Source organism: Polypterus senegalus, chromosome 9 (genome assembly GCF_016835505.1).
Source record: "Polypterus senegalus isolate Bchr_013 chromosome 9, ASM1683550v1, whole genome shotgun sequence".
Lineage (NCBI taxonomy): Eukaryota > Metazoa > Chordata > Cladistia > Polypteriformes > Polypteridae > Polypterus > Polypterus senegalus.
In genome coordinates, this window is record NC_053162.1 from 45,895,725 (window position 1) to 46,039,903 (window position 144,179).

At 38.2% G+C, this 144,179-nt stretch overlaps 1 protein-coding gene across 2 annotated transcripts; it reads right to left on the minus strand.

The window, feature by feature from the left end:
* Positions 1-3,938: 3,938 nt before the first annotated feature.
* calb2a (calbindin 2a) lies at positions 3,939-108,542 on the minus strand. Of its 2 annotated transcripts, none has more exons than XM_039763065.1 (11): positions 108,354-108,542; positions 46,968-47,044; positions 40,580-40,669; positions 36,553-36,633; positions 32,563-32,619; positions 26,670-26,747; positions 11,532-11,587; positions 11,390-11,429; positions 10,684-10,737; positions 8,385-8,456; positions 3,939-4,452 (listed from the first exon to the last, which is right to left on the minus strand). In XM_039763065.1, exons 1-11 carry the CDS (start codon positions 108,442-108,444, stop codon positions 4,333-4,335), a joined length of 816 nt encoding a protein of 271 aa, XP_039618999.1. In that variant the 5' UTR covers positions 108,445-108,542; the 3' UTR covers positions 3,939-4,332. The 2 variants fall into 2 exon arrangements, with proteins under 2 accessions (XP_039618999.1, XP_039618998.1); XM_039763064.1 differs by having other exon boundaries at positions 40,580-40,672; positions 108,354-108,540.
* Between the last annotated feature and the right edge of the window lie 35,637 nt (positions 108,543-144,179).

Genomic DNA, 144,179 nt, shown 5'->3' on the forward strand with positions numbered 1-144,179 from the left:
CATCAAACACATATAACCATTAGTCAAATATAACACAAGTAAACATAAAATGCAGTTTTTAAATGATGGTTTTTATTATTTAGGGAGAAAAAAATCCAAACCTACATGGCCCTGTGTGAAAAAGTAATTGCCCCCTTGTTAAAAAATAACCTAACTGTGGTGTATCACACCTGAGTTCAATTTCCCAGGCCTGATTACTGCCACACCTGTTTCAATCAAGAAATCACTTAAATAGGAGCTGCCTGACACAGAGAAGTAGACCAAAAGCACCTCAAAAGCTAGACATCATGCCAAGATCCAAAGAAATTCAGGAACAAATGAGAACAGAAGTAATTGAGATCTATCAGTCTGGTAAAGGTTATAAAGCCATTTCTAGAGCTTTGGGACTGCAGCGAACCACAGTGAGAGCCATTATCCACAAATGGCAAAAACATGGAACAGTGGTGAACATTCCCAGGAGTGGCCGGCCGACCAAAATTACCCCAAGAGCGCAGAGATGACTCATCCGAGAGGTCACAAAAGACCCCAGGACAACGTCTAAAGAACTGCAGGCCTCACTTGCCTCAATTAAGGTCAGTGTTCACGACTCCACCATAAGAAAGAGACTGGGCAAAAACGGCCTGCATGGCAGATTTCCAAGACGCAAACCACTGTTAAGCAAAAAGAACATTAGGGCTCGTCTCAATTTTGCTAAGAAACATCTCAATGATTGCCAAGACTTTTGGGAAAATACCTTGTGGACTGATGAGACAAAAGTTGAACTTTTTGGAAGGCAAATGTCCCGTTACATCTGGCGTAAAAGGAACACAGCATTTCAGAAAAGAACATCATACCAACAGTAAAATATGGTGGTGGTAGTGTGATGGTCTGGGGTTGTTTTGCTGCTTCAGGACCTGGAAGGCTTGCTGTGATAGATGGAACCATGAATTTTACTGTCTACCAAAAAATCCTGAAGGAGAATGTCCGCCATCTGTTCGTCAACTCAAGCTGAAGCGATCTTGGGTGCTGCAACAGGACAATGACCCAAAACACACCAGCAAATCCACCTCTGAATGGCTGCAGAAAAACAAAATTAAGACTTGGGACTGACCTAGTCAAAGTCCTGACCTGAATCCAATTGAGATGCTATGGCATGACCTTAAAAAGGCTAGAAAACCTTCATATAAAGCTGAATTACAACAATTCTGCAAAGATGAGTGGGCCAAAATTCCTCCAAAGCGCTGTAAAAGACTCATTGCAAGTTATCGTAAACGCTTGATTGCAGTTATTGCTGCTAAGGGTGGCCCAACCAGTTATTAGGTTCAGGGGCAATTACTTTTTCACACAGGGCCATCTAGGTTTGGATTTTTTCTCCCTAAATAATAAAAACCATCATTTAAAAACTGCATTTTGTGTTTACTTGTGTTATATTTGACTAATGGTTAAATGTGTTTGATGATCAGAAACATTTTGTGTGACAAACATGCAAAAGAATAAGAAATCAGGAAGGGGGCAAATAGTTTTTCACACCACTGTATATAAGAAGATATATGTATACTCTGTTCTATTACTATATAAATTTGAGTTTGCAGTTAATAAACTATCAGTAATTGTAATGATCATTTGCCTGCTATTTTTGTAATTTATGCAAGAAAGGTGTAGCCCCTTTTATTGTGGATACATCTTGTAACTTGACCTCTGAGGTCTGCTCTCTGAACATTCATATTTGGTGGACATTCTTTTAATAGTTAGGCTTTGAGTTAAATTTAACCCAAATTAAGTTAATCTGCATAGCCTCTTTGGTTTTATTCTGAAACACATGCTAAGAAATGATGCTTAGCCTCTGAGGTTACAAAAGAAATATTATTTATTATGATACATATGAAGAGAGCTACTTAAGCCCCTGAGGTTTTATCATAACACACATGCTAGCTAAACAGTGCGTAACACGTTGAGGGTACATTTGAAAAGTAACTGTTAGCCATACTCGTGTTACTTTCTAGGGATTCATAACTTAGAACAATAGTCAGTAAAGCTAACTCAAATATTATAGCAACTTATAAGTAAGTAAAATAAAGATAAAATTAGTCTTTTAGACTAAAAGCAATTAGCTGGAATCAAATTAATGGTTCACATTCTTATTCTATTGAGATGTGGGACTATAGTGAAATTGGGTGAGTTGAAACTTAACATCTGTCTAAACTTACGACCAGGTAAAAATGCCTACAGAGAACATTTGCGAGAATACATCTTTATGAACTGACAATCTTAAAAGGAGCTCCACTGTATGTCTCAGTGTCTTAGAAAAGCAAAATGTTTTTCTAAATGAAATAAGAAGCTGACAAAACACTCTATGCAGTTTAGAAAGGTGTTTAATTATATGCAGAACTAACCAAAATTGATTAAAAATAATAAAACCAGGACCAAGAGGGAGAGCCATTTGTGCGCAGAAAGAGCTCCCATGAATATTACCACTGCTGCATATTTGTTAACCCAACCGTTCTGTTTCCAACTTTCTTCCTCAATGTATCTTCCTTTTATTATCTAGAATATATATGATACTGGCCTTCACTGGTGAATGCATAATAAAATATGAAAACATTTGCAATTTGATTAACATTCTATTTCGACTGAATGCTTCTCCTTGAGCATCCTCTAATTACTAAAACATAGAAGGATACTTAATAATAATAATAATAATTATATGTATATAGTGCTTTTCTTACTACTCAAAGCACTTAGACAGAGATGAACCACTTCAACCACCACTAATGTGTAGCATCCATCTGGAAGATGCAATGGAAGCCATTATTGCACCAATACACTCACCGCACATTAGCTATTGGGTGGTGAAGGGGTGAGGGATAGTTAGACCATTAGGGACAGGGGATGATTAGGGGGCCATAATGGACAGGGCCGTGATGGGCAATTTAGCCAGTACATAGGGGATAAACCCTTTTCAAAAGATGCCAAAGGATCTTTAATGACCACAGAGAGTTTTCAATCTTACATCTCATCCAAAGGATGGAGCCATTTTTATAGCACTGTGGCACTGGGATCCACCAACACCTGTTTCAGCAGCAAACCAAGATTTTCCTACCTGGTCTCTCATCCAAGTACTGGCTAGGTTAGAACTTGCTTAGCTTCAGGCAAGTGATCTGGTATAGTATACTTTCAGGATGCTGCATGTTTTCTTCATGTTTGTATGGAGTTTTCTTTGGGTATCTTGGTTTTATCCCAACTGCTAAAGGCAAGCCCTCTGGTCCCTTACGTGTAACCATGATTATGTGCATGAGATTGTCCAACTATGTTCTGTGTCTCTTCCAGGGACACTTCTTCTCTTGCACTGGGTGTTCCCAGGATTAGTTATGGCCACACAGCATAATGAACTTGATTGAGCAGGTTGGGTAAAAGGTAAAATGGAAGTTTGATTATATTCATCGTCCTTATCTGTTTTGTATTGTCTTGTGTAAAATGAAAGTTTTACTTAATGCTCAGCCAACATACAACATGTTGCCCTGATAAGTTCACCAGAAATGAGTTTGTCCAACTCCTAACATATTTTGAGACTAGCTAAAAGGAGATTAAGAGTGGCATAAGAGAAAGAGAAAATACATGAACAAGTGACAAAAACCAAGAAGAGTTTCCAATCTCGCTTCAGCCTTAATTTGGATAGATAATAGAATAATAAACAGATACGGCCAACAGTAGAATCTGAATCGCTAGTCTGATAATTCTAAATGGTACTCCTTAAGTTTAAGACCACTACATGTGAAGAGCTCAGACAGCTGCAGGGCTGGGGGTCTAAACATGGCACCAAACGCTGCCTGCCTGGCCTACTTCAGTTCAGATTATTACAAAGGATTAACACACCAGATGCAACTGCATTTGTGATGTGACATATCATCTGGCTGGCAGTTGTTGCTGTAATGTTATAACCCAAAAGAAAAAAATATAGCCAGTGTTTGTTCGTAGATATCTTTATTGTATTATCTGATGATATCTTCGATCAACAGTATTTGCCAAAAACAAAAATAAATGAGTGTGGCATAGTGGAAAAAATGGAACTAGTCAAAGATAAAATGAAATTTGGAACAGATACAATACACAAAATTTAAAACAGGCAATGAAATTTTAACTGTTCTTTCTAATGTCATTTATTCAAATTTAAAAACACAAGCTGTGTGACAGGTGACAAAGAGATGCACTCACTTGCTCCTTAATGATGGAAGGTACAGTAAAGCCCAGTTCATGCACCTGGTGTTTTATTTTTTTTATTTTATTTAGTTTATTTTTTTTTAAATATATCAGATGTCACTGAGACGGTTTGTGGGAATGGAAGGATCTGGAATTTTACATAATTGGCTCGCCACAGAGCACTAGCTCCAACTCTTTACGGTACAGCTTTCCTCCATCTGACAGAGCCATGATGGAATCCCGGTAGCTTGCAAGATTTTGGTGGTCCAGATCTTTCTGCAACACAAGAAGTAGAAATATATTTATGTATACAGTATATCTTTGAATCAGTATATATATATATATATATATATATATATATATATATATATATATATATATATATATATATATATATAAAGTAAGACCTTTCATCTGTCATTGCCTCTTATTTGTTAATTGACTTACTCTCTAAAGTGACAGTCAAGCTTAAATATTTTACTTTCAAAAGTTAGTATTAAATATTATGGATCACAAAAACATCTGCAGTTACGGAGGGTGCACAGTGCCAGGGGACTTTAGGGTGACAATACACAGAGGTTGCTGTAGTACTGTATGTTCCACTATAGTAGAGAGCACCAAATACATTATTCACTAATGTTATAAAAATGATTATAAACCAATCAATGGAAGCTTACTTAAAAGTGCTATGTGCTTTCAGATCTCAATGGTTTCATTTTTTTTGCAAATTTATTTTCTGGCACTTTTACTATATGCCTTTCCTATTAAGGTATTTTAACATCCCAGAATTAATTTCTTTAAGTAGCTTTTTTTGCTACAGAGTAATTTAATAGTTATAAATTAATCTGGACCATTTTTGCTGACATGTTTATTTATTATGGGCACCGCCATTTTGCGTATCCGTTGTTAGGATGCATCCTATGATTGTTAGGGGCAGGTCCTCAGAGGTCATGACAATGAATGTTACAAAGTGAGGGGTTAAAAGGCTAGCATTTGATATGTTTCTCTTGTCTCATGTTTAAAGGCAATTTTTCAAAAAGCTTTTCCCTGGTTGTGAATCCTTGCATATTTTTTGGCTTCAGTTTTGTCTTTCATTTTAGTTTAGATGACCGTACCTTTGATTTTTTATGGTATTGACCTTGCCAGTTTCTTGACTACATCTATTTTCCGGGTCTCACTTTGTAAACATAACATTTTATATCAGGATCAGTTGCTAAAATAAATTATCTGATCAAATTAAAGACTGGATTAAATGCCTACCAAGAAGAATCAGTAAAGTTACTAATTCATTTTGCTCACTCAAACATGCTGTCCCCCATCATTTTTCTGTCTCTACTTTTCTCAACAGCAGCAACTCACCATGCCCTATAGACTTGTTTATAGCATTTCATTTAGTTTCCTGTGTCTTCTTATTCTGAAGCTTTTTCCAATTTTATATGGGAATGCCATTTTTTTTTTACTAGACATCTCCAGTAGATGCTCTGGCATGACTTTTATACCTTTCCTGATGTCCAACCCTCCCCATTTATCTGGGCTTGGGACCGTGGTATAATTTGTGTTTTTAAAATTATGTGTGCACATATCACACCACAGAAAGTGACTGTTGTTTGGTAAGCACAGGAGGTTAATGGCACTGCCTCTTTCAAAAACCCAAGGTTGTGATTTGACAAAACATGTAAAGAAGTGTAATTAGTTCAGGTCAGATATTTTATCATATGCACTGAATATAATAAAGTTCTTATTTGCTTTCTTAACCAACAGAAAACAGCAATCTCTTCCCAGCGCTATTACTGTTGTTTGATAGGTTATGTAAAATATAACAACAAAGATTACAACAAGCTAAAAAGTAGTCAGGGTCTAGGTGACCCCTATAGTCCTGCAGTTCATGTTCAATGTCAGAAATGTATTTGAATACATTAATGTATTTGTGTACATAACAGCACACAAATACACGCTAAACACTACATACGCACAATTTGATTTGACTTGGGAATGCCACAGAAAAAGCAAACACATGCCCTATGAGGCCCACCTAACAAAAACAATGAAAACTCAAAGAGTACCAAGATCATATAAGTCAGGTTCATTACTTGTTGGAGATTTTTCTTAATGTTTCTTTACTTTAAAACCCATTTTATGATTGGTGATATTTATTCCGTAGGGTTGTATCGTTGTAGCTTGTGGTCATTTTCTAAATGCCCTCTGCTCCCAAATAGCACACAAATGTCAGTACGTTAAGTTTCTGGATTTGTTTGAATAAAGTTGGCTACCAAGAGTTTTGCAGTTGTATAACAAAGAACTCGATTGCTTCTTGTTTCATGTTAACAGTGTGTTTTGTCTCCATGCTTTTGTGGCTTTAAGATTCTGGCTTGTCACTTTTTTCTGGAAATTGATTTGTCAAGTGCTACTTGTGTTGCTCTTATTTTTCTTTGATTCAATAAGTTAGGCATTGGAGGTTCTAATTCATGACAAAATTTAGGCAGCCCTGGCCAAATTATAGGTTCTCTTGACATCTGAAGGAAAAAAATAGTAAATACAACTGCAACCACAAAGGACTAAAACAATGACATTTGAATGAAAACATTAATGTATAATTCTGATTTATTTTGTGAACAAAAAAAAAGTGCACAAAATAAATGTGACATTTTCAAACGTTTGGGCACCTCACTGAGTAACAATAATAATACATTTTATTAATAAAGAGCCAGTACCTAATAGTACTTAGCAACACCTTCTTTGGCAAAAATTACAGCTTATAAATACTCTTTGCAGCCAGCTATGAGTCTCTGATTTCTTGTTGTGGACATTTTTACTATTCTTATTTGCAACTTGCTTCCAGCAGTGAGATATTCTTAGGCTGCCGAGACTTCATAACACATTTAAGTTCTACCCACAGATTATAAATGACGTTCAAGTCAGGGGACTGCAAGAGCCATTCCAAAACCTTCACTTGTTCTCCTTGAGGTACTTCACAATAGATTTTGAAGTGCATTTTGTGTCGTTGTCTTGTTGTAAAAGTCATTCTTCTTTTAGCTTCAATTTCCTGTCTGATTGTCTGACATTCTCCAGAATTTTTTATATTTAGTGGGATCCGCTTTTCCCTGTACTCACACAATGTTTCCTTGGGCCTCCAGCTGCCACACAATCCCAATGAATAATTGATCTGAAACTGTACATCAGCGTTTCTCAACCTTTAAGTATTTGTGACCCGAGTTTTCATAACAGTTTTAATCGCGCCCCCCTAACATTTTTTTGAAATGTAGATGCATATTTTATTATACCTACTTAATTTTTAGCGACATTTATCTAACTCTATATTTATTGTTCTAGTATCAGAATGTAGTTTAAGTTAATTTGTTTTGGTTTCAACAGATTGTTTTTCATATTTTTGATTCTTGTTTTCTTTTTTTTACATCTTCGCGCCCCCTTTTTTGTAACTTCGTTGCCCTAGGGGCCTACTAGGTTGAAAACCACTGCTGTACATACCATTTGGTAAGGTGTTCTTCCCTTCAAATGCTGTTCCTGTTTGCTGTGGTATTATCTTTCCCTCATGTGGTGGGAAATGTTACATTTTTGGAAATGGTTTAGTTTTTATTTCTCTTTTTTTTTCAATCTTCTCACTATTGTTTAAGATTGTGGTTATTTTTGTGTTTCCTCATTTGAGACAACCATTGGTCTTTTTGATCCTCATGTTTAATAATCTTTAAAATTTGTAAGTGTTTTGTAAACCCTACAATCATAAAATAGTGTACTTCAGCATTTCTCAGTCTTTAAGTATTTGTGACCCGAGTTTTCATAAGTTTTAATCGCGCCCCCCCCTAACGTTTTTTTGAAAGGAGCCCTAATACCAATTTGTTCTTTTTTAATTAATGATATATCATAGATGCATATTTTATTATACCTACTTAACTTTTATCAACATATATGTAACTCTATATTTATTTTTCTTGTATCAGAATGTAGTTTAAGTTAATTTGAGATGAAATTTTAATTTTTCGATTCTTGTTTTCTTTTTTTCACATCTTCGTGGCCCCCTTTTTGTTACTTTGCAACCCCCTAGGGTGGCCCGCCCCACAGTTTGAGAATCACTGGTGTACTTAATCTTTCTGTCCATTCTTGCCTGTAGAATACTTGAGTTTAGACAATCACACAAGAAAAATGACAAAACATTCTCAGGCCCACTTAATCTAATTCAGACGTTGGCCTACCTTATTGTTCTTCTCATACATATCTTTAAGTAGTGCATCCAGTTCTTGCTCGTCAATGTAGCCATTGCCATCCTAACCAAAAGGAAAAAAGTATTTAATGTAAAAGACCCTTCATGTTATATATTTAAAATAACAACTTCACAAACTTCTGTAAATCCTTGTGCTTTTATTGCACCCTTTCTTTTGTCCTATTTTGTATATTTTTAAGATCGGTGTAACAGTGACATCAAAAAATGTCACTAAAATGTGCTGATACATTCCTGCCAGGTGATAATTATATTCAAATGTGATGATTAGGGTCAGATTGTTCAAAAGCACTGGTATAATCAATATTATGAATCTTGTTCTAGTGAATGCTGGCTTGGAGAAATGCAGAGATGCAATATTTAAACTGTAAAAGTAAAATGAAATTACAATAAAATACACTAAAACACAAAAATACAAGAAAACTTAAAGGAGTGAATTCACAGCACTACTATCCAAACAATAAGAAAAAGGAAAAAGAAGCTGAAACTATTTTGTGGTTTCCTGTAGTTTCCACATCCCATAAGTGTGCATGCTAAGTGAATCGGTGTGTTGTACATAACAGCCTTTTACTACGATTGTTTCCATGTTTGTGGTGACAGCTGATGATGTGCTTTCTGCTTCCTCCCAGAGTTCAGCTGACCATCTGCCAGCAGGAGATGACTAAATGAAGCAATGGTCTCTCTTCTGGTCTGACCAGAGTCACAGGAGGTCATTGTCATTTGACCCTCTAATGTTGTGGCAGTCAAGTCCTTGCAGTGACACTTACTGTTTCCATCCCTCTGGCAAATAAGTGGAGTATCCAGGCTGGATCCCCAACACTTTATTTTCTCACTTTATATTGTTTTTTTACAGGTGGATTTAAATGAGACTGTATTGGTTCCTCACTCAATGATGTTAGGTGAGTCTTGTCTCCCATTATCCCATTGAGACAAATAACCACGCAAAAAAAGATAAAACAAAAACACAAAAGGAAATGGAGAATACCATAAATCAAGTCAATATGTGAGGAAAAATAGTGTGAATAAATATAATTGCAGTGCATAATCACACTCAAATTTAAAACTTCAACAAAAAATAAGAACACAAGAAAAATCCATCCATCCATCCATCCATTTTCTAACCCGCTGAATCCGAATACAGGGTCACGGGGGTCTGCCGGAGCCAATCCCAGCCAACACAGGGCACAAGGCAGGAACCAATCCCGGGCAGGGTGCCAACCCACCGCAGGACACACACAAACACACCCACACACCAAGCACACACTAGGGCCAATTTAGAATCGCCAATCACAAGAAAAATGCCCTTTAAAAATCTCATCCACAAACAACAGAAGTTTAAAGGGTGTGATGTGGTGTCAAATAAGGTTCAGAACGAAGAGAACAGGGACGGCTCAGTGTGATAGAACCACCTGGTAATCATCTACTTCTGACACCAGCTATGAAAAATTTCTTAAATCCCTACAGAAAAGAAAGGCACAAACATGGAAAACACAAATCAGCCTATGTGTTTTGGGCCCTAACCCCCTTCATCATGACAATCATTGACTTGAGATACATTCAAGGAAATAAAATAAAGCAAGCTGTAACCTGTCACAATTATTCTTCCATGCTGTTGCCTCCTATTCCCTGTGTCTGTCTTTACTGGGATCTTTTATTGTTTGCTGATGTACTTTCTACCAATATTTGTATTGTTTCTCAATTTGTTAGAATATTATATGTGAATGTGCATGAGCACTGTCATGCATATACACTCTGGAAACACCGTCAAGGCTCTGGTAAGGAAAGTAGTTCCACCCCAAGTCGACAGAGGCACTGTAGTTAACTACCTGTCCCTGTTCATCCACAGTACTGAGTGGCATCAGATGAAGATGTCTGGCTGCATTTCCTTTTGAGGCCTTGAGGTTTCACCCTTCCAGAAAGGTCCTCCTGATATCTCAACCAGGGCTGAAGTAATACTATGTACCCCCATAGCTTCACTTATCCTCTGTCTATATTTACAACTCTTTATGTATTAGGTTTATCTATTTTTCCTGATATATAGACTTCCCCTAGTTCCTTTTGTGTTTTTGCTTCCCCCGTTATCCGTAATTGATTTGAATAACAAGAACATAGAGTTAAAATGTGTGTGCATTAACTGAACTGATTGTACGCATTAATTATATGATATGTTCTGTAAATTCTGCTATATCATATAACTACTACATTCAATCACTTAGGTTAAAGAAAAGTCAGAAAGTGAAAGAGTACTAAGTAATTGGTCAAAGAAGACTTACCTTATCATAGAAAGTAAAAATTGCATTAAATTGTTCTGCAGTTAACTTGACCTCCTGTAACAAAAAAAAAATGCATATGGACTTTTAGTTCACAGAAATAGATTCTGTTTTTGTATATTAACAAAATTTTTTACAGTTAACCAGTTACCTTTACAAAATAATGAAAATGATTGTATTTTGTAATTTACAGTCTCAGATATTATTGTTTGAATCCACTGGGGACACATTTAAACACCAATATATTTACAACCTGACTCCCAGTGCTTGCCGCCTATCAGCTCTCCACAATATGATGGTATTTTATAAAATAAATGTTCCATAATTCAAAAAAATTTGCCCACTGGGGAGAACTCCCATGCAAAGCATAATGTCCCTTAAGCCCCCTGGATAACTGATTAGTTTGAAAGCAGTTCCCAGTTATTACTGGTGTTTCCCTGAGTACTGTGAGATTTCTATATGTCAACTTTAAATGGCAAATCAAAAACAAGCGACTGGTGAATGCACTATAAATAGAAATTAATTTCCTGTCTGGCATTATCTTGCATTTATTTATTTTTCATTTTGTACTCATATCAGTATGTCTTATTCCTTCAACATACTTTTAAAAGTACATCAACAAAGACAATGATACACAAATTAAATATGAGCATCAGAGAACAGCATGTAATTCACTTTCAGATGGCCAGGTCTCATTTCATTTGCTTACCTTGAATTTAAGTAAAAAGTTTTCCTGAACAGGTAATAATCTGCAAAGATATTAGGGCAGGATGAGACACGTATAATTCTTTTTTGATAAATGAATTGTCATTTTCCACATTTTCAAGCCAATGACTGATCGTTGTACTCACCTGGCCATTTCTGACAGACAAAGCTTTCCATCTCCATTTGTATCAAACATTTTAAGCTGTGAGATTGTTAAACAAGAACATTAATAAAAGTGTAAAAAACACATCTCTAAAACTAACAGATTCTTTCTCCCATTACCTCAAGTGTTTAACTTCAACATCTTATAATTGTACACAACTTTAAAATAACAGTTGCACTGGAAAGATTCGGCATAACATCTGTAGGACCTCCTAATGTAGCATTGCTTGAGGTCCATTTAAGGGTACAGCATGCCTTAAGTAATCTCCTGACGTATTTGTTGCAATGACTCCCATTGTCTTCTTGCTGTTTGAATTTATCTTTTACATTTATTTTGTCGTTTTAACCCTTTGCTTTTTTATCTAGGATTATGTATAAGGACATTCAAAAAGTTTCTATTTATTATGCATCAGTAATGGTGGACTGCATGATAACGTGCAGTGAATACACTTGACTTATAGTTCTCATACTCTTTCTTCGTACGGTTAGCATTTGTTTGCTCAGAGGTTGATGCACTTGCTGCTTTGTGAGCGGCTCTTGTTTTTTCCACTCTAGCAGCCCGCTTCATCTTTTGTCTGCATCTTTTCTCATTAAAACTGATTAAGTCATTGTTTGCATTTTCTTAAATTTTCACTTAAGCTGGCACTTAAGTGTTCAATCTGCCTTAAGAATGATTTAAGATATGAAGAGGTAGAGGATTAGTAGTATAATGTCAGGCGGCTTCTGTCAAAATTTAATCCGAGTTTGATTGATGAGATTAAACCACGCCCCCTTTTAATCGAAGACCGGAAGTCCCGCCCCACCCACCATCTGTTGTTAGTTGACCTTGGATGACCTTTCAGGAAGTCCCCTCCCCCACCACCGGTTGTTTTGTTGACCTTGGATGACCTTGATCAGGGCCCCTGTTGATTAATGACAGGAAGTCCCCACCCCAACCACCGGTTGTTTGTTGACCTTTAGCCCAGCCATCTGTTTTCCCCAGGAAACTGTCAAGGGCAATTTGATGGATGCCCCCACCCTCCTTGAACCCCCACCACCCCGCCCCCCTGCTTGGCCACCTGCATTGCCCCATCGCACTAGGGCAAGTTCAGACATGCCCAAGGGCTGCCTAGGCCCCCTTGAACCCATCACCACCCCACCACTTCCCAGCCCCCACCCCTCTTCCAAAGACAGGTTCAGGCATGCTGCAGCCGGTCCCTGGACAAGTTCAGGCATGTTCCTATCCATACCCAGACTGAATGGCCTGCCTAAGCCTCACTGCAGCACATGATGTCTGGTCCCCTTCTTCCTGGGACATACACACACAGGCTCCGTTCGGACCGATCTAACTTGACGCCGTTCCTGCCAATATTGCTTTAGGTAAGAATCCCTGTATCTATGTAACAATTATTTTAAAAATATCTATCTATCTAATCGTTGCTATATCATTTGTAAACTCCCTTGTATTTTATCTAAGACAAAACAGCCTTTTCCTTCCCATCTCCGTGAAAATCCTTTCACAGACAGGCTCTGAGTTTAAAAGCATTCAGCAGCGCACAGAAAGACAAGCAGTCTAGCTTTTAACAGCCCGCAGACAAGTGTGCTTGTAGTTCAAAGCACGTTGAAATACAAGCTGCCCGGCACCCTCTGCGCAGCCTGGCTTTTAGCAGTCCCTGCGCGCATCCGCGAGCTGGTCATTCCCAAAGCACACAGAAAGGATCTTTCTCTCTGTTCACACTGAGTCCCGGAGCGCAGTTAGAGCCGTCAGTGCATGCCATATGGGTGGAGCTGTGTGTAAGTTCACCTCCTCCCCTGACAGCTCCGCGCTGATTCAGTCCAGGCGCGCGCAGGCTTGTCAACAGCTGAGCGTAAGCCCCCGTTCTTCCATTCCCAAGACGCATGGGTCTTTAAAAGTTAAAGGCTTTCATGATAACGTGTAAAACACGTGATAACTAGTTCGCTAAGTCCTTTAAAAATCACACAGTTAAATAAGATGCAGCAGTTCCCTTTTAAAGCACATTGGAGACGTCTAAATGCTAAATGAATTAATATATTTATAATTTGTATTAAAATCGATCTAAAACCAACCCTTTTTCTACCCCTGTTAATCCTCCCTCATGAAGAAAGGCGTTTAGTTTTTCTAAAAGTTTGAATGCCTTAATCAGAGCGGATATCTCGGGCTGTGGTCTTTGGGGAATCGGTGGCACTTCCGCATCATAAACGGCCTGAGCCGCTGATGACCTTTAACCTCGGAGCAAAACAGAATGCGTCTGTTTAATCAAATCTACCAGTTACAACGGAATCTATTAATCAAATTCGGATAACCCTTAACTTTGTGACCGGATCAAAATTTTTGCAAAGGTGAAAAGGTCTTGCGGAGATACGTACAGATGTTTAAACAAATCTATTAACCAAATTCCTGACTTTTTTAGCGTCCGCCGAAAGTGGTGCCTAGACACCGGACAAAGGCCATTATACGGATGTCCGATTAAAATGATTGGGGCACATTCCAAAACACCCAGCTTTTTGGGTCTATAAAAGTGTTCAGACTGGTCCATTACTCAGCAGGCCGTTAATACTGAAAGAGGACACCGAATCTCGTCGGAAACATCAAGGATCACGGTATGGCATATTTTTGATTATTATATGCGCCAAACAAGTATGTTTTAGAAAACGGATGGATGAACCCTTATATTTTATTCTTACTATGAATAATTTCCAAGTTTATTCTCAAGTGCGTGCGTGCGCGCACGCGTGTGCGACGCATGAGCGCGTATAATATAAGATGTAGCATTTATATCCATCTATCTGCGTGTACGACGATTAATGTACAAATTCATAGGACTGAAGCAAACAATATTAGCTTTTTCATACCGAAAAGGGCTTTACAATCAAGTAGTTTTGTCTCGGCGTCTGAAAATTCAAACAGAGCCTCTTCTCTGAGAATACTCAGGCATGGTTTAAAAGCGCAGGCCGGTTGTGTATCAGCGCTGGCGTAGTAAGAGGTCAGTATTCTGAACTACGTACAGAAGGGTCCCGTTTGTGAAATGCGTACTCTTTCGAATCGGGCTTACTGTAGCAGGGGAATGTCTGCACCAGGGTCCGCATGTTTTAAAAGTCTGGGATATCGAAACATTTTAACTTTATAAACTCTCATTTGTTACAACCGGTTGGAGACAGCCTCCAATGATGAACGGGATCCAGGAGCATATATCGAAGCGAATGCTTAATAGACATAAGGCAACTGTGTTTTCATTCATTTCGCTAAATGAAAAGTAATTATTTTAATACGGAATAGTAGCCCCACAAAGGCCGGGTGATTTTAGACGTGCGAGTAATATAATTAAGTTATTTTTAAAAGTAATCCCACACTGCACAAGAGACAGATTCCACGTGTGTTTTAGGATTTGCTGCGGTCAGTGATGATTTTAATTTTTCCTTAGCTCATTTCTATAACATAGGAGCCTTTTGACAAAGGAAAACTCTGTAAATACACTTGTGCATTAAAACGGAGATTTAAGAAAGCAGGTTTCTACCTTAAGACAGATTACTCACCTTAACCCAGTTTTGTACGTGCATGTAAAAGCACTCACTGTTGTTACACTAGCACAAAATTGATATTTTCTGTCTACTCAAAAACTAAAATTATTTCTATTAACACAGGTGATAACTGGAAAGCATTTTCACTATTTTTAATTAAAAGTTAAACAGAAAAGCTCAATTATGATTTTTGTTTTGTCATGCTAGGGTCCTAGGGTGACACTTGTGCCCTTTATACTCTCTTATGTAGACCTTAACACATATTCTTACCAAAATAGTTCATCACTTCCCAATTCCTGTAACTTCAGGTAATTAGACAGAGTGAGCTCCATAACAGGCAAGAGAAAAGTATTATAGGTCAGATACACAGAGCCATAAAACAAAAGCACTGAACGCCACACAACCTGGTATTGCTAGATGTATTTTGTTACCTGGAGAAAGAAGAAAAAAAAAAAAAAAAAACATTTTTAGTAGTCACGTAAAATGACCAGTTGCTTTAACATGAAAATAAAACATCTTTAGAAAATAAAGCATCTAAAAGCATCTTTGTAAAGGACCGATTTTAAAACATAAGAAAAATCCTTGTTTCCAAAAGAGTTCTGCCCATTTTTCCAGCAGTTTTCTTGACTGATCTCATTTTAAATGATAATAGCCAGTATAAAGTCCGTAAAGGAACTGGGTAGGAACTGGAGACATCTGATATCTTCTAGCATATCTTTTTTGCGAACAGAGTTTTCATAACAGTTTTAATCGAGCCCTTAACGTTTTTTTTGAAAGTAGACCACTATTACCAATATGTCCTTTTTTAAAATTAATGATATACCATAGATGCATATTTTATTATAATTACTTAACTTTTATCAACTTTTATCTAACTCAATATTTATTTTTCTAGTATCAGAATGTAGTTCAAGTTATTTTGTTTTCGGTTCAATAGATGTATTTTTCATATTTGATTCTTTGTTTTTCACATCTTTGCCCCTTTTTGTTACTTGCCCCTAGGGGCCATCCCACAGTTTGAGAACTACGGTTGTAGGGGATTATTTGTAAAACGCTCTGTGGCACTTCAAGCTAAATTAGATTTCCTTGGTTATTCAGCCGTTCATCGGTGTTCCATTTTGTTATAAATTGTATTTAGTCTCTCTTTATTTACTAAACATTTTATATTTTGAATAGAAAACAGTTATTTTGTTCAGGCTTTAATTTAAAACCGCATTTTCATCAACAGGCTATAATCACTTTGGTACTTAGGATGCTTTGTATAATACAAAGTTTTAGAAATTCTGTTAATGCTTGGTAATAGCCTTCCATTTTACATCAGTTATGAACCCCTGAAAATAAGAATGGTTATAGTAGGTTATAGGAGCCTGTACACTACAGGGCCGATGATTAGGCTTATACTGGACACGTTAGGCAAATCAGGATGGACATTTTTTTAGTAAATAGTTACATAATATTATATGTGTTTTACAAGGATTAAAATTTTACTAAAACTTTGTGGTTTATTCTTTCTTTTAGTTAGTCCAGGTTACATAGGACAGCTATCATTGAAAACTGCTTTTCCCTCTGTTTGTGAAAAAGCACCCTTGGTTTTGGTAGCATTCAGGGTGAAGGGAATGTAAGTTTAAACTGTGATTCCAAGAGTCAACAAGTGTCTGCAAACGTCTTGAATACGAGTCAAAGGACCAGGGTTTGTGCAGGGATCATAGTCAGGGGCAGAGTTACGCTAGACATTATTATTCCAAAATGTAACATTGACTCGCCCATATCACAAATATAAGATAGTAAAACTAAAATTTACAAATACTAAGTCACAGAGGAGATTAAAAACATAATTAAGACCGGATCAACAAGGGATCACCCCAAAATCACAGCACACTACAACAGAACCTACGTTTTCTGAGGTATATTATCAGCTAAACTGTCATCTGTTTACCAGTTCCACGGGTTGCAAAGAGTTAGGGAAAAACGTTATTTAACATCTGCTAGTATGAGGCTGATTAACATGAGCGGTTATTGTTAGAATCTTATCTGGAACTAAAAGTCAGGTTTGTGTTCCTCCTGATTCAGGAAGAATATTAAATATTGGAGTTTAGAATATGAACTAGACTGGTAAGGACATTTATGCCTAAATAAATAAATAAAGTTAATTATGAAATAAATAATTACATGAAAAAGTGGATTTATAAAGGAGTTATTACAATTTGAAAACTGCTGTGATGTATAAAAACATTGATAGGTGACAAAACCAGCACGAAAAGAAACCTTTTGAAATAAATAAGCTTTTTGACATGTAGTCTGGAATAGTCTGAATATGTCTTAAAGAGTTCATTTTTAATAAAACAAAAGGCAAATTAAAAATAATAAATAGTAAACCGAATAAAACACAGAAGTATCATTTAATGATATCAATTAGTGTTAAGTATTATCAAGCACCGGGATCTATTTATAAGGATTATTTAATTTAGTTATAAACAAAATGATTGGTTGCATTTTGCTTTGAAATTAACAATAGTTTGATACCGCTTTAAGAATTAGAATGCAAGACAAACCTATACACTTAATAACAAATATTGCGGATGCAATAGGAGTATCTCGGATCTCTGTTTTATTTTAACCTTTTGACAGGGAAGTATACCACCTATATTGAAAATGAACAGCCGACATGCTAACTAAATAGATATAATCGAAGATGTTTTAGAATATGGACCTGGGCACTAACCCATGATTCTGACCAACTAAAGGGTCTTTACTTAATTGTCGAACTTCCTGTGGGTGCTATGGATCTCGTAATGGAGAGTGCAAAAGATTCTAGAATCTTTACTCTGTAATGGTCCATATGACGGAGATCTAGCGCCTGTGTCCACAGTGTTAACCAGTCATAGGACATGATGTTCAAAATTCACCTAGGGTTTTTCAGAAGAGATAGGACAAGTGCGTGTGTGTTCTGTATTCTCTTTTCTGTATTAACTATTCACAATGACCATACTCCCGAGACCTTAGGTTTTTATGCAGAAGTACATTTCACAGACCCGAATAAGAGACATCCATCAAAATGTTCTTGACACAAAGGAGGCCCAATCAGGCCGGTGGGGTGGGAGTCTCTTTTCAAAGAGTCTTTGCCCCCAAGCGGCCTGGATTTGTTGGGCTATAAAAAACTTTTTCAACAACATGTTTTGAACGGTTAACAATCAACATCTCTCCGGCTATGCTCCTGATCAGGCATGATGGTCTAAGGACCAGACGGCCACCTACGATGGCCTGTTTTGACCTGAGGCTATCGTGCCCGACTCCGAGTACTCTACGACTAACAGCTAACCTCCAGACCAATCTTCTTGGCCAGACCTTCTTATGCCTTGAACTGACCAGATCTAGGATCCTGAGCCTCAGGTACCTACCCATGGTGATATGTATTGGTCGGATCGTTTCCTGGAGAACCGCGCAGTACCTGACATTTTTGTATCTGCTAATGATGTTCCAGGGCTCCTAGCAGGGGGTGAGGAGATAGCCATTCAGGCCATGGATGACCTGGTACAGGCGCCAGCCGTTTGGAACATATCACCCAAGGATGGGATTATGCAGACCTGGCCCTGAACAAACTGACGGACCCTGATTGAGACATTTCGAAAGGCTCAATAGCTGTTCAAGAGTTTGATTACAGTTCTGCCGGATATAATAACGCATAGGCACCTAAAAAGTACCGGGCAGGGATGTTTAATAGACCAACCCAGCCAGACACGGCCTACGTGTCTGTTTGACACTGACCGGCTCAGCAACAGCTGCTGTCTGTTTTCCACAAACCGTGGCTCAGGAGTCTAGTCATAAAGACTCTGTGCTGCTTCAACATCTTTCTACTTTTCACCAGATTCACGCCTTTGTACAAAGTGCTGTCGATGATTGGAAAAATTAACATTCTATTCAGGAGTCGATTGTACAAGCCTTTCATAACATGGATGCTGACTCTTACTCAAAAATACCTGAAATAGCTGAGACTTTCTCTAAACGCCATTTTATGGACCTAATAGGTCTGATGGACCTTTAAGGTTTTATGGGTATACGTCCTGGAAAATCAGATGAAGTGTCTGAACTGAATGTACCGGTGAGATCACCAGTTTTTGTCTGCTTTTAATCACGCTGTTAAGTTGTAATATGTTTTGAAGTGGTTGGTAAAACCTCTTTCAATTTTAATATTGTTTTTGAAAATGACCAATAAAGTACCATTTGATTTTTAAATTCTAACCCTAATTTCTTTCACCGTCAAGGATGGAGGGTCGTTGAAAAAGTTTTTTATAGCCCGACAAATCCAGGCCGCTTGGGGGCAAAGACTCTTTGAAAAGAGACTCCCACCCCACCGGCCTGATTGGGCCTCCTTTGTGTCAAGAACATTTTGATGGATGTCTCTTATTCGGGTCTGTGAAATGTACTTCTGCATAAAAACCTAAGGTCTCGGGAGTATGGTCATTGTGAATAGTTAATACAGAAAAGAGAATACAGAACACACACCGCACTTGTCCTATCTCTTCTGAAAAACCCTAGGTGAATTTTGAACATCATGTCCTATGACTGGTTAACACTGTGGACACAGGCGCTAGATCTCCGTCATATGGACCATTACAGAGTAAAGATTCTAGAATCTTTTGCACTCTCCATTACGAGATCCATAGCACCCACAGGAAGTTCGACAATTAAGTAAAGACCCTTTAGTTGGTCAGAATCATGGGTTAGTGCCCAGGTCCATATTCTAAAACATCTTCGATTATATCTATTTAGTTAGCATGTCGGCGCTGTTCATTTTCAATATAGGTGGTATACTTCCCTGTCAAAAGGTTAAAATAAAACAGAGATCCGAGATACTCCTATTGCATCCGCAATATTTGTTATTAAGTGTATAGGTTTGTCTTGCATTCTAATTCTTAAAGCGGTATCAAACTATTGTTAATTTCAAAGCAAAATGCAACCAATCATTTTGTTTATAACTAAATTAAATAATCCTTATAAATAGATCCCGGTGCTTGATAATACTTAACACTAATTGATATCATTAAATGATACTTCTGTGTTTTATTCGGTTTACTATTTATTATTTTTAATTTGCCTTTTGTTTTATTAAAAAATGAACTCTTTAAGACATATTCAGACTATTCCAGACTACGCATGTCAAAAAAGCTTATTTATTTCAAAAGGTTTCTTTTCGTGCTGGTTTTGTCACCTATCAATGTTTTTTATACATCACAGCAGTTTTTCAAATTGTAATAACTCCTTTATAAATCCACTTTTTCATGTAATTATTTATTTCATAATTAACTTTATTTATTTATTTAGGCATAAATGTCCTTACCAGTCTAGTTCATATTCTAAACTCCAATATTTAATATTCTTCCTGAATCAGGAGGAACACAAACCTGACTTTTAGTTCCAGATAAGATTCTAACAATAACCGCTCATGTTAATCAGCCTCATACTAGCAGATGTTAAATAACGTTTTTCCCTAACTCTTTGCAACCCGTGGAACTGGTAAACAGATGACAGTTTAGCTGATAATATACCTCAGAAAACGTAGGTTCTGTTGTAGTGTGCTGTGATTTTGGGGTGATCCCTTGTTGATCCGGTCTTAATTATGTTTTTAATCTCCTCTGTGACTTAGTATTTGTAAATTTTAGTTTTACTATCTTATATTTGTGATATGGGCGAGTCAATGTTACATTTTGGAATAATAATGTCTAGCGTAACTCTGCCCCTGACTATGATCCCTGCACAAACCCTGGTCCTTTGACTCGTATTCAAGACGTTTGCAGACACTTGTTGACTCTTGGAATCACAGTTTAAACTTACATTCCCTTCACCCTGAATGCTACCAAAACCAAGGGTGCTTTTTCACAAACAGAGGGAAAAGCAGTTTTCAATGATAGCTGTCCTATGTAACCTGGACTAACTAAAAGAAAGAATAAACCACAAAGTTTTAGTAAAATTTTAATCCTTGTAAAACACATATAATATTATGTAACTATTTACTAAAAAATGTCCATCCTGATTTGCCTAACGTGTCCAGTATAAGCCTAATCATCGGCCCTGTAGTGTACAGGCTCCTATAACCTACTATAACCATTCTTATTTTCAGGGGTTCATAACTGATGTAAAATGGAAGGCTATTACCAAGCATTAACAGAATTTCTAAAACTTTGTATTATACAAAGCATCCTAAGTACCAAAGTGATTATAGCCTGTTGATGAAAATGCGGTTTTAAATTAAAGCCTGAACAAAATAACTGTTTTCTATTCAAAATATAAAATGTTTAGTAAATAAAGAGAGACTAAATACAATTTATAACAAAAATGGAACACCGATGAACGGCTGAATAACCAAGGAAATCTAATTTAGCTTGAAGTGCCACAGAGCGTTTTACAAATAATCCCCTACAACCGTAGTTCTCAAACTGTGGGGATGGCCCCTAGGGGCAAGTAACAAAAAGGGGCAAAGATGTGAAAAACAAAGAATCAAATATGAAAAATACATCTATTGAACCGAAAACAAAATAACTTGAACTACATTCTGATACTAGAAAAATAAATATTGAGTTAGATAAAAGTTGATAAAAGTTAAGTAATTATAATAAAATATGCATCTATGGTATATCATTAATTTTAAAAAAGGACATATTGGTAATAGTGGTCTACTTTCAAAAAAAAAACGTTAAGGGCTCGATTAAAACTGTTATGAAAACTCTGTTCGCAAAAAAGATATGCTAGAAGATATCAGATGTCTCCAGTTCCTACCCAGTTCCTTTACGGACTTTATACTGGCTATTATCATTTAAAATGAGATCAGTCAAGAAAACTGCTGGAAAAATGGGCAGAACTCTTTTGGAAACAAGGATTTTTCTTATGTTTTAAAATCGGTCCTTTACAAAGATGCTTTTAGATGCTTTATTTTCTAAAGATGTTTTATTTTCATGTTAAAGCAACTGGTCATTTTACGTGACTACTAAAAATGTTTTTTTTTCTTTTTTTTCTTCTTTCTCCAGGTAACAAAATACATCTAGCAATACCAGGTTGTGTGGCGTTCAGTGCTTTTGTTTTATGGCTCTGTGTATCTGACCTATAATACTTTTCTCTTGCCTGTTATGGAGCTCACTCTGTCTAATTACCTGAAGTTACAGGAATTGGGAAGTGATGAACTATTTTGGTAAGAATATGTGTTAAGGTCTACATAAGAGAGTATAAAGGGCACAAGTGTCACCCTAGGACCCTAGCATGACAAAACAAAAATCATAATTGAGCTTTTCTGTTTAACTTTTAATTAAAAATAGTGAAAATGCTTTCCAGTTATCACCTGTGTTAATAGAAATAATTTTAGTTTTTGAGTAGACAGAAAATATCAATTTTGTGCTAGTGTAACAACAGTGAGTGCTTTTACATGCACGTACAAAACTGGGTTAAGGTGAGTAATCTGTCTTAAGGTAGAAACCTGCTTTCTTAAATCTCCGTTTTAATGCACAAGTGTATTTACAGAGTTTTCCTTTGTCAAAAGGCTCCTATGTTATAGAAATGAGCTAAGGAAAAATTAAAATCATCACTGACCGCAGCAAATCCTAAAACACACGTGGAATCTGTCTCTTGTGCAGTGTGGGATTACTTTTAAAAATAACTTAATTATATTACTCGCACGTCTAAAATCACCCGGCCTTTGTGGGGCTACTATTCCGTATTAAAATAATTACTTTTCATTTAGCGAAATGAATGAAAACACAGTTGCCTTATGTCTATTAAGCATTCGCTTCGATATATGCTCCTGGATCCCGTTCATCATTGGAGGCTGTCTCCAACCGGTTGTAACAAATGAGAGTTTATAAAGTTAAAATGTTTCGATATCCCAGACTTTTAAAACATGCGGACCCTGGTGCAGACATTCCCCTGCTACAGTAAGCCCGATTCGAAAGAGTACGCATTTCACAAACGGGACCCTTCTGTACGTAGTTCAGAATACTGACCTCTTACTACGCCAGCGCTGATACACAACCGGCCTGCGCTTTTAAACCATGCCTGAGTATTCTCAGAGAAGAGGCTCTGTTTGAATTTTCAGACGCCGAGACAAAACTACTTGATTGTAAAGCCCTTTTCGGTATGAAAAAGCTAATATTGTTTGCTTCAGTCCTATGAATTTGTACATTAATCGTCGTACACGCAGATAGATGGATATAAATGCTACATCTTATTATAATACGCTCATGCGTCTACACACGAGCGCGCACGCACGCACTTGAGAATAAACTTGGAAATTATTCATAGTAAGAATAAAATATAAGGGTTCATCCATCCGTTTTCTAAAAACATACTTGTTTGGCGCATATAATAATCAAAAATATGCCATACCGTGATCCTTGATGTTTCCGACGAGATTCGGTGTCCTCTTTCAGTATTAACGGCCTGCTGAGTAATGGACCAGTCTGAACACTTTTATAGACCCAAAAAGCTGGGTGTTTTGGAATGTGCCCCAATCATTTTAATCGGACATCCGTATAATGGCCTTTGTCCGGTGTCTAGGCACCACTTTCGGCGGACGCTAAAAAAGTCAGGAATTTGGTTAATAGATTTGTTTAAACATCTGTACGTATCTCCGCAAGACCTTTTCACCTTTGCAAAAATTTTGATCCGGTCACAAAGTTAAGGGTTATCCGGAATTTGATTAATAGATTCCGTTGTAACTGGTAGATTTGATTAAACAGACGCATTCTGTTTTGCTCCGAGGTTAAAGGTCATCAGCGGCTCAGGCCGTTTATGATGCGGAAGTGCCACCGATTCCCCAAAGACCACAGCCCGAGATATCCGCTCTGATTAAGGCATTCAAACTTTTAGAAAAAACTAAACGCCTTTCTTCATGAGGGAGGATTAACAGGGGTAGAAAAAGGGTGGTTTTAGATCGATTTTAATACAAATTATAAATATATTAATTCATATAGCATTTAGACGTCTCCAACGTGATTTAAAAGGAACTGCTGCATCTTATTTAACTGTGTGATTTTTAAAGGTCTTATAGCGAACTAGTTATCACGGTTTTACACGTTATCATGAAAGCCTTTAACTTTTAAAGACCCATGCGTCTTGGGAATGGAAGAACGGGGGCTTACGCTCAGCTGTTGACAAGCCTGCGCGCGCCTGGACTGAATCAGCGCGGAGCTGTCAGGGGAGGAGGTGAACTTACACACAGCTCCACCCATATGGCATGCACTGACGGCTCTAACTGCGCTCCGGACTCAGTGTGAACAGAGAAAGATCCTTTCTGTGTGCTTTGGGAATGACCAGCTCGCGGATGCGCGCAGGGACTGCTAAAAGCCAGGCTGCGCAGAGGGTGCCGGGCAGCTTGTATTTCAACGTGCTTTGAACTACAAGCACACGCCTGCGGGGCTACTAAAAGCTAGACTGCTTGTCTTTCTGTGCGCTGCTGAATGCTTTTAAACTCAGAGCCTGTCTGTGAAAGGATTTTCACGGAGATGGGAAGGAAAAGGCTGTTTTGTCTTAGATAAAATACAAGGGAGTTTACAAATGATATAGCAACGATTAGATAGATAGATATTTTTAAAATAATTGTTACATAGATACAGGGATTCTTACCTAAAGCAATATTGGCAGGAACGGCGTCAAGTTAGATCGGTCCGAACGGAGCCTGTATGTGTATGTCCCAGGAAGAAGGGGACCAGACATCATGTGCTGCAGTGAGGCTTAGGCAGGCCATTCAGTCTGGGTATGGATAGGAACATGCCTGAACTTGTCCAGGGACCGGCTGCAGCATGCCTGAACCTGTCTTTGGAAGAGGGGTGGGGGGCTGGGAAGTGGTGGGGGTGGTGATGGGTTCAAGGGGGGCCTAGGCAGCCCTTGGGCATGTCTGAACTTGCCCTAGTGCGATGGGGCAATGCAGGTGGCCAAGCAGGGGCGGGGTGGTGGGGGTTCAAGGAGGGTGGGGCATCCATCAAATTGCCCTTGACAGTTTCCTGGGGAAAACAGATGGCTGGGCTAAAGGTCAACAAACAACCGGTGGTTGGGTGGGGACTTCCTGTCATTAATCAACAGGGGCCCTGATCAAGGTCATCCAAGGTCAACAAAACAACCGGTGGTGGGGGAGGGGACTTCCTGAAAGGTCATCCAAGGTCAACTAACAACAGATGGTGGGTGGGGGCGGGACTTCCGGTCTTCGATTAAAAGGGGGCGTGGTTTAATCTCATCAATCAAACTCGGATTAAATTTTGACAGAAGCCGCCTGACATTATACTACTGTTTTTGGTACCTTTTTGAACTTTTGTAACTTTTTGAAATAGTTGAATTCATTTAAATAAATTTTGTTTATAGGCTTTGTTATTTTGGGACATGGATCTTTTTACATTCCCTTACTCTTTTTTGTTGATTTTGCAGGCCTCAAGCCTTTTTGGAGAGTGTAGGCCTCATTCCTGCTTTTGTAGTACAGTATTCGGGTCTTTTTTCTGCTATGCTTAGGCCCAAATCACAAAAGATAAACAGAATTATCCTGCTGCTGTCTACACCAAGTGCAATCGTAACAAGCTCCTGCTTCTCTAAAGGGGATAGAGATGAACATCAAAAATCCCGCTAAGATCTTTTGCGGTTTGCTTTTAGGTGTTTGTATTTGGGAGTGTAAGCAAACTAAGTGCGCCTTTACTTTAGTGTCACAGATCCTAATTTCAATATGTCTGTCCAGGGCACTTCAGTTTTGACATGGCTGTAGCTCTTACAAAATACATTCCAAGTGACACTGTGCTCCCTGCTGAACACAAGGACAAAACAAACATAATGAAGCATTCAGTGCAAATGAAGCAGAAAGAATGGCTGCTAGGCTCAGGAGTTGAGAATATGTCTTAAACAGAAGCCTTTCTGAGAAGCAAAATGGCATCAGGTTAAAATAAAAGCATGTATGAGTATGTTCATGTAGTCTGATCACATTAACCATGCAACTCACTAAGAAATTGGTTCAAGAATGAAGTGTGGGCAGTGGTCAGCATTTATGATTGTAGTTGCCTGTTACACAAGTAATGTGGCCTGCCGGCTAGGCCATTGCACCTTATACCACATCCTTACCATTTCTATCCATGACTCCAATTCATTGTGTGATCCTGAGAAAAATCAGTTGAATTGCCTGTGCTGCTATTGTGAAAACGAATGTGAACAATTGTAATCCTTGTAAGTTCCCTTTTCTTTTGTTAAATAAAAATGGGAGGTCCTAGTTTAATGGCGATGATAATGGTGATCACTTACCTCTTCACTTGTCTTTTTAACATATTGTTAATTTGTATCTATATTTTACAACATAGAAAACAGACGGAATTTCTTTAAATGTTACTATCTCATTTAGTCTAGATTTATGTTTTCTATAGTTCATGTATTTCATCACGATAAATCAAGACAAAGTCAACTTTTGAAAGTATAAAAGATCTTTGTGTTCTTCTTCATGTGGTTTCTTTAAATGATTATTATACAAAGACAGTGTATGCAATACTTTTTACAGTCCAATCTTTTTTTTTTTTTTAATTTATGCATTCAAACAGCAAAAGAAACATAAATAAAGTAAGCATACTAAATATTTCTGGGAAGCTACTCACAATTGTCTGTGTATATTCATGGAGCTTCTGATCATCGTAATGCCTGTTGGCTCTTTTTAACAAGTCCGACAAGAATCCCTGCAAAGGAAAATCTTTTGTTAGTATTAGTCACAGAGCAGTTTTGCCCTGTCAAACATCCCCAGAGGCGGTAACATTTATATTTTGCTGTAGAGTGCATTAGAGATGAATATGGGTCCTGAGGATAGGGCATGATGGCTTTAATCTGTGTCTTTGTGTAAGACACCCCAGGACTTACAGGGCAATGTCTGTGTAAGGAGGAATCTGTTTTGCTAATTTGCTAGAATGTGCTGATTGCCTGTTCACACTTTCCGTTTCTGTCAGGACAATATGTTTTAGAGACAGGCAGTATTATCTAATGCTCAAGGAACTGAATTTAATTTAACTATTTCACCAGTTAAAATTCAAATGTCGTCCTGATCATGCAAGTCACGCAATCTTCTTCCAATGCAATTGTAAGAAAATCTAAAGATTAATTTTCCTTTTCAAGTGGAATGCAAATGTGAATGTAAAATTGGAGATCTAGAAGTGATGCGGCACATTCAGAAATACACTGTTTTAACTGCTTCAACTACTCAGCTTGTTACATTTCAAAGAGTCGTTACTGGCTAATGACAAGAAGAGGCCGTTCGGCCTAGAATAGCATGTCAATTCATATTAACCTAGTTTGTCCAAAGTAAAGCTGTTTCAAGATCTTTGTGACATAAATGTGAAGAGTTACCTCAGCTTCTTGTACTCGATTAATAAAGACATCACTTTTTACACATCTTAAACATAACTTCTCTACTTTAAACGTTTTCTTTCATTCTTTCTGTGTAATGTTCAGTTCTAAAAAGTGGCAACAGCTCCCTCATTTTTTTCATACAATATCACGTTTAGCTCCACACCGCTCATTGTGTAATGATACATAACATTTTCTTTCCTGCATGTAAACATATATGCAATATCCTGTTTATTTACAGGATGTTAAAATCTTTTACTGCCTATCAGAAACAGAATTTGTGAATCACCTCAAGCAGGTGTCACATACATGCACATAGGAGACTGGCTTTGGTGATGGTAATTCCTCACCAGTCCAAGGATTGTTGCTGTGTGATAACATTCTCTCTTTTCCTCCCTCTTTAGGTCAGAACATTGACAGCTCTCCTTCACCAATGGTGAATTCTGGTGTCCGTCCATCTGGACATGCTGCTTCCTGCCTGACTTCCATGTGAACGGAAAACTGCCATCTTGGGAAGACTGCCAATTAAGACTCGGGTCTAAGAAGACTTTTTTGCCCTTACACATGTTTTCTTTTTCTGAAAGGAATATCCAATTATACGTTGATGGTTTCTGTCTTGTTTATTACACAGGTAACTTTTTTGAGGTGCTCCAGAAGCCTGGATTACTCATAAATATATTTTTGGTGGGCCCAAAGCACAAATCCAAATTTTTAATAATCCTGATACCACAAAGGCTGCACATGTTTAAATCTAAGGGTGGGTGTAGAGGTGGGGGCTTCTCTTTTTATTCAGTAAGAAATTGAAATGAAGCAGTGTAATTAATTTAGCATGACCTGAGCTAAACTATTCTCTCACTACATTCCTCTAAGGCCCTCACCTCACTCTATGATTTAAGCTGCTATTTAATTCCAGGCCTTCAGCTTGCCCTGATAACTTCTGGAATTTTTGTGCATCTCCTGGGCTTCAAAATATTAAGTGACTCTACAGCCTTTAACATCAATCAATTTAACCTTTCCTGTAGCTTTGTCTACCACTAATGAAACCTGTGACTATCACTTACTGGACCTTGGAACAAATGTCTAGAAGTAGCAAGTGCTAGAAACCAGGAACTGACAACTAGGAATTCATTGATTCAGCCTTGCCACTCACAGAAATCTACATCTCCTCTGAACCAGGTCAAGGATCCATTGTCTAATATGAGCTAGAAATAGAAAGCAATATTTAACACTCGACAAGTTTAGAAAAGCAGCATGTAATACATCCATTTTTGGGCCCACTTAATGCACTGGGTTGTCTCTTAGTTTGTATACAATTCCCAATGCCACTTTAATGTGCAATATTTATTTTGTTAATTTACTGTCACTGTGTCTTGCAATTATAGTATTGTAATTTTTCTTGCATTTGTCTTGCACTGTCACTTTCCTTGTACCCGTCTTCTTCTTCTTTTGGCTGCTCCTGTTAGGGGTTGCCACAGTGGATCATTTTCTTCCATTTTTTTCTGTCCTCTGCATCTTGTTCTGTTACACCCATCACCTGTATGTCTTCTCTCACCACATCCATAAACCTTCTCTTAGGTCTTCCTCCTTATCTCTTCCCTGGCAGCTCTATCCTTAGCATCCTTCTCCCAATATACTCAGCATCTCTCCTCTGCACATGTCCAAACCAACGCATCTCGTCTCTCTGACTTTGTCTCCCAAACGTCCAACTTGAGCTGACCCTCAAATGTACTCATTTCTAATCCTATCCATCCTCATCACACCCAATGCAAATCTTTAACTCTGCTACCTCCAGCTCTGTCTCTTGCTTTCTGGTCAGTGCCACCGTCTCCAACCCATATAACATAGCTGGTCTCACTAACGTCCTGTAGACCTTCCCTTTCACTCTTGCTGATACCCATCTGTCACAAATTACTCCTGATACTCTTCTCCACCCATTCTATCCTGACTGCACTATCTTTTTCAATCCATTATTATTATTGTTTGTATATTGAATATATTGGATGATATCCACTGCTGTTATCAGCTTTTTTATGTCTACTGTGCTACTGTAATGTTAATAACTGATTTTAGTGGCTTTTGATAGACAGGTAAAAAAGTATTTGATTGTGCTTCGTATGATGTGCGTAATGTAATAAGCGTTTTTGAACATTTTTATTATTCTTTGAGACTCCTAATAAGATGACAGTAATGCTAATATAAACAGATACTTTATTTGTTCTGGGTGGAAATTTAGTTTTTTATACAAGCTCAATACATTTTATAAAAAACAACAACTACCCTCAAATACGCACCAAAATTACTAGAAAGAAAGAAAATAGGAAAGAAAGAAAGAAAGCTTCTGACTTGGCTGTCACAGTCACAGTAAGGCATTATGCAGAGGTATTGTGGTATAAAGGAGCCCCTGTAGCGTTTCATGACACACTTCTGCTGAATTATTTGTTGGATGAAAGTTCTCAATGATAGCGTGTCATACAGAGAGGATATTCGTAAAAAAAATTACACCACACATATAATATAAGCCAGGATTATAAGCAAGCATTCAGAAGCAGGCAGTTCAACTTCAGCAACAAAGAAAACTTGAAAATGAGTGTCTAATTCTAGCCTAGTGAATATGATTACCAAATAATCTTGAATAACAATCCAGATCCGTCTGTCTCTCAGTTCCCAATTCAAAAATTCTCCCGCACATTGCTTGCCAATTGGCAGATGGCTAATGGAGAAGAGACATCTGTTGATCTGTTGTAGAATGTGTGGAAGATGAGTGAACTATGGCTATCATTTTCACAGGTTCACATACTGCTTGTCTGATTAGAAATCTGCTTAAACAAACAAAATGTTAAGGAATCTTTAAAAGGTGGCATTTCCATGTTTTGTGATGTTCCTGTTCAGATCAGTGGATCACTTTTACTGTGCTGAAAACCCTGCAGACTTCCCAAGGTTTAGTTATTCCTGCCTTTTTTTGTAACAAATCTTTATTAAACTTTCCTGAGATGACAGGTAATATTAGAATGAAATAGACCTTGTACCATTTAATTGTAGTTTCATTTTTCTGCTGAAAATGCATAAATGCTCATTCACTGCCAGTTTTACAACCATCAAAATAAGTCAAACTGACAGATGATTGAGCGTGTTAGAGCTCTCACCATCTAGTGTTTTTACATGATCATCTATTCAATACAATTTTCTATGTAGGCATGTTAAGTTATAAAAAACACACTGCTTAGTTGCTAAGATTTTGAATTGTGACAGGAAAAAACAAATAAAAGTCACAAAGTGTTTAGCACAAATCTCACAAGGGGTTAGAATTTTATCTTTTTGAATCCTAGAAGTCTTTTTGTGCTATTGTTAGAATTCTTGCACTTTTATTTCTTTTTGTTTATTTTGTTTTCTGTTTTAGGTGGTTGCCACATGTTATTTATGGCTGTTATGCCATTGCCGTTTGTGGAAACGTGATGGATTGTGTCATCATGTTCCGCATATAAAACATGGCTGCACAAAGTTTTTGACATTCAAGTATTGTATCCTTTCTAAACACAAGCTTTATTCCTAAGGTAGTTACAGGTAAAGAAGCCCAAGATTTTTTGTGACTTTGTTCCTGTTTTTTTGTGTTTTGATTTTTGTGTATCGATTTTCTTTTAGTTTTGAAATTCTTGCCTGTCCCCTCTCTATGGATTTGCCTGTTACCTAAGGGTATCTTCCATCTCAGTGCTCAGAAGCTGTTTCTGAATGTCTAAGCCTTTACAGGCATGCACAACACAGAGGTTCCCTCTAATCTAATGAAAGAAGCAAAATCAATAGTCCTTCAAGAAGCCCTCATGGACTTGCTTCATTCAACTGACTCAGAGAGCTCCTGACTAAAATAATTCCCGTAAAAAGTAAAAATTTAAATAGTATTTTAGCAGAACACTTGAAAAAATGAAATCTAAACAAGTGAAAGTATTTATATCATGACATCATATCTTGCTTTCCTTATTATAACAGTTATTGATTTAGGGTTAGGGGTAGGGTTAGGGTAGGGGATACCAACCAAAGCTGGCAATACATATGATTTTTTAGCTTACTTTTAGAACTCTTGTCAAGTAAATTTTGTTTTTACCCTATTGACAGATATATTTGCTAAATAAAAGTAAAACACCCACACTTAAAAGTTTTTTGTCTAGTTTATATATATGCATTTCTTGCAGTGTGCAAATTTGCTACTTGTTTTAATTCACCATGATATATAATCTCTTCATGATATACATTTTATGATGCAATTTCTGATTACATTATTTGAGTGTATATCAGTGACATCAAATAAAAGATGCAAAACTATCAGGACCAGACTCATTGCAGGGAATATATAGTGAAAAAACACAAAAACAAATGTGCAAAAAGCATTACCAAGAAAGCATAATGCTACAAAAGCTCATAATTATCATAAGATTTCAGAAGTATCAGAATTGGGTATCAAAATCACAGTCTGGCTTCTTTTAAAAGATCAGGAAAACCTGATGATTTTATCATATTGGGGACAAATAAAGTATAATTTAATCTAATCTGTAACCAGGTGAGTTTTATGCAGTGACAGCAAATGGATAGTGTAACCACAATTATCATGGCATGTGGCCACACCTTTATTACAGTACAGGAAGGCAGCCATCTTGAATTCCTGGAACAAAGTAACATTGCTGTTAAGCAAAACAAATGAATAAATAAATAAATTCAATGAGAAGTCATACCAGTTAAATAAGATGAGCAGAATACATGAAAGCTTACCAGTTGAGCTACATCACTAAAATCACAGAAGAAAGTTTTTTAGTTGTTTTGCTTTGTTTCATTGCGGTCCTATGGCCGGACACATTCTCATTGATGCAATTCTTAGAAAACAGCAAAACATGGACAGGATAATGAAATCCTACAGTTTTAAAAGATCAAGGAAATTTGCATATCTATCTATCTATCTATCTATCTATCTATCTATCTATCTATCTATCTATCTAAAGCAATGGTTTTGTTCCAAGTTAAATTTTACAGTGTCAAACTGCTTTAGTATCTATTTGTAGAAAAATGATACCATTAAATATTCTTTTAGACACTAATCTTGAGCGAACAGAGAGAAAGCACCCCTGCCTTGGTGATATGGAGCCACAGTTCTTTCCAGTCATATCTCACCTTCAGTTCATTTGCCTCAATGTAGCCACTGCGGTCTGTGTCATACCTCCTCCATGCCTGCACAGAAAGACACACATCAATGAATTTGCTAACATTAAATACAGCAGCTAATAATAAGAGCACATCAGAACTGTCTTCCTGTAGAAGTCTGCCGTGTCTGGTGACAGTTCTCAGTGAAGCATGATATTTAAGTATCAGATACCATTCCAGCAGCCTTCAGCAATTGCCAGGCTGTTATAATTGAGAACGTCATGTAAATGGAAGATCGTTAATCTCCCCGCAGGCTGAAATGTATTAATTAGGTGCAGCTGGGAACATTGCCAGGATGCTCATTAAACAGCATAAATGTTACAGAAATACAGAAACACTAATGTGGTGCAGACAAGAGGAAATCAAAAAAAAAAAGCCCAAGCTACAGTATTTGTCTAATGAGCATGTTCATTGCTTTGTCATATTTATAGCACCAACACAAATTAACCAAAACAAAAAGTGAGCACTTCCTTTACAAACAAATTACAAAACTGGAAAGAAACAAGCGCTAGACAAAGAGAAGTTAGCTCTGCAATCTGAAGGTGTACGATACTGACTCCTTCAGTGATTGCGATGATTTAGACAATGAATGCAAAAAGAACGGTGCAAACCATAGCTGCTGATACAATTCATTCAGTCGAAAGTGAGCAATAAAGTGGGACTGTTAGTTAGATACAGCTGCATTCATGGCAGTTTAATTTAAACAGCCAGGAGTTTGAATGATCATCTATATCATTAGAGAGTCTCAAAAATATACAGACTTCAAAATGTATTATTATACGGTTCACTTTACTGGATAATTTACCTTTAATTTATTATTGCACTACTAGTGAGTAGAGCATATAAAATGGTTGTCATAGTTGTCATGCTATTCTGGCCCTTTAAGGCCAATATCAAGTCTATATTGCAGAGGTAAAAAGAGCTGCTAGGTGTAGCTCTAGCCCACTGTCACTGGTCCAAATGAAGAACAGCCCTTTACCCAGAGGGAATATAATAAAGGGCAGAGGGTTAAAAGCCCCTTGCAGTCAGAGAGTGTCTGAACTTGGAGTTGGTTAGGAGAGGGTAGGCATGAGCTTTGCTGGAGGGAAGAAGAAAGAAAGGTCAGGGGTGGTAAAAAAAAGGTATGGGAAATGTTACAAGTGCTTTTCCTGAGAACATTGTCGGTAAGTGCGGAAAGCAAATCACAGGTTAGTCAGGGGTCATTAACACTTTGAGGAAGACCCAGGGGGACATACTACAGGTTTTGTTTTGTCCCTGTTACTTCATTTATTCTTTGTTTTTAGCCTCCCTCATATGTTTTTTTTTGTACGATAAATGTGTATCTTCTGTTATCTTTGGTAAATTCACCTGAAAAGGTCCCCTACAGGCTACAACCAGGGATATCTTATACATATTAGAGTCTACAAGAAATCTCCTTTCTACTTGGTGTACAGTGTATTTGGTCACATCACACCCTAAGATCAATTTGCTGAAACAAGTGAAGAAAACAATTCACATCTGCATTATATGGAAGTGGCGAGTCTGACAATTCTTGATAGATAGTAGAAGATGCCATTTGGACTGGAGAGACATAAAACCTACAAGGTTCCTGCCAGGAGGAAACCTCTCAGGTCAGGAATGGACAAACTCATTTCTTAATGTTAGGCTGTAGGTAGACCGATCCTTCAATAGATGCATTAGTATCCCTTCTGGAAGAATAATGCACACTTCTGGTTAGTGGTGGATTATCCTCTGGTCTTATTTTTGGACTGGTTTCGAAAACATTTAGAAGCAGTTTGGGACCTTTTTGGATTGAAGTAAGTGGGCAGATTTTACTGATTGTACTTGTAATATATTTTCTTAACTATTGTCCTTTCATTAAAGGACTCCTTGAGTGTGTAATAAGCAGAGTGGTGTTTGGTCTCTGGGTGTATTCTAAGCTGAGATGCCTTTACACTGAAGTCTGCATGCTCATGTTTAGTTTCACTTAAACTCAATTTATTCTTTTGGAGGGCTTTTCACAGACTCTAGGGCACTTACACAAATTTACAACACTGGACAATAAAGATTTTGCTTCGTGAACACTTTTAGGTGTATCTCATATAACCTAACATGTACTCTTTGATTGCAATTGCCTATTTTTGTGATTTTGTCTCATAGGTATGTACATATACAGTGCAACAACTACAAGTGGAACGTCTGTGATGATCTAAAAGTAGTGGTACTGCTCCTAGGAATGCAGCTCGGATATACCAAGTGCTAATATTTCATTTGCGAATGGGACAGCCATGCTGAAAAGTCTCATTACATTAAAAAGAACTGGTATTTGGTTCCAGGGCAGAAAAGTGTGGCACTTAAAATCCTTGTCGACCCATCCTTGTCGATATTTTTGCTTCCTCTTCCTCTAGGACTGATGAAGAAATTTCATAAAAGTTATGAACAAAGAAGGAGAAGGATTTTCATGTTTCAGACAGATGCCAAGATTATGAAAGACAATTTTGTTGGTCCTCAAATTAGACATGTCGTCAATGATAAGATCTGCTTGGGGGCTGGAGAAAATCACATGGAAGGCATTCAAGGACATTGTTGAGAATTTTTTTTTTTGGCAGTGACTAAGCAGTAAGCCACATTCAGCTGGTGGACAACATGGTTCAAGCAAATAAAACCCTACAGTGCAACATGTTGCTAACGATTAATTTTTTGCATTCACACTTGAACTTCCTCCCTGCTAATCTTCATGCTGTCAGTGATGAACATAGTGAAAGGTTTTACCAGGACATTTGAACAATGGACCAGCATTATCACGGCAAGTGAAATCTATCAGTACTGCATAAATATTGTCAGACACTGGAACGAGAAGCTGCTGAGTACAAACGAAAACCAGCAGCAAAACATTTTTGGCTCAATTGAACCAATGCAGTGTGTCAGGATCATTAAGTGATTAAACACACTAAATCCAATGAATTCAATAAAAATTAATTTTGCATGTCTCCAGTTTCATATGTGATACAGTCAATCTGAATTTGGGTTCAGCTTGAAGCTGCCTATCATAAACACCACAAGTTTTTAGGAAGCAAATTGTTTGAAAAAATTGTTATCCAGTGTAATATGATGCCAGTGAAATACACACACTAGCATGAAAATTAGGAATAACGTACAACGGGTTTCCTCCCTCAGCAAAAAGACATGTTGTTAATTTGATTAATGATAGTCAATTTCTCTAATGTGCATGTGATCTTCTGGCATCTGCCCAACGTTCAATCCTGCTTTAGATTTGTTGTTATCAAAATAAGCACTGATACAGACTATTTGAGAATATGGAAGGATACATTGTGTTATTTAATTTGGTGTGCATGTGCCTTTTATTGTAACCTAATATTTACCACTAACTGGAATTTGCTAATGTAACTTTTCCAACAATGTAATGTGAGCTGCTAAACTGGATGTCCTGTATGTCTAGAGAGAGAGATCAAACAATGAAGGATTTCTCAAGGACATCTCATCTTAAAGGAGAAGTGCGGTTGAGGCTTGTTCACTTTTAGGGAAAATGTGGAGATATGGAGAAGCCAATAATACCAAGGACAGATTTCTGGGTAATTGTTTAAACATTTAACATATGCAATTCAAGATTTCTAACAAAATACAAGAACTCCACTAAGACTTATTTGCACAGCAGACAGAATGCCACAATTTTATTTATTTATTTATTTATTTTAATTTGCTTCTTTCATCCAAACCCTTCTATCCTGCTTGACCATATCAGGCTCATGAAGTGATTTGTTGTTATCCTAGCAACACTGGGCTCAAGATGGCAGCCTGAAGTTTTCAAATGTAAAACTCAGAATTAGTAACTATGTGGAGTGGTGAGACTGAGAACCTGGTGCAGAGTCAGATAAGTCAAGACAAAGAGCACAATATTTTACAGAATGGAAAAAGTATGGGACAAAATTAAGAATATTTAAATGTCCATTATTCACTTACCGCCATAAATTCTGAGCTGGAACTGACAAATTGTCTAAAGCATAGCAGGAAATTTTCTTCTGTGGGCAGAATCTGAGCCAACTTGAAGAGCAGGGATAGAAAATAATAGAAATAAGGTCAATTTCAGATAAAACCGGACTCATGAAAAATTCTTCCAACATTACTGCATGAGACATTGAGGAAAAGTTAAAAGAAATTTTCACCGCTAACAATGAAAACTTCACACAACAGTATAATCTCTCAGAAGTTAAGTTTTGTAAGTAAATAGAACTGGCATAAAAAGGGCACCTAGTTACCTTAATTAAAAGATAATGAGCTCATGCAATTTTGAAAGAGGGAACTGTTGTTCCACTCAGTAATTAAAAATGACAAAACTAATTGTCAAATGTGACATTGTTAAAGCTGCAAATGCATTCCCCTTCAATGGCTCATGAAGATAAATATTTTCTTGTAAATACATTCTTTTAACACTAGACCTCCCAAACAAGCTTTCCTTATAGAGTGCAGTAAGTATTCCATTAAAAAAATTATCCAGTAGCAGTTTTTTGATTACCACTAAATTAAAATAGGACAGACCTTATAAAGCATCCATCCATCCATTATCCAAGCTGCTATATCCTATCTACAGGATCACAAGGGTCTGCTGGAGACAATCCCAGTGCGCAAGGCAGGAAACAAACCCCATACAAGGTGCCAGCCCACCGCAGGGCACACATACACCCCCATATACCAAGCACACACTAGGATTGCCAGTACACCTAACCTGCATGTCTTTGGACTGTGGGAGGAAACCCACGCAGACACAGGAGGAACCTGCAAACTCCACACAGGGAGGACCTGGGAAGCGAACCCGGGTCTCCTAACTGTGAGGCAGCAGTGCTACCCATTGCACCACTGTGCCACCCGGTTATAAAGCATTCACCATAAAATGCTGTTTTCTGACACCTGTGATATATCAGTTTGCCCGGCCTTCTGCCAAAAAGATACTGTAGGTTATTTGAGCTGATCAAGGTCCGGATGCCACTTACAACCACTTCAGGATTTACAGTTCAAAATGGTAAAAACAGATTGAAAAGAAAAGGGAAGAAGTTATAGATGAGGAGGAGTTTAGTGATTTTAATATTCAAAGGCCTGAGGTACAAAATAGATTACTCAGAGTATGAATACCCTTATTGGTTCAGGGCTATTAAACAATGAAATTACCCCCAATACACAAGACAGGATAGCAGTAAACAGAGGTAAGAGTATGCCATGTTGGGCAAGAGATCAACATGCCTCACCACCTTATGGAATATTTCTAACACATTTGCAATTAGAGGACCTGTTTATGTCAAGAGTCAAGCCCTGAGCTTGACTGCAGAAAAGAGTAAAGTGAGAGGAGAACGTGGGAAACTTGCTAATCATGTAGGAGAATTTGGGGCTGAGATGGAAACTTCACTGTCAACCCCGCTGTGAATCAATATGGAGTGTTTAACAGTAGGTCTCTCTGTCCCAGAAGAAGTTAGATAGAAGTGACCTAACATTTGACAAGTACTTAACAGTAAGAGAAAGAAGAGGCAGCATAGCACTAATGAAACTGAGCTCAAGAACAATATTTGTGTGATAGCCAGACTGGACCTGAACAAATTCTCACACTGTTGAAAACTTGGTGAAAATTATATAATAATGGTCATCTTGGAGTAAGATGGAGGTATCTATACCTAAATGCCTAATTAAAGTAGGCTAAAGAGATGAACGAAGGGAAAGAATTACATTTACTAAAACACTACGTGTAGTCTGAGGCTTTTTAGGGCATTTTATGGTCAGGTCACTGAGTCACACCCTTCTGTCCTCAAGTCACATTGGAATGACTATGTAACAATTATTTATAAAGTCAGAATTATTTTATAATAAACAGTGAAACAAACAGAGATTTGCTATGTTCCAGCAAGGCACTTATATATACAGTGTTTAAATATGTATCCTTTTTCTCTCAAATCACTTGTTTTACTTATGAGTGGCAAATGGTTAATTACATAGCCACTAAAAAAAGGGTCAAAGCTAAAAACAATGCTTCAAAAACACACACGCACACCCAAACCCAGAAACAAAAACTAGAATTCAAAGGGAAATTAAGGTTCAGATCCAAAAAAGAAATGTCATCAAAAATAGCTGTTTTGAAAGTTGGATTACTAGATTGAAACAACTTTGCTGTCACTTTTGGAAGTCAACTAGCAGGCTTGAATGTCAGAATTATTTTACAGCAGCCATATCACAAGAGCTAAAGAGCAGATCATCCACCAGAAACTAAGCATGTTTGGGTCTAACCAATACTTGGATGAGAGACCATCTAGGAAAAGCTTGTGTTGCTGCTAAAAGAGGTGTTGGTGAGAACACCGCGGGGCGTTTACCCTGTGGTCTGTGTTTGGATCCCAGTGTCCCAGTGCAGTGATGGGAACACTGTGCTGTAAATATGGCACTGTCCTTCAAATAAGACGTAAAACAATGGGTCTGACTCTCTGTGGTCATTAAAGATCCCTGGGTATCTTTCGAAAAGAGTAGGGTGTATCCTGATGTCCTGGATATTTTGGCCCCCTAATCACCACCTGTCTCTAACTGGCTATCTCTCTCATCTCTTCAGCACCTAATAGCTAATGTGTGGTGAGCGTACTAGCGTAACAATGGCTGCCGTTGTATCATCCAGATGGATGCCACACATTGGTGGTGGTTGAAATAGTTCCTCTCTTTCTAGCAGTTTGAGTAGCGAGACAAGTGCTATATAAATGTAATTTATTATTATTATTATTATTATTATTGAAAAAGCATAACCACTATCTGGCCTGTGGTCCAACTTTTTAGATGGAAACAACAGCAGCTGCTGAATTGTTGGATGAATGTAAAGAAACAAAAATTAAAAGAAAAGCTCTACACTATCCATCCATCCATTTTCCAACCCGCTGAATCCGAACACAGGGTCACGGGGTCTGCTGGAGACAATCCCAGCCAACACAGGGCACAAGGCAGGAACCAATCCTGGGCAGGGTGCCAACCCACCGCAGGACACACCAAGCACACACTAGGTCCAATTTAGAATCGCCAATCCACCTAACCTGCATGTCTTTGGACTGTGGGAGGAAACCGGAGTGCTCGGAGGAAATCCACGCAGACTCTACACTAACAAAGTACAAATACCAAATGCAGTGCCCTTTACCAGCTACCAAACTGATGAGGCATCATTGGCCCTTCAAAGTTTTTTGCTAATTAAAAATAAATCTTTTTTATATTTTAAAGTGAGGACTCCTGCTCAGTCCAGGGCTTCATCTATATAGCAAGAAACACAACTATTTCTCTTTCCCTTTTTCTTTATCCCTTATTTGTTCATAATAAATAAAAATAATGCATTTTCTTTGTTTTTCACTTATATGGTGCAGCATCTCCAATCCCCACTATTCAAAGATCCAGAAAATAAATGTGAATTTGCAACATGTGCTCATAGTACTGGTATCTACGTATGTCCTTGCCTCTTGATGTTGTACTTTGGCCTGCACCTTAGCAATATGTCAACTGCAACATACCCCATGCCTTTATTAAATTACAGAGCCACAAGTTCTAATACACAAAAAAAGAAATGCTAAATGAAAGAAAGACAGCAACAAGAAGGGTAAACATCATGAAAATGCACCATGACTCATGATAGGCACTCAATACGTAATTTGTTCTTCTCTTGTAAAATTTATAATATGGAATATTGTGCTAAAACAATTATTAAATTCTGCATATTTTCTTTTTCTAAAAGGGCAATCATTTAACTAGTGATTTCTTTTTATTTTGTTGCAGTCTCTCATATTTTGTTAAAATCTCAAATTAACCACCCATGAATGTTGCCCACAAATGCTATCAACTTAAATTTTGCAATTGCCAGTACATAAAGCAAATTAAAGTTCTAATTTCTCTGGATTTCTTATATATATACTGTATAATATATATACTGTATAATATATATATATATATGTGTGTGTGTGTGTGTATTTACATTAAGAAAACTTACCTCTGATAGCTCAATTTTCCCATCTGCATTCTTATCAAATTTTTGCATAAATTCTTTCATTTTTTCTGAAAAACTGGCATTTGTGATTTCCTTCTGGAAAGAAAGAGAAACATTTTGCTTACCAGATTATTCATTTGGTGTAATGGTCATGGAATTGGGGACAACTTAGTAGGTATGGAGCACTTACAGTCAGGTGTGGGCCATATGATTAGAGCTGCTTAGCTACTGCATAGCTATGAGGGTCATTCACAAGCACCATATGAGGGGAGGGTGCACTGGGTGTCTGAAGTTTTTAAAGAAAATTGAATCAGGCAAAACAGAAAAATATAAACTAACCAAGGTCAACTACAAGTTCAGTGTGTGAAACCAAAATCATAGTCAGGAGGTGTAGCAAGATAGTTGAAAATGAGGATATGCATGAAAACTGAGCCAAAAGATGTCAGCAAAATGACAAACAAGATTTAGTAACCAGGGATTAAAATGAATCCATAAAAAACTTGGACAAACCAAGATGTGCCCAACGCTGACCTTTTATACTTGCCCAGTAACAACACCAAGCGTTGTACACTTCTAGACTTTCTGCCTAACAATGACAACCAACCGTCAAAGCGACTGTCTCAAAATTGAGTCACAGAAAACATGATTTCAATATAACGATTTTAAAGATGCATCAAATTGACAAACACATGTAACCACAGAATTCATTGACTTCTTATACCCCCAAAGTAAAGTTTCAATTATTTTAAAGTCAAGGAAAACATATAAAAAAGAAAGAACAAAAAGTCAAATCATGACAGGAGAAAGCTCAAGATGATACCCAGTGGTGGATTCAGACGTAAGGTAAATAAGATACATCTTGGGGCCTCATAGAATTTCAGAATTTGTTTATTCAGCATTTAAAATTTTATATGGCTTTTTATACAAACTGTAGTTTTAAATATATAATCAGTAAATGCATTCATTTGAAAATAAATTTTATTTCTCACTTTAAATACTTTGCTATTCAATAATTAAAAGGCATATATCTGATTTAAAATTTTTTTGTGGTCCTGTTTTGGTGCTCACTTTTGTGAGATCTTCTGGTGTAACTTTTTAATGAGGGGCCTCCAAGCTTTACATAGCTGATATGAAGTGTGAGTCTCAAAACACAAGAGAGTCCCAAAAATGCTCGAAAATGCCCACTAGAGGGAGATTTACCATGAACCCCTGTTAAGATAAAGGGGAAAACATCATTTATTAAAAAAAATGTATTCTTTAAAAATGCTGTGTGGAGCACCAAAGGCAATCGGAGTTGCCCAAAACAATAAGTCAGTCCAAGGTAAATAAAGTCCAAATGCAGTAATTCAGAGAATGGTCAAGAAACAGGGCAGAAGGTGAAAAAGTCCAGCGATATTACAAAAGCACAAGAACAGCAAAAAAAAAAAAAAGTGAAAACAAGTAAATTCACTGACTCCTTATTTCATTTGAGTGAACTGCCAGGAATTGTGAGAAACACTTGCCTTTCTTCTTCTTCTTCTTCTTTCAGCTGCTGCCATTAGGGGTTGCCACAGCAGATCATCCATAACTTCCTGTCCTCTACATCTTATTCTGTTACACCCATAACCTGCATGTCCTCTCTCACTACATCCATAAACCTTCTGTTAGGCCTTCCTCCTGCCTGGCAGCTCTATCCTTAACATCCTTTTCCCAATATACTCAGCATCTCTCCTCTGCACATGTCCAAACCAACGCAAGCTCGCCTCTTTGACTTTGTCTCCCAACTGTCCAACTTAAGATGACCCTCTAATGTACTCATTTCTAATCCTATCCATCCTTGTCACACCCAGTGCAAATCTTAGCATCTTTAACTCTGCTACCTCCAGGTTTGTTTCCTGCTTTCTGGTCAGTGCCACCGTCTCCAACCCATATAACATAGCTGGTCTCACTACTGTCCTGTCAACCTTCCTAAAATAAGACCCAAGCGGTGATGGACAGGTGGTCCTGCCTCTTGGGGAGCCACCCATAAAACACAATGCATATAACAAAGGCTTAAAGACAAAAACAAGGAATAATGCAAATAATTACAAAAGTTACATTAACATAAATAAATTACTCAAAAGTTAACAAAAAGGACATAAGACAAGAATTCAAACCCAAGCCAGGGGAGAAACCCTAACTAAAATATAAGTCTAAACCTGGCACTTACAATACTTGAAATGTATCACTTTAAGTCTGATGATATTTACCTTAATAAGGTACACTTAAACTCAAACTAAAGCACATTAAATAATGGATACAAAATATAAAGGATTCAGAAGATGTATTTCAGAGACAAACTTTTGCAGTCCCCTTCAACTCAATACTTCTACAGACTGTGAGTGTGTGCTTTTATTATATGGTGAGCTTGCAGATGATACCCAAGGACTGGGAAATGAGAACTGAAAAAGGATTAATTGGGATCCTAAACAAATGGATGTGTGCTTTATATCAGCTAATCCCCATTCCCTCATGTATGCAGCAAGGACACCCAAGGATGACAATCTGAATTCTTTCTTGGTATACTTGGGCATTTAATGAGTTTTCTGAGAGAGGAAAATGTTGTGGTGCATCCCGAGTTGATGTCCTGGCTCAGGTTTATTTGTAATTTAATTAATCTAGTCTCCCAACTTCTAATAAATTGACAGAACCCTTTCAGTGTGGTTTCAGAGCATGGCACATCTGTGAAAATACTTTGCTTCTGGTAGCCAATGATCTGCTTATGGCAGCAGACTCTGGACAAACCAGCATACTAATTCTTTTAGATTTTAGGGCAGCATTGGACACTGTTAGACCTGACATTCTACTGTACAGAATGGAGAAGTTTCTGGGCATCTCTGGCACTGCCTTCCCAGTGGTTTAAGTCCTATCTCACTGATAGGCAAGAGTTTGATAGTCTTGGTAACAGCAGATCCAGCTCAGCACCAGTCACACAAGGGGATCCTCAGGGCTCTGTCCTTGGCCCTCTGCTCTTCTGTGCTTTTGTATGCCTCCACTTGGCCATATTATTCTTAACTTTGGACTGGGTTATTGTTTTTATGCAGATGACGCTCAACTCTTCAGGGAAATTAAAACCTGGATGGAGCAGAACTCTTTAAAATTACATTATAACAAAACTGAACTCCTGCAAATTGGCACTAAACTGCAACTTAAGAAAATAAGCTTCTTCTTAGTCATTCTTGATGGTGATCTCATAAGACCTTCTTCTGATGCATGGAATCTTATTGTCATTTTTGATTCCTCCTTTTCTTATTCCACCAGCATAAACCTTATTAAGAAGCATTCTTACTTTCACCTCTGTAACATATACGGTGTTCTCTCATTCTTCTCCTTTTCAAATGCTGAGAAACTTGTCCATGCTTTCATCACATCTCATATCGATTTATGTAACTCTGTATTGGGAGGTGCTGCTTCTAATCTTATATCATAGCTTCAGTTGATTCAAAACTCTGCTGCAAGAGTCCTCCTACACGAACCAACAACAGTGAGCACATAACACTCATCCTGCTTTGCTTCCACTGGCTCCCAGTGTCTTACAGGATTGAATTTAAAATTCTACTAATAACCTACAAAGCTTTAAATGGCGTTGCACCGGACTACAACAGTGACCTTCTCCATCACTACGCTCCTGTTCACCTACTAAGGTGTTCTGATTCTGTCAATCTTGTTGTGCCCCACACTAACCTGCACTGTGAGGGGGACAGGGCCTTCAGCTGTATAGTGTACAGACTTTGGAATGATTTCCCAAAAATTAATTAGATCAGCTGACTTAGTTCATTCTTTAAAAATACATCTTAAAACTCTTCTGTTCAGGAAGGCTTTTTACTTAACCTGACTTTCTGCACCCTCTTTCAATTTAACTTTCTGTACAGATGCTCAGGATAATTTGTATATGTGTGTTAAATCACTAATGATGTTATTTGTTCGGGCTTTTCTTTTAGTATTGAATTTAGTATTTCACTCTGGTTTATTGTATTTTATTCTGTTTAATGCTTTATATTATTCTGTATTTATCTGTTTCATTGTTCTATGCAGAAAATATTTGCAACCAATGTTACATATACCCTATTGTTCTTTGCATGGGAGCATGGGAAAGGAACTATATAAAATATATTATTAGTTTTATCTTTTTTTTTCATTATTTAAATATCATTTTTCGGGCAGCACGGTGGAACAGTGGTAGTGCTGTTGCCTCGCAGTTCAGAGACCTGGGTTTGCTTCCAGGGTCCAGAGTTTGCATGTTCTCCCCGTGTCTGCGTGGGTTTCCTCCCACAGTTCAAAGACATGCAGGTTAGGTGCACTGGCGATTCTAAATTGTCCCTAGGGTGTGTGCACCCTGTGGTGGGCTGGCGCCCCGTCCAGGGTTTGTTTCCTGCCTTGCGCCCTGGGATTGGCTCCAGCAGACCCCCGTGACCCTGTACCTAGGATATACTGGGTTGGATAATGGATGGATATAATTTTTCATTTTATGTTATTAATTCAGTTCATGGTTATGTTTTGTCTTTGTATTCACATAGTATTATAATTTTTATTGAAATGAAGTTTATTAATTTTATTATGTTTTATGTCAACTATGTACTTAGTGCCCTTGCTCTCTGCACGGCTGCTTGGACATGGAGCCTAAAGAGGCAGCGGGTGTTTTCTCCCAGCAACATTTAAGCAGAAGCTGAGGATGTTTTATCAGCTTCGTCATTCTGATTGTGATTTTGATTCTTGTATTTAAATTTTGTGCATCTACTTTTGGATTATTTTGCTTTTGACCCATGCATTCACTTAAAGTTGATGTTTCTGGATGGTGTTTATTGGATTTGTTGCCTTTTAAATTAAACCTTTGTTATTACCTTCATTTTTCTTGTTATATTTGTTTGATCCTTTTGAAAACATCTCAACAATGTCATGAACCTGCTTTGTTTTGTTTGAATCATTGGTTTTCACTCTTTTGCCTTTTGTCCATTTCTTTGGACTTTTTGAAACTTCTGTTATTTAAAAGCTTAACCTCCATTTTTGGGCCCGTATAGGCTGGAAAGCCTGCCTTTGGAGTTTGGGTTAGACTGCCTGGGGTGAGGTCTATTCCCAGGGTTTGGACCTGAATTAAGGTTGGTTGGGCCTTTTGGTATTTTCTTGAGGTTATCTTCCACTTTTTCTGCTTTATTTGTGGCAGGAATCAATACAGAAATATACTTACATCTTGAGCTGTAATGAATATACAAGGTCCATTAAAAAGTACAACTACAGCCAACCTTGCATAACCATGCACACACCTACACACACTCACTCACAATGGCCAGTTTAGAGTGTCCAATTGACTGTATAAAGGTGCCATGTCTTTGAAAAGTTGGAAGACGACTCAGTCTCTAGTGGAGAGAAAACTCCACCGAAATGGCACAATCAGGTATAAAACCACAGTTCAATAATGTTACATATTATTCCATCCAGCCATCTAGGTGGTGCCAAGTCTTTGTTGATCGCTCTTCTCTTTTATCACTTCAGCTCACCTATATTGCTGCTCATAGAAATGTTGTTTGGTTTTCATTTCTGCTTTCTTTATGTGCTAACTAATCCCTGTGCATGACATGTCAATGATAAGTGCACATGCTAACATGGAAAAACAACTTTCCTTTTAATCAGCTGCTTGGCCTCAGTTTGTGAGTGTATGTCAAGGCTGCTGCCGGCACACTGTCATAGCTGATTAAACAGGCCACTCAATGCTCTGAGTTAACTTTCCTTGGCAGGTTGTTCCAACAAATCAAGATAAAGAACACAGACAGTATTTTAACACCTGTTGATTGTCCCCATGCCATCCTAAAGAATATGGCAATTTCCAATGCAAATCAGGCACCCAATAAACAAATAGTTTACTTAACAATGCAAAATATGCTAACCACTGGAGAAGAAATTTCCAAACAAGATACTGGTCTTATTTTTATCTTTAACCCATACTAGTCATTTGACAGCTTCAGTGTCCTGTGTTTAAAAATGAGTTTATAAAAATGAATGTGTTTGAGTTGTGGGGCCATCAGCATCATGCAGATATTAGGAAACCTACCCAGCATGGGATACTAATGCACTGCAGAACACACTTATTTATATAATCCATAATTAATTTAAGACATATGTTTTTTGGATGTAGAAGGAAAGTGGAGCTTTTATGAAGAAGGCACCTGGACAAGGGAAAGACTTTTAAACTGTGCAATACAAGTGAATGTACCATGAATTGAAGGCAAATTCCTCTAGTGATGAGGCAGACCCATTAACCAGTGTCTCCCCTCACAGCCTGTGTGTATCCAAATACAAATTAGATCTATTTTGAAGCAAAGTGTGTAAGTCACTCAGCAGTATTAAGAATTAGGATGCATCATTAAATGCGACTCACCACTCCTGCCCCTCTCCGTGCCTTTTCCAGCTCTCTGAAGAAGTTCTCCAATTCCTTTCCTTCAATATAACCATTACCTAAAAGAAATAAATAAATTATGAGGATGAACGCCTTCTAAACACTTTCTGAATGTTTATAGAAAGGTGTTAATGATGCTTAAAAATTCCGAGAAGTTACACAACTGGTTAAGTATCAGTCAACTATTCAGATCAATTAATTTATACATAGTGCACTTCACTGAGTAGAGACTCAAAGTGCAAAATAAGCTGTTGACTACATTATGTAATATGGGGGGGATCCTGGAGGATCTGGCATCCACTAATTTACCATTTGAACCCAGAGAAATCTATAAAAATCAAAATTGTGATGCATGCCCCTGTAACTAAATTTTTAAATATGTGCTGAATATTGGGTTTGTGAGAATATATTGAAGTAGCCAACAGACAGCAATCCACAGGCAAGACAAAAAGACAGTTGTTTTTGCAGGCTCGGTGAGGCCAAATGTTTAACAGAGGTACATCCTTTGAAGGATTCGACAAAGAAGGAAGACTATCATAGAAAACACATACTACACGTTAGACTCCCATGCAGGTTGGTCTCAATGATAGCAGATACTATGCAGGGGAGCAATGTGAAGTTAGCATTTCTTGTTTAAGAAGTGTTTTCAATGGCATTTTACAACTGGCAAGTAAAACAAACAATGTTATGCTCTTACAGTATGAGTATTACTGTTTATGATTATTTAAGAAATAGATCTGTTATTGGGATGATCTTTTACCCAGTGTGTGCCTCAGTCCTTCTGTCTTGGTGCTTAGTACAATATGCTTAAATACAAATTCAGAGCAGGTAATTGTTAGGGTGTTTCCTTTTATCTTAGGATACAGTACTGAATGGCATGATCCTGCCTTCCATGTTCTCAGCCTAAGAGAGCTGTGGCTCTGATCTGTGACAGTCTGGTGCTGTAACACATTCGTTCACATTATAGTGTTACCTTAACCTGCATGATAAAATAGATATTGTTGTGTTGCCCATAAAGATGTCATGGCTTAACCAGCGATCCAGTCTTTGCTCTCTGTTTTTTATCTTGCTGTTTTTGTGGTTTATGTTGCTACATTTTTTTATTCTAAATATTTTGATGACTGATTTTTGTTAAGTGTTATTCCATTTTTTTTTCATTCATTTGATAATTTTCTTTTTCTCTTTTCATCAAGTCAACCTTATTTATTGTTTTCCTTGGTCTTTATAAGTTGAACCCAAGGGGGTGGGGACTCCCAATGCTGCAGCTGTGGCTGTCTGTAGCCCATATAAAGACCTGAGATGCCTCAATCTATTGTGGAAGCACTAGCTCCTTCTCATATTGTTCAGCTCTCCTTTGTGATTCTCTGAAGAGTTTTTGTATGTACAATTTTGTTGTTGCTGTTTTTTTTTAATTAAAGTTTCTCATATCTTTGGTTTCTTTTAGTTCTGGGGTTCCTCCCACAAGGTGTCATGAACAACTTCTCATTTACAATGTCCCAAAAATTGCAGTGCAGTGGGGGACACTTTTATACACCACAAAAGGGCAAAAGAAGAATCTTTATTAAATAAAAAAAATATTTATCAAAATATTCTGTAGCACAAAAAGTCTTGGAGGAGCACAAGAGGCCAAAACAAATCCAAAAAATCAAGAATAAACACAGTAATAGTCACAATGAACTGTGTGTTTCCTCAGGCTTTATATGGTTGAGGGTAGTCCCTTGAGAAATAAGGACAGGTGTCCCCTGCCTCTTGGAGAACCACCCACAAAAGACATGGAAAATCACAGAAAAGCACAGACACATATTAACACACAGAAATTAAATAATACACCAAACTAATTTTAAAAACACAGAATAATGTAAATAATTATCATAAGTAACAAACTTATAAATAAAAGAATCAAAGAACAAAAAAGAAATAAACAGAATATTTAAACCCATATTAGGAGAGAGACCTTGGCTAAAACATAGTAGGAGCTTATATTTTTGTATAATGTCTCTAGATACTTTTTAAATATAATTAATTGTATTCTGTCTTTTTGGATGTTTTCTGTAAATAAACTTTAACATTCTAAGGAATGCCAGTTTCATTCTGTAGGTCAGGAGTCTGATTTATAGGCCTTAGTGTTTTTGGCAGGCCCCAAAGCTGCTTTTAAGTTTCCGGGCAGGGCCTATTTTGAGTCTTCAGGTTTATTTTTTGGTTCAGGCCACAGCTAGAAGATTTGGGTTTTTTTTACGGTCATGTATGTATGTTTGTGTCATGAAAGCAATTTGGTTATTTTTGATGCTATTCAAAAGTACCAGTTGATGTGGCTTTTATAGCATATTTTGCAGCTTATTTTTTCTATATTCCATATTACCAGGCTAAGGTTTTGGTGTTTAGCCAGCCCTGGAGCACTAATGGAACCCATTTATTATCACTGAGTGTTTCATGCATTGGTGTAGCTCATCAATCTCAGTGGGGAAGACACCAGGGGCCTCATGCATAACATCGTGCGTAGAATTCGCACTATAACATGACGTAAGCACAAAAGCCGAAATGTGCTTACGCACAGAAAATTTCAGATGCAGGAATCTGTGCGTACTCCAACTTCCACGCTCTTCCGCTACATAAATCCCGGTCAGCGTGAAAAGTCTTCTGTCTCGCCCCATCTCCTCCCAGAATTACGCCTCTTTGAATATGTATAAATAGCCCTTAAGCTCAGCCTTCTGTGAAAAGGCAACAGCAAAAGCACAGGGTAAAATATATGAATTTCAGCGAATACCAAGTGGAGGCAAAGGAAAAATGTACTATTTGTTGATTTAAACAGTGGTATAATTAACAAATGGAAGTTGATCGAGTGACATGGCGTGTTGGAGAAACTTGAAAGCTTAAGTACACAAAGTCACACAGTGCCAAAATAAAAAAGAAGTCACATATCAAAGTCGCTGTGAAAAGGCGAGTTGTAGCCCACCATCTGAGCTTATTAGGGTACAGACAAAAAAAAAATAGGCACACATTGGGAAAAAAGCACGAAATGTCAACTTTAATCTCGAAATTTCCACTTTAATCGCATAGTTTATTTTGTCATTAAAGTAGAACATCATAAACTTCATCTTAAAATCCATTAATTTAGTTTCCCAAATCCCATTATAACTAAAGTAGCACGTTAAATGCTTTGTTTTGTATTTGATCTTCTATGTGCTCTATGTGTGTGAATCACTACGTGCTTCTTAAACTGGCTTTCTCTTCCTCCAACAGGACACATAATCCATTACATTCATGATATTCCAGCTCTCTGAATAATTAAAATGCTCAGATGTATACTTGATATGATTTTCATGATGATAGGAGTTAAACCATGTTATGAAGCACGGGAACACGGTGGCGCAGTGATTGTTCATGCCTCATGCAACATGCTTGCTGCTTCGTGCGTGACCTTCGATGTGTGAAAGAAAAATGAACTGCTTGCAAGCTACTTGGGGTTAATAGCTGACAAAGCCGTTTTGCTATAATGGCAGGGTATTCATACAGGTGTCTGTCATAAGATAGGGTCCAGTAAGCTGGCCAAAGACAATTTCCAGTTTCTTAGGAATGCGTCTATTTGACACAAGAGAGCTGACCTTTCCTTCTTTAGGGTCTATCTGATCAGTGAAAAAATAAGAACAGATGGCCCATTGGCATACTTAAATAAAATGCTTAAGTAAACAATATTATGTTTATCTTTAAAGAAATAAGGGGAAGGGGGAGGAAGAAAAAATTATAAAACCAATGGAAAAAAATGTAATTTTGCTCTTCTGCCTTGCAATGTAGAATCCACGTACTCATCTGTGACTGAATAAAAATCTAATTGATTAAACGTGTCCTGTCTTCCTCAGGGAAGTCTTTTTTTACTTCCACAGATGAAATAATTTATTGTAGCAGTACTGTCTCTTTCGAACGTACTAACCCCCAATTCCTGTCCTTACTTTTCTTTCTCCAAATAGCAAATCGCTACACAATCGGCTCTGTAATAGATGTTAAGCCATCTGTAAGCTTAGAACGCCGATTCTTCAAAACTTTTAAGGAACATTGAAATATCTTCATAGTATAGTACATGTTTAATTATTCTATCCATCTATCTTTCCAGTGTCGCGCTAGCCACAGCAAGAATACAGCGCAAGGCAGGAACAATATGTGAACGGAGTGCAAGCTCCTAGCTAGCGCTGCAGCATTGTGTCCTCACATGTTTAAATTATTAACAATATATATTATTTAAATGAAGTTAAAATTTTATTTGTATAATATAATAAACATATTTTGCTGCATTTCATCTTAAGAATGATATTTTCATTTATAAAATGGCTCAGGTTGCGCAATATTATAACTGTATCGCAAGTTTATAGTGAGGTGATTGTACTAATAAGTACAAACCGTTCTACAAGGAGTACTTGATGGACTGATTGAGTGTGTTTATAGTTCCTGGGATGAAACTGTTTCTGAACCGCAAGGAAAGGCTATAAAGCGTTTGCCGTATGAAAGCAGTTCAATAGACAGCATGACTGAGGCAGCATGTGCTTTATGCTGTATATCGATAATTCTCCTTCCAATTAGGTGCTGTAGAGCTGTGATTCCCCACTCAAATACAGTGATGTAAATACTCCGAGTGGTGCAGTGAGAGTAATATGGAAAAAGATGAAGAAGGTGCAGTAAGAGTAACAACGCTAAAGCAGCTATGGTATTTAGAATAGTTTGACCATTCTGTGGACCATTATATTGTTACAGGTTAATTACAATCAGATGCATTAAACTAATAAACAATATACGGTCAGTTACAGTGTATTTATAAAGCCGCCTCAATGATGTGGATCTAAAAAAAGAAAGGAAAAACCACAGTAGCACTGCTTTGATGCTGGGTGCCACGAGTTTGCAAAACTGAGTGGAGAACTTGCATACGCCAGGGTTCAAGCTAGCGTGAAAATGTGCATGGCTTTAGGTTTTATACATTGCGATTTGAGCGTGGAAACGGGAGTACGCACCATTTTTGTGCGTACGCACCATTTATACATGAGGCCCTAGGTCTGAGGATCTCTGAGGCAACTGAAGAAACCACTGTACAACCCTCCATGGAAAATAGCATTTACTTATTATTACAAAGAATATAATTCATTATTCATGGACTAACGGATTATGATCATATAATTGAAAGCTGATGTTAATGCAAAAGAGACATGTTGATCATAAATAGGAAGCTATCCATGTTATACAACTTTAGACAGTGAGATCCATGAAATCAGTGGTTGGCTGCCACAGATGGATGTCTTAGGAGGATAAATGTCACTGCATTAGTATTAATAAGTAGAAGTGGTCCAACCCCACTATGTCAATCTAATATATAAAGTTGAATATATGTTTGTTTGTGTGCTCGTCTACACCGTTAAACTGATCTCTGCCAAAAAAAATGTAGTCAAGATTCCTCATTTGTACAGGGTAGGACTGTAGGATTAGTCAGTATCCCTAGCCCAGACAGTGCTGAGTACAACTGCTTCTGTTTCCCTGGTAGTGAAAGTCACATTATTGAACCTATTGCCATCAATTTTTTCACATATTCCCCATTTGTACAAAGGAACACAACAGGCTTTGCTTCTTTCAGAAATGTAGTTTGAACCCCTAGCACCTGGGTGCTTCTGGGTACACCGTTAGAACTCGGGTACAAGTCATCCTTAAGATCAGTCATTTTGGGGAGACCATCTTGGCAACAACAGAGCAAATCTGAAGAAGATAATTTACTTAAGCCTTGTTTTAATGTCACAGTATGAAGGTCAGGGAAGAAGTCCAAATGGGGCACTAGTCCATCACTGGGCACACTTACACACAAACCCACTTGCTATACATTTATGTGGAAGGGAATGTTACTAGTTAGCCTATCCAGGACTAGTTTCTGCTGGGACAGACTCCAGCTGTTACAATCTCAGTGAGCTTGTGAAAGGCAGTCTGATGGGGAGATAGTGAAAAATAAGAAGACAAATCAGAAGCTCAAAGGTACGAGAAAAAAAACATGCAAAAGATCCAAGCACTAAAGTCTTATTAGAAGTGACGTTTGGCTTCCTCTAATGCTTACATAAATCCAAATTTCAGGATAGACCAGAGACAGTGTCAAGGATAGGAAAATAGTCAGGAAAATGAAGAAACGTGAGTGCCAAAACCAAAAAGAGAAACCAAATCAAGAAGTCAGCCAAAGTTCTCATCAATAACTGTACATTCTTCATCAAAACTAACACTGAATGCCAAATCATTTTTAAAATGCATTTGCTTATTTAGTTGATGCCTTAATCCAATGCAGTTTTTTTTTATATTTGACACACAATTGGTTACATTTCTTTTATTTTTTCCAAATGGAGCACAGGCAGGTGAAGTGACTTGTTCAAGGTCACACAGTGTCAGTAGTGGGATCTGAATCCCTAACCCCAGGGCTTGCAGTCCAAAGCCTTAACCACTTTGCCTCACTTGCCTGCATTTTGTTTTTAGAATGACACCAACATACGGAGGGTATACTTGTTCTGCTGGCACCTTAGAAAGAGAAAACACAAACTTGAAACTTCTCATGTTTACAACATCTGATCACATGACAGGCAATGGATGTTAATTTTATAAACAACATGGTCCAAACTGGGAGAAACAATCACAAGACAAGAGTGCCCACAAGAAAAACAGATGACCAAATGATTCTGAGTGGTGTCACCAATACGACGATAAAAATTGCTTGAGAAGTACAAAAATAAACCGAGAACTTACAGAAATATAAAAAATGGGAAATAAGGATAGCAAAACTTAGAGGTTAACACCAGCTTTCTTGAACTTGAACTAGGAGAAACTGGTTTACTAATGAACAACCGCTCAGTGGGTCATGTCTAACAGCATTGATCCATGAAGCAGATGAATTTTAGTTGCACGTCTTTGAATAAAAAAAAGGCAAGACAACGATGTAGTCTTTTGAAATATTACCTCAAATGAACAGTAAAAAAGGTTATTTGCCTAGCATCTTTAAGTCAAGCTGACAAATACAAAGCAGCTCATTATGGGCTATGGTTTCACTGCGTCCTTTTACAGATCCTCACTTGTGACTGATGCTCAAATTAGCATATCCACTTGCCTCCAAATGAGAACTTCGTTTGATGAGACTTTGGCACCATTTCTTTCTAGTGATGAGCAGCTGCACACGGGGAGAGCCAATGTCTATGGGTGAAGCCAGTCCATCTGGGCTGTGCTCGATTTTTACCTCAAGCTTTTGTCAAGCAGCAGCAACTTCCAATTTTGCCCTCTTCAGGGCCCATCACTGGGTGGTGTGTGTAAGCAGACCCATTTTCCTCACTAATTGGACACTACTGGCTGTGCCTGATGCCTTTCACATTGAATTTTGTGTGAAGACATAAAAGGAAACTGTCAGCTGGGAAGACTGGTGCAGCTGTTTTAAAATGATGTGTTCCCCGTCTCTCAGAGGTCTGCCGTGTTCTTAATATCAATGCAATAAGGGGCTGTAAAAAGCATATGTGTATTTCATAAACTGATTTTAATGCTGCTGGTTGCTTCCCAGCGGGGAGCCTTCATTGTGAGGCAGCACAAGATTCCATCGAGGAAGAGACAAGTGTCCACTATCATCAACTTCAAGTTGTGTTTCACTGTGCAAATGATTAAAACTTTAGAAGCTTTTAAAAATACCCTGCTTATTAGTTTATTTGCTCCTGACTGGACTCGTTAAAGAAGACCTAACAAGACATACATTAGAAGTTTTGGAAATAGGGAGGAAAAAGAAGCAATTAAAAATATGAAGCTGTTTTTTTTTTTATCTAGGGCGACTTCATAGGAGTAAAAAAAAAAAGTAATGCTAAGGTTACGTAACACCTTAATGAGAAATGCAATTACAGGACTGTCTGGTTGGAAGGAAGAATCTCATACAAACAAAAATATTAAATTGCCCAGGAACAAATGGTAAGTTTATGGAAAGACTGTTAAGAGCTAACAATGTGACCAAATGAGCTGCAGGCTGAGTAGTCAGGCGATCCTAGGAGGAAGTCTGCAAGGTCACATCTGCATAAGCACAACTGACTTTTAGCTTTCTGGGTAAAGTGTTTCAACAAGAAGGCAAGCCTGAAAGGAACTACAGCATATAAATAAAAGAATACAGTAAGTAGATTTCATGGGGGCAAACATTTAATATTAGTACTCACAACATTAGAATAATACTAACAAAATGCTTGAAAGAAAAAATGAATTCATGAATGAAGGAGATTTTATTGTCAGGCAACTTAACTACTACAAAGTTGTCTTTGTATTACAGTCTTATATATGACACTGATAGAAAATTATAATCTACTAGCCATGTGCGCCCAACTACGTTGAGCGTGTTAAAGTTGTCTGTGAAGGGCTCCCTGTTTAAACGCGGCTGCTAGTTGTGAACTGGGCCCTTCATCGCACAGCATTATGATTTTTTATAAGGGAAACAAAATTATAAAAGAAAACCCTTGGACATTGATTCGATAGAAACAGCCTACTCGGAATCACTGTCCAATAGTAATTATGTCGTGGAGAAGCAGTATTTCTGCTTCTGTCCGTTCACAGTCTGTCTTGTTTTCACGACGCTATTGTTTCCTCTCACAATGTCTTCTCAACCTTTCTCCAATCTCGCAGGTTGCTTTGTGGCAATCCAAAGAGTAAGGCAATATACACGGAACAATTGTTATAAAAGGGGGACACATAGGTATCCAGGCTCTTTAAAGCATAAATAGGGATCACTTCACTGACATGTGAGCAAGCCACGGTACAACTGTGAGACGCGCAGCACTCGCCGGCTACAACGTAACAATAATAATTTCCGGAACGTGCTGTTACGTTGTCATTCATTTTACCCACTGTATTTCTTTCATTCATATGTTACGTTGGCACGTACCTTTTATCTTCGACAATCTCATTCTCTAACCAGGTCTCAGGAGCTAACCAGCGTAACACTGTCCACCACCCCTTACGTTATTCCGGCACATTGTTGACATCCGTGAGTAACAACAACGTAATAAACTGGAAGGTGGTCTACACATGCGTGGAATTCGCGGACAAACAAAGATCAAGATCTAAATGAAGATGTCTTTAGTTAATTTAAAGCACAACAATTTGTATAGTTTGAATGTCTGTGTTTTGAGGTGTGACTGGAGTACTACAGTCTTCAGTAGTATAAGCCTGGAGGAGATTCTTAATGCAATGCCTATGTTTTAGCTGTCTCTCTACTGCCATCTAGTGCTTCTTCTTCTAATTCATTCGTGGACAAACAAAGATCAAGATCAAAATGAAGATTATATATAGAGATATACTGTATATAAAAGCCAAATACCACTGACTCACTCATCACGAAATCTCCCGAACCATGAGGACTTGCGACTTGAAGGTTGGAATGTAAAAAATGTTGAGGTCCAAGCACGAAATTTCTTATAGTTTTTTAGACCTGTTTGTATGTCTGTCCGCTTTTCACGAGAGAACTACTTAACAGATCTAGATCAGGTTTTTCTCTAATTTACTTATAGAACATTCCGTTGATTTTGCAACTTTCTCATTGCGCTAAGTATCATAGTTCGTTTGCGGTACCGATTAATTAGCGGTATTAATCTGAGACTCACCGAGCTGCAGGGATGGGGGTGGGGCCCTCCTCACTCACACGACTGCCTTGGGGCGTAACCTTAACTCTGATTAGTTAGCAAACGGGAGAACTCCTTAACGGATTTAGATTTTTTTTCTATAATTTGCTTGAACATTCCAGTTCATTTTGCGACTTCTCTCATTGCGCTAAGAATCATAGTTCACTTGCAGGAGCGATATATTCGAGCTAATCCAAGACAGAGGCTATGGTCCAAGGGGAGGGGGAAGAGTGACGTCAGGTGTAGAGAGCTAGGCGGGGCCCTCCTCACTGTCCTGTTTCACTAATACATGGGCAAAACCGCAGGGGATGGCTAGTATAGTATAATGCAAAAAACACAATAAATGTTTAATTGTAAGCTTATTACTAAAGTGGGGAAAATATATTAAAGTGGCAAAGTAGTTAGCGCTGCTGCCTTCAGTCCTGGCCTGTTCACTAAAGGTTTGGAATTTGCCATGTTCCCCTGTGTTACAGCAAATGGGTTCCTTTCTGGGTCTGCTGGTTAATTTGCTTACAACAAAGCCCTTCAGGTTAGATTAATGGGTGACTTTAAAGAAGCTCAGAATTGGTACAGTGAGTGTGAGAGTGAGAGTAGGCCCTGCAATTAAACGTTGTTTAACCCTGAAACCCTTAAAGTAAATCAGGGTATTTTAAGTTAATGGATGGGTTGAAATATTTGAAAAGGAAATTACAAACCATGAACCAAATTAATTAATAGCATCCTTGTCCTGACTGTACATAAATGAACACATTTTCACACATACTTAATCAGATTGAGGGTTATGAAGGACAGAACATATCCTAACAGCGCTGGATGAAGAGCAGAAAACTGTGGAGAGGGTGCCACTCTGACAAAAGGTCACAATGTGCACACTAATAAACTGGGCTGGCTTGGAATTATCAAAGAACATAGCAAGCATGTGGTAGGAAAACTGAACTGCCCAAACAGATACATAAAGAGCAGGCAAAGTCCCCACAGGAAGAAATTGGAGGAGAAATATGGTCACAGGATGCTTGTTCCATGAGTTAGAAGTACTATGCCAGTACACCACCATGCTGCACCAGACTTAAATATGTTTAAAGTAAATACATATTGAGTTTAAAAGGTACGGAGGAAATTGTTCATGAACTATTGAATCTTTAAGTCAGATTCTTTCCAAGCTCCTCTTCGTCTCTGCTGATTTTTCATTGTTTTTTTCTACTTGTACTAACATTTTACCCTGTTGATTTCTGGGCATGTTTTGTGGGCCATGTAAATGTCCAGCCTTCCTGTTGGTTCAGTTGTAGTGTTACATTTTTAGAATCTTTGTCATTTACTTATAATAATGTAAAGACACTGCTTATAAACCTTTATTATGCATATTCAAACAGTCAGTTAAAAAGGGAGAAATACCAGAAGACTGGAAAGTTACACATGAAACTCACAAAAAGGAAGATAAAATGGATGCTAGTAATTACAGACCAAAAACTACTTTATCATGTACAATATGACAAAATAAATTAAAAAAACAGAAATACTAAATAACAGCAAGCATGGGTTTATGCAAGGAAGATCCTGCCAAGCAATCTATTAGACTGTTTTTGCTCAGGCAACTGCAGTACCTGACAAAAGCAAACCATGCAACAGAATTTATTTAGATTTTTAAAAAGCCTTTGATACCAAAGACCAATTCTAAAATTGTAGGTATCAGATATAACCTACATGCCTGGATCTCAAGATGACAAAGAGCATAGATAAGAGAAGAATGCTCCACATGGAGTGAGGTTATCCACGGATTCCCTTAGGGGTCTTTAGTGAATTAAGTGAATCTTTGCAATCTCTGCAATAACGGAGGAGTTTAAAATTCTGAAGTAAACAAGACACAAGCTTAAAGATAGACGCTGGGTAATGGGTACATTTTTCACAGAATTTCATTCACATTATGCAGAAAATTAAATTTAAATGTAGTTGTCATGCTTTGCAGGATTGGTTTCTGTTTTGTACTTTATACTGATAGGTTATGCTCCACTGTGGTTTTACACTGTAATAGGATAAACAGGATCAAGAAAAGGATGGATTGGTGGATGGAAGTTATCTTGTTGAGAAGTTTTAAGTATTACCATGGGGACCTTTACATCTAGATTAGATCTAATCTTGGACATAGAACGTTGATGGAAAATGACAATGACAAGTTATGTATTGCTGATTAGTGTGTTCTCATCAAACATTTTAAGTATCACCAATGGGAACTTAACACACAGACAAGATTTCATTTTGGACACAGGAAGTAGAAAGTGACATTGACAAGCTACAGTATGTAGTGCTGATTGGCATGTCCATCCATCATTCAACCTGCTATATCCTAACTACAGGTTCACGGGGGTCTGCTGGAGCCAATCCCAGCGAACACAGGGTGCAAGGCAGGAACAAACCCCAGGCAGGGCGCGCACACACACAGCCACACACCAAGCACACACTAGGGACAATTTAGAATCGCCAATCCACCTAACCTGCATGTCTTTGGACTGTGGGAGGAAACCGGAGTACCTGAAGGAAACCCATGCAGACACGGGGAGAACATGCAAACTCCACACAGGGAGGACCGGGAAGCGAACCTGAGTCTCCTAACTGCAAGTTGTAAATGTATTTCTTTGATTCAAAGCCCAAGTGTAATATGGAGGAGTATGTAGGTGTACCGATTTAATCATGACTATATATTGGATTGCCACATGAAGAATATGTTGCTGCTACTTCTTGATTATAGCACCAGAAAGAGGTGACATGAAATACATTGGTCAAACATTCAAGCACAAATATCACTCTACCCAGTACTGATGTTTCCCAACTACAGCTGCATTCATCAGCAATAAAGGTTGGCCTAGCCATGACAATGTCCCTAATATGATTTTGAGGTTTCCAAAAGAATAAAGGCCTGAATTTAAAAACTAGACCTTAAAACTCCAAATTGTCCTCAATACCCAAAGTACACCTGGTCTTGAAACTCTTAATGCCAGTCTGGGTAGTACACTCATAAAATGACCCAGGCCTATAAATTTAAGTTGGAGTGGGGTACCTTTAGAAAAACTTGGCAACAAAAAATAAAACAAATATTTCTTTAAATAAAATAAAACATCCAAAAAAACACAAGAATTGTATTTTAAAACCATACATTAGGCAAAGTATACAGTAAAACAATACCAAAAAAAAAATAATAATCAGAGTCCAAATATTGAAGAAGAATGTCCAAAATCAAATAAACTGAAACATTCAAAATCCTCAGCAATCAAGAAAAGGGGAGCCAAACATTATAAGCAGGTGCTAATGGCTCATCGCTGGGCTGATGCATCCGAGGCCTTTCAAGCAGTCACAGCTACAGCATCAGAGCTCATTTGATTTGATCCCATGTTTAGGTTCTCAGGTAACAGAAGTGAAATCTATTCCCTTTATACCCCTGTGCCCTAATAAATCAACAGAGGACATGGCTAAAATTGCACATTTCCAATCCCACCCATATTCTCTTTCTTTTTCTCTCTCTTTAGCATGGCCCCTGATGGCTTCAAAGCCCATAGTGCTCCCTGGAGTCATTCTGTGTATTACACTGACATGACAAGTAGTGTTTGGTGTTGCCTGAGCACACCTTACCAGGACATTTTCCCATGCCTCCATATTTGGTTGCATCCAGCACTCCTACTACAACTTCGTAATGCCCCCCCATAATGTATTTGCAGTATTGTTCCACTGGCATGTTTGTAAACTATAACGTATGGGTTCAAAATGTCAAAAATCAAAATATCCAGCTTCCTCTATAACTCTATCACAAAAGCGTGCCTCAGAGAGATTATAAGAGTTGGAATCTCTAATGTTTTCCTCTGTACAAAGCCTAAAAACTTCTCAACAAGCAATCAATAAGTATTCATTAGTACAATTTAGTTCTCATGAAAGTGATTATTTTTATTGTAACTAGGGTGCTCTGCCCCCTGCTCGCTTTGCTCTCCAACCCCAGGATGGGAACTATGCAATAGCCACTTTGTGGCTCTGCTGCTCGCATATGGGGAAGCAGATGTACAATTTAAACAGATTTTTATTTCATGGGAATTATTACATATGCATAATATGACTAACTATTTTACAGTACAACGAGTAATTAAACATAGTAAACAATACTAAAATGTAATAAATAGAAAGAAAATTATATGTTGCGTTAGAGGTATTCGTTGGGTTATACGTTTTTGTTCTGCTTGGCTTTGAAATTAACACGCAAATACTTTTTAAACTTACACTTTTTCTGCAAACCTTCAGTAAAAACAATATTTAGAATTAACTTTTTGACAATATCTCATTAAATTTTGATTCTGTGTTTGGACTTACATCATGTCAATGCAACGTATATCTGCCTGTGAGTGAATATCGTTTCTTTCTCTTTAATAAATAAGCCTATTTTTTTGAATGTTTGTCCCTGTGATTTATTAATTGTCATAGCAAAGGCTATTCTAACAGGAAACTGTAAACGTTTTAATACGAATGCCATATCAAGATCTCCTTTGGTGTCTAATGTTATCGGCGGAAGATGTACTACATCACCTTTCTTGTCGCCTGTTAAAATTTTACATGTCAGAAATGTGCGTCCAATTTTGAATACAACTAATCTTGTCCTATTGCATAGACCATCACTCATACATAAATTATGCAATAACATTACCATACATCCTTCTTTCAACAGTAATTCAGTCGGTGGAAGACTGGACGGTGTTAAAGGTTGTAGATATTCTATGGGATATTGTAAGTTGATGTTTTTATCTTCCACACCATCACCACCAACTGTTTCAGCATAGTCTATTGATATGCATTTAACCAATCGAAACCGATCGAAAATTTTCAAGTTAATTCGTTTGACTTCATCATTTCTCTGTGTTAGGATTGTCCTAGTGCTTATTTCTTCTGTTGATAACCCTTTGGGATGAAATTCTTCAATAAGATTATGACCTTATTTCGAACCTAAAGTGAGGAAAACATAAAAATTCATAAGAGCTGAGGGCGCAGGAATTGTGTCTGACAAAAGCATTCACACGAATGAGAGGTGAGAGGACCGTGGGCGTTGGCCGTTAACCGGAAATTGTTGAGAGGAGGTCGGGACTTGAAAAAATCTCTTGGCAATAGTCTTGTCTCAAGATTTTCTTTTAAAATAGAAAGATATAGTTTTGTGTAATAGTAAATTAAAAGAATGAATAAATCAGTGCAGTTTGCAAAGGCACAAACAGGTAAATGGGCATCAACATATTCACGGCTGGCTAATTCTACAGCTCTCAGGCACTAGTGCTACATTTTGAGATGTGACAGCACATAAACGTGTCACCCTTCTCCCGTCACTCATATTTACCATAAAGTATTTTTAACATGGCTTAGTTTGTTGTTGTGCTCTCAATGAAATGTGTTATACATTAAAGTGATTTGAAGCAAATTGAACTGAACGTACTTTAAAGTTGATTGTCTGCATCAGCTTATTTGTAGCTCACACACACACAAGGAGTGATTAAAAGCCTCATAGGCTACCAACTAGGTAACCATGAATGTGTTAAAGCTTCAGACTGTGCTTTCTCCTCATTAAAACAATTTGCCCATGGACCCGAATGACATTTTGAAGCTGTACTGAGCAATGAATCTTGGAGCTTTTCTGAAGGGGATTTAGAAAACAGTCTTTTTAAGAATGATATATGGGTAGCAATAATGTTTTTCCAGACAGGTCTGACAAGCCAGAGTATTTCAAAAGTATTATTAATAAGAGACAAAAAAAATCTGCAAATCATTTATCTCATTGGGTTGCTTAGTACACTCAGCAGGATGGAATATCAATTTAGAACATTTTTATTAAGGATTCATATTACATTCATAAAAACAGCTTTTAATTTGGAATTTATAAGGTGCCAACTGGGCTGAGAGTAGCAATTGCTGAACTCCAGTTTGATTCCGGTCTGCTGTGTGATGTTTGCTTTTTAAGTTTGCTTTGGTTTCCTCCCACATTTTAATGGCATGCTGTATGGTGAATAGGTTTGTATTGTGCTATGAACGCATTCATTTATGGAGCAAGGGGCTATTCTGTATGAGACAAAAATGAAAAGATGGATGGCTGACAATAGCAGCAGATTCATACCTGCACTTTCAGTGAGCCACCATAATCCTAAAATAGGGTAACATCCAGACAGAAGAGAAAACTGGTTCTGATCACTCCCACCTCCAAAGACGTGCATCTCCTGAGTTAGTGTAGGTCTGTGCACGAGGAGCCACCCCGTCCATGATAAGGGTTGAGGTCAAGTTTATTGTAATGTGAAGTAGTACAAGTAAACACTCTTACTTGCCTGTCTCATCTGAACAGTTGACAAAATATAATTACAGACATGAGAGAAGTTGACAAATAAAATGAAAGTATACATAGCAGGCAACATTTTTATTGTATGCATATACCAATTATATAAAATATGTACAATACATATTTTTTATGACCGTTCTGATCATGATAAGGTGGCTTCAATAACAAATGGATGTATGGCTGCAATCAGCTTTACTGATATATCAGACATCCCACCCTTTCAAACCTGAATAAAAATTACGGCATGTTTGCAATAACGTGCCCAGGGGGCAGTGCGCATGGTTTTTTCTAGGAATTGCTCTTATCAGGGTCATTGTCCCAGGCCATTTGTGGGGGTTTCCCTGTGCAGTTTCCAGCCTAAAGGGTCAGGGTCGACCTTGGCATTTCCAGGAGGGAGTTTTGGGAATTTGTGGATCACTTTCAGGAGTCTGGGAAAAGACAATGATTTCTGAGAGACTCTTGGAACTTTCAGTGGATTTGGAATGTCAGAGGTACTGACAGACAGAATGAGCTTAAAAAATGGAAGAAAATCTGTTGGTACAAAAATGTTTAAGAAAATCTGCTGGTACATAAAACAATTGGTGCTTAATTTATCAGTGCCATACATCAAAAAGATGATGTGACACTCTAAGAAGCACGAAACACATTTGGCAAATAAGACACTCAAACCAAGACAGCAGCAACATTTACTGTACACATCCTACCTACAAATTAAACTGCTTCCAAATATTTTGTCCAGAAAAATAATTTAAGTTGCAGGATCAAAATGATACAAACACATGGGTCTGCACTAAAATGCTTGTGCGCAAAAAGACTGTGCGCTTTATAGCGTTAGGAATGCTAAATCCATTCCTACAATTAGAATTCTATCAGAAACCTTTTTCACATGATATTAGATTGATTTAAAAATACCTTTTAAAAAAAATGTGGATTTTTTTCACAAATAATTTACATTTGTTTTATGGCATAAGTATTTTTTATGTTCAGAATATTATTTGAAGTATGGTGTTTGCTGAAAAATGTCAGTCTTCCCCATTTTTAAAATCAAGTATTTGCTACACATTTTTTGCTCTCAGTCAGTATTTTCTTTCTCTCTTTTCATTCCTTCAAAGTAGCCAGGAGTTTACATTTAGAATTTTAGAAAGATGCTTTGTTATTGCCCAGAATACAGAAAGCTATTAAATTAAATTGATTAAATTGATTCTACAAAAATCTGCATTAGTTGAGTTGATCCAACAACAACAACAACATTTATTTATATAGCACATTTTCATACAAACAGTAGCTCAAAGTGCTTTACATAATAAAGAATAGAAAAATAAAAGACACAATAAGAAAACAAAATAAATCAACATTAATTAACATCGAATAAGAGTAAGGTTCAATGGCCAGGGGGGACAGAAAAAACAAAAAAAAACTCCAGACGGCTGGAGTCCATCCACGGTCTTGACCTAGTAACAGGAAAGCAAACAATAAAATAATACACACCCTCACTTTATGAAAAAAAAGTATGTGCCGCAATTTTCTTAGCAACACAAAAGCAGAAAACTACGAGGAACTACTTGAGGAGCTTCTCTCTTCTCTTCTGACCTAACATGTGGGGTCTTTTAAAGTCCATTTCCTGCCCTCTTATTTGGATGCTTTTTTTGCCCAAGAACAGAGAAGAAGTCTCTGGAGACCGTGGGGGAGATTCCTCCAGCACATCGCTCAGATGGAGAGAAGTTATGGTGAAAAGTGGACTGAGTCTAAGTTAGCAGACATTAATTTGGTCATTCTATGATGTATCACCTTCAGAGGATTAAAAGAGGAGTATTTTTTTGTAAATAATAATTATCTTTAAAATAATTATATTTGTAATTTATAATTTTTTCTATTCTAAATAATTTCAAAAACATAGTAAGTTTTTTTTTCTAAAATAGTGTTTTTTCATTTCAGACCTTCATCTCTCAAAAACTGGATGTGATTCTGTAGCCTCATTTGAAGTCAGCACCCTCAGATATATAAAGAACACCTGAAAGTTTTGACTTTTTTTTCTTTGTAGACTAGTGATATTAAAGCTATTGCACAAAATGTTATAATCTTTACAAGAAAGTACCTGTGCTCTAAATAATCTCCATAGTTTTGAAACAAATCCGTTGAGGATTCTGGGGGCCACACAATCTTAGGCAGGGAATGGCTGTGAATGGTTTATCATAGCAGAGTAAGTACTTACAGTAAATGTCTTTGGAGGAAAAGTGGAGTACACAGACAGTGGATAATGTGTTAGCACCGACAACAAATAGGCACCATATATGAATGCAGGATGAGGGCTTCGCTGCAGTGTGGAACCATTAAAATAATACATGGAAACTGTAATATATGGTAACTCAGCACAACTAAAATAAGTTTAAAAAACAAGATGCTCACTAGAATTATTTCTTTGCAGTAAATTATTTAAAAATCTCAAGTAATAGCACAGTGGACAATGTTATTGGCCATCTCTCAAAAACATGTGAGTTAATTGCTAATTCTAAAGTGGCTGAATGGGACACTGGATGTGAGTGCAAGAGAATCTCCTGGTGGACCAGTGGCTGACAAGGGTGGGTTACCGTCTTCAACCTGATGATAATCTGAACTGGAGTAAAGAAATTTTCATTATTTAAATGTTATTATTTTTGCTGGTTTTTGGGTGCTTGTCTCTAAAAAATTGTTTTCTTTGATTTGTCATTGGGTTTGTCTACTTTGCTGTGAACACTGATTTCTTTAATAGTTCTACTATATTGGCAAAGTTGCATACCACGCCACACCACTCTAGAAACATACTGTGTCTGTGGCCACAAATCACAGAGAATGGAAAAAATCAAAACAACAAGAACATAACAAATAGGAGTCATAAATAATGAATGCACATTGAAATAGAAACAGAAAATGTTTAATCCAGTGTTCGTGACATTCAGTCAAACAGTGATAGAGAAACAAGAAAAGAGAAAAGCAATTGTCATAAACCCAATGTGCTACCACAGTGTAGAAATTAATGCCAGGCAGGTGAAGAAGAGAGTGGAGCAGGAGATGAAAAGATTAACAAAAAAAAGCAAGGGGGTCATAACCAGAAAGGGGATTGTGTGACAAAACCGATGCATGAATTTCTCACCAAAACCTATTGCTACTAGTAATCTATTCTCTATAAATAAAATCCTAAGCCTAAAAGTGCAACGATTTTATGTGACCTTTTTTGTCACACTTTAAATCAGGCTTATTTTAAAACCCACATATATATGCTTGCTATTATTCTTTTCAGAATTTATCAAACTTTAATGTGATGGTGTTAGATTTCCATCCATCCATCCATTATCCAACCCACTATATCCTAACTACAGGGTCACAGGGGTCTGCTGGAGCCAATCCCAGCCAACACAGTGCACAAGGCAGGAAACAAACGTCGGGCAGGGGGCCAGCCCACCACAGGGTGTTAGATTTTCAGATTCTTATTCCATTTTAATATTATAAACTAAAACATCAAGAAGGGGTGGCAAGGTGGCGCAGTGGTAGCACTGCTGCCTTGCAGTTAGGAGACCTGGGTTCGCTTCCCAGGTCCTCCCTGTATGGAGTTTGCATGTTCTCCCCATGTCTGCGTGGGTTTCCTCTGGGCGATCCGGTTTCTTCCCAAAGACATGCAGGCTAGGTGGATTGGCGATTCTAAATTGGCCTTGGTGTGTTTCCTGTGGTGGGTTGGCACCCTGCCCAGGATTGGTTCCTGCCCTGTGTTGGCTGGGATTGGCTCCCGTGACCCTGTGTTTGGATTTAGTGGGTTGGAAAATGGATGGATGAAAATATCAAGACGATTGAGTTACGATGACCAGTTGCATACCACTTTAGTTTTCACGTGATTTTTCCTGTTATTTAAATGAGTCATTTAAAAAAAAATGTTTTTTTTTTATCTATAAGAATGTCAGTTAAAATGCCAGATCGTTTGGAAAGGAGTGTATCGTTTATTTAGTTTCTTATAAATACTCATCAAGCATAGTGGTCTTCAGTTTAACGAGAATACTCCAATTTGTAAGAGAGTAAATATTTTATTCTCATTTCATGATTTTTACAGTTAAATAATAATTAATTTTTCTTTTACATATTTATAGAATTTCGTGATGTTGACTCCAATAAATAATAATTTTTCTTTTGTACATTTACAGGTTATATTAATATCATGGCCGCAACTGGGGTTGGGCGCCAAAGGCACCAGGGGGACTTGGCCCCCTTAGTAATAATAATAATAGTACATTTTATTTCTATAGTGTCTTTCCCATGTTTCAAACACCTAACAGGGCATTTACATCATTGGATATAAATAATATGCGCATGCAACACTAAGTAAAGATAAATATGGGATATACAAAGACGTGATAATAAACCAAAAAAAAACTACAAAAATATGATTACATTAAGAAAACCCTGAACAAATAACATAATTTGTGGGATAAATGCCAATCTTCCTGGGCATCTGGACAAAGGAAGCAAAGTGAAAGAAGGGTCAGAATGTCAAGGTAAGTTAAACATCTTCCTGGCATTTTGTTATTTATTTATTTATTTGTTTATCTATTGTAGAGTGGTCATTCCAAAGTCTGGGCACAGTCAGGTTGATTTGGGGCACAATGCGATTGCCAGAATCAGTGGACCTTAGTGGGTGGGCAGGAGCACAGTGATGGAGGAAGTTACTGAATTAGTCTGGTGCCAGGCCATTTCAAACTTTATTAATTATTAAAAGAATTTTACATTCGATCCTATAAGCTGCAGGGAGACAGTGAAAGTGGAGCAGGATGGCTGTTATGCGCTGGCTGTTGTGGATCTGCAGCATTTTGAACCAACTGGAGCTGTGATAACAGATTAGAAGGGGCACCTACCAGTAAGGTGTAATAAAATTATGGACAAGTTTTACAGCATTAGAAAAGGAGAGGAATGAGCAAACACGGGATATGTTACAGGAGTGGAATTAAGAAAGTCTTTTAATGTGATTAATGTAGGTAGAATAAGAAAGAGAGGAATAAAAAAATGACAAGATTATTAGCTAATTAACAAATTAAGTAGACTGTGAAGAAGAAATGGTTTTAGAACTGAATTCACAAACTTGGACAAAGACACACACACCACGCCAGGTTATATATGGTCAAGTTGAGGACATTGCATACTGTGACTTCTGCAACTGTACCTTTGGCATTAAAAACAAACAAATAAGAGTGGAAATGAAAGTGATTATATTTTTGTGCTGTCTACCTGCTTATAAACAATGTTTTTGCCTTTTTATCTTTTGAGCTAATCCTTCTCATTACACTGACTTTGTCATCATGTAGTACACAGACACAGCTCTATGTTGCAAATGACAAACTAATGCAAAATGCATCGTAATAAAACAAAGCAAGCCAAGCTGAGATCACAATTAAAACAAAGCAAAATTGAGAAGTAAAAAATACAAAACATCATTTAGGTTTCATCTGACTCTCTGATATGATCAGGAACTCTCTCTCCATATCCTTGTGCCTCTGTGAGCTTGAATACTGTGATGTCTGAGTCAGGAGCACTTGCCACATGAAGATCATGCACATGCATATCTGTTGTTCTGCCATTATAATGAGAAGGAAAGACAGAGAAGACTGAGACAGAAATGCGCTTAAAAAACCATGGCTAAAAATAATGCGCTAAGGTCTATGCCAGGAGTCAATCAAAACTGAAAGCACCAAATTAAATTCATAGTCAAAATGTCCGAAAGCCACAAAAATGTGTAACATATCCTGAGTTAACACACCACAAAGTCTTTTAAACTTTTAGACTCCTTGCACTTAGGTGTAGACATTTTTGCCTCACTGGCCAACACATTTCTGACATCTTGTAACATGACATCTGGTCATCATAAGGTAGCAATGGACAACAACAAAAATGATGAAAATGGCAGAGCTGCAAAGAAAGAGGTGACTCTAAAATATGATAATTTGTAGTCAAATTATTCAAATAAAAATACAATTCATTAAAAATAAAAAAATAAGTTCTAAATGTTAATAAAAAAATAAAAAATCATAAGATCAACATAAAGATTGCTTTGGCCTGACCATCGTGACAGCAATTGAGCAAAAAATAAGAAAGAAAAAAGAAGGAAAGAAACTGCTTAAATTGGCAGAAATGCCCATCATCTTGTTATCTTGCATCCAGAACAGGATAGTCAATGCCATTAATCATTCAAATGATTTCTTGTTTTGAAAAAATATGCATATGAGATACATGTTAAATAAAAGTGAATGTTAATAGGCTTAATAAATGGTGTAAGTTCAGTTCTCCCTCTTGGGTCAGTAGGAAATGTAACCTGATAGAAGTGTCTCTGATTCTTGTCTGCAAAGACTTTTTCCATGACAGTACTGGAATTTCAAATCAAACGGAGGAACCACAAGAGTAATTTTTTTTTATAGGTGTAGCGATTTCTTGTTTTATCTCTGGGTTAGCGTTAGGGTTAGGCCATGTCTAATTCCTGCGCATTTTGGGTGGGTTAGCCTCTTGCTGCTCTTTCATTGAAGATGTACAATTTCTCACATTATCTTCTTGAATGTTGCTAATGAACACTCTGTAGGTTTCAGTCTTGATAGCTGGCGAGTTTTCACTGGCTGGAGATGTCAGACTGTGCAGATACCAATGTGGCCTGTCTAGAAGGCCTCTTATTATTAGGTTACATCATTTTGTCAAAAAGACAAGGTGGTAACCCTACTAAGGGGGAGACAAGCACAGCTCTGAAAGACGCAGTCCTGTGCCAAAGTATTACATCACAAAAGGGTTTTGATCAGTAGTCAAGTTGCGACCACTTCATACTTCAAATTTGTTTCTGTTGTTCCAGGAAATACAGCAAGCTTGTCGCTAAAGAACAACTATTTAACTATAAAGAATCATCTTTAATGTTAGCCGCTAAAATCATAAAGCAGGTATTACATTATAAGGCACTCAAAATGTGGTGTTGGAAAAAAAAATCGCTAATCACATAAATTATAAAAAATCTGTCATTACTTAAATTTCTATGGTCAACAGATTTTTTGTTCAGAATGTTCTTAGAGAACATGAAATTGTGTGCATTAGTGCATCCAAATCTTGTTTTACGATGTCCAAAGCAAAAGTGATTTTGGCTGAATGTAAGCAGCTGTCCTGTAATGGCCACTTTCTTGCAGTACCAAGAACATCAGAACTTGAGGTAAGCCGATTGACGTCACAATCACACCCTTAGAATACTGAGGTAACATTCACCGATTGCATACAAAGTTGAGATACAACGACATGCTTTGAATGATGCCGCCAGCTATTTTAAAATGCTAATTTGCCTTTTTTTTCCCACCTCGAAAAAATATTAGAATTTCATTTCCTGTTTTGACAGCCTTATTGTAGTGTTTCCATGATCTTGTTTTTTAATAATTTCAATGCATTTTCTAAGCTGGCTTCTTCAGCATCACTGATACATTTACACTGGTTTTATCTTTCATCAAAATATATTAAAAGCTCCTTAGTCAGGTTTAGAGCTGGAACTATTACTAGAATACTTCCTTCATTTGTAGTCATTACCTCCACTCATATATCACGGGAAACGGCAGATCGAGCTCATATGCTAGAATGATGTACACCGGGAGGTACTGCCTGCCAAGTTTCAGAGTTCAAGTTCTAATATTATTGTTAGGAATCTCCCTAGTCTTCTTATTTGTGAACTTAACCATGAAACTGGTTGGTCAAGCATGGACAATTTCTCAATGACCTCAATACAGTGCACTAAAGTTAGTACACATACACAATTTACATGTTTTCATAAAACATTTGGCAATTGGGTGAACTATGAAAAGGCTGGCAATGTGCCATCAAATGCAAGCTGGGCCTGGTTATGAGAAGATGTGTCCATGTGTAATGTAATGGGTCCATGGCTTAGAAGAAAAGGCCAGTTTTAAAATAAATAATCGCCGCAATTGTGGCTTAAAAAGGGGGTATGGTAGTGTGGCAAGAGAGGATCTCGGACGCGATGTGGTGCGGGTGTTTCCCCGCTTAAGTGCACAGGTGAGAAATCGTCCATATCCATAATTGATGCCAGGAGCTGCTAATCGCCACACCTGTGCCACATCCCCATTATAAATAGGAGAAGCGTGAGTGCAGAGGAGCAAAAAAAAGATCAGAAAGAGAATGGAGGTTAGAGGAGAAAGAAAGAGAGGCAGGAAGTGAAGTGTGAGTGAGCGAGTGAGCAAGAGCAGGCTGGCTATAAGAACAGGCAGCTGAGAGAAGTAAGCCCTAGCGGGGTGGTTGGCCGGCACCCAGGGGCAGTTTCATTGGGTTGCTCCTGCTGAGCACTTAAGAGGAGTAGAAGTGACCAGAAGGCAGTTGGCTCGCCGAGGAAGGCAGTAGGAGTCAAATTAGGGATCGGAACCCCAGCGTGAACACCCTGGCCGTTGTTGGTGGAACCCAAGTCTCAGTCCGTGGTGCTGAGCCAGAGGACAGAAGGCAAACGGATGTGGTGAAGGCCAACTGCAGGTAGGGCAACTCCCCTGGTGCATAGCCCGGATGGGAGAAGCAGCGGAGCCACCAGTTGAAGGCACTGGCTTTTGTTTTTAAATGGACTGCTTCCAGCCAGTATTTTAACCTCGTTTTTAATGGAACTTTTTATTGGAATTATTTTAACCTGCATTGTTTCACCCTGGTTTTAATGAATTATTTATTTATTGACGTTTTTGAGTCACTGCACTATTTATTTGAACACTTCTTGCTTTTGACTGTTTTTTAATAAAAGTGCTGTTTTGCACTTTTGCACAATTCCCCTTGCTTTCATTTAGTGTCCTCATTGTCCAGCTCATCTGGTTACATTACTGACAGTGTGTCGGGTTCAAAAAGGAAAGTGTGAGCGTGAAGAAGAACCTGCATTGTCACACTGTGTGCCGTCCACTTTCACTACACTGCACTGGAGATACAGTATGTCACTGCAGGGCCCTCAGATCGCATTCAAATGTACAATCGTACGCTCTGTATGTCCATTGTACAAATTTCAGGGACAGTAAACCAAATCTTTCCTGCTTAATATAAAGCTGTAACACTTTTCAGTTTTAACTTCATAATATTGTTTACATTTTAAAAAAATGTGTGTTTGTGATTCAAGTAGAAAGAAAGAAACAAAAAAAAAAACACGAAATTGTAATAGTAATAAAGCAGACATGGAACTTGATTACTTCTGCTCATAATGTTATTTTGTTCTGTCCAAAAATGCTGCCAGTTACATGACTTTTTGGGATTCCCGTCCCTTTCCCAGAACTGTTGTGTGTGAACATAGGAATTTCTTAGGAGTGTGAAAACAGCATAGTGATGTTGAATGTGCTCTTAAAAATAAGCCATACTGTGTCATAATTCTTAGACTAGTTTAGCTCTGTTTGTTATAGCCTTATTGCTTATAAATAATGTCAGGCTTGATCAGTTTGTCTACAACTCGTTATTGTGTTATTCTTCTGCCATAACTTATTATTCACTTTTTGCCCTAATTAAAACAAACAATAGAGTCGTAGGGAGCCAGGACCTATTCTAGCGCATCAGACGTAACACTACATATGGCACCAGATCACCCCTGATAACACAACACAACGTGAGATAACATTCTAGTCACGAAAACTAATTAAATCACACCGCCATCACAACTTGAGATCACACTCTAGTATTTCATGGCCTTCGTTCCCACACTGGCCACTCTTACTGACACTGAGGAGGGTCAAGGCTGAAAGATACAAGTATACGTCACAAATCCTCTACATTTGTGTGTCCAATTTCTGTGTGTTGTGGATCAGACATAATTAAAGATTTGGTTTTGAGTGATTACATATTCTTGAAGGCTTTTTTGGAATTCTCTGAGTTTTTGAATATTAGAGATTTTTTTTTGCATACTTACCTTTGTAATTTATGATCTGTGGATTGATGTCAAAATTTTAATTGTTATTCTTTTGTGTTGCTGTGCCACAGTTTGCTGTTATTGTTATTATCCACGATGTACTCTGCAGTTGCTATTGAATGGGAACACCATATAGTATGAGACAATACCATACGTATGTCTCTAGACCTTTTGAAATGGCAGATATTTTGAAATGTCTTTGCTAGTGATTTTAGTGTGGTTTAGGTTACTATTATTTGACAAATGCTTTCAACTATACATTTTTGGAATTAGGATTATGGTTTTGAGAAAATTATTATTTTTTCCTAATGGTTTTGATGTTGGCAACCTGGCTAGGATGGAGGTTGGTTTCCAGCCAGAAAGGGAAGACACAACAAAAGAACAAGAGGGGTCTGCTGCCTAGTTTTATTCACACGGTGGCAGCATCCCATTGTTAGGACACTCATAGGAATACCTGCAGGTCAGGGATTTGGGAATTGTAATCCCATGGGAAATCCTTGTTGGGGTTGTTGGGCGCAACTAGGGGGAAATGTAAGGGATCATTAGGACCTCTTAAATAAATGTCTGCCTGAGCCAAGAGTGCTTCCAGGGGCAATGCTGTGGCACAAGAAATACTCCTGGGTCTGACATAAAAGAAGCCACATTTCCTGCAAGGGCAGTCAGAGTTGGGAGGAATGTGGATGAGGCTTCAAGGCAAGGATTTATTTCGGTAGTTGTGTTATTGTGGAAGAGAATTTGGAGAACAGTGGAAATAAAAAATAAAGATCTCCTATTTGAACCCAGGGCTGTGTTGTGTAGTTGTGTTTGGGGGGGTTTGGGGTGCTGCTATTTCCCCTGGTAGTCACACAATACACAGATATCTCAATGTGTACTTTTGGACTCCTTAGAATTGTTTTCCATGCAGAGAGATGACAAAATTTATTAACAATAATCAAGAGTTTCAACTAGATAGTAGAGAAAGGTCACCTTGCTGCTGTAGCCACCTTAGGGAGTTCTCTTTAACTTTCCTATTTTTGTAGGCACTCACCATTTACATTAATATTGCACAAAGAGGAGGCAGAATGGCAGCATAAGTTGGAAATGAATGACCCTTTTTAAAATGATTTGCCCTCAACCCAGGTCTGTCTCCAGCCTGAGCAGTCTGTTTCTGGGGTCCTTAGGACCCTGCTCATTATAGTACAAGTATTTAAACTGAATAGGTGGCTGCACATCTAAGTTAAGCCTGTCACATAATTTTTGGTATCATGGTGGACTAAAATCAACATCTAACATTACTGGTTAGCAGGTTAATTGTTGAAACATTTCAATGCCATGGAGTTAGTTTGCTTAATGCATTAGATTCACAATACACTTTTTTCAATTTGGCCAGTATGTTACCCTTCAGGTCTAAAATAATGGAGGGAGGGGAAAAACAGATCTTGGGGTTGCACATTATGGGTGAAATGTGCTCATTATCCTCTTGGGTGGACTGAGAGAGCTCTAATTCCCTCTCAGGAAGAGCAATAAGGAAAGCCTATTGTGTGGCTAAGTCTGTGTGTGTGTGTGAGTGTGTGTGTTTGTCTCCAACTTTGGGTCTGTGCATGAAGGACAGGCTCCAACCCAACAAGAAACTAAATGGGAAATGTTACATAACGCTGTTATTTTATCCAGGCTTTTATTAAAAAGCAGAGTATCAACAGCACTGGCAGCCTGTTCCAGACTTACTGCTCTGTGTGCTTCTTTATGTCAAAATTTCAAATGTCTGCCTTTCCTGAAAAGTAATTTCCTATCTGATTCTATTTGTATAACAGTAATTTTATAAATAGCCATACTGAAGGCACCTCAGCTACTCTCCACAGGAATACACAGGTAGAGAAACCGAGGGAATCAGTGAATGAATAATTAACTCTCAAGCATTGAAATGGAGAGACACAAAGTGAAATGTGCGGCTGCATCCTCTGGTCAATGCCTCCATTTCCAAATGACACTTATTCTCAGAGGAGAGAAAAGCAAAGTGCACAAATGCATACAGTCTGATAGATTAAAAAAAAGCTAAATGTGACTCGCAACAGTGACAGCTATTTTTTCTCTGTATGGGATGAATAGGAATACATTTGGTTTTATTTCTACATTTACAAGTCCAGGGTTGGGATTGAAACCAGTGTGTCTGTCATTATAAACCCTTGTGATGGTGACCTTATCCCTTTAAACTCAAAGAACATTACTTTTGTACCAGTGCTCGAGAATGCTTAAGACCCTGTTTTGGGTGGACTGAGGGAGCTCTAATTCCCTCTCAGGAACTGTAATAAGGAAAACCTATCCCTCCGCTGCTACCAGTGGGAACAAGTCTGTAACTCGCTCAGTGGAATTTAAACCCACCTGTGTCATCCTGGTGACTTAAAGCATGTCACTTATTCATTTAAGCAAGCAGGCTTTTGGTAGTAGTACTAGGTGGGAATGTGCTACATAGTGTGTTTAGTAAGGACCAGTGGGGCTGCAGGATTTGTTTTCTGCCTTTGGAGTTGGTACTTTGCTATAGTCCTCATGTGATTCTTTTCTTTATGCTTGCATTTTCTGTAATAAAACATTATGTATTGTTTTTATTTTACTTTTTCTCTTCACTGACATTATGATGTGAAGGGGTATGGCTCCTGAGTGCCCTCTACAGGCCATAAATGATCATTTTTAATTATTAGCTGCCTAAAATTTTTATTTATGTAAACATTAAAATGGTAAAACACTGAACACTGAGACTGGTCATGAAATAAATTTGCATGGGGAGCAATGGGGCAATCAATACCCTCTGCTGATGCCACCTGTACACCTACCACTGCAGACTGAACTGGGGTCATGTAAAAGATTTGTTTTTGCTTTTTCTGATGAAGCAAACAGTGACCAAATACCAAACTTGTTCTGAAGTCCCTGAGAAAACAAACAGGCCTCATCATTGTGAAGACACACAGTTACTGAGTCCTGACAACTTCTGTCCCATGTAATGAAACTCAGCATAGGAACCTCATAATAATATTCTCCATGGCTTGATGGCTTTTTAAATGGGTTCAAGACAAGGCAGAAGACACCTTACACTGACAAATGGAAAGTCAACCTTGGTGGAGCATCAGCTGAAAAATGCTTAAATACTTCAAGTAGCGTGTGAACTTCACACAGTGTGACTGGCAAGAAAGTAAAACCGAGCTCTTGTTGAGAGTGTTGTGTGACCTCCAGGGGGCATCACCAAGCCCCCAAAACCCGAAATGTAACCACACCAACATAATCCTGGGTTCAAATAAATGTTTATTATTCAAAAAATAAGTCCACACCACCACAATCCTTAATTCACGATACTCCTCCTTCTCCTCCAGGTGAGCTTCACCCTCTGCATTCTGACTCTGACTCAGTTGGAGGAGGCTGGACGGCTTCCTTTTATGTTGGACTTGGGAGTACTTCCTGTGCCAGGGGATAGCCTGATGGATGCACTTCCAGGTCAAGCAGAAGCCCTCTAACACAAGGAGTCTTGCTATTTGCAGCACCCTCTAGTGTCACACAATGACCATTAGTTTTGTCTCAGGACTACGAATCCCATGAGTCCCTGTGGGTTTCCATACTGGGTTTACACTAGCAGAACACTGCCATCTATTGTAGTAGGGGAGGAACTACTCTTGACTAAAAACTTCCTGCAGTTTATCCATTAACTTATCACCCAACTGGGATAATAATCCAACCCCATCCTGGCTTGGTTATGGCTCCTCTCATGTTGTTCTTCTGCCAGATCATCCACCGTGGCGCTTACAGCAGTCAAATTAGGAGTCTTGTTAATAATTTGTTATTTTTTTTCTAGCACTGTATTATACAGGGTGAATCAAAATTATACTAATGGATTATTTTTCTTCTGCAAAAAGATGTATACCATGGGTGACAGATTAACACTAGAACAAAGAAGAGTGGTTGCCAGCTTGATGGAAGTGTATCATTCGCCGACTGTAGTTCGTCAAACGTTTGTGGAACGATTTGCAGGATGAGACCCACCAAGCCGTTTAACGATTTATCGTGTCTACGCAAAGTTTGTGAAGACTAGATTAGTAGAAGACAACTAGCGAAGATATGCAGGACGGCCCAGAACAGGCAGAAGTGAATTGAACATTGCTGTTGTGCAACAAGCCATCAAAATCGACCAGACGGTGTAGTTTGGAAACAAGGATTCCACAAAAACACAAGACCTCGGGATGCACCTTTACCACATCCAAATCATTCAAGCTTTGACAGCAGTGCAAAGCGTGCTCATGTGGAATGCTGCCGGATTTTAGACGAAATAACGAATATCCAAACCATTCCAATTGTTTCCACCATTCAAATGTTAACATCATTTTGACTCACTCTGTATCTTAGATATGACTTTGTTTTGCTGTACATTTTATTTCTGCCTGATTTGTTCATGAGCTTGCGATTTTCATCTCTTTGATACTGTATAAAATTCTTACCTTGAATAAAACAGTGATTGGCATGGCTGCTTCACAACTCGAGTGCTTAGGCTCATATCCTGGCTTGGTCCCTGCCTTTGTGTGAATATTTCACTGGGTACTCCTGTTTTATACTCTCATGTCAAAGGCTGGCCCACTGACACTGAGTGAGCCATGTGATCCACTGGCGCCCACCAAGGATAGATTTCTGCTTTTGCTGGGATGGGCTCCAGCCCCTGTGACCCTGAACTAGATTAAGTGGGTTCAGTGATGAATAGCTGAATATTAGTAATGCCTTTCTGGAGTTTAGCAATGGATACCAGCCAATGGAAAAGTCAGTGTTTATTACAACTGTTTTTCTTTTTTTGTGTATGTGTCTTTCTGCTTTTCTTCTTCTATTTCAATGTCTAAATTTAAATTTTAGCAACTGAGCCTAAAAAATTTGCAGGCAATCTTTTGTGTGGATTTTCTTTTCTGTATAACAATGAAATTAGTGTTAAGACCAATTCATACATTCCACATGCTTGGATTTGCACTTCTGCTTGCAGGCAAAATTACATCAGTTTGTGGCCAGATGGACTGACTGCACATGTGTGGAATGTGCTCCAAGCGCCACACACGCCATATACCTCCAACAATAATTCACTGTCATGCATGAGTGCATAACCTGGCATACGGAAGGTATAAAGTGGCCTTCATAGGCAAGATAAGCCCTGGGTGGTATGTTAGTATGTCTCACAACCATACTGTCATTCAGAGCCAGCTAAGAACTGCCAGTTAACGTAAGGGCTGTTAAAGACTTGACCAGACATAATGTGTGCATTATGTTTTAAATTCCGTGGTTTCCTCACAGTTTGTACATGTGTGTGGTGATGTTGCGATGTATGCCATTTGCAGAACATGCACAAACAGTTTGGACAAGTCTGCATGTTACAGAAAAATTAGGAGTTCTCTGGAGAAGGGTGACCATCCAGAATGAAGTCAAAATGATATCACATTGTCAGCATGTATGAGTGCAGAGCCATATATAAATCCGCCTTAGTACTCTTAGGATTGGCTCTGATGTCCATGATTCTGAACTAGATAATGGGTGGCAAGCCTGAAGCCATCGTCCCATGACCTTCCTTCACTGCCCCATGTGCCCTTTCTTGCTTGTGGAAGAAAAGTCCAGCCATTCGGCTAATTTAATTTTTTTAACACTTCATGATTCTCCTTCAGTATTCAGTATGGGTGACCTTATCGATCTCTTCAAAGCACAAGTGTATGACAACTGTTTGTTTGTAAAAGGAATAAACCAACAATAGGTTACTAGAACTGTTATACTGGGAAGGTTCACTGATTTTTCGGAAGAATTTTACTAAACTAAGATAGTAAGGTGTCACATAGAAGACAAATTCACCAGATTAATGACTATATGGCTACTTAGCTGGACACATTTGGATGCCTGATACCTTAACCCAATGGAGAATGACAATGAATCAGGTTTTGGACCTGCTGTGAGTTCATATTTCCATTGGAACTTAATGCTTAGGCCAGGTTGGATTTGCCCAGTTTTTTTTAAATATATTTTTATTTTAATAATTTTCAAGTAATTTGTGTGTAGCAGAAACAGATTCTGCATATGAATGTACTTTTACTTGCTGAAAGTTTAATGCACAGGTGAGAATGATAATATGCATAAAAACTGGTATCAGATGATCATTTCTTCTGGCTGTCCGAATATTTTTCCAACAACTTTTAAACTATAAAAAAACAACTGAATTGATGTGCTATCATATGACTTCTTGCTCTCGAGATGGACAGACATTGCATTAGGTCCTGCATTACTCCACACAGATGATGAATGGCTAGGAATTGAATTAAGGTGACCTGCAGCTCTGCGGTGACAGCAGCATCCAGCACTGCATCACCAGACATGCTGTGGTCAATGTGAATAATGTGTATAGAGATTTTAATTGTATTTAATTATTTTTATATTACAGAATTGACTTTGAAATATGTCATGGGTTGACATTCTTAATACTAGGTTGATACTGGTGCACATGAAAACCCTAGTAGGCTTATTGTCTGTGCTGGATTTTTTTGCAGGTTTTTTTCAAGGTTCCAGGAATTACGGAAATTACTGAACATCAGGTATGCTGATTTGTTTTTTATTTTAAATACAATAAAATTATGTATTTTACTACATTATGGTTTATTGTAGTGTCAGAGAGTTGCCACATGTTGCATGATGGTTGGACATGCGAATAAGACTTACAATACTACAATACTACTATAATTCTTACAAAACTTCTACTACTATTACTAGTATTATGATTTAATGAGATGGTAGTTTTTTTATTTTCTCCATTGTCTTAAAAATATATTTTGCATTAGAAAATCAAGGATATGCCTAGTAGAGAGGGTGTGATATCTTGTCTGTTAATCATATACAGTATACTGTAGTCAGCAATCATGCACAAAAGTTTGCTTTCCAAAGTTCTGAATATTATAATGTAGTTATATCCACATTTTGTGTAAATGTAAAGCAAAAAAAAGATGTAATAAGTAACAAGGATTTGAGACAAAAGACTGGTCAAATGGGGATGAGTGAAGTATACGTATCGAGAATGATAAGATATGGTGCATAGATGACTCAAGTCCAGTAGGAAGGACAAGAGCAGAAAGGCCAAGAAAAAGGTGGAAAGTCATTGTGATAGAGGGAGCAAGGGGAAGGAACCTGGAGGAACCTGAAGTGGTGGAAGTTCCTCACAGATGGGGATGTCACTTGGAAGATGTTGGAAGCATGGTTAACTAACAAACCAACTAACAGATCTGTGCCCAAAACACTTCAATGTTTACTACGGAAAGTTCTCGTTTTCCCTTTTTGAACCATTGCCCCTAAAAGTTTTTGCACATATCCGTGTGTGATTTTAAATAAAATGAAGAAACGTCATTACATTGCAGCATCAGTTATAAAATAATAAAATAAGGTGTAATCAGTCCCCAGTCCCAGGGAAAACACTTCACACACTTCGTAGAACCCCAATGTGAGTTTTCTGCGAGTTCCACCCGCCTCTTGTCTGGTGCAGGACAGTTGTAAAGTGTTGCCTTTCTATTAATGAAATGTTCACACTTCATGAAGAAGTTGATATAAAAATTGATATAAAACAATTGTGTGTTTACAAAGCTCTACATTTTGACATGATCACATCAGTTTATGTTTTTCATGTCTTAACTATCACACATCTGTTCAAGTCTAACTTAAATATGTAAAGAAACAGTGTCTTTCTATTCGGCCTGGATTATAAATGGTATTTTGTATATTTGCATTTTTTGCTTTACATTTAAAAATCTTTCTGGTTAATGCAATGTATGCCATAAATGACATCATTCTATTTCTTTGCTTCTCAGCATAGGTTTATTTGTTATTCAAAAAATATAATTGACAAACAAATCAAAGCTGGCTAGTCAAATTACTATGGAAAGAAGCACACTGCTGTATTTGACCTTGTGCCATTTCATTTTCCATTTGTTTTTTTGCTGTGGGAGTTTACTCTTCTCAGTGTTAGGTACAGCGGAGGCTTTTTAATGAGACATCCTTTAAATCCTTTACTATATGATGTACAATAAACACAGAAGATGTCTTATTTTATAGGGAAGTGGAATAACACAGAGCATACAGTAAGTTAGAATTACAGTCATAATGTTTTTTCTCCTGTCTGTTCTGCATTTGTATTATCAATACTGTAAGTTTATAGGATCATTAATGACATGTGTGCAGAGTACACACACAGTAATTAACATGCAAAATCGCTACTTTTTATCTCCATGCTTACTGAGTAATAATAATAATAATACATTTTATTTATCTAGAGCTGAGTAACACTAACTTAACTCAAAACTTTTGCCTTCCTTACCAGAAAAATCTTGCAAGACTGTTTACAGCACAGTCATGAAAATGAACAATGCAGCCTCACTAAGGTTAGGGGAAAAGCCTAAAGAGAGTCTCACTATGCTTAATCCATGCAACTAACTCACTTATGCATTATGAACAAAAGCTGTCTGAAGCCACAGCTATTCCCAAAGCAATAAGTAAAAACATATAGTACATTCTTTAATTGTGCTCACTAAACAAAGTATGACAATGTATACATTAGTGATGACACTGTAATCATATAACGTTAAAATAACTGAAAAATCAAAAAGCTAATTATAAAAATATATGAAAGCAAACACTCAATGCTCAATTAAACAAATGCACTTACTAAACCTCCCGGAAGGAGAGTGTGAAGCCTGGACCCTGCTCTAGACAAAAAGGACACACAATAAATTCAGTTTGTTTATTGATTGATTGACTTACCGATTTTTTAAGCCCCCTCTTTCTAATAGATGGGCATCTGGGCTTGAATTTATTCTAGGTGCTTGTCAAGGTCCATTGCCCTCAATGATACACCATCCCATCTGAAAAGTGTTATACTGATGTTTTATAGGGGGTGCAATTCCCATTGTGTAACCTGAGGAGAGCAATGTTTAATACGCTTGCCATTCCCCAGCACTGGAGCAAAATCAACTCCCCTTCCCTACCACTTCTCAGTCCTATTTTCATGCAATAGGCAAGTGCTTGTTACTGTTCTCTGTCAATGCAAAGCCTATCTTCTAAAAAGACAAAGTAATTGGGCAGCAGCCAACCTACCCCTTAACCCCACTCTTACATCCCATTTGCTACGGGTCACAGGTTCCCAGAAGTTTTCTGTAGACGAGACTTTCAGTCTCATGTGGTGCCAGCCAGCTTCAGCATGATATACTTTACATTGCTCTTTACTTACTAACAGTGTGCTATCACTGTTGGAAATACATGTCCCCAAGCTGTGATATACGGTGGCTGTAATGACTTTGCATGTTTTCTCTGTGTCTGTGTGTTTTTGGGATTTTCCTCCAACATCTCAAACATGTGCAGGCTGGTAAACTGGTCCAGTGTTAATGAACATTGGTGTGTACATTAAGTGTGTAAGTGCGTCTTGCTCTAGGCAAGCACCCCACCCAGGGTTGTGTTGTAGCTGTGCTTTTGGGAATGATTTGCTTTCACAACCTATTGTTTTTTTACATTGCTCTTATGATTTTTCTTGTTATTACAGAACACAGATTTGATGGTTATTATGATTTGGGTACCACCATTTGGCAACACAGTACTTGATAGAAATGTTTCAGTTTTCACCCCCTTATAGAGGTCCATAAAGGGCCGGATCCCTAATAATGGATGAAAAATCAAAAATAAAATCATATTCATACAGACTGACCTATAAATAGTCTAAGATGATGGGCCCATTTGCTTATGTTTGAAATTTGTCATTTTTTGAATGGATTTTAGAGGACCAGGACCAATGGTAAAAAAACAAACATCAAACATATGATATTCATGAGCAGCAACTTTGAAATTACATAAAAGCAATAATTTTGATCCCTTGCATCTAATTAAGAGGTGAACCCCTGGGGTCAATTGATGTGGCCTGCACAAATTCATGTCATTCTGAACATTTTTATTGAAGACACCTGATTTAATTTTTATCATAAGGGTGTAATTTTCTGCACAAAATATGCTACAACAATGGACTAAAATGAGGGTTTCTTGGGTCTGCAGGGGACAAAACGCTCACCATCTTGCATAACTAGACCTTAAGATGTGCTTGACGCTGTGTCATATTTGAGGGTTTTCTCATACCAGGGAGTCAGGAAGTGCCAGACAAACACACTGAAGGGATTTCAAAGCGCATTACTGTAAGTAATTCTTATGAACACAAATAAAAGATTAACTATAAAATTTGTTGAATATAAATCAAGGAATATTACACTAAGGCTTTATAATTTGATAGTGGAAAAGAATCAGGAATAAAGTTTAGTTCAAGCTGCTATTGTGCAAAAAACATTTAAAAGCTATAGAAAATGTGCAGAGAAGAGAAACCACTCACACCCCAAGACTAAACAGCCTACATGACTGAATAAGGAAAATTAAACCTCTTAAGTCTTGAACAGATAAGGATTTATAGGGAATAACCAGAAACTCACTGACAGAACTGGAATTGTCACAGTTAAAAAGTGAATGTAAAAGTGCACTTAAAATGGAAATTGGAAGTACAAAAGGCCAAATTTTGTACTTCAGACATACTGTAGTAAAAAACTGTCAACAGAAGAAATTGAGCGATGTCACACAGGCCAATGGTGGCACAACTCCTGATGGCATCAGGCTGTCATTATTAAAGATGTTGGTGCCCTTCAACTGTGCATCCAACAAAGGAATAATCTTATGAAAGTCTAGGAGAAGAGTGGGCAGCGTTGGTCCTGGTGGGCCACATTGGCTACAGGTTTTTGCTCCAACCCAGTTTCTAAATGAGAAGTCATTTATTGCTGATGAAGCATTTATTGCTCAATAAGCAAATTAAAGCATAGTTTTAGTTGTCTCACTTGTTAAGATTTCCCACCATCAATTGCTTATTTTGGTCTTACACAGCTGCATTACTTGGTTTTAATTGCTCCTTGTTACCAATAATTTACAAATGACAATGGAACCTGCAGCTCTCTAGCTAGCTTGTATTCATCATGAACAATCTGGTTGTTGAAATTGCAGAGTTTAAACCCTAAGAAGCCATGAAGTAAAATAAGATCTGCTCGAGGCAAGGATTGGTTTCTAATTAAATAACTCTGTTGAAGCAAAAATCTGCAGCCATGGTGGTCCTTGTGACATTTCCCAACTCTGGACTAGGACTAGAAGAATTTCCAAAACAACAAATTCTTAGGAATGGCTAGGTATTGACTTATTACTGAATTTTCAAATGTGAGTATTGTTTTACATCTTGGTTTTTGTTATTAGATGATTTTGTTTATGTATCCTTGTGTCTTCAGCCAACTCTTTCTGAACATCTCAAATGCAAAAGCCTCCATTTCTCCATCTCAGTTCCACTCTGTTGGGCCCTTGAGCAAGGCGCTTAACCTGCAATTGCTCCATCCTGGGTATAACGTTAACTTGCATCCAGGCCTGCAAGCAGGTCCTCCAACTTGCAGGGAAAACTCAGGAGTTGGTGGCAGGACTGGCACTCCAGCCATTGTAAAAACCTAATACTGTAATACTGATGCTGGTTATGGCTTCAGCTATATTTTGACTTTGACTCTGGTTTGCCCTTTGAATTACATAACAGACCTGATGACTTGTAGGCTTAGTCCCTTCAAGGTCTCTGGTGCTTGCATCAAGAAACTTTCCATTAGGATATTATTTCTGTCTTACCCATGTAGTTTTAAGATAGTTGAGCAAAATAGTTGAAGTTGCTTTTGAAGTTTAGTGGGACTCGACTGCATGCTGGAGTCACACAAAGTCAAGCCAAGGTCTTGGACGCATTATGAGATAAGAGCACCTACTGGGTGAATTAATTTGTAATGAATTATATAGTGAATTAATTAATAATGCATTAATGAGTAAAAAAGAGTAGAGGAAGAGACAAACAAAATAAGTGGCAAATTAAATATTTTGTTCTTTGACAGAAAAGCCATTAGAGATGACATCAAATAAATAATATATATTTAAAAAGAAAAATATGATGTTTAAATGACCATCAATAAAATCATCCTTCAACTCATTATTTATGACCCCACTTAATTCATTTCAGGTTTCCAAGTGTGGATAGGTACCACACTTCAATACAGGAGACATTAAAGAAGTGTGTTTACCAGATAAAATTGTGTATACATACAATACAAAGATTCTATTAACTGAGACCACCCAAGCTCCAATAGGCTTTATGTATGCTAATGGACCAATCATCTAAGCTTTTCCATAAAAAAATAAATAAATAAACATCAGTAAGTCAAATATATCAAAACTGAATCCGTCCAACTCATGTAACAAATGCAAATCCATGTTTAGAGGGAGAGTGTGTTTATTCAAATGTGGCCATAATTATTTCCACAGTAGCCTTTGTTTCTATCCTCATCTCCTTACATTGCTATGGTCACATTTCTAGATGTTTTCAATTAATGGAACCTGCAATTTGCACTGCATCCAATGTGCACATGATGTCATGAGTGTAGATTTTGTAACAAAATGATTTTTTGTTAATTAAAAGACATTAGAAAAAGATGGAAAACAGAAAGTTGAAGGTGCTGCACTTGGGTTCTTTAGTTAGAGAAGAGTCAGCATCTCTTATTCAGAAACCAACTACACAATTCTGAAGTAATATTTAACAAAATGCATCTATCCATCCTTCCATTTTCATAAACAAATTCAGGATTGCAGAGTCAGAGCCAATCTCAGCACTTCTGGGCATAAAACAAGAACTAATCCTGAATTTGCTGGGCATAAATCAGGTCAAAATCAAAACTGACCTTGTGAGGTGCATTAACAACATTAGCCCAAATGCACATGTTTAAATGTAGCGAAATGTTATCAAGGTAGACATGGGTGCCCCCTACTCATAGAACTGCTTTGTATTTAGAAATAATTCAATTGACTCATTACATAACTAACTAGTCATTTGCCTGCTGATCTCCTGTGCCAGTTTTCCTGGTTTTGTTTTCTTTCTTTATGTCAGACTGAGAGTTCATAGTGTGGCACTTTGTAGGGAGGTTAACTTATATTTAACACAGTAAACAGTAGGATGACAGATTGAGGTCCTTTACTTAATAATCTGCCATTGTCTGCAATAAACACACTATAATTATATGCATTGAATTTATCTTGTAACCTGTGCTTTGCAAAAAATGTCATGTGTTGTTTACTATGAAGTGTGCTGTATAATGATTGGCTTATTTAACACAGTTGGGCTACTGAAAGAAATGTGAAGGTTTAAACAGATGGTCGGTGTGTTGCAATCAAACATTAGATTTAATTATAACTTATAGAGTTGAAATTCAAAATTTAAATATTACACCATTAAATGAAGTTATTTCTGAGCACGTCTTAATTACGTTTGATTTGGTTCTGCCCTTGCCAACACACTCCCAGATTAAAACAAAGACAGTGTGACATCCAGATTGTAGTTCCGCTTCAAAATTTATAGATACTTTGAGTAAATCAAGTTTAATTGTGGAAAACCATTTAGATCAGTTAGCATCAAATGTAAATATGGAAAACAATTTAGATTAGCTAACATCAAATTATAATATGACCTTGAGAGATGCTCTGGATGCAGTGCCTCCCCTTGAAACAAAAGTAATCAAAGCACATAGAAACTCTCCTTGAATTAAGGGGAACACTTGATCTCTGAAATTAGAGTGTTGAAAACTGGAGTTTAGACGGAGAACAACAAAGCTGCAGGTCTATCAAATTGTATGGACAGAGAGTGTTAAAAAATATAAAAAAGCTCTCTTTAAAGCTCGCTCAGACTACTATTCTAAAATAATAGATAACAATAATGAAATTCCTTTGGTACTGCTTAGAACTGTAGTCAGTTTAACAAATAGGAATTCAGATCAATAGTGCAAAACACCAACAGATATTAGCAGCACAGACTTTATGAACTTTAATTAGAAAATTAAAAATTTAAGGTACCAGATTTCAGCATCACAGTGCAAACTGCATACTGACTTGACAAATCCTGTCACACATTGCATTTCAACACTTTAGAAAATGTAATCCTGTAACAGAACAGAAAGTCTTAACTTTAACTTCTAAAACAAACTACTACTACTACTTGTTACCTAGACCCAGGGCCAACAAGACCAGTAAAATAGATGTTCTTGCAGCACCTATTCTTAGCATTATCAATAGTTCATTATTGCATGGCACAGTACCTGATGCACTAAAGGTGACATTCATTAAACCATTACTTAAAAAGACAGTCCTAGACCCACACAAACTTAATAACTATAGACCCATATCAAATGTAACCTTTCTCTCTAAAATACTTGAAAAGTAGTCACCAATCAGCGTCAGTCATACCTTACGCATCACAATTTATTTGAGAAATTCCAGTCTGGATTCCATATTGGTCATAGTACAGAAACAGCACTAAAATGTGTTGTAAACGCCATTCTGATATCTTCTGATGAAGAAAACTCCACTGTAATTATGTTGTTAGACTTAAGCAAAGTGTTTGATACCATTGACCATTCTATTTTACTGGACAGGCTGGAAAATGATGTTGGGCTTTGTTCTGTTTAGTTCTTATTTATCAAATCAATTTCTGTGCGTACAATATATCACAGTAATGAGATACAGTGTCCTGCAAGTCTCAGTACTGGGGCCTTTACTGTTTTTTACATACTTCCACTGGGATCTATCATTAGAAAACATAATGGTAATTTTCAATTGTATGCAGATGACACCTATTTATACCTTTCTTTTAGACAAAATGAAGTTTCTCTGATGTTATCTTTAATTAGATTTGTTAGTGAATTAAAGGAGTGGATGGATGAGAACTGCTTGTTTTTAAACACAGGGAAAACAGAGATGTTAATTATTGGAGGAAATGATGCTAAGCACAAGAATATTTCATCATTATTTAACTCTGTAGGAATCACCATTAATTTTACTGAATCAGCCCTCAATCTACGCATTATCTTTGACTCATGTCATTTAAAGCGTTTGTTACAAAATTGTCCAAACCAAGTTTCTTCCATCTTAAAAATGTTGGGAAATTAAGGTGATACTGAGAAATTTATTTATACAATGATTTCTAGTAGGATTGACTACTGTAATGCAGATGTTGAAATTGTTCTTTACAGAGCTAACAGTTAATCCAAAATTCTGCTGCAAGAATTATTACAAGAACAAGAAAATACGAACACATAACTCCAGTTCTTAAATCCTTACACTGGCTCCTGGTAATGTTTAGGGCAGATTTCAAAATACTGTCTTTAATATATAAAGCCTTAATGGCCAAGGTCTGTTTTATTTATCTGAACTTATCACTACTTACAAACTGGAGCACAAATTAAGATGTCAGTCTGCGTAAGATTCCAGGAATAAATAAAATAACAGTGGGAGGCTGAGCTTTCATTTACAGGGTGCCAAAGCTGTGGAATGGTCTGCCTGCTATTATAAGAGATAACTCTTCAGTCTCAGCTTTCATAGCCTAGCTGAGGACTCACTACTTCAGTTTAGCTTACCCAGGCTAGAGCTGCTGATTATCTGTGCATACTGCATCTCTTTTGTTAGCCATTAGCACTGAAACATAAGTAATATGATATTGTAGGTATAATTTGTTACTAACCCTAACCTATTCTGTTTCTCTTCTCAATACTTAAATGTAGCACTTGGTGCCACTGTCGTAATACCAAGTTGTTTGACTGGCTAAGGAACAGTCATCTCTGATGGAGGAGCACTAGAATTATCAGGTAGAAGGGTCCTTTCATCAGATTGGCTCAGCTGTGGTATGGCCAGTTGGGGGCAGGTAGCTTGATGGCTGAGGTCTCCAGGACTCTGAACAAATCAGAGTCCTCTTATATGATATCATCTACTATTGCATTTTGCTCCACACTTGTACTATTACTATTGTATTGAGGATTACTTGTGTCCTGTTCTGTGTATTGTAATGTATTGTATTTACCCCATTTTTTGACACCCACTGCACTCCCAACCATCCTGGAAAGGGGTCTCCATCAGAATTGCCTTTCCTGAAATTTTTTCCATTTTTTCCTTACAAGGGTTTTTTTTTGGGAGTTTTTTCTTGTCTTTTTAGAGAGTCAAGGCTGGGGTGCTGTCGAAAAACAGGGCCTGTTAAAGCCGATTGTGGCACTCATTGTGTGATTTTGGGCTATACTAAAATAAATTGGATTGTTTGTATTCCATTTCTACTTGTGTCATTTAAATGATCAAGAACAAAAAATAAACCCAGGCACACCATAAAAAATGTCTTATTGTTTGTTATCAGTCTGTAGAAGCCTATCAAAAGGCAAAAAGTATATTAATGACTCCGAGGCAGCCATTTAACTTCTTGGTAACCCACATGAAAGCATTTTTGATAGATGTTACGGAGGAAATTCATTATATAATTTCTCACTTTAATTTGGTACAAGTGAGTGTTGCGCCCTTAACTCCTCAGACTCAAAGACAACACACTTTTACACACAGAGGCTGATTAAAACTGGACTTAAATTCTTAAAACTATAACTGCCAAAGTGGTTCTTCAGAGTGATGCCATTTGGTAACTATTTTTGGTTGATAAAAAAACCACCAACAGGAAGGTTCAGAAAGGAACCTTCTATGTTGATCAGTTTCCAAAAATTAACATGAATAGATGGTAACAGATTTGTGAAATACCAATCAGATCCTGCTAGGTAGCCTGTAGGCATTAAAGATGTCTGTTTTGTCCACACATTAGGAACCTTTTCAAAACTCCAAGAACCAATCCCATATACAAAGAACCCTTCCCAGAATTAGATTGCTCTTTGATAAGCAATGGTTCTATGATAAACCACACATTCCAGTAAAGTGCCATCAAAGACACATTATTTTGAAGAATGTAGGCATACATGATGGTAAGTAAAATACTGTATACATTGTTTTGCAGGCTTACATAGGTGTTGCTTAGTACAGTTACTGTACATGCAGATACTGTAAAACATGTGCAGCTTCCAATAAAGAGCCCTTAGATATTATGCTTACACATCCACCAAAGTGTCACTTCTCTCCATGTGGTACTCAAGAGCTGATGCTTATTTCATTATTATTTTTGTAAACTGGAGTCACGTTGCAAACTGAAGTGTGAACAATAATATAATTGCTGTGTATTATGGTAGCCACGTTTTCTGAGGTTACCTTGTCCTTTAATAATGGCTGGAGCTAGGGATCTCCTAGAGCCACCAGAGGGAGTTCTAGATAAATGGCTATACAGTTTCTATGTGAAATCCAAGACCCTGGACCTAAGTCCATCCATTCCATCCCTGGGGCTTAAAAGTCACTTTCACCAGTGGACAAAGCATCTCACAGGTGGATGGGGGATGTTAGGCTTGTGTGAGGTTAGGCTTAGTGAGAATATAGATGGCAGTTATTATCCCTCTGTGTTGTACTTTATGTTATTGTGCCTTTATATACTACTCTCTGGAATATATGTTTGTTACACAGGCCTCTTATTCCAATTGGAAATACAATTCAAGGAATTGAATAAATGATGGTAAATCTATAGGTGTATAATCCAACATTTGTTCTGTTTCTTTGTTTGTAGTTTTGCAAAGACTAAGACAAGAACAAAACTTAAAATGCTTTTTTTCAGAATGTTCTAGGGATCCACGGGATAATATATATATATATATATATTGCATATGTTATATTTTACATTTTAATAGAGCATGATAATACCAAATTAGTCAGTTTTGGGTGCTGTTGACTATATCAAATTCAGAGAATGAATATTATAGGAAATGTTTTACAGTTGTTAGGATGCAACCTGTACACTCAGATTGCCAATGACAAGATACACTCCCTGCACTCATTTAAAAGTGTTAAAATGATTCTCTTGGCACCACATAGACATTAATAACATTAATTTGTTACTTTTGATTTTCTGTATTAACTGCTTTACATAGCTGAAGTACCAGGCCTTTAAAGTGTTTGTGTGTTTTATTTTGCCATTGTTACACACTACAAATAAAACAGTAACACTGCATCTGTCTATAGTTAATGAAGTCTACAGTTTGTGCCAATTTTTAAATTAGGCACAAACATAGGATGGATAAATTGCTAAAAATGCATTTAAAAGCCCTTCTAATATTCATTTCTTTGCAGGAATTATTTGAATTATATTTTTCCATTCATATTTCTCCCATCTTCAATTTGAATCTCTTTACTAACTTTTGAAAAACTCAACCTTCCAGGAATAAAAAAAAAAAAATAAAAGTAAACTTCTGGAGCTTACCTAACATGCTCACATTTTATTTGTTATATTATTCATTCGAATTTCACAGCACAGTGGGTAAAGCTCTTTTTTGAGAAGGTCACCTCTGTAAATGGCTCTTAGTGTTTCATGTTTTTGGATAGTCTGCCTACCTCTGCAAATGGATGCACTGCTACCTGTATGTCCATTTTATCTAAAAAATAACCACTCACAATTGATTCTTAGCAATCACAAAATTCCTCCATTACTTCTTATTTTACTTCCTGTGTCAAAGTGTCATTTTGTAATCACATTAAGCTGTTTAAATTGTTGATGTCACTACAGTAGGGAGCTTAGCAGGTAAAGGCAAGCAGATTTCACATGCAGATAATTGTTTAACACAATTTAATTTACCGTGTTTGCAAATTGTAAGAGATACGTAAGAGGGTTGATACTAAAGTAAAAAGTTTGTTTTGGGAAAGAAATTTTTAAAAAAATTATGTAAAAAATAAAATGACACGATGCTATCTTTTTAGATACACTCTTATGTATTTTGAATAGGACTTCATATAGAGACATGGAGCAAAGTCTATCTCCTTAATTTAGGCTCATTCATACCCTGGTAGAACCTGATTTAAAATCCTGGCACAGCCATAAAAACATTCTCAATCTGAAGTGAATCTATACATTCTCAGGGTCACTTGGGAATGGTGATCCATTCTAAAATTTCATGGCTAGCAAACACAATTAAATAAGGAAATCTGTAAAAAAAAGTATTTATGGTTCAAATAAGCCATTTGTCACAATGATTATATGTGCACACTAAGGGCTCGTTTATACTTCACGCTCAGAACACGTACACGCTCGCATCATGGCTGCCACGCGTTCCCAGCGTCCCAGTGTCAGAGTCTCTGGTTACTATTTACATGTGACAGAAATCCGCTTTGCGGATCTTACGAGATTGCTCCTACGAGATCGATGTGCACGCTTCGATGTTTGATGAATGGTTCAATGTGGTGAAGCAAAATGCCGACATACAGATGCATTCATGGTGCTTTTATATTCAAGCATTGGATATTCCCGATCGTAATAACATGATACATTTTAAAAGTCTCACGTACCGTCTTCTGTGCTGTCTTTTTTTCTAGGGCTTCTTCCGGTCCTGACAGCAGCGGCAAACAGCAATAGATCACCACACTGAGCACATTAAATATATGATATTCCAACTCTCTGCACATTTAGAATCCTTACATTTATACTTGATATCACTTTCATGATGAAATGCATTAAAGTATGTATGTTACATTTTACAGATAAATCGGTAATTTCGTTTAAATAATGAATACTGTTAATAATTACACACATGGGGTGACACGATGGCGGAGTGTTAGCGCTGCTGTCTTGCAGGGAGTCACGTCGCTGATATTCCCTGCCTGGAGTGTACATGTTTTCCTTCTGGGTTTCCTCAGTGTGCTCCAGTTTCCTTCCAAAGGTATGCAGATTTTGTTAAACTAAAATGTCGGTAGTGTATGTGAGTGCTTGTATTCACCTTGCGATCAGCTGATGCCTCGTCCAGGGATTGTTTCTGCCTCATGCCCAATGCTAGCTGAAATGGACACATTCTTGGACTGATGGATTTAATCATTAAACATCCTTTTCAGAGATATTACGGTAAGGTGTCATCGGAATTTAATGGGTGTTCCAGGCAATTCACAACACAGAGAAGCCGAACCTGTTCTCACCCTGATAATATCTCGCACTGCCACCTGGTAGATTCCTCCAGATAAAGTACACGTGCAAGTATAATCAATACAACGCTTGCGTAGCAGGAGCGTCTGCTGCAACATGTCTCGTGTTGCAAGAAGTATAAACTCGGCCTTCAACATAAAAGGTGCAGCCAGATGTGTTAAAATAAACTAACAGACTACAATAATAACCTGGAGAGAAATCTAATACTGATCCTGCAAGTCAAACATGGAAGGGATTGCTTCACTCACCTGACCCTACAAGCACCTTAAACTCAAATGTGTTTATGATTGTGCATCATTTTTGTTTTTTCTAGCATTCCTCATTTTCATGTGTTTTGTTTTCTACTAGGAATTTTGCTTGGCACTGAATTTGATTTTATCATTTGCAACATTATTACTTTTAACTTTGTTTTGCACTAGTTGTTTTTTTTTGTCTTTAAATTTGTGGTCATTTGTTTGCAGGTGCTACTGTATTGTTACACTGGGACAGCTGGGAGTGTGCAATGTGTGATGTCAGCATTGACCTTTAAAAATAATGGAAATATTGAAAGTTTTTAATGACAGTATTATTTTAAATATGTTTTCCTGTAGCAACATTTTGCTTTTATCATGGGCACTGTCATCTTTTGCTGCTCTCAGTGCAGGGTAAATAGGGAACTGCTAGGAAGAATGATCAGGAATGTGTGATGTATGATAATTTTACCATGACTGCATAAAAGCCAGTGATGTACACTCTCTAATTGTCCACATTTGTGTACAACTCTTTTATTATTGTTGTTAAGATATCGCTGGTTACAAATTGTTTTCTGTTCTTAGACTTGGACTAAAGTCATACATATTAGGTTAGTGAATGATTCTGGTTATTGACTCTCCTGCCACATTTCTCAATGTACAATTTTGTCTCATGCCATGGCCTAAAATATCTATCTATCTATCTATCTATCTATCTATCTATCTATCTATCTATCTATCTATCTATCTATCTATCTATCTATCTATCTATCTGTCTTTATGCAAAAATATTATTAAAACAGTAAACTAAAGCCAATGAGTGAGGTGGAGAGGTGGGGCTTCCATTCAAAAAGTCAATCCCTTGAGGCTTCAGTTTACTGTTTGTGATGTTTGTTCCAAGAATTCCAGAAGTAACTACAGGTAAAATTCCATTACAACAAACTCCCAGGGACCTAAAAAATATTTCATTGTAACGAAAATTTTGTTGTAATGAGATTCTGCATTTGTTACTATAGTGCTTTCTTTAACTTGCATAACTTCTTTCGCGTTAATTTTAATCTCCTCCTGCCTACAAGTTATGCTGATAAGAATTTTTCTCAACATTTCCTTGCGATAATACACTTTCCGGGTGTGAAAGATGCCCAAATCCAATGGCTGAAGCACTGCTGTGCAATTGGATGGGAGGAATTCAACGCGAACATTATCTAAATGTAGAAGCATGTTGTGGGCAGCACAGTTTTCAATCATCCTTTTCTTCTTCAAATTGTGAGGTTTCTGAAGTCTTTTGAGACACCCCACCCCAATGGGAACGACATGCTGAAGTGCATCCCGAAGTGCGTCTGTGGAAGATTGTTTGTCTGTTGCCAGGGCAGGGCAAAAACAGGCTCATAGCTCTGGAGTGAAGCGACACAGACGCAAATTGTAAAATTTCGGGGTCGCGCTCTATAAGTCCCTGTCTTACACCCCAAAATACTAGGCTTAGTCTTAGTACTTCAGCAAAACCAGCTTTATTCAGCTTGAAACAGGAAAGGCATAGTTATTTATTGTAACGTAAACAGTCAGGCAGGGTCATGGCCAGATCAGTGACCAAGTAAACCTGTTATCTGCATTTACAATGTACCTTGCATTATCCATTGATATGTTTTCTGTTTGCTTTGGCAGAGAGACGCAGCATAACTGAGAGACACAGTATAGCTTTGAGCCTGCTGTTGCCCCGGCAACAGATAAACAGTTTTCTACAGACGCACTGATCGCACTTCAGGACGCTCTTCGGTGTGCTGTCTAGTTGTTTACAAACCTCACATTTTCTTGAATGAATGCCGCATTAATAGGAATGTTTCTTGGACAAGCATCACTGAACCTCATACAAACTGCTTTTTCGATGTATTCAAATGGAGCAGTTCACATATGTATTGCAACCCGAGATTTTTCTTCTTTTTTGCTCAGTCTTTAAAGAAAGTTGACAGCATCGTTGGCGAAATTCCGAATTCACTGATAGCGTCTTTTTTCTTTTTGCCGCAATCGATTCTAATATGAACTGTTATCGTTTTTTCCTGTCTGCCATTTCTATAGGAGTGTGACAATGAGTTAAATTCCAATGGATGTTTTTCAAATGTTGATGAGCAATAAACAAAAGGTATCGCTGAAAACCACCGAAAACAAACAAGGCAAAATAAAAAAAAAGTAGAAGGAAAGTTCGAAGAAAGAAAAAAAAATGACAATGCTTCTGTTTGAGGGATCGTTGTGCAAGACTGAGCTGCGGCCACAGAACTAACTACTCTGTGGATGATTCATTCAGGCATTTCAAGGTCTTTTGGGCACTTCGTTGTAATGAAAGTATCTGCTAAATGTACTTTGTAGTAACAAGATTTCTATAGTCTCGCGTCATATGGGGAAACTGTCAGAACCATAAAAATACTTCGTTGTAATGAAAATTTCGTCATAGAGATATTCGTTGTAACAGAATTTTACCTGTATTTAAAACTATTTCAGCAGAAAAGCGTGTTTTGTGTGTTTTATACATTTTGAGCATACCAATAGAAACAGTAGCTGACATGTGGATTATGCCACACCAGTAATATGAGATTTTTTTTGCTTGTTTCCATTGACATTGTCCACATTAATCATTATTCTACAGCACTGGTCACTGGTCACTATTGGCTTCTATTATTTCATAAGCTGTTTTCTCTCCTTTCTGCATGAAAACATTAAAATTAACTTTTTTTCTAAACCACCACTGCAAAGTACCTGGGGTAAGTAACATATAAAAATATAATTTTCAGGTTTAATGTTCCACTAAGTACAAAATTCCACGTAGAATGTAAAACCAGAATGAACTCAAATTGCTGAGAAGGAGAGCTATTGGATAACATAACACTTATTTAATGCCTCAGAGAAGTGCTAAGGTGAGATCAGCACTCAGTTTATGTAAAACCAGTGGTGGCTGCAAATCGTTGGTCTCAAGGTATTTAACAAATAAAAGAAACCTGTCAGAAAGCCAAAAAAGAGGAGCAGGATTGAGTACTCTATGGAGCTCCCAAAATAATCCTGTTGACCTGGAGGTTGGTGATCTTCATAAAATGGCAGTTTTAAATGTTGCAGCCCTGCTGAATATCAAGAAACATTATTGTACCTTAATAAGAAGAATGGCAGTACTAGCTTCAACTAAAGTGTTAAGTAAGATTTACATTTTTTTTTTTTAAATTAACTGAAACATATAGGAGAGACAGAGTGGTGGCAGGGTCTAGCTATAGGCTTTTTGTGTGAGATGGAGAAATTCCTTTCTTCTGCTGGTGTGGAAGAAATTCCGAAGGCATTGAGTGCATTTTACTTTTGATTGACTGAACGCTTTGCTTGGCGCTGTGCTCAGATGATTAGTGCCTGACTGTATCTTCCAATAAGCACTTGCTGCTAATGATAAGCTATCATCCCTGGTGTATTGGTTTTGAGAGAGCAAGTCATTGTTTGATGTGTCTAATTAATTACATTTACTTGTTTATTTCATAATATTGTTGAACACAATAATATCTGATAATTAATAGCTCCATCTGTTATTTTGATATGATGGGGATTAAGCTGTTGGGCCTAAATGTGATGAATCATCTTTAATGGAAAAATACATGATTTCTGTTTCTGATAATCATCACATTTTTCACAAACCAGTTATTGATTGTTATTGAGGATCTGATGCATTTTCCACTGTAATGAGGTAATTATATTCCTTCATAGTAAACCACTGACATTTTTATTTATTTTTGCTTAGAAGAATTTTGAGTAAAATATGTTTTGCTTCTCCTTATATGTGACATGCCTTAATATTGCCCATCATAAAATCTTTTCCATAATTATTTAATGCAATATTTGAATACACTCATACACACTGGCCCCTTGCCAGCTACAGAGGTCACTTTGAATCAGTGTGCATAGCAGTCGCTGCTAGCTCTTCAGTACAGTATCTGTGCTTGTCAAGGAAAGACTCATCTGAATGCTCCCAGAAGCCAATAAAACTAAAACAACAGAAATAGACCTAAAAATTCCTAAAACTTGTGATGTGATTCACTTTATGCCAATAACCACCATTGTACTGACTGAATGACATGGATCAAATTTAGCAATTTCAGCAGGAATGTATGAGATAAATTTGAGTACATAAAAAAAAGAAATGCATGCAGACATGAAGGGAATGTACAAACTCAACACAGTGACCAGGCACGGGATTCAAGACTAGAATGCTGCATTAGTGAGGCAGCAGTGCAAGTAAATGCACCACCATGCTGACCTACTTTCAAATCACTTGACAGTTAAAGTTATAATATACTATAATATAAAACATTTTCTAAGATATATCAATTTATGAAAAATGCAACGCACCACAAGGCAGTCAGATGTGTAATTCCAGCGACCTAACGCTCTTATCACCAAGCAATAGGTTTTCCTTAAGTCAAATACCATCATCCAAATTCATTTGCAGAGAGTCTACCTCAGGATATTGCAGCCATTCTTTTCAAAGATGGAATGCGATTACATTGTAATTACACCTTTTTGTTGAAGAACATTTGATAAAATACTGCAAAGTGCTTGATAAGCCCCATCCCCCCATGCAATGTCTCAGGCGAGCTGCCAACTGGGATTTTAAAATAGCAGCGGCTAACTGCTGTGCGATCTTCATCAGATCACTTAATCCAATGATTCTGTACATGCTCTATATCCCCATTGTGTAATTAGCTTTCAGGCATGATGGCTATAGAGTTGAATGATCTGTGGTGTGGCGACATGGAGAAAGTGGAGAGCTGAGGAGAAAGTGGTCAGGGTGGTGTCCAGGCTTCAACACCAGGAGGTAATGGACAGGATCAATACAGGGCAGTCAGGCTTTGAATGGGATGAATCCACCAAGCCAATGGTCAAAAGCCAATAAGAAAGGAAAGATGGACCTCATCATCATGGAGGTTATCAAGATGGAGAAGGAGGAGGAGAAGATGAAGGCAGTTGCACAAGTTTAACAGGGATGTTGGGCAACGTGGGAGGGCATTGTGAGTTTACTTACGGAAGCCGCCACAGTTCCCTTATCAGAACTACCTACAACAAACAGCCAAACCCCCAGAATCTCCAGCAGTGTTTTGGCATTGAACAAACATTTGACCTATGTGGGACCACCAAGGCCACCCTTCAACTCATACTGTCTGGCTGTATAATCTCCATGGCACAAGGTCGGTTCAGATGGCAGGATGACTAGGTGTTTAGGAAGTCTGCAGATGTGGTGGAGAAAGCATGGCTTGAATGCAACCTTAAAGAGCTCAGCAGCTCTCTTTCTTCAGGCAGGGAGAGCACATGCTCCAGCAGAAGGCCAGCACCAAAGTTTCTAGCATCAGAAGCAGAGTGGGAGATGGAGGTGGGCAGTCAGCTCCACTTCTCAGGGAACATCTGCAGCCACCTCACTGTGGCCGGACACGGTTCTGTGGGCTGCAGTGACACGAGAGGAAGAGAATAAAATACTCAGACCTGGTTACAAAGTGCAGGGAATCCAGATGCCGTGTAAGGCTCTGTCTGGTTAAGGTGTGAGATAGTGGGTTATTGGGCCATGCTGAAGGACCTGAGTTTGCTGGGGGGCAGACTGCAGAAGACAACCAGGAAACTTTTAAAAGAAGCAGAGAAGATAAGGTTCTGGTTACGACTTTGGAGTTGGACAATGCTTGGAGAGTGAATAACTCCTGAGGAAAGGTTATTTGCAGCAGGTGTTAGGGAGACATCTCTGTTCAGTGCCCCACCACTAGGAGATGTTCTGGAAACTAGGGATGAAATATCAAGAAATGGCGGCCTCCAACTTATATCCGTGCAGCTAACTGAGCAGGCACAGGTGGAGGTGTGGCAGGCATAGAGCCAAGCAGGAAACATCTACCTGTTGCGAACTTGAACAACAGACACAGTCAGACACGGACACCAAATGTCTGAAGACAGACGCGTTTATTCTCTCTCTTAGGTTCTACACACAACACAGTGCCTCAATCACCACCATATACAGTTCTCTTCAATGTCTTCTTCTTCTCTTTGTTCTGCCTCCTCCACTCCACTCCTCTAAGCGTTGTCCACCTCCTCCTGACTCAAGCTCCCAAAAAGAGTGCGGCAGCCTCCTTTATACCGCACCCAGAAGTGCTCCAGGTGTCTCCCGATTGACATCCGCCAGCACTTCTGGGTGTGGCGGAAGTGCTGCATATAAACTCAGCTCCTCCTCTGGTGGCATCTCTGGGTGTGGTGGAAGTGCTTCATGCCCAGACTCCAGAGCTGTCCAGGCACCCCCTGGTGGTGGCCACAGCCCCCTGCCAGGTTGAGCTTCCAAGCTCCAGTTCCATGACCCCGATGTAAACCATGGGGCTGCCCTCTCGTGTCCCGGGGGAGGTACTGCTGGTCATATGTCCCTTCCCCCGGTTTTCTCTTTAAAAGGGTGTCCCGGACAGGCAAGATCCCCTGCCATCCATCACATTGTATATGTATGGTGTTTGTCCAAATTCTTCCATGACTCAGGAGTGGAGATATGAGCTATGTTATGTTGGGAGTGTGACACAGTAGTCAGAAATGGCCTCTAAACTACAGATTTGCTGACTTAATATCTTGCTCCTGAGAAAGAGTGCAAGTCATCAACCTGACTATACAACAACTGTAGAAAAAAAATTAAAGCTTTTTCTTTACATCTGTACTTGTGAAGTACTTTGGAATGGCATTTATTATAGAAAGGTTCTACATAAAATGCTATATTTGTTTTTTGTGTATTTCATTACAGCTTTGGAAAAGGCTATATAGATGATCAGTTTTCCTTTAGACTTGCATTGGTGCAACACCTTCTGGGTGGGTACTGAGTGACCCTTAATTTTTCCCTACTGTCTTTGAGTACCCCCTCCTAGTGGTCACTTTCAATCTGTTTTGACTTGTAAGGTGTTTTCTGAAAAATTCTTGTGCTATTTTCCTAAAGCTATTTGGCCCACTCATTAAATGATTCTTATAGTTGTTCCTGAGAAATGAAAACTGACGTAATGCTCTAAGTACAGCGCCGAATTGCGCAGCACTTGTTGATGTGCTTTTGCAACCCTTGCTGCTGAAAAGTGTTCAGGGATCAAATTCCTTAGGGAAGGCACTGTGTGTGTATTTGAGTCTTACAACAACAGCCTACATTTGCTGTTAATATTCTGAGGAATAGGTTGAGCTAAATGGTAATTTCAGGATTTTCAGCAGACACAGAATTCTTCATGGACAATCAAGAATACAGCAAATGGATTTGTGAAGTAAGGATTTCTCAGTATTTATTAACTTCTGCATTTCATTTCTGTTATTATGCAATATATTCATTAAATGTGTGTGCTGTTCCTTCGGTGTAATGATTTATACACCACAAATGTTAGGTTAAATACAAGATTAATAAAAACAAATTTCATATAGAACAATATTGTATTGTGAATTGTTTATGATTGTTCAGTTTAAGAAGACAGACGTTTCATGGTAAGAATATTATACCCTCTAATCATGTCACCAGAGAGTAGCAAAGTGTTACATATTGGTTATCAAATGTAAGTAAGAATTTCTCTGTACTGACTCCATTTGTCAAAAATCACCCTAGTCCTTCATGTGCGCCTGAGAATCACCTTCTTGGCACTGCTGAGGTAAGCAGTACCACCCTAGGATGACAGGTGGTGCTCACAACCAACAGTCTCTCCTTTCCCACCAGCACCTCTGACAAGCCACCAAGAAAGGGCAATTAACCCAGCCACAGTGCCCAGAGCTGGTCCCAGCCTGTTCAGTCGAAAATAGATGGTGTCAGATTTTGGATACAGAACCCGACCTGGAGCAAGTTCTATCGATTTTCCCAATCCTCCTTAACTTAGGAAACCTTTTGTTTCCATCTTTTTTGTTGATGCTATCATGTGTGGCTTTTGTTTTGGTTTGATTAATTAAACAGGGTCAACTGACTGGTGCTCCAATATCTTAAAGCAGCTTGTGCTATTCAGTCCATTGGTCACACTCTATCTTTTTCTTCTTCTTTCAGCTGCTCCTGTTAGGGGTTGCCACAGTGGATTGTGTTTTTCCAAATCTTCCTGTCCTCTACATCTTGCTTTGTTACATCCATCACCTGCATGTTTTCTCTCACACTCCTTCCTCTTTTCCTCTTCCCTGGCATCTCTCTCCTTAGCATCCTTCTCCCAATATACTCAGCATCTCTCCTCTGCACATGTCCAAACCAATGCAATCCCCCCTTTCTGATTTTGTCTCCCAACCATCCAACTTGAGCTGACCCTCTGATGTCCTCATTTCTAATCCTATCCATCCTCATCACACCCAATGCAAATCTTAGCATCTTTAACTTTGCCACCTCCAGCTCTGTCTCCTGTTTTCTGGTCAGTGCCACCTTCTCCAACCCATATAACATAACTGGTCTGACTACCGTCCTATAGACCTTCCCTTTGACTCTTGCTGATACCCGTCTGTCACAAATTGCTCCTGACACTCTTCTCTACCCATTCCACCCTGCCTGCACTCTCTTTTTCACCTCTCTTCCACAATCCCCATTACTCTGTACTGTTGATCCCAGCTCTACAAATGTATAAAATGGGAGATGACTGAAATTACTCACTGCTACCCTCTAACTTCAGAAGATGACCCTGACCAATTCACTTAGTAATCTATACTTAGGAACAACATTTGAGATGACAAAAATCCATGAAGGAAGTTACGTCGTGTAAATATGAAAGGAATGATTTTGCTGTATCCATAAACTAAATGACAAGTTAAAAAGAAAAAGGTCCATCTTTATCTCACCAGCTGTCTTACCACCTTTCAGGTCAGTTCTTCTGGGTATAGACTCCATACAATATTTTCCCTCTCCTCTACTAATTAATCTGTTATGGTACAAGGCAGAAAAACAGATTGCACCTACTTTTTCAAGTTCTGTTTGCAAGAATGTGTCAGTTAACGCTCAAGAAAAACAAAAACGTACATAAACATATTATTTTCCAAACGTTTTAAAAGTAAATGAAGCATCTTGTTGGCAGCCACACAACAAGGGCATCATTAAGCCGTCGTTTTCTCTGATCACCACCATATGCTGATCTGTCATTCACGCCAAAAATATCTCATTTTAACATCAATCTGTGGCCAGCTGCCAAACAATTGGTCTCAACTGCTCAAAGCATTGAAGATTTCATTCTGACATATCTTGCAACATAACAAGATTACCAAGTTTTTTCTTATCTTATCATAAATTTAGAGCAGCTTTCTGTGGGGGTTTGATCAGGAAACAGTGTGAATGAGAAATGACTAGGTGTATGGATCTGATGGATGGATGGCTGGAATAGGAGGGTGGATGGATGAATGGCTATTTAGTCCTAAAAAGCTTTTCACTCTCTCATCTTTTGGATTGGGTAGCACGGTGGCGCAGTGGGTAGTGCTGCTGCCTCGCAGTTAGGAGACCCGGGTTTTCCCCGCGTAGAGTTTGCATGTTCTCTGATACTCTATATGTTCAATTTCCTCAAAATAAACTATTCATGGTGGCTCTAAAATCGGTACTGACCCCTGCGCCACCACCACCTACTCAAAGCTTCATGATGCTCCAACAATGATGGATGGATTAAAAGGCAAAAGTCTACGTGACCATCATCATCATCAAGCCCTTCCGTGAGAACCCTAAATCCAAAGAGGACTGTTTCATTTATGTTAGGTAGAATGCCCAGAGGGGACTGGGCGGTCTCATGGTCTGGAATCCTACAGATTTTATTTTTTCTCCAGCCGTCTGGAGTTTTTGTTTTTCTGTCCCCTGGCCATTGAACCTTACTCTTATTCGATGTTAATTAATGTTGATTTATTTTGTTTTATAATTGTGTCTTTCATTTTTCTATTCTTTAATATGTAAAGCACTTTGAGCTACTGTTTGTATGAAAATGTGCTATATAAATAAATGTTGTTGTTGTTGTTGTTCTCTGTGTGGGTTCTTTTCCGGTAATTCTGGTTTCCTCCCACAGTCCAAAGACATGCAGATTAGGTGCATTGGTGATCCTAAATTGTCCCCAGTGTGTGTGTGTGTGCCCTGTGGTGGGCTGGTTCCCTGCCCTGGGTTTGTTTCCTGTGTTGGCTGGGATTGGCTCCCAGCAGACCCCCGTGACCCTGTAGGTAGGATATAGCGGGTTGGATAATGGATGGATGGATGGATCTTTTAGATTGACCACCACAGAGCAATCTACATAAAATGGAACACTTGCCCGGACACCTTTAACTTTGTAGTGTAGTTTGTTTGAGGAAAGCTGACTCAGAACCATCAAACGTAACTTTACTTTTTCTACAGTAACTGCGGTCCAGCAGGAATATATATTGTACAGATTTTCATTATTCGAGACCTTTTTATTTTCTTTTCATTTGTTGTCAACTGATCATGAGTATGCTAAATATGTTGCAAATGTTATTATGTCCTGCAGGATGTGAGACCCACAACAAAACCCAAGCAGACTCAACACAGGATTTATCCGTGTAGAGTTTGTACATCTGAACTGGACTGAAAATGCATGTAGGTTTGTATTCTACTATATATGTATGTTACCTAAGTATACCTTTTCTGAATGACACTGTATAAAATGAAACAGACCTTAATTAAACTGAAAAGAAATCAAAATGTCCAAGCATGAGCTAATAGATACCATATTTGACTCAACTACACATAAGCCTCCCTTCTTTGGGAAATCTTCCTAATTTAAAAAATCTGCAAATAAGCACCAGACGTGGAGATAATATAACATTCTTAATCCAGTTTAGTTCAATTCAGGATGACAGCGCCTATTGTGGCAGCAAAGAGTGCAAGACAAGAAGGATCCTTGGATGGGGCATCAGTCCCCTGTAGAGTCAGTTAAGTGTGCATACTTGTCTTTGATGATGTGGGTGGACATGTGGAATACCAAGAGGGAAACAAACCCGCAGAGACACAACAGGCAGACTCCACAGGAATAACGGATGCATGTGGGATTCAAAGCCAGCATTTTGGATCCATTAGGCCACTGCACTACAATACCACCCTACACGTTGTGGAGTATACATCCCATGCATCTTGCTTGGCTGACATTTGATCTTACCATTTCTATGAATGTACTTTTTTAATGCAGTGTTGTACCAGGCCAAACCCAACCTTAAACATGTTGCCACTCCATCACAATGCAGATTTCACTTGTTTTTAAGCTTTATAGATCAACACATATCCAGGTTACATTTTAGAACAACAACAAATGGATTTTCAGATTTTCAGAGGCAATAAGCATCAATTCAAAACTGTATTCTTATATTAAGAATTTATTTCTTCATGAAAGTTTCTGGCAACACCTACAGAGACACAACTAATCTTATAAATAAAGTAGGATGCACCATGTTAGAACCATTGCTGTTGGCCATCAAGCTATCAAAGTAATTTTCTAAATTTAATTATTAAAAATATTATCAATGATGGGACCAGCAATAGGTAAAGTTGTAGTGCAGTTTAGGAATGGCTTATAGGTAAGGAGGGAACAGAACCAATTTGGATATTTCTTATTTGTTTTCAAACCTAATAAGATAAAACATTTTGGCATCTCCCACATAAAAATAGCAGTTCTTTAATAGCACTTTATGGTTCTTTAATTGGTCGTGTGGTTTCACGTTGAAATAATACTTAACCAAGCACCATTACATTTTGGGAAGGATTCCTTACATATGAAGCTGGTTCTTTGTGCTTTGAAAAGTTCCCTGATATGAAGGAAAAAACTGCAATTTTTGATGCTCGATAGGCTACATAGCATGATACTAACAGATAAAGAAGACCTGTACTTATCCTGTGTTACTGTATGCGGCAAGAGTCGTTTTAAAATCAGGAGCTATTGGTATTTCACAGATCTGTTATCATCTATAGTTATTTACTGTATGGAGCTTGTTATGGATATAAATAAATAAATGTTCTTTCTGGAACCTTCATGTAGATGGGTCTTTAAGGTACCAAATATGGTTCCCCTATGGCATCGCTCTGAAGAACTGCATTCTGGCACCTTTATTTCTAAGAGGACCCTTCTGCTTTCTCCAGGCTTAGCTGTGAGCAAAACATTATTGGTTGACTTCTTTTGTAATATCCTAGAAATAAGAACATCTGGTTTTTGACAGATTGAAGACAAAATTGTTTTAAATACCAGTTTCCTTGCATGATTAACATTGGTCCGGTGAGGTGTGCAATTCATTTATTAGGGATCAGGATTTGGAAACTGGGAGCTTTGTGTTTAGATCCCAATACAGCTGCTGTTTCGATGTCATTATTTGTACTGTTCTTTCCCATGAAACTATCCATCCATCCATCTATCCATCATCCAACTTGCCATATCCTAACACAGGGTCACGTGGGTCTGTTGGAGCCAATCCCAGCCAACACAGGGTGCAAGGCAGGAAACAAACCCCAGGCAGGGTGCCAGACCATCGCAGGGCACACACACACACACAGATACACACATCCACACACCAAGCACACACTTGGGACAATTTAGGATCACCAATGCACCTAACCTGCATGTCTTTGGACAGTGGGAGGAAACCGGACAACCCGGCTTTCAAATGAAATTTCACATTTAGCCAAAGACTGTTAAATCCCTCCTAGACCATTTCAAACTTTTTCTTTTGAAAAACAGTCACTAAAGCTAAAGGGTCCTGATGAGTCTCAGTCATTCTGTCCAGTTGCAGGACCTATATGTAAATACATTTTTGGTTGTAAAATCTCTCTTATACATGAAAAGCATGTATTTAGAAAGAGATGTTATCAATATAAATTGGGATGTGAAGTTGAAGCAGTTCCATATGATTTTGCAAAACGGAATATTTACGGAGAAATGGGGGAATACACTGAGGTGCGCTTTTAAAACTTCCGTTTTCGGGCAGATGACTGATAAAAAAAACGCGTCAAATTAACCTTTTAATCTCTAATTCAATAAAAGATCACATTAAAAATAAAATAGTAAAGTAGAAATCAAACAGTGGAAAAGTAAATAAATTATCTTTCCACCCATTTTAACTCGTCATGCAAATTTAAGGCCACTGGTAGTCGAAGTCTCACTGGACAGAGGAGTGAGCAGTATAGGGTTTTATTTGTTTAGTGCTTCTGTTTGAATTTGTGTGGGTCTGCTCAGACTTTCTGACTCAATATACCCACTAAATGTTCAAAAATAAATAAATAAACCAACAGATAAGTAAATAAACCAGTTATGCAGACGAAGCTTAAACACACCGATGTTTCTATTCGCCTTGGCCAATGAAGAATACATAATATGAAACTGCAAATTATTTATTTAACAAAATACCTTTGTCAGTTTTTTAAACTAAATGCATGGTGCATACACTTGTCTTTTACTCGCTACATCCAAAATATAGTTTGAAATATGAATTTTCCTAACTTAATCTTTAATATTTCGAAGGTTTGAGCTTCAGAGTTTCACTTTGTTCAACCCACTCTCTCCCAAATAGCTGAATGTAATCAGAAACGTGAATGTGTTCGCCATTCAACGTATCGCTGTATAGTTTGCCAGAGTGTCAGATATTCAGAACGCCCCATAACTGTGAGCAAAGCCCAAGGCTAAGTGTTCGTCCTATAATATGAACACGGTCCGTTTTAGCAGAAATAAATGATTAAACAATGTATCTCTCGAAAGCGAAGTGTTTATACGATACTTATTATAAAACGTCCCATCTGTTTCAGGATGGACAGAGTTATGTCTCTCTTTACAGACTCGGAAATCAGATAAACAACCGGCTGTTTTCAGAATGACGGTTAAAGTCGAAAAATGAAGAATAGTATCTATCTATCTATCTATCTATCTATCTATCTATCTATCTATCTATCTATCTATCTATCTAAGGTAAAATGACCTATCATGTCTAACATTATTTCCTTAAAGGCAAAACACGGATATCTTAAATACTCTCATATTGATTAAAACGCAGCCAGATATTAAAAATCATTACAACCTTATTGTATTTTTATTTATTTATTTATTTATTTATTGCTACCCACTTGTCTATTTTCTCAACTTGCTACCTCCATAACATGCTTTATTCGAACCCAGTGCCACGGAAATTAATAACGAGCTCTGGACGGGATGCCATTTCAGCACCCTCTGTAGTCAAACCCAAACCCACATCTAGTACTGCCTGTAACATTCAAAGTCATTAAAGCACATAATGTGCGTGCAGTAGTGGAATGTTTCAGGATAAGTTTCTCACCCATATTCAAAAAATGACTTCACTGGAAAAACTGGACTGAACATAAATTTCGGATCGGTATATTAACCACTACTCCTACGTAAGTTGTACGATAAATAATAATAATAACAATAATAATAATAATAATAATGAATTGTATTTATATATAGCCTTTCTCATACTCTAAGCTCAAAATCTGGCAATATTTGCTTCAACTGATAAACATTTGTCAGTCTGCTGAACAACATACCTTTACTTCCAAAAATATAAGTGAATACAAATTTCCACAACTGTTAGCAGGAACGTAATTTCACATACTAATAACTGAAACACTGTCTTTAATAAATTCCACATTTTTTAACATTATAATACAATTACGAAAATTTTCGAAAAGAACTCGTGCATTGCTGAAACGCAATGAACCACAAAATATGGATAATACAAAACTGCTGTATCATTTTTTTGACATTAGACCTTCATAAATTAGGAAAGGAAAAAAGTTTCTCCATTGACAAACAGCACTGAGTACCATGGACAGCGCAATGTTCAGCCGGTTTACTTCTGAACAAGAGTAATTTACCATAATGGTAAAACAAAACTTAATTAATCTGCTTATTAACCCATTTATTTAACTTAAAAAAAGATCACTGCAAACTTTTTGTCCGTTTTAAAATAAAATTCCATTAGTATTGCAACACCTGTGTGATAAATTGATATGCAGTCTTAAAACTGATCATTTACTTGTTGACTATTTTAAGTTTAAAAGCAGTAATACTACTTTAATAACAACAATAGCAACTATATACATCAAACAATTCTTTGATAATAAACCGCAACTTTTTAGTGCGCTCAAAGTCGGACGGTTCAGGTGCCGCGCTTCTTGCAGCCATTCAATCCAGAGTTAGGTATCTGTACATTTCCCGTGACACACAAAAGTCCAGATGTCGATCGACTGAACTTTCAGAGGAGTACAGTCAATGACCCCAACCCTCTTAAGATCGTCTTTCACCATCCCGTGTACTTTACAGCAATTAGAGAAGTAGTTTACTGACCGTCCGCGTCAAAGTGCTTCCAGATTTCTAGGAACTGTGAAGCCGTGAGCTCCGCCAGATGCAGAAAGGGGGGCTGCTGTTTGTTGGCCATGCTCCCGATCACACTGTTAACAATTTCCTAGCAAGTTTACTATCCAGCTTCTGCAAAGCTCTGTCTGCGCTTTCCTCCGCAGTCGCTGCTTTTAAAGGCCAGGAGACCGACAGTGACGGAGAGAATCCTGCAGGGGGCACGCGCATTCCGGCGTCAATCCCTTGTCTGCGGCGCGTCCTCGCCGAGTGGATAGAAGGAAGGAGCGGGGATTCACAGCATTAGGAAAGCTCAGTGGAGCGATACATTAGGCAGCGGAGCAAAGAGTAATGCGAAAAATGCGAGCTCTCCTTCAGAAAGGAAGAGTGAGAGAAAACAGTTTAGGGCTGGTAATAAAACACACGATGATAAAATATACTTCGTTACACGCAAAAAAAAAAAAACAGTTTCACGAAAAAAAAAAGAATAAGGAAAACAAAAAATGGGAGGTTTAGGAAAGAAATTCTAATACAAATGAGATTAAAACACGCCCTTCATGTACATATACTTGAAAACAGAGAATGCAAGCTAAACAAAAAATAAGGTAAGAAAACGCAGAAGAATAAATATATAAAATGTTAATTATCTAAACATCACTCAGCATGACTTTAGAACTGTTCCCGGGGACAATGAAAACGTTTTCTAATACCTACGTTTTGAATTCGATTCCAAGTGCTTTGAATTGAACGTCTTGTGACAATGTGTCTGAGGGTAAATGGTCTCACGAGGCAGGCTGAGGGGCCAAGACAAGCCATGCTGGGCACTCCTGCAACCCCTTCAGGAGTCATGACATGGGGATCTCACGAAGAAGCGCATGTCAAATCGAATAGTGTGAACAGCCCTTTTGTATTGAATTTTTGCCTTCCTTTTAAAATTCCTTTTGAAGGGGCTCATTGTGAAAGGCGCTATATAAAATGATGGATCCTTATATCTATAGATAAAACCTTAGAATGCATGGGAAAAATCTAGATTGGATATAGGACATTAGTAATGGTGTTACCTGAGTTTAGACTCAAGTACTCAATTGAAGCACCGGAGTGCACCAATGCATTAGACAATGGCCTGTATGTACAAGGTTGTCAATCATCGCTGACACGCTTACTGGAGCTATACATGTAGAAACAGTAAAATTGTTTAATTTAAACACTTGTGATTTATTAGTCACTTTTGATAAAAGATTCACATTAGCAACAAAAGAATGAATGAACAAGAATTAGATTACATAAGGCAACATGACTTACTGAAGCCTGAACATTTTTGATATTTTGGATTTACACTTTCATGAGGATGAATGATTTGAAGTCAATGTGATGAAAATAAAGTGCTCCTGAATCATTTCTTGTGTACTGTGATTTGGCTCTTTGCCTTTCTGTTTTATAAAGATTTTAGAAGGGACATGAAGTGAATTCTTAAAGACATCTTCACTTTCAGCACACTTTAGATTTAATTTAAATGGACACATTTGCAATTTTTTGTCCATCAATCTGCACTCATTAACCCATAATGACAAAGTGAAACCATGTTTTCAGCAAGGTTTGCAAATTTATTAAAAATGAAAAACTGAAATCACTCATTTATGTTAATACTCAAACCCATTGCTGTGGCACTCCAAATTGTGGTCACATGCATCCCATTTTTTAATTCTCCTTGAGAAGGGTCTAGAACTTGATTGAAGTCCATCTGTGGCAAAATGAATTGATCAGACTTTATTTACAAAGACACACACATGTGTATAAAAGGTCCACTGAATGTTAGGACAGAAACCAAACTATGAAGGTCTAGGAACTCTCTGTGAACCTCCACGATCAAATTGTGGTGAGGTAGAGATCAGGGCAAGAAACCACTTCTAAAGCTTTACGTGTTCTAGGGGGCAATCTGGACTCAGTAATTATGAATTGGAAGAGGTTTGGAACCACTAGGACTATTCCTAAAGTTGGACATCTGGCCAAACTGAGTATCCAGGTAAAAGGGGCCTTATAGAGGAATGTGACCAAGAACAACATGGTCACTCAAACAGAGCTTCGGAAGTCCTATACTAAGATGGGATAAAAACCGGTTGAAAGGACTACCGTCTCAGCAGCATCTCATGAATAAGGCAAGTAAGAGTGGCTAGACAGTAGTCACTCTAGAGTGAAAAGCATATGATATCCTACATGGATTCTGAGAGCATCAGAAAAAAAGATTCCTTGGTCTGACAAGACAAAAAATGGGTTGAACTCATCACCTGTTGGGTAGACTCATCACCTGCTTAACATCATCTCTACGATGAAGCCCAGTAATGGTAGCATCATAATATGGGGGTGCCTCTCAGGGGCAGGGACAGGAAGATTGGTCAGAATTGAGGGAAGGGCGATTGCAACCAGATACAGAGAGGATCTTTGAAGAAAACCTCCTCCAGAGAACACACAAGGACCTCATACTGGGGCGATGGTTCATCTTTCACCACGAGAATGACCTGAAGCAAAAAGCCAAGACAATGCTGGCGAGGCTTTGGGACAAGTCTACGGCTGTCCTTGAGTGCCCCAGTCAAATCTCAGATTTAAAAGATGATCATGGAAAGTACAATAACTTTTCCAAAGATGAAATTTTAAGTTTTTGATTGGAAATGGATTATTTGCAAACTATATAAAAATGGAAGTACTAGTGTACATTTAGGAAAGAAAATAACTAACAGTATAATGGTAGTCAAATAACATGAAACAAGAGTGACACATCCTTCTACGGACCCTCCTCTAGTAAAAGTTGTAAGCTAATTGGTCCAAAAAAGTGCTATTTGTGACGATGTCTTATGTCACTGACTCCAAGACGGGATGGAAATGTTTTGAAGTAGAATACTTTAAAGAACACAATTTTTCACAAATGAAAAATTTTAAAACGTCTTTTAATGTGAGGGTTGAATGTAAATGATTAAAAATACAAGGATGTACAGTAAATGGGAATGTAGATTACTAGTAAAATGATCAAAGGTAACAAAGATAAATGGAATGAGTCTATGCACTCTATACACATGATGATAATGACCCATAAACCTATAAACACCCAAAGCTGTGTGTGTGTGTGTGTGAGTATGTGTGTGTGTTTCCCACATTGGTTCATCACCACTCCAGTTAGAAAATGACAGACACTTTGAAGTTTTCTTCAGGAAGAAATTACAGAAATCTTTATAATTCCACTGCTCACTGCACCACCAGTTCAAATATCAAACTCTAGGCCTCCATTCACAAGCAACACTGTTTGTCTTATCAAAGTAAGAGAAATGGCTAAAATCATGGTCATGAATGAACTACCATGTGTTTATTTGTTAAATCTAATAAATAACTGGTAAATTGTGCTGTGGTAATTTGGAATTTTATATGAAAACTTTCATGGCAAAATTAGCAACTTTGATCTACCTCAACAACAACATTTTCTATTATTTTTCATTAGAAAAGTAGCCGCACTGTACATGGACTCGCTATACGTGCCACTTTTTTGATTAATATTTGCATTTTCCTGTATTTGATTTTCACTCATATAATGCCAGAACTGTCTGTGAACATATTGCTATACTGCATTTTGGGGTTAAAAATACACAGTCTCATAGACAGAGAGTGTTTTTGACAACTTCAGAGAAAAGGAAAGATGAAATAAAAAACAGAAGATGGCTAGAAAAAAATATGCGCAGTTAGAAATTAAAACAGCAGACATAAGAATACTCATAAATACAAAGAACTATGTATCAAATCCAGAAACATAAAACCAAAAGTTGAACCCAGGATACAAAGGCAAAGTTGCTCATTGTCCTGCCGAGGAATGGACAGGTGATTTGTTTTTACTGAGCTAACCAGGAGAGGCACATACACAATGAAAAGAAAAATAAATCAACATAAGCCTGCCTTCAAAACCCTAATGATAGACAAGAATCGAAGTCAAGAAAAAAGGCAAAGAGGTCAAACCAAATGGATGCTGCGTGGAGTACAAAATTAAAGAGTTCTTTCTTTTCTTTTTTAAAGGCTGTATCTGCAAATTGCATAACAAGAGGAGCCCCCAGGTGACCTTTAATTTCATTTGATTACCCATGGGTCACGACCCTTCAAACCACGCCCCTAGAAACACAGGATCTGGAGCTAACAACAGCTCACATATTGGTGTTGGTAGAAGTATCAGAAAATTACAGTCAGGACATTAGAGTTTACAAAATAACATCCCATAAACCTAATTATGACACTCGTACTAGCATCTTTTTATAAGCTCATTTGAGGTTTCACCAATTTAAAAGAAGTTTGTGAAGAGAAGCAGTTCTGAAAGTTTAAACACTTAGTACAGCTCAACCCAGTGTTATATACTGTAGGTGGGATGTGATAACACAATATGTCATATGACCTTCATGCCGCCCATGTGACTGGTAACCATAAACAACATGGCTGTAGTCATGCAAAGATAGCTATAAAATATTGGCGACCATACAAACAGCAAAGCACAAAATGGTGTTTCCAATGCAATAGTAAAAATTATAAATACCAAGAAAAAGAAGTGCAAAAACGAAACAAACAAGATCTCTGGGAGTGAAAATTGTAACAGTGATTGTGATCGAGGGACTGTGGGATGATCTGTCTGCTTGCTGAAGACTTGTACTTGCTGCTGATTAGCTCTTCATACTGCAACACTTTATTTAAGACATTGCTTATAATTTTATTACTTATAAAAGCTTGTCCGTCATTACAAACTGATACTGACCTTCCTGTATGCTGTTTATCATTTATTTATTACCTGTGTCACTAGGTGTCCCCTCTACATTAGAAAGTGAAAAGTGAAATCAGAGTCATTAAGAACAAGTGACGAACCAGAGATTGACAAAAAAATTGAACATGCAGCAAAATGTATAGGTTTGCTTTGTAAAAAAAAAATGAACAGAATAAATATTGCTTTCACAACCAGGGAAATTCACATCATTGACACCTGTTGAAAGGAGTTTAGTCCTTCATCCGGAAGCATTTTCACCACTAATTATGTATGCATCCACCCATCATTTAGTGTTTAGATAAAGATAGATAGATAGATAGATAGATAGATAGATAGATAGATAGATAGATAGATAGATAGATAGATAGATAGATAGATAGGAAAGGGAAGGAGAACAAAATTCTAAGAAAGGACTCATTTTCTGTAATGTATAGATACATTGTTGATCCATGAAACATATGTTGTTGTTGTTCTGGTGATATGATGCTCTTTTTGCCAATTCGATGACAGTCTTAATGATTTTAATACTAGAATGCATTGGAGACAGAAATGATGCTGAATATATGCCTTCATGTTGCTTAACAGTTTGGCTATCCTTTGTATAGAGGTCAAGAAATAGAAAAGGGTGGTTGCAAGGTAACAGGTTCCCACGTAGTGCATTTTACTGCAGAGAAAACACAGTAGTGTGCCCAATGGTGTATTTTGGTGCAGAAAAAAAATACAGCATTCCACATTTTTTAAATATGCACTGTAGCCCATCAGTGACAATGTGCAGAAAGACCATTTTTTTTTACTAATGTTACTGGTGTATTAACAACTTTAGAAAAAACATGAAAGTTTAGGGGGGAAGGTTTCTTGCTATTGACCCCAAAAAAACCTTTAATGAATGCCAAAGAAACCTGTTTTTATTGAGTTCTGCTTTTTTGCGATTGTGTAAATTGCATGAAAACGCAAAACTGAATGAACAATGAGACTTGGCTGTTTCACTCATCACCGTTAGAACATTGAGATTCAACAGAACTCATTGTACGTCCAACATGTATCTATGCTATTATAAAATGGCCGGCCGGACGGTAGCCAGATGGTGTAGGACAGCGGATGTATGACTTTGTCTGTTATAACCGAGAGAGCACAGAGCTCCCTGAATTTTGTTAATTGGAGTTATTCCTTTTAATCACCTTTGTTGTGAAATAACTAACATCACAAAAACAATCCTAAGTGAACTTTAGATTGCCATATTTTGTTTACCAGTCATTGACCTTCATTCTGTTTTACTGTGTGTTTATGTATTAAAATGTTGGATATGTTTTCAGTCACTATAACCTCAGTATATTTGTTAGCATGTGTACACCCTCTTAGCTTGTATTGCGTTACAAATTCTATGTAAAAAAAAACTCAGTCAAGGAGGTAGGGGTAAAACATGTATGTCCTGCTCCCATTTGCCCCAGCATATCCTAATGGTTTTTTACAAGTAAAAACTATCAATGAAGCTTAAGCCAAGGCTGACTAAGTGACTTGCTCAGGGTCATGAAGTAAAATTGCAGGATTAGATCCCATGACCTTGCCTTAATCCTTCATGGCTAACCTGAGTCCACTTTTTAAAAATGACTGCATATCTAGCAAAAGCAAAATGGAATAAAAGAAAAGTGGAAAAATGCCTAAATTATTCTCTTGACCACACTTCCATCCATTTTTGTCATTTCATGGTTTATTTGTAAATTTTATATTACATATATTTCATAAAGACATTCTTTCTCTAGGCTGTCTAATTAAAATGCCCTCTATGCCACTTCCAAACACACCCTCATCAGATTGGCAGTTGTTTATCTTTTTTTTTTTTTAATCAGATCCTCGTTTGGTTTTCCTGCCTAATCACTATTAGCAAAGCAGCATGCCAGACGAGGAAAGGGAGTCTGAATTCCCCCCGTCTAAGGCCTTAAAGACTCCTGCCAAAGTTTAAGCCCTGCCAATATTCGAGACATCACAAATGTTGTCCTATGTAGATAATGGAGCACACTTTATAGGAGTATCTTTTACAATTACGTTGTGCCCAGGGTGAATTTATCAGCAAAACTAAAATCAATGAGCTATTGATTTAAGATGGAGATCAATATGCTTAACCTTCCTACATTATTTATTTCTTTCCTTGTAATCTGGAAAACTTAAAAAAACAAAATTTCAACTGAAATTATTTGACTAAGATGTTTGACTGCATACAGAGTGTGGGGATCAGACCTCACCTTTGACTCTTTCTGCTTAATTAGCTAAACTTAGGAATAACGTGTATCATACCAGTCAACTAAAGCCTCATGTGCCCCAAGCCTGGTGACACATCTGCATAGAAATGAGGTTTCCCAATTTCAGGAGCTCAGCTTTACTTCCTGACCTATGACACAGGTTTATAGTGTCATTATTGTTACGTGTGCAAATCAGCTTTATTTAGTTATTGGGAAGGGCTTTCCTAAGCTATTCCAAATTACTCTCCCGAATATAAATTTTATGCTTTTTGTCTACTTAACCCAGTACTAGTGAATGTGATGTGCACCAGATTGCCCCCTGCAATGGACTGGCATCTCATTCAGCTATTTGATTCCTACCTTATGCCCGATGCTGTCCATGATTCTGGTTACATGGGTTCAAGATGAGTAAATGAATAACTTGAATTAGTAAAGGAATAGATGGATTGACAACTCAGTATGGAAATTAGATTTTTTTCGTGAATTTATTTATGCCTCACCTAATGTAAAAAGAGTTGTTTCAAGCTCCCCATGACTCTACAATTGAACACGCAGATTCATAAAATCACTGAAAAGATGAGTAAGCAATAATAGCAAACATGATTGTAGATTTCCTTTTTTCTTCAAGCGTGACTGGATGGGTGCATTCTGCAGACCAGAAAAAGAGACAACTGTATGGGAGATACTTCGCCATTTCAGCGGATGGATTTCCAGTTAAGGGGTCTAAAGCCTGGAGGTCTTGTCAAGCTGATGTGAAAGACACCCGGAACACAGACAGAGACGGACTCAGAATGTCCAAAACCACACACTTTTAATATTCTTTTGCCTTTTATACAGCACACAAACAGTGTACAATTCACCCAAAATACTCAGTCCTTTTACTTTACTTTACTTTTCCTTTGCTACCTCCACATCTCTCCCACAAGCTCTGTCCTCTGCCACCCAACTCTGGCTCTCTGAATGGAGTGAGGCGGCCCCTTTTATAATGGACTCGGATGTGCATTACCCAGATGACCTTCTTGCAGCACTTCCTGGTGTGGCGGAAGTGGTGCATGGGCACCCGGAAGCACTCCAGGTGTACCTAGTTCCTGTTCAGACAGCACTTCCTGATGTGGCGGAAGTGCTACAGTCCATGGCTCTGGAACCATCCAGGCACCCCCCTGGCGGTGGCCACGGCCCTCCACAGGGTTGAGCTTCCAAGCTCCGTGGCCCCCATGCAATTCAGGGAGGCTGCCATCTTGCATCCCGGGGAAGTTATTGCTCCTCTCCTGGTCCTTCCCTTCTCCAGGTGTCCCGGTGGGGCAAGGTCCCCAGTCGTCTATTACACTGAAGTGTATTCTGGGAAAGCTTACAGGCAGGATTCAGAGTATTTTACATAGTTAGAAAGTGAAAAGGGACTTTAGAATGTTTTGATTTGCGTGTCTGTTGACATTTTTTTTTCATTACTAATTAAGGACATAAAGGAGAGCCAAGAACGGGGCAGGCTGATCAAGAGCTCCTCGGCCTTTTGGTAGATGGCATTCCTCATAAGATGCTGAGCTTTACTGACAAGGTGAGAATTGCCCAGTCTGAAACAGGTGCACTTTTTGTCAAAAACCTTTTTGAATTCAATCACTTAGTGTTTCTTCACTCCTCTGTTATGGATAGCCAAAGACAACATGGCCTACATTTCAGCAACAGCAATCTATCTAAAATTACATGGAGCTCACATCTAGGCCGGTGTTACACAGTGAAGTATTGGGCTACCCAATGTTTATCTGGGACTGATAATAATGGATATTTTTCTGTCATAAGTTGCAGTGAGATGACAACCTTAGATCTCTACTGGAGTTTCCTTCTTTATATTTCTCTAGAATCCACTTTTAAATACAATAATTTCTTTAAAACTTCAAACATTGTGTAATGAACAGAAGAAACTTCTTCTCTGCCCAGAACCTCATTCTCTATTCATTCTGTGCCTGTAAATATGATAAATCTCCTTGGAAGATTTCATGTTTTATTATTATAAAGCATCGAATCACAATGGCTTTAATTTTGCTTTTAACATTGACTAATAGAAAAATGGTATTTAATACCATAGTGAAAGCACATTTGCAAAGTGGTCTAAATTAATTACAAATACAAAACACAAACAATTTCTTGCATAAGTATTTACCGCCTTCAAGCTGGCAGCCATGACAGCGTTAAGTCTGTGCACAGGTCTCTGTCAGCTTTCCTCCATTGTCCTTAGCAAAACGGCTCAAGCTCTGCCAGATTGTTCTTCAGTAAACAGCCTTTTTCCAGTCCAGACACAAATTCTCAGTTTCATAGGACTCTGACTTGGGTGCTCCAACACATTAACATTGTTGTTTTAAAGCCATTCCTGTGTTGCTTTGCCTTTATGCTTGCGGTTGTTTCTTGCCGACTGCATTAGGTTTTCCTCCAAGGTTTCCCTGGATTTTTCTACATTCATTTTACCCTCACAAGCTTTCATGAGCCTGTTGCAGAGAATTATCCTCACAGTAAAAAGCTGCCACAGTGGTGGTGATGGTGTATTTTTGATAATTTGCAGTGTTTGGCTTATGCCAAACATGTTCTTTAGTCTGATGAGCAAAAATCTCAACTTTGGTCTCATCAGAGCAGCTGACCCTCCCATGTCCCTTCTGGTAACCTCTAGCCATGATGTTGGGTGTTTTTTCAACAGTGGCTTTGCTGCTTTGCTGCTCTCTGATAAAGCTACAAACGTTTAAAGTCATCATTTGTTATCTGCCATTCTCAGCCACTACATCTTGGACGGCCTCTTAGTGGCCTCCCTCACGTCTGTTTTTTTCTTGCAGATTCACTCAGTTTCTGTGGTGGCCAGCTCTAGGGTAGATTCACAGCCGTGCTGTATTCTTTCCATTTTTAATGACTGATTTAACTGGACTCCAACGGATGTTCAGTGACTTGGATATTTTTGTGTCTCCATCCACTGGCTTGTGCGTTTCAGTCACCTTTTTCACTGTGTTACTTGGAGTGTACTTTTTCTCTCCATGTGTAGAGTAGACAATCATAGTGACTGACCACAATGTAGACCCTCAAGATAAGGTGCTTGTGCCTCCTCCAGACCGTGAGGGGGCGTCCGTCCTGGTTGTATTGGGGGCCACGGGTAGAGGGCTTGGAAGCCCAACCCTGTAGGGGCCCGTGGCCACCGCCAGGCGGCGCCCCGGTGCCTGAGCAACCCTGGAGCCCAGCACTTTTGCCACACCAGGAAGTGCTAGGGTGGGGGAGAAGACAGGAGACACCCGGACGGCTTCCAGGAGCACAGCCGGCACTTCCGCCACACAGGGGTGTGTCCAAAGGGGAGTGCCAGGAAGCAGCTGGAGCCCATCCGGGTTCCTACTTAAGGGGCCGCCTCCCTCCAGTCATCAGCAGAAGTCAGGTGGAAGAGGACGGAGCTGGAGGGAGGACTAGAGGCGGCCAGGAGAAAGGCAGAGAAACTGCGTGGCCTGGACATTGGGGGAATCAGTGCTGGAGGCACTGGGGTTTGTGCACTGAGTTAAATACTGTAAATATTGTATAATAAATGGTGTGTGGTGGAACTATGTTGTCCGTCTGCCTGTGTCCGGGTCCCAGTTCACAGTGCATTTATACTGTAACCAGTTGAAACCCCTGAACTGATTATGGTCTTCTAAAACCCATTGGCTGCAACAATGATGATTTAACTGTGTCATGTTAAAGGGAGCGAATACTTGTGCTTTACATTTGTAATTAATTTAGAGCTCTTTGCAGAGATCTATTTTCACTTGTTTTTTTTATATTGATCAGTGTCAAAAAAGACAGATTGAATCCACTAAGATTTAGTGCTGCATAATAATGAAATGTGAAAACCTCCAATGTGGTGAATACTTCTCATAGGCACTATAGGCCTTCAGATTTAAATGACTCCATTCAGAAAGTGCTATTCCTCTTCTTGTAAGTTATTGCCTAATTATAAAAACACACTCTTATGCTGTGTTCCATTTACCTTGGATGTCGAAGCTGGGAATGACGCCGCCTCCGAGTTGACCGTGATCCAGTAAAATATTCAGAAAACCAATATGGACACATTGTGCATGCTCCACTGGAATAAATAGCAGTTGATAACAACAGATTATGCTGTATTTTTCATATCCAAACACCATAAATACAGAAATAGGCCAAAGTGCTAATAAGCAGTATAATACTACAGTTTTCACTAAAGCTTGCGGTGTATGTCACCATTTTGGATTGGAATTGGAGAAACTTGGACTTTACAGACCTGCCCCGGGTTTCCAAGTTGGAAATCTGACTTAAGGGGGTATTCCAGTTCAAAAATTCTGACTAGGAACTCGGAAATCTTGACTTTCCACCTTAAATGGAATGCAGTACTAACCACCTATTAGATCCACTGACTGTTTGCAGGTTATTGCCCAACAACCAGAGGCAGGATACACTGTGCAGATGATGCATGAGTGTAGATATTAATATGTCATGTCTCAGTGCAAATCAGGGGTGTAAGACTAACCATATAAGTTGTTTTAAATGCAGTATATAATATGTGTCTCTGCAAACCAGGGAGCATCCTGGAGTTTTCACATGTGTCAGTGTAAAGTGTATATAGAGAATGGATCACCACTCCAGGTAATGGAGATAGTGCCATTGGAAACAACCAGTTGATGGGACAAACACTAAAGAGCTGACTAAATGAGTGAAGCTTGACAGAAGCATTAATCAGAACACGCTACTCATTACACCTTCCATTCATTACAGGACAATACTGTAGTGTATACCATTTGCATTTTATGAGTATATTTCATTAATTTTAATTACATAACAATGAGCAAATTACAAATCAATATGACATGCAGTGCTACACTTCATTCAGAACAGAGCACATACATCTTCATTTACGGTTCTAGACAACAGTGAAGGAAAAAGATTTAGTTTCAAGTAATCACTCAAAAAGCTGAAACAGGTTGTCCATGTCCTCACTCAGTTTATCAAGAATAAGATTAATAAATGCCATCCTGGTTCTAAGGAATTTTAGTGCTGTTGTTTGTAAAGTTTTTTTTTTTTAAATAAATGTTATTAAATAAGGACTGTCACGTTTTGCTGCGGAGCTAAGATTCTTCCATCAGACCAAAATAAGATGGTGTGCTAGCAGTAAAGTGTTAGCTATCACACAATATGTTTTATTAAGCAGTAATGCCTTGTTGGGTTTTGCCCCACAAAGAGGATTAGGGATTACAGTGAATTTGCTTTTTTTTTTTAAGTCAGTTTTAAATGACGACTATTTTAAGGCAGAATAAGTGTTTCAGTCATTTGTACTCCATGCTTCTAATGGTCATGTATTTTATTCCCCTTCTAGTCTTAGAATTGGCTCCGTTTTATAAGCAAAGATTTCCGAAATGGTGGACACAGTGCTTAAAGAAGTGAGAATATTAGATAATAAATTTGAAAGGTGGATCGGTCCTGGTGAATTTTCACTGGTGAAGCATTTGGAGTCAGACTTAAATAGGAGCTGACATCTGTGCCAGGGAGCAGAAAAGCTTAAACACTGGATACTGACTGGAGGAGCCTGAAAAGAAACATTAATGTTAGGAAAACTGACAGACTTACAGAGACATGAAGTCAATATCCAAATCATCAAAGAACACAAGTCAAACCATGACCAAAGTAAACAAATTAAAACCTGAAGCAAAAGTTAGGAAACTGGAAATACTACTGAAGCAAAATACGCAAAGGATGTAAACACTGGGGCCTCAGTGAATGGACACGAAATGAAGTTAGAGAGCCTACCTAAACACACACCTCCTGCACCATGGAACTGATGCATATGTGCCAATGCCAAGTGAAAGGTCGGCAGTACATGAAGAGCATGGCCCATTGCAATGGGCATGATGAAGATATCACTGTGAATGGAGAATATCAGTGCAGGTGTGATGTAAAAAAATGCTGATTCCAATAATGCTCTTCAGAACTCAAAAAACACAATAAATTGTCCTCATATAAAGATGTATTGCTTTCAGTGGGCATGGACAGTATTTTTCATATACGATAAGTTCATGATCAAATGAGATAATGCAATTTACAAGGAACCAGTGCTTTACAAGAAGATTTGTTTTCAGTAAGACAACGACATCAACTATAAAGCTAAATTTACAGACAAATCTTCAGAATAACAAGGTTAATGTCCTGGAATCAGAGTCCAGTGATCTCATTTATAAAACGTTGCATGGATTTGAGCATGAAAGAATGTGAGCGTCAAAACAGGAAAATGCATGCACCCCCAAAATCATCTGATTTATAAAATACATATTCATATACAATGAATCCTTTATAAATCACAATCACATTTTAAATGTGTGTATATGAAAGTTCCTCAAACTTCTCCTGGATGCCACCCTGATGCAACCATATGTGGATCATGCTGATCAGCCTCGTATAGTACATGTGTAATCACAATGATGCAGACCTTCATTGTCTGGCAGAGCAGCCTGCTGCCTAATGAATGTAGACAGTGCCACCTGCAATTGAATGCACTCCACAACCAGGAGTACCAACGTGAGCATAATTGTACCAACTCTCCGCTGCAATCTGGGGGTCGGGGAAAGGCATAATGCACTAGCATCTGAGTGGGCAGCCACAGTCACCTGGCACATGAATTGGCATAATAGCTATTTCAATAAATAGTGTATCATTAATTGACCAAATGAAAAACTGTGAGTTCAGCCAGTTACCTTACCAACAAGCCACTCATCACATACAACACCATCAGCAAGTCATCTGCCAACGCTACTTTGCCTCAGATTAAATGTGTCAAAGGGTTGACCGAGGCCACCAGGCCATGACGTTTGTCAGTATCACCTGGGCGTCACAGATCACTTGTACGTTAAGGGAATGTCATGGCTTATGGCTATGAAAAGCAGCTTCATTCTTGCTAGGTGCCCTTATTGCAAAATTAGTGCAGTCACATGCCTCGATTACCTTAGGAAATCCAGACACTGCTACAAGTTACTTATTTATGTTGTCAATTTTTTATGTTAGCAAGAACATTAGCATTTTATGTATGTACCCCCAAACCATATGAAAACTGCGATAAATGTAATGCCTTGACAGCTGTTAAATGACTTCCAGCACAGTAAGCATAATGGAGCTAAAACTTGTCTGAGATAGTCCTGACCTATTGGCCAGTTCCCTGAGAAGTGACAAAGTGATGAAAAAACAAAAATGTTCTTCAGTGCAAATATACAGCACTGGCTCTTCTAAAAGGGAGCTACAATTCAGTGTGTACCTCATATTCATCACTTTAATATGTTTGTCACATCAATGCACATTATAATAATGGCTCAGTGATACGAATTTTACACATGAGTTGTCATTTAGCTGGTGTGGCTGCATTTCCCTACCTGATTAAGGGTGTCCTCATTTTCCAGTTTCTCTTAGATGTTCCATACACATGGCTGAATGTGGTGCAGTGGTTAAATCTATGGACTACAAACCCTGAGGTTATGAGTCAAATCCTGCTACTGACACTGAGTGACCATGAGCAAGTCACTTGACCTGCCTGTGCTCCAATTGGAAAACCAAAAGAAATGTAACCAATTGTGTCATAAATGTTGTAAGTCACTTTGGACAAAGGCTTCAGCCAAATAAATAAATGTAAATGGATTAGAATTGCAATAAATACATGTAGTTCTCCCAGTATATTTTGTTTTATAAATCCTCACTTTTGCATTTATGTTATCTATACTAATAAAAGGCAAAGCCCTCATTGACTCACTCACTGACTGACTGACTGACTCACTGACTCATCACTAATTCTCCAAGTTCCCGTGTGGGTAGAAGGCTGAAATTTGGCAGGCTCATTCCTTACAGCTTCCTTACAAAAGTTGGGCAGGTTTCATTTGAAAATTCTACGCGTAATGGTCATAACTGGAAGCTATTTTTCTCCATTTACTGTAATGGAGTTGAGCTCGAAAGCCGTGGGGGCGGAGTTTCATGTGACATCATCACGCCTCCCACGTAATCACGTGAACTGACTGTCAACGCAGTGCGTAGAAAACCAGGAAGAGCTCCAAAAAACGCTGAAGAAAACATACATTATACAATTGAGAAGGCAGCGAAATAATAAGAAGTGAGCGAATGACATATACAACCATATTCATGAGTGCTGCTACTTCGGAAACAAAGCACGGTGTAAACCTAAAGTTTAAATTAAGTTCATAGACAGGCTGCCGCTGGCGTTTGTCATGCCCACGGGTAATGCGGGATACAAGTTTAATGAGAGCACACAGGATATAAACGAGAGTTTTGATCACTTTGTAACTAAGTTAAAATTGCACGTGAAGGGCTGTGCTTATGCAAATTCTGAGAGACTGTGTTTGTGGGGGATTGACAGTTAAGGCGGGTGGGGGAGTCACGTCATCATCTCCCCTCCCATTCACCTCATTTCGCTCTGAGCTGAGCTCTGCAGCTGACGCAGTGTTACAGAAGCGACTGTGACGCTGCCACCAAATACTAACAGAAAAATCCACAAGTTAATACACACGCAGTCTCTACAGTTTCCCCACACTGAATCCTCCAGGCACTACTTACAAAAGGTTACATTGACAATCGTGTTACGTTATTTTTAAAATGTTTTATTTTCTTAGCACAAGCACAGCTGAGAAGCTTCGATGCATGTGCTCCATAACGCGTTAAAAAATCACGCATTTAATCACACTTTGCATTCCAAGCAAAAGGGAACTTCTCTCTATGCATGATTTCCTGGTACATTGATCAGCACTTCCCGATTCATTTTAATCTCGCACCCCCTTGGTTTGGGAAGAAGTATGAAAAAATATGAGGTTAACACAGAAAAACAGATCACCAATTGAAGCTTTATGAATAATCGATTCGCCATCAATAATTGTTTTGGTAAAGCCATACTCAGTGTAATCCTCCTTCCATTTTATAATTTTTCCGCCACTAGCCATGATTAAATGAATGGTAAAAAAGTAAGAGCGAGGGTGACTTATTCAGACAGGCAGGCGACAGCTCAATAGCTCGAATTTGGATATAAGTAGGTTCTATTTAGTCACCAGAAATATCTTTGTTAGGAATGGAAGTTGAATTTAGTCTTAAAATTTCTATGGTAAAGAAAAAGTTATGCAATGATGACTACATTTAACTATATAAAGTCAAAACTTGATTATATAAAGTCACTGTCAGAATAAGTAAAGTCAAAACCTGAATATATAAAGTCAGCGTCGGTATATATAAAGTCAAAACTTGAATATATAAAGTCGGCATTGGAATATTTCTGAATATATAAAGTAAGCGCTGGAATATATAAAGTCAAAACTTCAATATATAAAGTCAGCGTCGGAATATACAAAGTCAGCGCTGGAATATCCATCCATTTCCCAACCTGTTGAATCCGATCACAGGGTCACGGGGATCTGCTGGAGCCAATCCCAGCCAACACTGGGCACAAGGCAGGAACCAATCCTGGGCAGGGCACATGCATCATTTTCAAAACATTAACCGAACAGTGTTTTTTTTATTTTTCTGAATACGTTTTTGTTAACTTACTTCAGTTCAGAGTCGTTTTAATCAATAGATTTTGACTTTCACTTTATATATTCAGGAGTGAGTTTATATACTCCAATGTTGACTTTATATAATCAGGAATGACTTTATAAATTCCAACGCTGACTTTATATATTCAGGTTTTGACTTTATATATTCAGAAACAAGTTTGACTTTATATATACCGACGCTAACTTTATATATTCAAGTTTTGACTTTATATATTCGGGAATGACTTTATATATTCAAGTTTTGACTTTATATATTCCAGCGCTGACTTTATATATTCAAGTTTTGACTTTATATATTCAGAAATAACTTTATATATTCAAGTTTTGACTTTATATATTCTGACGCCGACTTTATATATTCATAAAACCAATGTATTTGCCTGTTTGGCACCCCATAGTATATGTGTGTGTGTATATATGTACACATGTATGTATATATATATATATATGCCAGCAACACTCATGACAATGACAAAACAATTACATTGTCAATCATGTTATGTTATTATTAAAATGTTTCCTTTTCTTTTTACTTCTCCGCTGCCAAGCGCGGGTATTTTGATATATATACAGTATATATATATATATATAGATAGATAGATAGATATAGATATAGATATATATATATATATATATATATATATATATATATATATATATATATATATATAGTGGCAGTAGGGGGAGCTTCCTTAGGGTTGTCTGCCCACCCGAAATTTATTTTTAGTGCAGGTCCCCTGCCAACAGACAGCCAGAGAATCCTGCCGACTACGTCAGTGTGGACTTGGCCCGGACACAGACAGGCGGACATGTTGTTTCTCAACCACCACACGTTTATTTACAATATTTACAATTATTTAAATTGGTCACACAGACCCAAATAATGGTCACTCAGACCCAGTCATGTGCACAATCCCCAAATTACTCAATCCTGGTCACAAATGCCTCTCTTCAGGCCACCTCCACACCTCCTCTGTGCTTCGTCCTGCCTCCTCCCGACTCCAGCGCTGATTGAATGGAGACGGCCCCTTTTATATAGTTCCCGGATGAGCACCAGGTGTTCCCGACATTCCTCCCTTGGCCACGCCCCAGCGTGGCGGAAGTGCCGGCTGTCCTCCCGGCAGCTCCCCGGGTGTCTCCCAAAGTCTTCCCCCAGCACTTCCTGGTGTGGCAGAAGTGCTGGGGCAACAGGTCCCCAAGGCATTGGGGCGCCTCCTGGTGGTGACCATGGGCTCCTACAGAGTAGGGCTTCCATGACCTCAACCCGTGGCCCCCAGAGCAACCAGGAAGGTGGCCCCCACGTGATCCAGGGTGGGCTTTGACCCTCTTCCGGTCCCTCACGGCGTCCCGGCCGGGTCGTTGCCCCTGGCATCCCTGACAATATATATATATATATATATGAACAACACTCATATCAAAATTTTTCCTTTTCTTTTTCATAACTTCTTTAACACACTACTTTTCTGCTGCAAAGCGCGGGTATTCTGCTAGTACATTAATAAAATGTGAAAACTGCATATATTAATAAAATGTGAAAAGGGATGCATATCTTTGCTAGGTACTCGACCTACTGAACTTTTATAGACATCTTATTAGTGCTGATTTGTATGTTTTTTTCCAATTTTGAAATTATAGTGCATCCAGAAAGTATTCATAGCGCATCACTTTTTCCACATTTTGTTATGTTACAGTCTTATTCCAAAATGGATTAAATTCATTTTTTTCCTCAGAATTCTACACACAACACCCCATAATGACAATGCGAAAAAAGTTTACTTGAGATTTTTGCAAATTTATTAAAAATAAAAAAATTGAGAAAGCACATATACATAAGTATTCACAGCCTTTGCAATGAAGCTCAAACTTGAACTCAGATGCATCCTGTTTCCCCTGATCATCCTTAAGATGTTTCTGAAGCTTAATTGGAGTCCACCTGTGGTAAATTCAGTGTTTTGGACATGATTTGGAAAGGCACACACCTGTCTATATAAGGTCCCACAGTTGACAGTTCATGTCAGAGCACAAACCAAGCAATGAAGTCAAAGGAATTGTCTGTAGACCTCCGAGACAGGATTGTCTCGGGGCACATATCTGGGGAAGGTTCTGGTTTCTGCTGCTTTGAAGGTCCCAATGAGCACAGTGGCCTCCATAATCCGTAAGTGGAAGAAGTTCGAAACCACCAAGACTCTTCCTAGAGCTGGCCAGCCATCTAAACTGAGCGATCGAGGGAGAAGGGCCTTAGTCAGGGAGGTGACCAAGAACCCGATGGTCACTCTTTTAGAGCTCCAGAGGTCCTCTGTGGAGAGAGGAGAACCTTCCAGAAGGACAGCCATCTCTGCAGCAATCCATCAATCAGGCCTGTATGGTAGAGTGGCCAGACGGAAGCCACTCCTTAGTAAAAGGCACATGGCAGCCCGCCTGGAGTTTGCCAAAAGGCATCCGAAGGACTCTCAGACCATAAGAAACAAAATTCTCTGGTCTGATGAGACAAAGATTGAATTCTTTGGTGTGAATGCCAGGCATCACATTTGGAGGAAACCAGGCATTGCTCATCACCAGGCCAATACCATCCCTACAGAGAAGCATGGTGGTGGCAGCATCATGCTGTGGAGATGTTTTTCAGTGGCAGGAACCTGGAGACTAGTCAGTATAAAGGGAAAGATGACTGCAGCAATGTACAGAGACATCCTAGATGAAAACCTGCTCCAGAGCGCTCTTGACCTCAGACTGGAGCGACGGTTCATCTTGAGATGACAACGACTCTAAGCACACAGCCAAGATATCAAAGGAGTGGCTTCAGGACAACTCTGTGAATGTCCTTGAGTGGCCCAGCCAGAGCCCAGACTTGAATCCAATTGAACATCTCTGGAGAGATCTTAAAATGGCTGTGCACCGAGACTTCCCATCCATCCTGATGGAGCTTGAGAGGTGCTGCAAAGAGGAATGGGCGAAACTGGCCAAGGATAGGTGTGCCAAGCTTGTGGCATCATATTCAAAAAGACTTGAGGCTGTAATTGCTGCCAAAGGTGCATCAACAAAGTATTGAGCAAAGGCTGTGAATACTTATGTACATGTGATTTCTCCGTTTTTTTATTTTTAATAAATTTGCAAAAACCAAAAGTGAATGTTTTTCACGTTGCCATTATGGGGTGTTGTGTGTAGAATTCTGAGGAAAAAAATGAATTTAATCTATTTCGGAATAAAGCTGTAACATAACAAAATATGGAAAAAGTGATGCGCTGTGAATACTTTCCGGATGCACTGTATATTTAGGTGTTTGTACAGAGCGTTATGATGTTGTCATGAATGTGCATGTAGAGACCACCTTAAAGACTTAGTTAAGACTAAGAATACCATTGTGAGTTAAGCATCTCTCTTTTCTCTTCTACAGCTCAGAATAGCTTCCTGGAGACATTGCCTAGCCCTGCCCGTGGAGGACACACTAAGCCCCTCCCCTTCAGAGCAAGGACCTTTACATACCAGCAATCTGGCAGAAGGAGGTCATTTTTTGAACCATAGCAATCGCTTGTGATGGAGCTCATGGCTATTTGTAACAAAGAGGAAATATATATTGTGGTGTATGGCTGGGACGCCTTCAAGCTGGAAGGACTGGAACATTATCTCCCCCAGAGTGCTAGGTGGCAGTCCTCCTGGGTTGCAACGGTTCCTCAGACTCCCACAAGGCTCCATGGGAGTTGGAGTTTGATACAGCCCTGTTGGGATCCGTGGGTGCCATAAGTGGGTGCTGTAGCTGCTGCTGAGCCCTGATGGAAGTGCTGCCAGAATTAGGTCACGAAGCTCCTGGGGCACTTCCGGGTGCCTTATAAAAGGAGCCAGCAGTCACTACTCTGGAAGCCAGAGTCAGGTGGGAGTAGACAAAGCTTGTCTTGAGGAGTGGAGGTGGAAAGAGAGAAGAGAAAGAAGAGTTGTATTGTGCTGTGCTTGGCAACTGTGTTGTGCTTGTGGGAAATGGGAGAAGATGTTTCCCACGAAAAAAAATAATAAAAAGGTGTGTGTCTTGAACTTGTGTCCCACCCCTGTCTGTGCTGATTTTGGCCAGTGGTACGCCCCTGCATGCTCCACAATATATATATACTAGCGACTGGGAGCCCAATCGAATCGGGCTACAAATTCTACGTTTGTGAACATACTTTCTCTGCAAAGAATTATTTGTTTTTTTAAGTCCTTAAAATGATTTTGTTATCATGGCACTGATTTGTGCTTAAAATAGACCTTTTCAGCCGATGTAACAAAGAGCTTCCTGTTTAAATGGGGTTGCGAGACGTGAACTCAGCTCTTCGGCGCACCTCATTTGATTTTTTCCGGCAAACAAATTTTCAAAACAAACTGTATTTTACGACTCTAATCAGAGTCAGAGTAATAATTATGTTGGTGTGGTCATTTTAGATCTGAGATCGACTAAAATTTAAACAATGACTGTTGTTAATACCCAGCCATCATTACTCAGTGTGCCAATAGATGGCAGAAGGACGGATGCCAAAACTGAACTGCCCAAAGATAGATTTCGACGTACCAGGCAAATGGCGATACGTTCTAAATTACTTACGGTTCCGGAGCTGTTGAAAGGTTTAAGTCAGTCGACGATGTTAGACCTGGAAAGTACGCCCCACCAAACCAACGTTCCAAAAACCAACCGAATTTACTGTTATCTGCTCGAACCAACACCGAGTGGTATCACTGAAGCATTCGAACATTCTTAGCCAATCATGCAATACTGCATCCGCGTTTGCCACGTTCTAACTACAGAGGCAGAGTCCCATTGCATGGTTCTAACTTATATTGAGTCGAGGTATTGACACGAACACCATACATACGGATAGTATCAAATTATATATAAGGATATATATATATATGCACCCTTCTACTCCCTGTTTTAACTATACATTCCCTGTTAAAAAGATTTGATTGAAGAAGTGCAGTCACTGTGATTCTTTGGTTGTTCTACTGCTGTTGCAAAGCAGCTGATTTACGAATACTGATCTCTCTAAAATCCATCTTTTATTTTTATCATTAATTGACCTTCTATTCTAATGCTGCAATCATTCCTCTCCATCTGACATGCACTATTTCAAGTAGGAATAGGTCTGAATGCCCATACAGTAATAGTAGCAGTAGTAGTAATGTCACATGTACAGAGCACAATGAAATCCTTACTTTTATGTCCAGTTTCCAACATGTCACCACTCTTTGCTGCCATGATAAATAAGAATGTAAATTTGTAATCCTAATCATTGAATCAATCTTTCAAGCCTTATTTATGCAGCATTTTTCATAATAAACACTTTCTCAAACTACTAACTACTACTTTCCACCCCATTATGGATTGATGAATGGTATATTGACAATATTTTAATGACCTACTGTGTCCTCCATAATGTCTGAGACAAAGACACATCTTCTTCTTGATTTACCCCTCTGTTCCACAGTTTAAAATTAGAAATCAAACAATTCTCATGCGAGTAAAGTGTACTTTGCGGACTTTTATTTAAGGGAATTTGCATACATTTCAGTCACACCATATAGAAATGACAACACTTTTTCTACATGGTCCCCACCTTTTAGGGTACCATAATGTTTCCCATCCCAGAGGTCTGTGATCACTCCAGTGTGTCTCATTGCTTCATTAGTGCAGCCATAAGATATCTTGGCCTGCTTCTGCCATTTGGATTCTTTAGTTGCCATTGTTCAACATGAGGACAAGAGCTGCACCAATGAAAGTCAAAGAAGCCACTAGAATAAAACCATTTAAGACATCGATTAAACCTTACGATTACCTAAATCAACTGTCTGGAATATCAATAAGAAGAAAGCGTGCACTGGTGAGCTCAGTAATCACTGGAACTCGTATGCCAAGAAAGATCTCCACTGCTGAAGACAGAAGAATCCTCACTATGGTAAAGAAAAGCCCCAGATGCCTGTCAGAAAGATTAGAAACAATCTTCAGAAGGCAGGTGTGAATGCATCAGAGACAACTATTTGCAGAAAACTTCATGAGCAGAAATACAGAGATCACACTGAAAGATTCAAACCAAGCCACAAAAATAGAATGGCCAACTTAGGGTTTGTGAAAAAGTACTTAAAAGAGCCTGCAGAATTCTGGACAAAGGTCTTGTCTTGTGGACAGATGATACAAAGATGAGTCTGTGCCAGAGCAACGACAAGAACAAAGTAGGGAGACAAAAAGGAACTGCCCAACATGCAAAGCATACCACCTCAACTGTTAAATATGATGCTGGGGGGGTTATGGCTTGGGCATCTATGGCTGCCTCAGGCACTGGCCCACTTATCTTCATTTTTGATGTAACTGTTGATGGCAGTGGCGCAAAAAATTCTGTGGTGTATAAAACATATCTGATCTGCTCAAGTTCCTCTAAATGCCTCCAAACTCACTGGATGGCGCTTCATTCTACAACGAGATAATGATCCAAACATTCTGCTAAGGCAACACAGGATTTTTTCAAAGCTGGAAAATTCTTGAATGGCCAACCAAGTCACCCAATTTAAATCCAAATTGAGCAGGCCTTCCATACACTGAAGAGAAAACTTAAGGGGACAATCCCCCATAACAAGCAGGTGCTGAAGATGGCTGTATTTGAGGCTCGGCAGATCATCACCAGAGAAGATCCTCAGCACCTGGTGATGTCTATGAATCGCAGATGTCAAGCAGTCATTGCATGCAAGGGACAAGTAGCAAAGTACTAAATATGTCAGCTTTAGTTGACCTGCAATTGCTATGTCCCAAACATTATGGTGCCCTGAAGTGGAGGGACCATATAGAAAAAGTGTTGTAATTTCTACATGGTGTGATCAAAATGTATGTAAATCCTCTTAAAGGAAAGTCTGCAATGTGCACTTTAATCACGTCTGAATTGTTTGATTTGTAATTTTAAACTGTGGAACAGAGGGGGAAATCAAGAAAAAGATGTGTCTTTGTCTCAGACATTATGGAGGGCACAGTAGGTCATAAAAATATTGTCAATATACCATTCATCAACCCATCCATTCATTTTCAAACCATGTTAAATCAAATTCAGGGACCTGGGTGCTAGGACCCTATCGAGTAACATTAGGCACAAGGCAGGAGCAGAAAAATGGGATGGCTGTCCACCATCAATGTATCAAATCAAAATGAAATTAAATAAGTGAACAGAAGACAAAAGGCAAAGCCTTCTTTGCTTAAATATTAAAGCATGCATAAACTATTAGGGCTTTGCACACAAGGGTACTGTATTATTCATAATTTAAAATTAATCAAAAAGTGTTTCCCCACAACCTGAAAAATAATTCAGGCAGGTATATTCTGAGATCTTTTAAAATCTGCATAAAGACCTCACAGCCGCCACAGGAATGAAAACGGTCTTTGCTATTTTTACAGGTCAACACACTTTTATCTGCATAAACCTTGCACGATTGCAAAAATGTGGTAACATGAGTAACGCATATGTAATCCAAAATAAATAAATAAAAAAAATCTAAAAAAAGCAAAACCTTGAGGCATCACTTTCCTTTTTAATCACTAATCCTTAACTGGCCCATATGGTTCTTTCTTTGATTTACTAAAACACAGAAAAAGAAAGAAAAGATAAAAAAAAAAAAAAATATCTGTACTGCTAGTGCTGCAAGGTGGATAGATAAATGCCATATTCTCCTGCCTTATTTTTCTCCAAGCTGAGTTCTTTGCTCCACTACCCCCAACACCACCTCACCAAAGCTTAACTTCAAATGTCATTTTCTGTTGAACAAGAAGGAAAAAAACAGTGATGTGGTCACTCATGATATCTCCGTTCAAGGCACTGCAGTTTTTACAATTTATTCCCTTCACGTTTGAGAAGGCTGCCTGCTCAGCTTTTGAACATTCCCTGTTTTCTGATTTGAAATGGCTAACAGAAGGCCTGTGGCTTTAATCTTTAGTTTAATTCACACAGAACTCTCCTGGTTGCCAGCATATTGTAGGACGCATTGGTGTGAAGCCTAGCAGCTTACATACACACACACTCACACAAGGACACAAATGAAAAAATGATAACGCCAGCTACGAAACCTTAGGTGACCAATTTTAAGTCACTGTTCTAGCTGAGAGTGCTAATTTAAGTCAAAGCCTTGCAGTGCACGATGTCACCTCTGCAAAAGGTCTTGTGTTAAACTCCAATCATCCAAGTCATCGGGAAACCTCAGCGTTAAAAACTCAAAACATATGCCTGGGCTTAGTCACCCCAGCAAGCAGAAAGTGAAAAGCTGTTTCTTAACAAATATTAAAGTAAAGGAATGTTAGGGGCTCCTGAGCACAGATATCTATCTATCTATCTATCTATCTATCTATCTATCTATCTATCTATCTATCTATCTATCTATCTATCTATCTATCTATCTATCTATCTATCTATCTACAGTATGTAGGGCAGAACTATCTTGAGACTGCAAATGCCAGGATCAGGTCCAGCTTCACAGAACTTTCAACAGCTTTTCAGATATCTAGTCATAGAAAAGAAAGTGTGTTCATTACTCTTATCTTAAATAAAAATGATTTAGCCGGGCTTTCACCCCTGTTACACAAGAAAGGCTTATTTTGTTAATGATATTGTGGTCCATTGTAATCTGACCTTGCTTCAGAATAATTTCAACACAATTTGTTTTCACTGGCTTGAGGATTTAGTTTGACAGTTGTGTAGTGAAGGTGGTACAGGGTTAGCAATGATGCACATCAGATCCAGTTCCATTGTTTGAAGAGTACATTTTTCATTAGCAGTGTCCAAGTGTAATAAGTCTGACAGAGCCTGCTGTTGTGTAACAGACTCCTTAGCTGAAAGAATCCATTGATTTGATCTGTGTTTATTGCAAAATAAAAGCTGTTGTGTTTCAATTTTTTCCCCTTGAACCTTTTCTGGCTCACTGAATCCATTCTTGAATTCTGTTGTTTTACAGTTGTTGAAATAATTTCAGGTAGCCTTCTGTGTGGGTTTTGTGTAGCAGTTGCTATGTGGTTACTCTGGAGTGACGCCTGGAGTTGTGCTGTGTAACATTGCAGGTCAAACAGCAGAAAAATCAGGCTCTAATTTCCCAATAGTCTGAGTTTAAGGATACTCCAAAGAAATATGAAGCTCAACTAGACAACTATTTGGTTTCTGATTTTCAACTGATTCTGACCATTTGCTCTCTTTTTTTCCTGTTTTGTTTCTCTTGTCCTCGTGGTGCATCTTCTTCCAGTGGCACAACATTCACTGGAAGAGATATTTTAGCTCAGATAGATAAAAAGTGAATAACTGACTTGGAGACTCCGAGTTCATGGCCAGCCAGTCAATTTGAGGATGTGAAACAGAGATGGGGTAATAATGAATTTGATTCAAAGACACTAACCCTAAACAAACCCAAGAAAAGGAACTATTACTGATACACAAGTGAAGAAATGAAGATAAAATAATAAAGTAACAATGTATTTTTATAAGGCAAAAATTAAGGTGAGGATCAAGTAAAAGCTTAAACATTAACATGTAGACAAAACACAAGGAAAGGAATCTAAAAAACTATTGAAAGGTAAAAATTCAAGAATTCAAGTGCCTGAATTATATAAGTCAAACAAATCAAATATAAAGATTATGAATATCAAATGGAAATAAAGCAAAATTTATAGAGCACGGTCCACAGATTATGCCCCATTTTATTTATTTGCCTTTCCACTGTTGCATTAAAAGCCAAGGTTCCTCCCCTTGCTGGGGTTCAAGTGCCATTTTTCTGTACTTCATGTTCAATTTTGATTCCTTTGTTTGTGTTAATGTTGTCAGTCATTTACTTTCTCTATACTTACATATCTTCTTTTATGTTCTGTGTGTTTTGTGTGTCTTTACCCCAAGAGGACTGTCCTACACCCTATAAAGGCTGAGGATAACCCACAGTCCCTTGCGGTTCATTGTGAACGTGATCACAGTAGTGGTGAGTTGCTTTTTTTTAATTATTCTGGGTTTTTTTTTTTGGCTTTTTGAGATGCGCTTGTGCTGCTTTTTCACAGAATTCACATTTGGACTGTGTGTGCTTGGGATTGCCTGTTTTGAAGGAGAATTTTCTTCTGTGTTTTTCTGTTCTTTTTGAAAACTCTTATTAAACAGAGCCTTTTTTGAATAGTGCATCTTTTTATTTATGAAGATTCTTTGTTGTCCTTTGTGTGACTTGCCAGGTTTTGATGGATTTACCCTGTCTAGTGGGTATTTTGAGATCTTTTGAACTTTTATGCTTGGGAACTCTTTAGTTCATATCATCCACCCTATGACTGTCATATAGTAAATGTTACAGATGGGCGGTTGAGAAGCTAATAACAGTTGAAAAGCAAAGCCAGAGCAGAGGGGAGTCATTTCACATCACTGAGCATATTGTTTTAGGCCACTAGTTGTGTCAGAACTAAAGGTGTAGTGTCCAGACAAAATGTACATGGTGGTAATAGAAAATGAAACGGAAGGTTCATGACTAAGAGACAAGTGCAATATGACGTACAGTATGTATGAATGGAAAACAGTGTTCGGCTGTTATGAACTATTTTGGTACTTATTTTATTCCCTAATTTTAGTGTTAATTTGAGTGATTGTGTTTTTATTTTATTTTTGCATTGGAAAATTGCACCTAAATTTCGTTGTACAATGTCTCATTGATACAATGACAATAAAGATTTTGATTGATTGATTGATTGACTGTTGTGTTTGTTGTTTGTTTGTTTTCAAATAAAGATCTAATACAAAATTCATGTGTCTTCATTGTCAGTGATGGGCTGGCACACGGCCTAGAGTTTATTCTTGCCTTGTGCCCTGGTGTGGATGAAGTGGGTTAGAAAATGACAACAATGACCTAATTAAGAAATGTCTATAGATACTATTTAAATAAAAACAAGAAAGAAAGAAAGAAAGCGGAAATATATGTTATTTGCATTATATAGAGCATACAAGCTGTGCTCATTATGCTATTACATATACTGTAGTATACTTCATATTCATATTTTTGAGGTGCCATAGTATATTGCAAACATTTCTCACATGTTTCTTCAGAAAAATAGACATAAGCTTCAAGAGACATCTTGCAGCTTGCAAGGACCTCTTTTGGTCTAAATTAGGAAAAACAAAATCAGTCATTGACTTAACTGAGATAAATACTGAACCAGCTTAAAAAGATGTGGACAAGGTCATCTCTGCAAATTACAGGAAGCAGGGATCAGAGGCTCTGTTTAAAACTGCTCAAAGGATCATTCTAATGGACAGCTTTTTCCTGAACTCATTTGGTTTGAGAGAGTGGTGGGGGTATTGGGGAAAGCAAAAATGAGAAGAAGGTTTGCACCAGCATGCAGATTGTGGAATTGTATAGGGTGGTCCAGATCTAATTATGCAATTTTCATTACATTATAACTTATTAAGTTTATTACATAGAAAATCACCGGAAAAATACTGGACCATCGAGAAGTGTGCGCACTGACGACATGAAGAATCATCTTCACCCCGAACTAGAATCGTTCTCGCATAAATCAAAGTCATCCAGACAATCTGGATCTGCATAATTAGATCTGGACCACACTGTAGTTGTCAATTGCCAGGTCAGTGCTCTTCATCTTTCTGTTTTCAGATCCTTGTCTAGAGACACTCAATGGAGCCTCAGAGCCTCACACCATGTGACTCATTTTTCCTCTGCTTGTTACTGTCATGCATTTGGGATGTCAAGAAGGCGGGATACCTTCTTAGAACTGAAGCTTTCATTCTTGTTTCTTTATCTTTTGGTGGAGAGCGTTCAGGACAACCAAGTACCTGTGACTAGTAGGCATTTCCCAATGAAGCACAATTACCTCAATGAGTATGGGTTTGTAGGGTCTAATTTCATTTTAATGGACTTTTAGCATTCTGAATCATATCTGTTTCTCCATTTGTGACACATCCACCCTCACAGCAATTTACAAGAAGACTGAATGTGACTAAATCGTTGGGGTAGCATTTTACAAGAGAAGCACCTGCTGTGCTGATATTTGAATTTGATATACCTTAATAAAGGCTGTTGGCTAATTTATCTATAAAAATGGGACATTGCGTTTTTGAAATGAAGATATAACATGAAGGTTATGAAGTATCTTCTCTTCTTTTGTAACAATGAATTAAGTTCTGATATAGAGGATGCCAAGTGCACTTATTTTTCAGGGGCATTGCATTTTGGGATGTATGGATTATTTTTTTTATTACTGCCAGTACTTCCCAGATTTGTATATTTATAAACACATCTAATAGATTATATATGACAAGGCATACAGATATGAGACAGGTGCTGGCAATCCATATCCTAATGTAGAATATTAATGTGGTCACATCCTGTTTGGTTCTTCCCTCAAAGCTCATAAAAGCTTTTACGGTTACTTGCTTCCTGATCAGTCTTCTCCTATCATTGTCCATACTATCTTTTTAGGCATTAGCGGATCTTTTTTTTTTTTTTTTGCATATTCAGTCTTTTCAGATTTCATTTTCAGTCTTTTTTGTAGCTATCACATGTGGATGCAACTTTTTTGATTATTTACAAAAATGCAACAAATATTGGCTGATTTACAGAGGACAAAAAAAGATACCAGTTGTGGAATTGTGTGGTCAGCACCTATAAAGAAGTATAAAGGCATCTAAAGCCAGGTCAGGCTGGCATCTCTGAAATGGCTTAGGGTCTGTAACAATGGGCTTGAGAATGTATCCAGTTTTGGACAATGGTCAATGGTGAAGCTATTCCTGTGCGATAGCCAAAAATGAACATTATCATCTACACTGCTAAAGCATCAGAATTTGCATCACGTTCAGAACCCTTACATGGCCGGGGCCCCATATGCTGGAAGGACCAGGGAGAGAACTTGCATGGGGCATTACCTTTCACTGCAATTGAAATTCAGCACAGCCCTGTTGGGTCCAATGGATGCTGTCAGGGGGTGATGCAGGGACTGTGGAACCATACTTTACTGGTCTTCCACCTCATGCCAAAGTGTTGTCACACCATGCTAATGTTTCCCTGGAAGTACTCCTGAGTGCAGGGTAAAGGAACCTGCCTCCACTGCTCCAGGAGCCATATTTGGTAGGAAGAGAATGGCGCTTGCCAGAGGATGAGTGGAGGTGGAAACAAAAGAAGAAGAAGAAGAAGAAAGAAAGAGAAGAAAAGTGCTGTGTCCTGTTTCATTGTGCTGTACTGGTGTTTTAACAGTTCTTTATTATGGGAAACGATTGGGAAGAGTTTCCCACAGCCAAACAGAAAGCCTCTGAGTGTGCTGGACTTATGCCTTGTGTCTGTCTGTGTTGGGTTTGGGGAGCTGTGGCATCCCCTGGTGGCCACACCATCTATCCAATCTCAAAAAGTGGCTGACACTGCAATCAGATCTGTATATTGATTAATACAGTATATAATTATACACAGGAGCTGATAATGCCTCCATCCACGTTCACTGACTGGCTCAATACACTGCTTCTAGTGTTTATTCCTAAATAATGACTGATATTGCATCCATTCTTGCAAAATGAAAAATTGCATCCTACTTCAAATAATGACTTACCTTACAACCATTCCTAGTGACTGACACTGCAAGAAGTCCTGTTCAGTGTCTAATATTGCACACAATCCTGAACATTGTGAGACACTGCATTGAGCTGTGAAGATGAGCTCAGATTGCATCTGCCCATATGCATTGACTGATATTGTATGCGATGTTGCATCTGACCATGGTGTCTAACTCAAGTCTGGAAAAGTGGCTGACTCTGCATTCATTACTAAACAGAAAAAGTCTCTGTTTTCAGTCTTTGGTCTTAACTTGTGACAGACCCTATGTGCCGTCATACTGACTGATACTTCAGCCAGACCTGGACAATAACAAGTGCTAGAACCTGTTCTACACAGACACTGACTCTGTACCTTCTCCTAATTGTTACCGGTTACTTCTTCTGTTTCTAATCAGGGATGAAAACAGAATTTATTTCTAATGACTGATACTGTATCTGGTCCTACATAGTCAATTAAACCCAGAAATCTCAGAAATTGGTTGGGTCTTCATCCATTCCTTTAGAATGACATGGCATCCAGTCCTGGAGAATGATAGAGACTACAGTATAACCAGTCCTAAACAGTGACTGACTTGAACAGAGAATGCTGTTGCCTCTAGTCACCACTAGACAATAAAACAACATTTATTCATGCTTTGTAGCTGGCAATATGTCCAGTCTCAAAAAATGGCTAACTTTACATACTGTCATGATATGGAGTTTCGGTAAAAATGGCTGAGGCCTTCAAAATGGGGTGCAGGCAAATAACTATAACTATTCTAAAATACAGTGAAAGTGCCATGAGCAAAAGGATAACCAGCAACCCTCAGCTTGTAATAAAAGAGCAAGGAAACAATATTTATAAATTAAAGATTTATTACAAAAAAAGGAAAATAAAGTAAAAACTCAGCAGAGCGAAAGAAGCAAAAAAATATGAAAAAAAAACATGAATTGCCTAAAACAATAATCAGAATCCTTGAAATGAAGTCAAAAATACTTGACATACCAGAAAATCCAACCACAAAAACACAATACTTCAAAGAAATTCCCACAATGATGAATGATTCCCTTTCCTAGGCCTTCTCAGCTCGGTTACAAAGCCTGAGAGGGAGCCCAGGAGTGGTGACAAAAGAATGAAATGCAATGCAATGGAGCACAAGAACATTTAAAGGACAGCACACAGGCATTAAGAAAACTGAAAATATTTCAAAATTAAAGACATAACCACTCCAAAACAACATCAACATGCAGTACATAAACACATTTGATTCCATAACACACACATATTCTTAATGACTGACTGTACATTTAGTGATGGACACCACATCCAGTCTCTAAAAGCCTGCAACCACTACAAATATTACAAATGATTGACAGTAACTGACCGTGTTCCCAAATCCACACTAATGCGATGCAGCTAGTCACAAAATGGGGCAGATCTTGCATCCAGTCCTACCGATTAACACTACATTCAGACCTGGAGAGACACGGGGCTCACAGAACTTGACCCTTGGAGACCCAAGACCCACAGAACCGAATGCTGTGAGAGACAGGACTCACAGAACCAGACCCCGTATTCATTTCCACACAATGACTGCCAGTGTTACAAGTCCTGAGCAGGAAATGACACTGCATTTGGTCAGATCTGCTGAACAGTGGCTGACATTGCATCTAATTCTAACCAGAAACTTCTTTTTTTCCTAAATTCTCACTGAGTCTGCATCTAGTCCTTCACGCTGAATGAAAGTGAAAGTGACCAATCTTGTATCCAGACCCGTATAACACTAGTACTAGACATTGCAGTCCTAAATATTAATGATGCTACACGTGTGGCCAGCACTTCATCCCATCTTAGATACTGTTCACTCCTACATTCTGTCCTGAACAGTAACAGATTTTACATCCACTTTTAAGCAATAATGAAGACTGCACTCATTCCCATTGTCATTAAATGCAGCTCACAATGATACTAATAATGTAAATGATTCAGAGTGATGCTGAAACTATTATAAATCTTTACTGTTTTTTCCCCAGTTTTGAACTAGAAACATCCAGCATCCATTTTAGTGTATGATTGACCTTGCCATTAATGTGTGACCATGTGCGTGTATAAGCCGGGGTAATAACCATTACACTCATCTGTAGTCAATGCCACTATTGCTTCCAGTCAAGGATAATAACCTACACTACACATAGTTCTGTGTCCGATTACAGTTCATTAGGAGTCATACTGTATCTCTGAAAATGAATAAATGACTCTGCAGCAAGTTCTGGGGCAGCATTAGAAGAACGACCTCTGAGATGTGGTGTGATTAAACCCAGGACAGGAGGTGGATGTGACTGACAGAGTCATGGATTTGGGACAGCTTTCTAAAGTTGAATATGATCTTAGAAGAATTTTGTATCTAACTGTAAATGTGGAAAAACTTGTGAAATGACATAACAGTCTTGAAACTTGCTAAAACTAATTCAGGCTCCAGGCAGAATTAGGCTCAAGACAGGAACTAACTCTGGACAGGGTCCCAAATGACTGCAAGACCACTCACACACACACAAACCCCCATAGGGCTAATTTAGATCTACCAGTTAATTAAATCTGCATGTCAGAGTGTCTAGTGGAAAAAAAAAACCAAGGAGACACAGGGAGAGCCTGCAAACTCCATACAGCCTACAAGCAGATACGGGATTCAAACCCAGAAGTCAGATATGTGCAACAAATGTGCTAATCACTGTATTGAATCATAAGGAGTCATTTATAACCCACCCGATTCTTTAAGAGTCCTGGCACTTCATCCTATCCTGGCATGACTTACTGTATGTGACATCTTCATGAGCTATGTGACTACAACAACATTCAGTCCACTCCATAATCTTAAATGATCATTCTAATTCTGAAAGGATGAATCCTCAAATGTAGCATTAATCAGCAGAGAGCTAAACAACATGCCAGGAGTCTGGAGAGACTGGAGCAGCCGTCGGCTGCACAACCACACTTTTACCCAAGTGGATTTCTTTTGCTTTTCACCATCTTGCTGCCATAAATGTGATGAACAATGTTGTCAAGGATGCTGCTGCTGTGTAAGATGTAAAGTCAGTTATTAGCAAAACAGCCAAGTGATGCTCATTTCATTAAACCCTCATGAAAATAGCTCATGTTCAACAGAAAATTGCTTTTGCACATAGTAATCATATTTAATAACTCAAGCTTTTAACACAGAAGGAACCCCATGATGTATCTGTGATAGCGACCGGCAGGCAGCGAAAGACTGAAAAATAATATAAATGATAATAAGGATGCTGCGGTTAATTTCACTGAAATGAGCTGGATCGGGATGGGAGGGGGTCACGACTTTTTTGAAACATTAGGAAAAGTAACAAAGGGTTACGTAATGCATGCCAGTCAGCAGATAGGGTCTGATGGAGCCACACAAATCAGTTTTACTCGTATTAACATATTCTTTGGAACAGCAATCACTCACACACACACACACACACACACATACCATACAATTGAAAGCGTTGAATAGAAGTTTGAGAGTTTTGGGGTAAGTTTGTCATCCTCTTCATATTATAGTTTCTTTCACTGTGAGATCCATCACATCAGGCATTTCACAAATGATTTCCCATCCATGTACAGAATAATATGAAACAACCCATTGCATTAACATGATGTAGCATTAGATTTCGACCAAACATTAATAGGGTGGCACCTTCAAGAAACAAGGACCATCTAAGCCCATGAAAAGAAGCTTAACCATTTGCAAAACTAGTATGGGTAGCAAAGACCACTGAATCCTCTCTTTATGTGATGCAGCCAAGGATAAATTGTATCTGTGAACAGAGGGTAAATATTGTCTGTGCTGTCATAACCTGCACATTGAGAATATGTGCATTGTGAGAAGCTCTATATTTAAAATAACTGACTGATCAATAAACTAAAACGGGTTTGGAAGCTGAGGTCTATTTGTGTAGTGAGGTTTTCATCGAATTGTTCTGATGGCAGCAGGGTTACTTGCTGGTAGCTAGAAAAATAATCCAGTCATTATTTAACTTTTTTATTTCAATTCAGGCTTGTGAGGAGGAAAAAAACAATGGTAATAACAAATAAATGCAAACCTTTGCTTTCGCTGTGAAGAAAAAAGTCTGGCTAGGCAACAGCATTTACACTGAAAAGGTTGTGGCTAGAAAAGTATTCAGTCTTCATCAAGTAAAAGGTAACAGAGGCACGTGTCAAAGTGGTGGGGTACCAGCCAGGCCCATAGGACAAGTTTACTGCTCAAAGGTTGATCTTTGATAGTTCATGAGACCTAAGAGAGAATCTCATTTATGTTTCATTTAAGACGTCACAGATATTTCTATTAAAAGTCTTTAGGCGAAATAGCTTTAGACAAAAAGGAAACGTGAGATACAACTAAGGTAAAATGAGTCAAAATTAAGAATTAAGTTTGGAAAAAAGCATGTTATATTTGGGGAAATCTCTTTCTAGTCTTTTTTTAATCTCTTTCAAGACTTCATATTTTTACATACTATTGGACTGATGCTTTTATCCAAGTACCATTTGAAATGCAGTTGGTTTCATTTCTTTTGTTCTTCCAATTGGACACATGCAGATAAAGTGACTTGCTTTGGTGTCATTAGTGGGATTTGAACCCATGGATTGAAGTCCAAACTCTTAACCACTATAACACACTGCCTGCCGTTTCTTCCAGAATGAGTTTGATCTAATTGAAGCACAGCAATATAAATTAGAGCAAGTAATAGTATTATTCAGAAGCAATGATTAAAGCTTTTTAAATCAAATGAAGTGTCTTATTACCAGAAACAGATCTCCATACATTTCACCATTTATTACTGAGGATGCAATGCAAATGCTTTCAAATTGTAAAAAATAAAAAAAAAGAAACAGACACAAGTCCAGAACACATAAAGGCTTTTTTGTTTTGCTGTGGGAAACTCTTCCCAATCGTTTCCCACAATAAAGCACAGTTAAAACACCAATACTGCGGTGGGCTGGTGCCCTGCCCGGGGTTTGTTTCCTGCCTTGCGCCCTGTGTTGGCTGGGATTGGCTTCAGCAGTAAGGAATAGCGGGTTGGATAATGGATGGATGGATGGATAGATAAAACACCAATACAGCACAATGAAACTGGACACAGCACTTTTCTTCTCTTTATTTCTCTGTTTTCCTCTGTTTCCACCTTCACCCCTCTTCTGTCAAGTATCATCCTGTTCCTCAGAATATCTGGTTACCTGGAACAGTGGTGGTGGGCTCCTTTTATCCTGCACTCAGGAGTACTTCCAAGGGTACATTAGCGTGGTCTGAAAGCACTTTGGCATGAGGCAGAAATCCAACAAAGTAGGGCTCCGCAGTCCCTGCAGCACCCCCTGGCAGCACCCATGGGACCCAACAGGGCTGTGCCAAATTTCAGTTCCCATAGAGCTCTGTGGGAATCTGAGGCACCACTGCAACCCAGGGGGCTACCATGTAGCGATCCGGGGGATGTAATGCCCAATACAAGCTCTCCACCTGGTCCTTCCAGTATTTGGTCAAACTAGCCATGTAAGGGTTCTGACCATTCACCATAATGACCAGTCTCTGTTCAGAACTTGATGCAAATTCTGATGCTTTAGCAGTTTAGATGATAATGTTCATTTTAGGCTATTGCACAGAAAGAGCTCCACCATTGACCATTATCCA

Coding starts and splice junctions, on each gene's coding strand:
- calb2a (XM_039763064.1), bottom strand. CDS start 108,444: ATGGCCAACAAACAGCAGCCCCCCTTTCTGCATCTGGCGGAGCTCACG. Junction 40,673..46,967: donor CACGGAGAGGGGCAGGAGTG/GTGAGTCGCATT, acceptor CTTTCTTTCCAG/AAGGAAATCACAAATGCCAG. Junction 32,620..36,552: donor CCAGCTCAGAATTTATGGCG/GTAAGTGAATAA, acceptor CTTTCTGTGCAG/GCATGGAGGAGGTATGACAC.